Source organism: Leuciscus leuciscus (genome assembly GCF_965113295.1).
Source record: "Leuciscus leuciscus genome assembly, chromosome: 7".
Lineage (NCBI taxonomy): Eukaryota > Metazoa > Chordata > Actinopteri > Cypriniformes > Leuciscidae > Leuciscus > Leuciscus leuciscus.
In genome coordinates, this window is record NC_138731.1 from 8,240,493 (window position 1) to 8,367,415 (window position 126,923).

Below are 126,923 nucleotides of genomic sequence, written 5' to 3' on the forward strand. Positions count from 1 at the left end.
CGAACTGGAATTATTTTGACAACGCTTTATCTGTAGAGAGGTAAAGGGAGGGGAGGGAGGCCTTCACAGGGGAGAGACTAGTTGACACTTCAGGACTGCGTTGTCATCATGTCCAGGCGCAGGTCCTTCATCAGATCTGGATACGGCCTGGATCCGGCGGACTGCGGTAAACCTCGGGATAAACAGAGAGACTAATATTAGCGTAGACGCCATTCTTCTAATGATGTAACAAGTACATCAGGATTTATGAGGAGTGTTCCCGGTTCCGGCTGGCCTAATCTATGCAGCCTAACATTGAATTATAGAAGTTTATAATGTGATATGTGTATGCTAGGCCAAAGAGATGTGTGTTTCTAGTCTAGATTTAAACTGATACAGTGTGTCTGCTTCCTGGACAATGGTAGGAAGACTGTTCCAAAGTTTTGGTGCTAAATAGGAAAAGGATCTACCGCAAGCAGTTGATTTTGATATTCTAGGTATTATTAATTGGCCGGAGTTTTGAGATTGCAATAGACGTGAAGGGCTATAATGCGTTAAGAGCTCGCTCAAGTACTGCAGAGCTAAACCATTTAGTGCTTTGTAAGTAGTCAGCAATATTTAAAAATGTATACGATGTTTAATAGGGAGCCAATGCAGTGTTGACAGAACAGGGCTAATATGGTCATACTTCCTGGTTCTGGTAAGAACTCGAGCTGCTGTGTTTTGGACCAGCTGTAGTTTGTTTATTAAGCGTGCAGGGCAACCACCCATATCATTACAATAATCTAGCCTTGAGGTCATGAACGCATGGACTAATTGTTCCGCATTTGTCAATGAGAGTATATGGCGTAATTTAGATATATTTTTAAGATGGATTTTAAGATTTTTAAAAAAAATATAAATCAAATGTAAATTCATGTCACATTTCCCTGGTTACATATAAATCTCAAGTCAGTTTTTAAAAAAAGTATTTTTACATTTATACATTTTTACATTTATACATTTATTATTATTTATCAGACAGACGGATGAAGACTAGAAGAAGAATATAATCCAAGACAATCCAATAAGAGCAGAGAAACACACAGAACGTGACCGAACAGAGAATGAATGTGAAGGTTCAACTTATATAGCAAACACAAACCAGACCAAATAATTACACACAGCTGAAACCAAAAACACAAATGAGGAGCAGGAAAACTGAACAAGGAAGACACGTGACAAATGAAAACAAACTGAAAGTCCATGAATAACAAAACTATTAAAACATAATTTACTGTGGTGTCACCCTTTCAAAAGTGCACTTTTGTCTGTGGCGTTCTGTGATATGAAGAGGCAATTTTTATTTTTATTTATTTTTTTATAAATCAAATGCACATTTATGTCACAATTTCCTGGTTAAAAATAAATCTCAAGTCAGTCTAAAAAAAAGTATTTTTAGATTTATTCCAAAATTATAATGACTGTAACAATTTAAACATCATATTTTATTTGTGGACTGATGTTCAGCTGCTCTTTTTAATAGTCAGTAGTTTCAATAGTAATAGCAGTCATCCGCTGAATAAACACTGATCACACGAGTGCATATTAGTGCATTAGAGGTACATTTGGAACCAAAAGTTTACATATTACTACCTAAATGGTACATATTAGTACCTTTTTTGAGGGTACCGTCCCAGTGACAGCTTATGAACAGTTTTTTTTCTGGGTTTCTCATATAGGTGCATGTGAATATTAGATCACCCCAGTTCATGTCTTCCTGATGTTCATGTTCAAATCCCTGTAGTTGCATGAAGTAGACTGAGTGCAAAAGGTTTTTCAGCAAAGTTTTGATCCTGTTGATAATTTATAGGCCCTAGAAATTTGCATATCAAATATGATACAGTGGGTTAATATTTTCATAAAAAGGCATTATACTGATTGTTTAACAAAATGTTATAAAGAATGTTTTCTGTAAGTTATGTGAGGATAACATGTTGTAACAAGCCTTCTGTTTTCAATGAAGGACATATTATGATATTGCCTTTAAGTTTATTAGGTTTATTAAATACATTTTAATGTGTTCTGCAAAAAAAGCAGCAAACAATTGATCAGTTGTTAAAAACAAGACTATTATTTAAAGGAATGTAACGGTTGATTATGAAACAAATGGACTGTAACAGCCAACAGTGCAACATTATGGAAAAAGCAGAAATGGTCCCGACCTCAGATTACAGGAGTTTATTTTTCATGCATAAATAAGACCAAGGGCCCTATTTTAACGATCTGAAACGCAAGTGTCAAGCGCAAAGCGTAAGTAACTTTGTGGGCGTGTCTTGGGCGCTGTTGCTATTTTCCCGGCGGGATAAATGACTCTAGCGCCAGGCGCAAATCTAAAATGGGTTGGTCTGAAGTAGCTTCATTATTCATAGGTGTGGTTTGGGCGTATCGTGAAATAAACCAATCAGAGCGTCATCTCACATTCCCTTTAAGAGCAGGCGCGCTTGTTCTAAAGCGGATTCCTATTATAACGGCGGATTTGCCAGGCGCGTGCCAGGAGCGGTTCACAGCCGAGGAGACCGACGTTCTCGTCAGGGCCGTAAAACACAGAGAAGTGACATTGGGGATGGAGAAACACACCCAGATTAGCTTCGGTTAAACAGGCGTATGATAATTTGGGTAAATGTGTAAGCTAGACGTATGCTTTTATAATAAATTGTCTATCTATCTATCTATCTATCTATCTATCTATCTATCTATCTATCTATCTATCTATCTATCTATCTATCTATCTATCTATCTATCTATCTATCTATCTATCTATCTATCTATCATCTATCTATCTATCGTAATAATGTATGATTTGCAAAAATGAAAACTGCTGCTTCTGTGTAGATGAGAGAATCAAAGTGTGCGTTGTGCACACGCTACATTGATTATGGCCAAGCATGCGCCCTTAAAATAGCATATGAATAACATGCGCAACGCACCACTGACTTTAAGCTATTTTTCCCTGGTTAGTGGCGCAATTGTTTTCTAAACCTGCAAAATAGCATGAAGGAACGTTTGCGCCGGAACACGCCTCCTCTTTGCGCTGAACCGCCCTGGGGAGCGCAGGTGTATTTCCTAACTTACCGACGTGCGTCTGTGGAGGGAAAAGTCCGCTTTGCGCGGGTGCAAAATAGGAATGATACATGCGTTGGTGTACAAAGTCAATTGCGCTGGGTGTAAGATAGGGCCCCAAGCATAGAAGAACGCACATCTGCACATTGTTCAGGTTTTCCTGTATTTAGATGCCTTAAATCATGATGCCAACATCTTTGTAAGGATCTGTAGCCTCTGCTCCTTCATGTCTGACCACATAGATGCCTAGGCTGGTCTTGCGTATTGAGGTTAGGCAAGGCAAGGCAAGTTTATTTATATAGCACATTTCATAAACAATGGCCATTCAAAGTGCTTTACATAGAAGAAATTAAAATAATAAAAAGAAATAAGAATAATTAAAACAGTTTAGAGTAAAAAAATTAACTAAAATACAGTACAGTACAAACAGTCGGACGAACAGCGGCACAGTGCTCATTCAGTAAATGCACAGCTGAACAGAAGTGTTTTGAGTCTGGATGTGAATGTGATACTGTAGGAGCACATCTGATCTCTTCTGGAAGCTGGTTCCAGCATAATCGCCGTGCTTAGAGTGAACCCTTGGTATTTCTAGCTGATATGATCCTAATGATCTGAGTGATCTGTTGGGTTTATATTCAGTGAGCATATCTGCAATGTATTGAGGTCCTAGGCCATTGAATGATTTATATACCAGTAATAATACTTTAAAATCAATCCTAAATGTAACTGGGAGCCAGTGTAAAGACCTGAGGACTGGTGTGATGTGTTCATATGTTCTGGTTCTGCTCAGTGTTCTGTATGAGCTGACACTGTCTTATGGTCTTTTTGGGAAGGCCAGTGAGGAGACCATTACAATAATCCACCCTGCTGGTGATGAAAGCATGCACAAGTTTCTCTAAGTCTTGTCTAGAAACTAAGCATCTAATTATTGCAATATTTTTTAGATGATAGTATGCTGATTTAGTTATTGCTTTGACATGACTACTGAAGCTAAGGTCTGACTCTAGTGTCACACCAAGATTCCTGACTTGATTTTTAGTTGTTTGACCCCTAGAGAAGGTATGCGTTCACCTTGAGAACTTCATCTTTGTTTCCAAACGCAATGACTTCAGTTTTTTCTTTGTTTAACTGAAGAAAGTTTTGGCACATCCAACTGTTGACTTCATCAATACATTTGCACAGGGAGTCAATGGGGCTGTAATCGTTAGGCGATAGGGCTAAGTAGATCTGTATATCGTCTGCATAGCTGTGGTACATCTGTGTGTCGTCTGCATAGCTGTGGAAAGCAATTTGGTTCTTTCTCATTATTTGGCTCATTGGGAGCATATACAGGTTGAACAGGAGTGGCGCAAGAATTGAGCCTTGAGGGACTCCGCATGTCATGGATGTCCACTCAGACTTATGGTCTCCTATACTCACATAATAACCTCTCCCATCTAAGTATGACCTGAACCATTTTAGGACTATCCCAGAAAGCCCCACCCAGTTTTCCAGCCTGTCAAGAAGTATGTTATGATCGACAGTGTCAAATGCAGCACTGAGGTCGAGTAGTACCAGCACTGATAATTTGTTTAAACAGAATCGATGTTTTGACTGAATCAGTATTTAAACGAATATTATTTATTATCTTTATGAGCGCTGTCTCTGTGCTGTGGTGCGGTCGGAAACCAGATTGAAAATTGTCAAAGTATCCATTCGAGCTTAAGAATTTGTTCAGCTGATTGAAGACAACTTTTTCAATGATCTTGCCTATGAAAGGAAGATTTGAGATTGGTCTGCTATCCAGATTGCTCTTTTTCAGGAGGGGCTTGACAACTGCAGTTTTAAGGGAGTTTGGAAAACTCCCAGAGAGACGTGAGGAATTTACCACTTCTAGAAGATCTGCTCCTAAGAAGTTTAACACACTTTTGAAAAAGGAGGTGGGAAGTGTGTCAAGAGCGCAGGTTGATGTTTTAAGGTGCTATTCGGTTTCTTCCAAAATTATACCATTAATTTCTTCGAAATCAGACATAGTAACTTTCTGAGGATGTGATCTGATCTGTCTGACCCCAGCGCAACTCAAGGATGTGCTGATCACCTTTCTGATATTATTGATTTTCTCAGAGAAGAAAGAAGCAAACTCACTGCACTTGTTGTCTGAGAGCATTTCACTGGGAATCTGGCTTGGGGGGTTTGTCAGTCTCTCTACAGTAGCAAAAAGAGTGCGTGTGTTGTTTAAATTGCAGTTTATAATGTTTGAGAAGAAAGTCTATCTAGGTTTGCCTAGTTCCACATTGAAAGCATGAAGGTTGTCTTTGTAGATGTTATAATGGACTACAAGTTTTGTCTTCCGCCACATGCACTATTTTTTTTTTTTTTTTTTGCATTGTCTTCTCATATTTTGCACTGCTGTTGAGTTTCTGCAAGGGGCTTTTTGTCTGCCACTCTTCTTCCTGACTTTCACAGGAGCAATACCATCTATTACACTCTGTACTTTTGAGTTAAAGGAGAGAATCAACAGATATGCTTGGTGTTAAGGATATAGCCTTCATAAATTGCCCACTAGTGTTCTCATTTAAGCATCTCTTCTTGACAGACACAGATCTAGCTTCAGTGGCAGGAGAGATCAATATATCAAGGAAAATACAGAAATGATCAGACAGTGCTACATCCTTAATAACAATCGATGAAATGTTTAGACCCTTACTGATAAGTAAATCTAGAGTGTGTCCGCGATTGTGTGTGGGTCCATGTACATGCTGAGTCAGATCAAAAGTTTTTAAAACAGTTTTGAATTATTATCTTTGTGAATGTTAAAATCTCCAGCAATGGCAAAACAGTCAAACTCTGAGGAAAGTGTTGATAAACAAAGGCTGGAGAGTATTTTGGAGGCCTGTAAATAATAAGTAAAAATGCGTGGAGCACCTTTTAACACAATACCCAGAATATTCGAAAGACAGGTAATTCCCAAATGATATTTGCTTACATCGATAGACATCTTTAAAAAGAGCTGCTAGACCCCCACCTCTCTTAACAGCTCTGCAGACACTCATAAAAGTAAAGGAGGGGCTGTTTCATTGAGGACTGTTGCACTGCAGCTGTCTTCTAGCCAGGTTTCATTTAGAAGCATAAAATCCAGGTTGTTTGTGGTTATTGTATGTGGTATATAACCCACAGCAATCTTAGTTTGACATGTAATAGGCACCAGATTAGATTGGTTTGCTGTACGGCTTGGGAAGACCTTAGACTTTCTATCATGTAATATAACAGCAATAGAGAAAGACACAGGGACACTGGGTTCCCGCTTCTTCTGTAAACATTTGAGAAAGTTACTGTTGTCATAGCAGGGACCCAACACATTTCACTGAGAGCTGGTATCAGTTGTTTCTGGTTCACCTCGAGCAGATGGAGGAGGGAGTGGGCCCTCACAGGAGGAGGGCGAGCAGGGCCCGCAGGCTTTGGTGGTCGCCCCCTTTTGGTTGATATCTGGGGGCTCGCAGCAAAAGAGTGGGATAGTTTAGTTCCAGCATACACCAGTTCCTCTAATTTCTCGGAGAAGCTCAGATGCGGGGAAGCTGGAGAGAGGAATAACATGTCTGGTGAGAGAGGCAGTTGCTCTGGTGTTACCGGAGGCTGGGATATGTTGTCCTGGCTGTTTTCCAGAAAGTCATCCTTGGATGCTGAAACTTGGAGCAGTTCTAATCCGTCACAGTCTGTCTGTGGTGAGCTCTGTGGGGAGGGTTCAGCTGAGACTGTGTCCGTGAGCAGAGGCTGTTGTGGCAGCATGCTGTTATCACTGTCCTTGTGTGATATGTCAACCATATCACATAATGTTCATTATTAAACCAAACACTGACAACATGTAAATACCTTTAAAGACATGAATCACGTTTCAGGGGTTTATTTACAGTAGCGCAATCAAAGTGAAGTGACTCACTAGTGAAACAAGGGGACGTCAACAACAGATGCATGCTTTCAGAAACATGTTTTTTCGCCCACAAGATAGTGCTGAAGGCCTTCATGACGAGCACAAAGCAGAGAACAATGACAATATTCACTGTAAGTCACCCAATAAATCTTATCTACTCACCCTCATGCTGTTCCAGCCTGCGTGACTTTCTTTCTTCTATGGAACACAAAAAGATATTTTCTAGATAATGAAATGTGCTGTCAAGCTCTGACAGTTACAAAAAGCATTATAAAAGAAGTCCATATACCATGACTATAATTTACGGAGCCCCTAAAGGGACGTGGTGGTGGAAAAAGATATAGTTCCCCTGAGAAACCTGTGTTCGCTTGCAAAGAACACAATGTTTTCTCGGGGGAACGCAAAACATTGGCAAGAGAACGCAAAACATTGGCAAGAGAACGCAAAACATTGGCAAGAGAACGCAAAAGTATTGGCATTTAATTTTTCCTCCCATCTTATGTTTTTTTTTCCATCACCATGTCCCTTTAGGGGCTCCGTAATACTTCAAGTTTTCTAAAAGCCAAGTTTTCAATGACAGCTTTGTGATAGAAATGTAAGTCTATAATGACTATATTGGTCAAAAGTTTGGAATCTTTTTTTTTTGTTTTTTTTTCTTCTGCTCTCCTAGGCTGTATTTATTCAAAAATGAATTATTTATCAAAAGTGAAATATTACAATTTAAAATAACGGCTTTCTATTTTTTTCTAATTGAGCATCAAATCATCATTATTATAATGATTTCTGAAGGATCACGTGACACTGTGATTTTTAATGATGCTGAAAATTCAAAATTCAAAAGCAGTTATTTTAAATTGTAAAAATAATATACAGTATTACTGTTTTTACTGTACTTTTGCTCAAATAAAAGCAGCTTTGATGAGCAGAAGAGACTTCTTTGAAAAACTTCCTAAACCTTCCTAAACTTTTGAGCTGCTGATTAAAAGACATTGAGCATGAAAATTAAGAGCACATTTGCTTTTGATTATTAATGTAAATGCATTTATATTTTTATATATTATATCTTTCTACAGTGTGATCTACAGTAAGTGTCGAAACAGTTACATAAACCCTATCAGTATTATTCATCTATAATGCAACAGCTGGGAATTCATGAACTCTTTTACACTTTCAACATTCAACTTAAACTCACATCACCAGTCCAGTGGAAACACTCATTGAACATGTTGACATCATTCCTGTCTCTCCATCGGTGGAGGCTTCAGGGATGTGAAGAGACTTGCAGAAAGGACCTGTAATTTGCCACACCAAAATATGACAATACTGTTCTTTTGAAGACTTGTCCTCTCATCTGAGAGGAATGTAAACATGAGGTATTTTCCTGTGAGACTGTTGGAGGATTCGTGACGCCATCCAAGAGTTTCCATCAACAAGACCTCAACCAGTTGACCATCAGCGTCATCGACTCAACACTGATAAAGCTCTGTGTGTGTTTGTGTCTCCATCCAACTGCAAGTACTGAAAAAGAAGTGTGCTTGTACTGAATGTGCACTTACTTCAAACCTAAAAGGTATATTTGATGACACTTTATTTTTAGTGTCCTTGTTACATGTACTTACTGTAGTAATAACAGTAAATTTTGCATAATTACATGCAACTAAACCTAGACGGTTACACTTTATTTTCAGGTGTCAATGTTTGTCAGTACATTCGGCAGTAACTTTAACCATATGTCAAAGACAAACAAAGTTAAAACTAAATAAAACTACATATTTTCTGTAAATTTACTCCATATAGTGTGCATATGATGACTAAAGAACAATGTCTTGAATGTTCAATAGCTTTTTTGTGTCTTTATGCAACTATCAAAAACAACCCCACCCTGAGACATTCACTGAAGGAAAAAACCATGACAACTAGCCCTAGTTTTCCCTATACTGAATCATATGCAAAGGTGCACCCTTACAGAAAGTGTTATGCTAGCTACGCCCATGTTTTAGTAACAGTATCAGATGTTGTCATCATCATAATAGTGTCTAAAATACCCAGGGCTTCATTATGATGGTTTACTGATGCCATGCTTTATTTGTAAAGCAATAAAGCCTCATCAAAGGGCTGATTCCTCAGATCCCGATGTCAGCCCGCAGGTGATCCCACAGCACAGATGTAAACACAGATTTGACCTGCGCTGCATTTAAATGCCCTCATGCTGAAGTCATTAGCATTGCTGGAAGTCACTGGTGTCCCACGCGCACTTCAGCAAATACAGCACGATGCTCAAATAACAACGTTAAAAAAGAGGTTTAGTTCAAATAAACATTTCTTTTTAATATCTTTAGCTCTTTCATATTGCGTAACTCATTTTTGAGGCAGAATCTGAGTCCAAATATGTCGGCTGTTTTCCAGTAGAAAGGCACAACACCAAATGGCTCATTCTCAGGAAACTGTGCCATTTGTGGAGCATCGTGTGTCTCCATGACTTATGAACGTACTTCACTGAGACAAGAAGGTTGAGGATCCTAATGCAGTTTATTTATGGGCAATCCAAACACGTAATCCAACGTACAGGCAAGGTCAAACACACACAGCGCTTTATAAATAAAGTTGACTTTCCGTCTTGACTTGTATGCATATTCTGTGTGTGTGTGTGTGTGTGTGTGTGTGTGTGTATATACTGTACATATATATCTGTGTGCAGTTTGACGTGCATGTGGATAATCATTTCATGTTTGTGTGTAGAGCTACTATGCAAAAACAAAATTTTTGTAAGAGTTAAAATAGTTTTGCAAGAGATGTCTGATGTCTTGCATGTTGTGTGCGTGTTTTGTGGTTTTGTGTGTAGAGTTTCAAGAAATTGAGCCATAGTTTCAGAAACTGTGTATAAGCAATTTTAAAAAACTGTAATACTCAGGGCATCATCATGATAGTTCACTGACGTCATGCTTTATTTGTAATGCAATAAAGCTTTATCACAAGGCTCTTTACTCAGATCATAATGTCAGCCTGAATGTAAAAGGTCAGCAAAATATCCCAGTGCAGAGGAAGGTTTTTTTCTCCCAAAGAAAGAAGTGATTCTGAACTGCTGAATTGAGTCATTAGCAATTCCAGTCTCACTTTACATAACTAACAATGTATCTAATTTGCATAATGCCCGCCTAAGGTCTTCATTGCCTGCTGGTGAATGTCTTTGACCCTCAAACTCTGCCCAGAGGAAACAGGTATTGTTCAGTGGTTGCTTTTCCTAAGCTCAGGAGACTTAGTTGTGATTCTCATGCATCTCTCATTGCTGTATTTATAGCATTTCAGATGCTTCTCCTATCATTTCTTAGGAGAAATAAAAGTAGACACAACTAAGACACAAGAAAGTGTTGAGAGAAAGGAGTCCAAAATGAGAATGGGCTGAAACAGAAACATGGGGATCACTGTATTGTCTTGCAGAGGTTGCTCTTTTTTAATAATCATCATTTTTTTATGCCATTGGGGTGTTTCACCTTTAATGGACAGTATTCATTCAATAATGGTATTGATTCAAATACATTTCAGAATATTAAGGGTTACTAGTTTAAATTAATCTTCAATGCTCAGAATTGTATATGCAGCACATTTTCCAAACACACTAGAAAGGAATTAGATAAGTAAGATTTAGTATAAGAAATACTAATATATTATAATATTATCAAACGTAACAGTGGTGTACTAGTACCCCATTGTTGTTGCATAACCTTTTTTTTTTTTTTGCATTGGAAATTGTCTTGTACAACCCATTCTGCATGCATGTAAATATAGGCCATGACTTTCTCTATCAAATCATTGACAATAAACGACTTCAAATATGACAATGCATATATTGTGTTTGACTGAAATGATGGATGAATGGAAAAAATCTCACATTTTTCTGCTAGACATATATTCGGTTACATTAACATCAAATGGAGACTTTTGCTTGAGTCACTTCTCACTTTTCTCTTGAGACAGAAACAAAAATAAACCTTGAACTCTGTCACAACAGTCTCCTTTAAAGTTTAGAAGAGACCTCAACATCACACACTGTGCTCAGATGTTTCTCCTAAACTAAAGACCCCGGTGGTCTCATATTTGTCTCCTCCAAAGTTTCAGACAAGATCTCAACAACATCACACACATTTGCTCAGATTTGAAGAAGCTTTAAAGTTTTTTTTTTTTAATAAAGTTTACAAGAGACCACAACAACTTTACAAATTGTGCACCAAGTCAAGTACTTAAAATGCAACAAAGTAAAAAACAATCCATAAATTCAGAGCTTAAGCCTATAGTAAGAGTGAAGTTATGCAGAAATAAGGTTGATGTTAATTGCTGACACACAATAGTTATACATATTATATGGTAGCAATGTTTGAGTTTATACTGAGACATTTGATTTGTAAAGTTGTTGAATTTTAAAGGAGAGAAATGTGAGACCACGCGAGTGTTTAGTTCAGGAGAAAACTCTGAGCACAGTGTGATGCTGCTGAGATCTTTCCGTATTATTTAAAGGAGACAAATGTGAGAGACCATTTCATGTGAAAAATACATGTAAAAAAAGAATTAAAAAAATAAAAGAATTGCATTGTCACACGTCAAGGTAAACCATTCAACAAATTATTTCTTTTTTTGATAAAGTATATAAAAAACAATTTTCTTCACTCAATGCTATACGTTTCAGGAAACATACGTTTATGAATAAACACAAACCACCAAACAACCTACTGAGTTCTTGCAAAATTTGGTTACCCAGATAGCATAGCCTGGCTAACGTCAGACCTCTTTCTCATTGAGACTTGGTCTGGGAACCACATGTTAATTTTCTCGTATTTGAGGCGTGGTTTACGAATGCCCAGAGCCGTTTATTGGGCGCTATGAATGTCTATCAACTGCGCCTGTACGTAGCTCATAGCCAATCGTTTCAATTATACCAGATGACGTATGTAGAGCGACAGAAATTCGACGAGGAAGAAGACGATGGGTCAGAGATTTATATGTACATGATGGCGTTCAGCGACTATTGCCGTTTGTGCAAGATCGAAAGGTAACTTCGCGTCTGATGCCATGTTGGATCCATAGATATAAACAAACTGCTTCGGTGTGTCGCATAGACGTCGTCATCGTCTTGCTGCTCCCTCCCCGTTCTGTGATTGGTCCCCTCGCTGAGGCGAAAATCTGGTCCATGGAATCCAGGCTGCCTAGCAGCGTGAATAAAATTGCTACAGATAGCATGTAACCATTGAAACAATGTTGAGTCAGTGTTGATGCGTCGACGCTGATTACATTGAAATGACATTACAAAGTGATGTTGCTTTAGCGTCACTCTTGCACCCTCGGTTAATATTGAAATAATGTTCAGATTTCAACCACAAATCAATGGTGTTAATATTGCTTCAACATTACAAAGTGATGTTGTTTCAACGTCACTTTTGCACCCTCAGTTAATGTTGAAATAATATTGAGATTTCAACCAAAAATCAACGGTAATAGTATTGATTCAGCATTACAAAGTCATATTTTATCAACATCACTTTTGCACCCTCAGTTAATGTTGAAACTGTTGAACAAAAAATCAATGATAATATTGTTGAATCAACGTTACACTATGAGGTTGAATCTACATCACTGCTGTTGAATCAACTCTGAAATTAACAGAAATAATCTTTGGAAATATGGTTTGATCAATGTTACAATGTGATGTTGATTCTAAGTACATTTTGTTGAAACACTGAAAATACAACTGAAAAGGAATGTCAAACAATGTTGTCTGATGTACCAAGTTAATGTTGAAACAACATTAATATTTCAACTACACTTCAATCGTGCATCAACAAATTCCTGACCATTTAAAAATTTGGCGAAAACCTTTTAAAATATAAATGACACCTTTCCAGCAGTTGAGTCAATGTATTTTATTCAATCAATCAATGACAAAAATATATTAAAAGATCATTCTTTAAAAGAACCGTATGTAAGAAATGTATTTCAATTAATCATAAAATGGCCCTGATATGTCACTAGACATTAAGAAATCATGTTCATTTCAAATACTTATATCACTGACAACAGTAGTCCGGCCAGGATATTGTCATTTAAAAGTGAAGTTGCAGCCCTCAACTGATGTTGATGTTGTCATGTTGTGTTTTGGCCTGATGCTCCACCCTCCACCTATCTACCAATCACGAAGTCAGTAGTGTTTCGGCATCCGGGTTGCCAGCTCTGCTCTAGTTACCACAGCTGCAGCTACAAACGTGTCAGATAAAAAATGTCTAACGTTACGAAACCTAAAAGACCTCGTTATGAATCCGAAATACGTCGTGACAAAGTCCGAAATAACTTACTTCGTCACTTGCCATTGGAAGCTCCTATAGCAGCCGACGTTCCTGCTGGATCCTGCAGCCTAACTGACAACCTCGAGTCAGGGGGGAGGGGGAGGGGATACACCGCTCTACAGTAATTTGAAAGTGATTGCAGTACCAGTTTTGGCCACAATCTTACATACGGTTCCTTTAAAAAAAAAGAAAGGGGGAGAAATAGGACAAAAGCATTTCAACCTTTAAAAATAAAATTGGCTTCAGAAGTCTGATGTCATTACTACAGGTGGTCCAAACAGTTCAGGTTTTTATATAAATCTGTCTAACATCAGACTACTGCCTCTTTTCCTTTGGGTTGTTACTCAAAGCATGATGTTACTCAAGAACGAGTCAATTCAGTTGCCACATTCAAGAATGTTAATATACGATTCACTTTAAAAAAAAGTCACTGAACACAAAATATTCTAACTACGATTGTAGTATTGTTCAAATCTGTTAATTTAATTTCTTTTCTAAAATCTATTAATGCTTCAATATCAAAAGAAAGCACTATGGCAGGGATGTCCGATTTTGGCCCCGTTTACGTACATGGTTATTTTGAAAAACGGTGACATTTCCTTTCGGTTGTGCCCTTCGTTTACACGCAAACGGAGAATTCGCTTCTGAAAACGATTCTTTCAAAAAACTTCGGCCAGAGTGGAGAGTTTGGATAACTCTGTTTGCACGTTTGCATGTAAACTGAGAAAAACTGAGTTTTAGGCAGTCGACGTCACAGTATATGACAGAACTTGCACTGCGTCAAAGGTCTGACCTATATTTTCGGGATTCTGATTGGCTAACATGGGCTTGAGCTTCTCGTTACACTGCCACCTACAGGCAGTGGCGTAGGCAGAAATTGTATTTTGGGCGGGCCATTGAAAAAGTGAGTGGGCCTATAGTTTTTCCTAGAAAAAATATGACTTAAATAATAATTTAACCTTAGAGAGTAGAACAAATAATAGACAAACTGCAAAAACAGTTACACCTTTATTTTGCAATATTCGGCAAAGGCAATAACAAAACACTGTCTAATCATCATGTTCAACAGAGCTCAATAAAGGCTGGACAAACCACCAGCATAACCTGTCTATTTTATTAAGGTTAGTCAGCAGTGCAGACAGTTCACCCGAAAATAAAGTAGGCTAAAAGTAAAAGAAATTCAAATAATAAAAACTCTCAGCAGAGCACGGTTTGAAATAAATAGCAACACACTCCCTAATTTCTGTTAAATCAACCATATACAATGCAATCAGCCTGGTGGAAATTAAGCTTTTGTGCCAAAAACATAAATAGCAACACATTTAAACAATGTAGCCTATAAGGGCATACAGCTATACACAACACACCACAAAGTTAAATCACTTCACGGGCAAAAAATAAGGAATTTAGTTCATCAACAGGGCTTACCTTTGTTGTTTTCATTCTACAAAACAAGACGCAAGCGCCTGGGTTTAGTGTTAAAAACAGAAATTATCTCATCATAGTCCAAAGAGTCACAGAGTTCTTTTTCAAAGGACAAAAGGCACAGGTTGTTGAGGCGGGTAGCCTAGTACTCATGGATGCTCTGAGGTCCGTTTTTATCCTACCTGCAGTGGAGAACAGTCTCTCAACACTACAAGATGTCATGGGAAGGGTGATGATGACTTGAAGTAGTTTGTTGAGGTTTGGAAATATGTCAGGAGCACAAATGTGATGTCCAATACTTCCATGAGGGACGGAAATTCCAGGCTATTGGCTACTTTCCGACGCAGTTGCTCAATGAATACTGTTAGTTCAGCATCCTCAACCGATATATGAAAGTGATCACACGGGGCCCGCAGAGAATCCTTCTCTGCAAAAGTCTTAGACTGTGGGAGAAAAGTTGCTGCTCCCCTCATTATTCCATACTGATCCTCTTGGAAACGATTGTCCAGCTCTGTCAGCTGTCTGTCAAGGATGTCGTTCCATATGTGTCTTAGGTCATCATCATTTCTCACACTTGTTGCTTTCCCCAAACTAGTTGTGACCACTGATCCTGCAAGCCTTGCCGGGACTTTTCTCACTCTGGTCCCAGATGTGATGTCCCAGCTCGTGATTTCATTTTTCTGCATCAACTCTTCTGTTAGCTTCATTACTTGCTCAAAATCACACACTGAATTGTTTCTAAACCGAGCAAAGCTCTCTTTTAGTCCCTCAATTAGGTCGATGCACTCAGGAACTGACAATGTTGGGCTTTGTAAACCTTGTGTGGCAAAATCGCTCGTCTGAAATAATTTTCCAAATGTGATGAGTAAAAATAAGAACTTTTTTGTTTGTATTTGTTGCAGCAGGGACTGCGCCTCAACCTTCGATTGGCCGCTGCTTTCCGCATACTCAGCAAGCACTTCTAATATTACGTCGAGTAACGTCAGTACTTTGCTCACTGCTCCGGATTTGGAGCTCCAGCGCGTGTCTGTGGATCGCTCAAGTTCCAAGCACCGGCGTCCTGGATGAAGCTCCTTTTGCGCTGCCACAAACTTTGCGTGTCTGCTGCTGCCTGTCATGAAATGTGAATATTGTTGAGTGTATCAAAAAATGTGCTGACGTGCCCTGCTGGACAGAGTACCAGATTCAATCGGTGAGAATTGCAGTGGACATACAACGCTTGAGGAAAAGTTCGTTTCAAAATCACATGCACACCTCCCTTGTTTCCTGACATAACAGAGGCACCGTCGAAACCGAAGCCAACGCACAGAGATGGGTCAAGTTGCAGTGGTTCAATCACCTGTAATATCTTTTCTGAAATACCACTTGCGCTCAGATCACTTGTGTCCATGAACCCGATTGCCCGTTCTTTTATTTTCCCTGCGTGAACATATCTCACACAAACAGCCACCAGTTCACGTTTTGACTCATCCTTATATTCATCTGCCATAAGAGCATAATAGGTGCCCGGTGTTTCACAGACTTCTGCTTTGATTTTACGCAACAGCAAGGAGGCTGCGGACTCCAGCAGCTCATTTTGTATATCTGGGCTCATCAATGTTCCGTTTCTGGGCAGCTGCTCTAGACGATTTCGTATTTGCACATGAACTTGAACAGTTCTATAAAGTTTCCTTTATTGAGAGCATCTTCATTTTCCCTGTGTCCACGTAGGGGGATGTCCTGCTTGGCACAAAACAGCACAATGTCTAAAACAACTTTTAGATGGTCCCGATTCCTTTCAATAAATGAATAGTCCATGGCATCACGGTTCATTTGATTTAACACATTTCCCCGGCCTGCAGTTTGGTTGGCCCTGTAGCCTTGAAATTTATCCAGTGAAACGGAGTGGGGTTTGCTCATCTGGTGTTTTTCCCATGTTCCAGTCCAAAAACCCCTCTCTTGCAAATGGCCTGTCAGCACCGCTGGGAAAATGTCTGCACATTTTACAGAAAATCGCGTCCTTAATTACACTGTACTCCAACCAAGAAAACTGTCCATACCACTTTGATGAGAAGCTCCTTAATTTTCCATTCTTGACAGTGCAGGGAAATACCTTCAGATTGGGTTGTGAAGGTGGTTCATCAATTGCAGTTAGATCGGCGGGTAAACCCACGTCAGGCTGACCGGGAGAGATCACTGGCACTGCCGCCAGGGAGCAAGCGGCGGCCGCCACCAGCGCCTGACTAGCCTTCTTGTGAGTTAATGAGTCTGAAGAACTGGGCTGGGTGGACTCGGCAGATGAAGGCAGTGGCGTGTCTTCTTCCTCAACTCTTTAAAAAAAACAAAAAAACATTAAAGAAGCTTGTTTAGCCATTATTGTGGCGATGTTAATACATTGGCTAAAGGCCGCCAGAGCCCGCCGCTCAGAGAGTCTTCCTGTCGCCCTAGCAACCATAACAACCAATTAGGCCTACGTTCCGGAGGGAGGCTTTCTACAACTTGCTTCAACAATTCCATTTTATTCGGAAATGAATAAATAAATCAGGTTTATATTAATATATTTTCTTAAATACATTTGAATAATAAAAATAAACTAAAAATGTATTTTGATCAAACTTGCCTGGGCGGGCCAGTGAGTAATGAGGGCGGGCCAGTGCCGCCCTGGCCCATTACTGGCTACGCGCCTGCCTACAGGTTTGGCATGCTCTTGACGGCATATACACGGGTTTGTGTAAACGAACACTTTTCTGAAAACGGAGAGGGCGAAATGTCTGTTTATGAAAATAACCGGCCACGTGTAAACATAGCCTTTATCTCCAGCCCTAATTAAGCACACCTGAGGCAGCTAATCAAGCCAATCAAGCTAATTAAGCTAATCAAGGTCATTAGGATCAATGAACACTTCCAGGCTGGTGTTGGAGCTAAACTCTTCAATAAGAGGAACAAACACCTGTGAGCTATAGCCATTAACTATATCTCAGTTCATTTTCTGTGAAACTACATAGCATTCAAGTAACAAGTTTATCTTGTAGAATAAAAGAACTTAGTTTTTTTCAATGAACATTTCTTTAAAGGGATGGTTCAGCTCAAAAAAAATAATTTCTGTCATCATTTACTCACCCTCAAGTTGTTCCAAACCTGTATGAGTTTCTTTCTTCTGTCGAACACAAAAGAAGATATTTTAAAGAATGTTGGTAACCAGAAAGTTGACGGTGGCTGTTGATAACCTGTCTGGTTACCAACAATCTTCACTCTCATCTTTTGTGTTCAACAGAACATTGTTTGAGCATTTCAGGCTGAACTATCTCTCTGAAGCTGCAGATTCACCTTATGTAGACCTTAATTTCTTTAAATATCACAAAATAGCCATGTCAGTCACTTTCTTAATAAACAAGATGTTTTTGTTATTGTGTTTCAGTGGAAACAAGCTAAACTGAATGGAAATCAGTTACATTTCTCAAATTGAATACATATTCAGGAATATGAATGATTACCTGATTAAGCAGTGATAAGGCACAGGTCAGGTGATTATGCTTTCGACAACAACTATAATCAAGCATTATCAAGAGGGTGCTTCTCTCTCTTTTTATTGTCCATCTTCATCTACCTTCAGTCCTAAAGGAGCAATGTGCTCTGCATGCAAGCTATGTTTGCAGTGTAACATTCTTACTCATGTTCACGTCTCCTGCACTTCAAGAAATCTGTTAAATGACGTTATAGAACTTTAGTCAGGAAATTACTAATAAACTTTACTAAAGCAAGATGCATTTTTTAAGAATGTAGAAAAATAGATGCTTTATTCAAACAGTTAATAACTTTTTAATGTATCTAATTACAGTGAGTAACAATACAAATCATACGCAAATAAGCACGCAAAACAAAGGAACAGAGAAATAAGGGAGATGCACCATTTGAAACTGTGCTAGAGAAGTCATGTAAGTATGTCAGGTGCTTTAACAAACAACACTTTTGTATAGGATGTGCCTATGTTTTCTCTCTAATGAGGAAGCATTAGACTACTGAGAAGTGCGCATGCAAAACCAAAATGGGCGTTTACCAATCAGTGGCCAATTTCAAACTACAATAAATGTTTTTCAACCATTTTTCAACAGACTTGCTAAACCACCCCACCCCTAAACCAAGCCCCCAGTGGATCAGAACAAATCAGGTAAAGCGGTTGAAAACGCCCCACTGATAGAGAAACACCCACTAGTGTTCTGCAGAGATACATGCCTGAATGATCTTGTGCTCATAAACTACAAATCACTGTTAGTTCAATGTCACTGTCTCAACCCATGTGTGCTGTTGGCTTTCATCAAAATTTCAATGCTGATCCAACACACTTTAAACACTGAAATGTCAATCTCAACCAAAACTATGGTTTGGATCAAAACTCAACATTGTATCAATGTCCCCATGCTACCTGTGCGATTTATTTCAACACTTTACTTACTTTGAAAATTAATGTATGTTAGTGGATTTAGTAACAATAAATAAAATGCAAGTAAAAAGCATGCTAAAAACAGAAATACATTATATGCACCATTGTTTGAAACTCAGAGAGTTCATGCATGTCAAACACACAAGACTTCCGTATAGGACGTAGGGCCTACCTTGTGTTTTCTCTCTAATAAGGAAGCATCAATTAACTACTGAGAATCCCACATGCAAAACCAAAATGGGCGTATACCAATTAGTGCCAACTTTCAAACTACAATTGGTGTTTTTCAACCATTTTTCAAAAGACTTGCTAAAATCATGAGGGCCCACCCCTAAACCAAACCCCCCCCCCCAGTGTATTAGAGCAAATGAGGTAACACCATTGAAAGTGCCCATCATGAACTGAAACGCCCCACTGATTGGGAAACACCCAGTAGTGTTTTGCACAGATACATGCCTGCAAGATCTTATGCTCATAAACTAAGACTCACTGTTAGTTCAGTGTCACTGTCTTCACCCATGTGTGCTGTTCCCTTTCATCAAAATTTCAATGCTGATAGGTCAACCAAAGTGATGGTTTGGATCAAAACTCAACATTGAATCAATGTTACCATGCTGTCTGGGTACAGATCTGTAAAAATTTCAGACCCCATAAATAAATGAATTAGACAATAAAACGGACAATACGATATTTATTTTGAACTCTCGGGCTTGACAATCAACATTTTCTAAAGGCTGAGCACATATTTTTTAGGCCCTATTTAGTATGGAAAGAGCCGGAGCTTGTATTATAGTTGTGAACACTGCAACTACGGCAACATTTGTTCTTCTGAAACTCTTCAACATTCCTGCTGCTCTTCCCTCCCTGCATTTTCCCCAAGTTTGATTCCTAAGACTTATTTGTTGGCACATACGTTTCTTAGAAAAAATACTGCAAAAAAAAAACAAAAAAAACCCTTGCTTTGGTTTGCAGCTCAGAAATCTTGCCATAATTTTATTGCCAGATTTCAATCAAGCCAATCGAATGGTATTTCCTGCATTTGGAAAGAACGTTCACTGACTAGATCTAGATTGTCTAGATCTCTTTTTCTTCGAAGCCTGTCTACAATTGTGTGGACTGTTTGCTTTTTACAGCTTTTAAAAGCAACACAAAAGTGCAGTTTGAATATAAATAAAATGTTGCATGATTCTTAATAATGAACTGGCCCAACTTACCCCGAAGCATCTGGCTCAACTTACTCCATTTATTAGTTGCTAACCTTTATCGTGTTGAGCATCTCAGCCAGCCCAATACCAATACTTCCTTATCTAAATAACTTAAGCTTAAAGATTAAAACAAACTAAGTTCTCTCTTTGACCTACACACACACACACACACACACACACACACACACACACACACACACAGACACGCGCTCTTTGTGTGACAAGGCGTAAATTCTACACAGATGTAAATGTTGTCACCATATGTGGTTGAAATACTAACACATATTGCTCATCAAATAGACATGTGGGCTTTAGTGGCTCTTCTGTAGAATGCAAAACACAGTTTGCTTGTTGAGTTTATGTATGGGATAGTATTTAGTGGGTCTCAGTGAATGCACTTTTTGTATATGGTGTAATTTGCTCCTTAAAAGTTGCTTCCACATTATTTATAGCATCATTCCTTTGTTTCTGTTGGCTCTTTTTCTTCCTCCTTTTAAATCTGTCTGACATCGACTGATTGAGTAACACCATAGCAACAAACAAAGAGCAACCCCACAATTCCCTACTGTGCCATGTGAGTAACCACTAAACATCAATGTGTTTAAAAAAAGCATGTTTTCAAATAAAACCCAATTTAGCCTGACACGAATGAACTCGGATTGAATAAAACGTTTTTGTTGTAATTTTGTCATTTAAATTTTAAAAGTGTAATTTTTTTAATTTTTCCTGTTTAAGCATCAGTACAAACTCTGTTTGGGGGCGGGACTATCTGTTTGAGCAGCCAATGGAAGACAGGGGAGTGTTCAAGAATCTTGTGTGATTGGTTAAGATTCCAGTTTTAAAATAACCTGTATTTTGACAATTCCATTGAAACAGACATTTCAGCTCTAAAAAACTCAATCCCACAAACAACAGTAAAATGATCAGTAGTCCCAAAGCTTGTTAAAACTGACATGCAACACTTTTTAGGCACCTGTGGTGTAAATTCTGTCAAATCTTTCAACAGAGTTGCTCTTATTAAGGCCGCGTTCCAGTCCAAAATTGTCATGCCCTTCACTCGCTAGCTTCCCTCCATCTCGTTCACTCGGATGTGTGTCACTGCTTAAGTCGCATGAGTGCAATGGACTGAATTGGAACGAGGGAAATAGAGGGAAAATAGAGGGAATGAGGGTCTGTCCATATAAACTTCCCTCGTCCACTTCACAAGGTGGAACGCACTTCAAAATGACGGCAGGGATTCCCCCGAGGGGAAGTGCTTAGGGAAGTCTGCAAGTGCGTGTCTAAAAGTGGACTGGAACAAAGCCTTATTGTTTCAATGGAAATCTAAGCGTAGCCTTTGACTACTACTGTGCTCTTGAGCAAAACACTTAGGCATAATCTATGTAGTAAGAGTTAATTGTCTTAAAACATTATGCTGAATTACAAGTTTCCAGCTCTGTGCTTTCCTTTTTTTTCTTGCTTTCCTCTGCATTTTTTGGTGACTTTTATACAGCATATTTCAAGAAAGTTTGACTCACAGATGTTTTCTGCATTCTCCCTCATTCTGAGTTCTGATGAGTCATCATACAAAACATGTGGTAACAATGTGAGCTGTCCTAGTATATTGGCCCCCGCAGTTTCACAGACCAGGCTTTAAACGCCTAAAATGCATGTTCAAGCTGTTTTAACTGAGAGCAACTGAGATATCTTAAAGTATGTCAGTGCCATTGTTTTGCCTCAAGATTCACACCAGTAATGTTTTATACCACCAGGCACAGTTTTCTTAAGATACTTAAATATCCTAATTGAACTAAGGCCTAATCCTGGCTTAATCTAAGCGCCGTCTGTGAAACCAGGGCTGATTAAAAATGTCAAATTTTATAGTTAAAGGAATATTCCAGGTTCATTACAAGTCAAGGCCAGTCAACAGAATGTTTGGCTGACAACAAGATATTTTGTTATAACTTTACACAAAAAAGATTTCACAATAAAACAAAGTTAACATACGATTTGTGGCTACCTGTCAGGATTATGCTTAGTTTAGTTATGCCTTTTTGTTTCCATGTATTTCTCACTGTCTCCAGTTCAGTGTAGTCTTGATAGTTCCCTTAGTTATCAATTATATTCACCTGTCAATCATTATGTCTCCCTGTGTATGTCAGCCCTTAGTTTCTCAGTTCTTTGTTTGGTCTCATCTTATTACTATGTGGTATGCTTTATTCCTGGCATTCTCCTGCATTTTTCCTTTTTGAATTTATTATTAAAGACTTTTTAAAGATTAATGATATTTTTTCCTACTCCTGCGTCTTGCAATTCATCACAGCCACAACGTGACACTTCCATTGGAACAGTCTGCTCACTTCCATTAGAAGTTCTTCACAGTAACCCAGATTTTTTATCCAAATTTCATGTCAAATTATAATTTTTTTGACAATAAAACATTATACCACAAATGTTGTTACTTTAAAATTGTAGAGATTTTATCTTATAACTTATAAAGCAGAATAATTCTAAAACATTAGAATGAGCAATTTATTACTAACTTTATTAATTCAGTTACAGTGTGCATCCAAATGACACAATAGTGTAATATGTAAAATGAGTTCTTTCAAACAGAGCTGAAATTTCATTCCTCAATTTTACACTCTTAGAAAAACAGGTTCCGTTGTGGTTCTATATAGAACTCTAGGGCTCTCGACTCAACTTTAAAGAACTCTGTACGCCAAGAAAATTATAAAAAGGAGATTGCATAATACTTTCATGTTTAATGGGTTATTTCATTTTTCTAGTGTGTTTATGAGCTGCTTGATTTATAAAATTTATTTAAAATAAAATTGTATAAAAAAATGTATTCATTAAAACTTAATCCATACCATGATCCCATGATGGGACCTCCTAAAAGGTTCTATATGTGAAGCACCTGATGGAACCCTTTAACGTTCTATATAGAACCCAAATGCCGCACTATACATGATGCACTTATACACTCTATACTCAACACTTTATACATATATATATATATACAGTAATCAACATTTGAAGTGGATCAAAAAAGTTCATCAAAGTAGTCCTAAGACAAGAACGGGTATTCCTCAAAATTCATGTATAACTTTGATGAAAGGTTTTAATCCGCTTCAAATGTTGACTACTGTATAGGTACTAAATATAAAAGAGATGATGCATTAAATACATATTTACGGTAATGTACTGCATTAGTTTTAAAAGTGCAGTAAGCTTTTTTTTTTTTAAATGCTGTTAAAAGTGAATCGGGACCGAGCTCTAAAACAAACTTGTAGCCAATAAGCAGTGTAGGGGGGCGTGTCCACTCATGATATGGGGGAGGAGAGAGAGTGAGCCAATCAGCAGAAGGAGCGTGTCCACTCATGATGGGGGGGGAGAGAAAGTGAGCCAATCAGCAGAAGGGGCGTGTCCACTCATGATGGGGGAGGAGAGAGAGTGAGCCAATCAGCAGTAGGGGGTGTGTCCACTCATGATGGGGGAGGAGAGAAAGTGAGCCAATCAGCAGAAGGGGCGTGTCCACTCATGATGGGGGAGGAGAGAGAGTGAGCCAATCAGCAGTAGGGGTGTGTCCACTCATGATGGGGGAGGAGAGAGAGTGAGCCAATCAGCAGTAGGGGGCGTGTCCACTCATGATGGGGGAGGAGAGAGAGTGAGCCAATCAGCAGTAGGGGGTGTGTCCACTCATGATAGGGGAGGAGAGAAAGTGAGCCAATCAGCAGAAGGGGCGTGTCCACTCATGATGGGAGAGGAGAGAGAGTGAGCCAATCAGCAGTAGGGGTGTGTCCACTCATGATGGGGAGGAGAGAGAGTGAGCCAATCAGCAGTAGGGGGCGTGTCCACTCATGATGGGGGAGGAGAGAGAGTGAGCCAATCTGCAGTAGGGGGCGTGTCCACTCATGATGGGGGAGGAGAGAGAGTGAGCCAATCAGGGGCGTGTCCACTCATGATGGGGGAGGAGAGAAGTGAGCAAGAGGCAGATTAGAAGAAAGACTGATGGCTGAGGCTGAGAGACATTACAAAAGAGAAATGCTCAGAGGAATATCACTTGGGTTCTGATCAGGCAATAGCTTTAAGACACGAGTTTATCTTACGAAAACCTTTCCATCACTGGAGTCACCTAAGAAGGAAGGCCTGAAAATGGTTGCAAGGCTTACATTGGCTACGTTTATATGCAACCAAATAATCCATTATTAATCGCATTGACGGCTCAATCGGACTGAAAACCCTTCATGTAAACACCTTAATCCTAAAATTTTGATCCAGATGAAATTTCAATCGGATTGAAAGGGGTGGTATATTCCTATTCTAATCCAATCAAGAGGACATGTAAACACTTGATCGGATTGAAAACCAAAACTGAAAGGACTGCGCATGTGCAATGACGTTGAAATAGCATGATGACGTATGACGTTCGAAACGAGCTGTTGTTCCTGTTGAATAAAATGTCATATAAATGAGCGTCCCGTCATTCTAAAATTCTCCTTTCACTCTGTGAAGTGGAGCAGGACAACGTCCCACCAGTCCTTGTTTAGTATTCTCATCCACAGACGACTGGTTTTGGGCATTTTTACTGCTTGATAATAATAAGCAGCGGCACAACGGTTCATGCTCATTGTCTCCAAATTATGACCAGAGATGGATATTAAGTCTGCTGTTTAAAACAAATAAATAACCAATGTAGGAGAATGTTTATTATGCACAAACAGCGGGAAACTCTATATTTATTTGTGCAGTGAGAGCATGTCATAAAATCAATTACGATTTAAAGTTTGTGACATATAAACGAGACCCGATATAAACCCGATCACATGTTTAGTGATCATGTAAACACTACATTCAGATTCATCAATCGGAAATGAATTCAGTCAGATTGAAGCAAAAGGTGTGCATGTAAACATAGCCATTGTGAGTAACATTGGTCTTACTGCACCTTTAAAAGTCAGTATTTCCCAACCAATCTATTTTCAGTCCAGTTGGAGCTTTCTTGAGTTGGGGTGAGTTTGGAGGGACTGGAGCCCATCAGATGGAGGAGTTGGCCATGGGCTCTTCAGGAGAGTAGCTGACCAGTGCCGAGTCAAACTCAGTCGCAGACACAGACTGACTCAGCTCTCTCAGCGAGCTCTTGGTGAAGTTAAACAACGACCTCCTCACCAGTTTACGCACTTTCTTGGTGAGCAGTACGTAGAGAATGGGGTTGACGCAGCTGTTGAAGAAGGCCAGGCTGGTGGCGAGCGGGAAGCCCACCATGAGCACGGAGTGAAGGTGTGTGGTGTGGTGCATGCTCAGCTCCATCAGGCTAAACGTGTGGAACGGCACCCAACACAAGAAGAACGCGAGGATCACAGCGGAGACGGTTCTGGAGAAGCTGGTCAAGCGTAACGAGTTGGACTGGCGCATCTTGACGGCGAGCAACACGCCGCTTACGGTGATGGTGGCGAACGGAAGCAGAAAACCCACGGTGGTTCGCAGAGACACGAGTACAACGTGTCTCACCATTACCATGTGCATGCTCTCATTGTGAAAGTTATTAAAACACACGATCTTCCCGTCATGTTGGATTACGTCACGGAATATCAGGGCTGGACAGCTTAAACAGCAAGATATGATCCAAATCAGCGCACACACCCCCCAGGCCCGCCGGACGTTACGGTACCTTTCCGACCAGTTGAGGTGGACCAGTGATATGTAGCGATCCAAACTCAGGACGGTGAGAAACAACACGCTGGCGTACATGTTCATGGTGCACACGAATGAGTTCAGCTTGCACATGGTCTTCCCGAAGAGCCAGTGAAAGTCTCGCAGCACGTAGTCGATGGAGAACGGAAGGAAAAGCACAAACACGAAGTCGGCAATGGCCAGATTCTGCAGCCATACGCTGTTTACGGTCCTTTTGCTTTTGAGTGCGGTCACCCAGATCACCAAGCCATTCCCAATTACACCCAGAGTAAACGCCAGGCTGTAGATGATCACTGATATGATGTGAAGAGCTTCTCTCTGAGTGTAGCCATCAGCTTTGGTCTCCTCTACGTAGCCAAAGTCTGTGTATTCGTAAGTGAGGTTTTCATAGTCCATGTCTTCTTGGGTCATCATTCTAAAGACAAAATGAGAGAAAAATTACTTTAATGTCTATTGACTTTTACTTAGATTGAAAGGAGAGCGAATTGCTTAAAGGGATACTCCACTTTAAAATGAAAATTCTGTCATCATATACTCACCCTCATGTTGTTTCAAACCTGTATGAATTTCTTTCTTCTGCTGAACAGAAAGGAAGATATTTAGAAGAATGTCAGTAACCAGACCGTTTCTGGTCTCATTGACTTCCATAGTAGGAAAAAAATTTACTATGGAAGTCAATGAGACCAGAAACTGTCTGGTTACTGATATTCTTCTAAATATCTTCCTTTCTGTTCAGCAGAAGAAATTCATACAGGTTTGAAACAACATGAGGGTGAGTATATGATGACAGAATTTTCATTTTAAAGTGGAGTATCCCTTTAAAGGTGATGTAATTTCACCAAGTGGAATTGCAAAAAATATCAAATATTTTTCCCAGAACACTCCCGCAATCTGCCATTGGTCGGTCAAACAGATAGCCAGCCCCCATCTCACACCATTGGTTGCTGTGAGATAGCCACGCCCCCATCTCACACCATTGGTTGCTGTGTCAGGCTGCTTAGGATGTTCAAGCGAACAGAAAACCCATGATAATTGAAAAAACATGCCAGTTTCAGAAAAATAATATTACGTTGTGAAAAACATCCAGAGTGGAGCTGAAGACTGATCAATGCGAATCTGGCAATGTTTTATATAAATAGCAAGGTTTTATACAAATTAAATGTCTGGTGAAATGCTCTCGCATTTAAAAAAATGTTACTGTACCACGTACATTACACCTAATGGCCCCGTTTACAATGGTATTTAGATGTGTTTTGGTCGATCGGATCACAAGTTGACGAAAGAAACACATTCCCATTTACACCTGGTGTTTTAATCCCTCTCTTTTGTCCACTTTCAACCACTTTTGTCCTAATTTCTTCGAAGGTAGGGTCTATGACCGGCTTTTTCAGATCTTTCGATCTAATGGACAAAATAAGCTCAAGCAATTTACATGAGAACGCGACTGAAGACGACGAAAACACACGGAGAGCATCAGCTTTAGTTTCTGCTCTGACAGCCGAGAGACCAGCCGAACGCTGTGAGTGTGTGTTAGAAATCAGGAATGGAGAGAGAACATTGTGCTTGGAACGTTTTTCATAACGACAAAGTTTAAATCCCGTCTGCTAGCGCTCTTCCCATTAGAGGTCATTAGGTCAGAGGGTGGAGAGTAGACGGTCTTTAGTGGCTGTTTGAACACATACGACCACAGGAGAATTTACACTACGAAAGCAATCCGGTCGAATGTGTTTTCAACTACATCTGGAAGTGGTAGAAAGTGGACAAGCTCAAAAACGCTTTACGCCTGTATTTAGAGTCGTCCACTTGTGATCCGATCTACCGTAAACAGGGCCCATGAGAGTGTTAACAAAAGCAAATGTGACATAAAAATGCATATGCTGAAGCAAACTTGGTTCACAAGTCTTGAGCTCTTTTATCGTGACTCGTGTTTCGTGGGTCTCGTACCTGGGCACTTCACTAGAGCAATGCTGCACCCTACTGAACAAGTTACAGTTTTTCTCGATTGTTTACACACATTTTCTGAAAGTATGCCTCATATTCTCAGAACTCTACACACAAATCCAAAAAAACACACACAATGGGCAAAACCCCTCAATTCTCCTGCAAAATGAAACTTTACATTCAAAACAATGTTATTTCTTCTCAAAATGGTATTTTGTTTTCAAATGACACACACAAACCATCATATGAATAGACATTTATATGAACCAGTTGAACACTGATGTGCTCAATGTAAAACACTATGATGAATGGAAAACACTTCTTCTCCATTCATCATAATGATTTAGGCCTTTTTTTGTTCAGTGTTCCACTTACTACAGACAGTACATACATAAGTGTGATGTAAAATATTTGAGAATATTGTTTTTATACTCAGAACACACAAATACATGGTAACGAATATATTTTATTTTTCCCACAAAAACAATGTACACAGTGTACATGCCAACCAACACAAAGTTGTACATACAGTGGTCTACATACAAAACAACAGAAGAATTTACTGTATACAGTTACAGTAAAAAAAAATAAAATAAAAATTGCTCATTGAAGAGCTCTCCTGTTGACCTTTCATGCTAAAGCTCTGATTGCTAATTGTAAAACTGTGTGACGGGTGTTTACCCATGTGATGAGTCAGTGTGCATATTTGAATGGCAGTGTGTTCCTTGTGAAAACAAGAGATTTTCTGCATGAAAATTGTGCCAAAAGCAGAGAATTGTGTGTAGTGTTTTGAAAAAAGTGTGTTTTAGAAGTACAATTTGAGTGTAAAGCAGGAATTGTGCTTGTAGTTTAGCAGAATTGGTTCAGGGGGTTGGAGAATGAGTTACATGTTGTGGTCATTGTGTCTCAAGTACCAGAAAATGTGTGTAAACAATTGAGAAAAACTGTAATATATCAGAAAAACTATATATGGAAATGAATCAAAATGTATTCGTTTACAATCATAAATGATGGCAAATGTGTTTGACAGCATTGTGCAAGTAACTGTAGGTTTGGATAGCATCACAGTGTTTACACTTGTCATGGGAATCAACCAACAAATGGTATACTTATAGCTGACTCGACATATTATAGTTTTTCTCGATTGCAAACAACATTACCAATACTGTAATGCAATCTGGCAGAGGATGCTAAATTTATTTATTTATTTTTACTGTACTGTAATTGACAGTATACTCTATTGTATTGCATACCAAGTTCATATTCAATTCTTTGGTATTTACATTTTTCTTTTCTACTGCAAGATCTCTTTACAGAAGTGTCATGAAAATAATCCTTTCTTAAAGCTTATTGTTGAATTTCACTGTATCTGCACCCCTCTATTTATGTTGTATACTGTAATAGACATCACTGTATGTCCTGACCCGGACCTGAGACGAGATGATGAGAACATTGATGCTGATGCTGAGTAACCTGTACATGCATTAGTAAATAAAGCTTTTGAACATATAAGTATTGCTGTGCATGGACTCTTCCTTATACATGTTTCAAAGTTCAGGTTTTTATCCAAAACAGCATGTACAAGAGTATTGATTTATCCACTCACTGTCTGTAAGAGGTATTTATTACAGTACCGTTTTGTATTTCTTTTGTCCGGATTGTCCCTGAAAGAGTTGATTTTACAAAGTGGCAAATTATTTATATGAAAACATATTGTAAAGCATTTGTTTGCAGTGTTTTGAATTAATCTGTAACAAACAGTCGTGAAGTCTGTGTTTTTGACAGATTGTGTGTATTGTCTGAGGGCAAAGTTTGAATTGGGATTCAGAAGTTAGCTGTTTATACCATTGGTTGTGAGTTTTTAAAATTGTGTGTGAGGATTTGAGAAAATGGTTAAATGTCAGGAAAATTATGAAAAACTGTAAACTGAGTTAGGAGGGAAAAAGAATTCACACATATCAACAATGTCTCAAGCTGTGCTGATCTGCCAACATACCAAAGTCAGAGATTGCAACATAAACTCGGACATCTCTTATCAAATACATTTTTAAACTCAGCAACAACTGTCTCATTTCTACAGATGTTTATTTCTTCTGAAAGATTTAAAGTGAAATATCTGAGGCAAAGATGACACATAGATGGAAAATAACTGAGAAATACACAAATATGTATTCTAACAGTTACACTCATGGAAATATTCAAGATGATACTATGATGCTATTTTTCTAAGTATAATGGAGCCTCAATCCAAACACAGGATTTTAAAGACATTTCAGAGTTGAAGAATGAATTACCTGCCAGCGTCCAGCTCACGGATCAGTTCCTCTGCAAATATTCCTGCGCCAAATCCCAAAAGTATAATGCTGTCCCTGCTGGGTGTTTCCCTGTTTTTGTTCCCGGAGTAGAACGAGAGAGAGAGAGAAGGAGAGGGTAAGAGGTGAAGAAAGAGAGACATGAGATATGGACTAAGCCTGGCCTACACACACACACACACACACACACTTTTGCCCCTTCATAAACTCATTCCTGTGTTTTGTTTTCTGTGTGCCGTCAGGAGCACAGGGGTCTGTGGTCTGAGTTTTGCCAGCACACACACACACACATACACACACACACACACACACACACACACACACACACACACACACACACACACACACACACACACACACACACACACACACACACACACACGCTCAGAGGGCTTTTTATGATTCAGATCTGTCACTAACTCCCAAACCTCTCACTCAAGAGGAATGTATCACAGCAGGATCTTTCCATCTGTGCGACCAGAGGACTTTATGACCCTAATGAGAGATGCATGAATATTCTCTCTCTGGAAATGTGATCAGTTAATAAACACGACTGTAATTCTGATGGGCTCAGCACAAATCAGCTCATCAGAAGTTTGAAAACTAGCTAGACAACTGAGCTGTCATAGTGCAATGAATGAGCAACAGCTGATATTATATTTCAGTTATATCAGTTATTCGGTTAGAAAATATTTATTCCGCCACACCAATGCAGAATTAATCCAAACTTGAGCAACAATGAGGGCAGAGATGTTTGCATAGCCTGATCTTCAAGAATAAAACTGGTTTCAATTAGAACCAAACCCAAGCTTTGTACGTTTTTAAGTCTGTACATTTGTAAGTCCTTTAAAGAGTTTTCACTTCTGGAAAACCATCCATATGATTAAATAATCCAGAAACCAGCAACCAGTTAATCTAGAACTTCACTTTTTAATATTCAAAGCAACATATAGCTCAACCTACAGTAAAAAAAAAAAAAAAAAAAAAAAAACGCTTCTTAATAAAACGGTTCTTTACCAAACTTAAGACATTGTGTAATGAGTGTAATGAATAATGCATTGGTGACACTTTACAATAAGGTTAATTTGTTAACATTAGTTGACTACCTTAGTTAACATTAACTAAGAATGACCATGAGCATTTATTAATCTTAGTTAATATTAAAGGTTGTATTTGTTAACATTATTTAATGCACTGTGAACTAACATGAAAAAACAATGAACAGCTGTGAACTGTGCACTAGGTTGTTTTTTTTTTTGTTTTTTTTTTTTAACTAATGAACTAACATTAACAAAGATGAATTAATGATGAAACAAATGTAGGCTATTGCTCATTGTTAGTTCATGTTAGTTAATACATTAACTCATGTTAACTAATGAAACATTGTAAAGTGTTACCAATGCATTTAGTGAAGGCAGTTTTGTCATAAACTAAGTGAGAGAAACGTAACTGTAAACGTCGCCGTACCTTGTTTGTCGTTGAGGATATTGTTCGCTAGTTTAGGTCCCAACCCCCAAAAGTTTAGGCAAATGTTTGCCCCATTTGTTGAAAGTGGTTTATAAGCCGTGTAAAGTGTGTCGTTTGGTGGAGGATGCAAGATAAACACTGAAGACTCACTGCACTGACTGGAGCGAACGTTACAATGGAGCGATTTTGCTCTCTCTCTCTCTCTCTCTCTCTCTCTCTCTCTCTCTCTCTTACAAAACATACAAACTTATAAAATATAGTTATAAAACAAATGATATAAAACAACATATTTACACTACGTTTGTGTACTTTTTTGTTTTGATAGAAATTAATACTTTTGTTCAATTAAGGACATATTTTAAGGGACAGTAAAATATTTGTGTTACAAAATATTTCTATTTCAAATAAATGCTGTTTTTTTTTTTTTTTTTTTTTTTTTTAAAAGCTGTTCTTTTGGGGGGTAAAAAAGAAAAGAAAAAAAAGTGTAAAACATCCAACATTGAATATAATCATACATTTTTCTTGAGCATCAAATCATCATATTAGAATGATTTCTGAAGGATCATGTGACACTGAAGACTGGAGTAATGATGCTGAAAATTCTGCTTTAATCACAGGAATAAATATGCCAAAGAACGCTAATCTAAACGATTATAGTGGTTTATTAATTAAATGTATTATTACATATGGTTAATTCAGTATAAATGTGACATTTTCCCCAGTAAAGAGTGTTCAAAATTGCTTGAATTTATATTTCAATTATATTTAATATAGTATGTAATAATTTAATCACCAGTAGATTGTTTCCCCATATTTACCATGTTGCTGTGATCAGTTAATACATTTTACAGACCTCTGGTCTCTGTACTCATCACATTAGCACTACATAGTCGGCCCTATTACAGGTCTTTCATTTTGTGCAAATGAAGTGCATATGTCTGTGGTTAGTATAGTCATCAGAGTTAATCTTTGCAGTGTGTCTGAGGTTCACTGTCTCAGATCTGTGTTTCTGAGCAGCCACTGCCCCCTGCTGCAGTTGAAGTATGGCTTTACATGTACAGGATGCATATGGTGTTTAATTCAAACCTTAAGGGATGCGTGTGAGTCACTTCCTATTCCTTGGAATATGAACTGCAGATGAAGAGCTAAATTTTAACCATATTGTTGATTAAACAGCTCATTATTAGGCCTATATGAAATCAGTGCCCATGACGACTGAGATTTCCACACTAGTTTGCATTATTATTTATGGTCTAATTCCATCTTACTTGTCTTGTCTGTCTGCATTTCTAATACAAATGTTTGCTACAATCTTCGTTCTAACGAATTGTTATATTAAAGTTCCTCGGGTTTGCTTCTTCTGCTTGGAATAACTTACAAAACATCTTAAAGCTGACTATGCTTCCATCACTAAACAAGTTTAAGTTACGTTTAACAGATTATGTGTTTTATACTTTGGTAAATTGCTGTTGTGATGTTTTAATGTGTATTATATGTGTATGTTATTGTAGCTGCTTTCTTGGCCGGGTCACTCTTGTAAAACAGATTTTAATCTCAATGAGAACCTGGTTACATAAAGAATGAAATAAAATGAAAATTATTGGTTATGCTTTCAGTGTCTAGCACTCAATTCATTTAATACATTTTCATCATATTTTTCAATTTTCTGAAACGTCAAACAAACGTCTGTAGGTTTACCCCTAAAATCAGCACAGAAAATGTTTGCAGATGTTGTCTATGCTTATTAGAGAGAGACAGCTTTAACCCAACATATAACCGTCACTAACAGTAACTTCCATATTGGACAGATACCAAAGAGATATGAATGTCTGACAGGTAAACAGTGCAGTTGTGAAATCATGTATTGTATCTCAATGATCTGCAATTAATCGTTTACGGTATGATGATCACTGTGGCTTCTGAGTAAATAAAGTAAATCAAATAAAGTAAACAGCCTGTTCTGAGGAAATTAAGAGGGCAGGCATCTGAACTGGGAAGGAAAGGGCTAAACTAGTTGAGAGTCATAGTTCAAGGCCATGGACAGCATTTGAACACATAAATCCTGAGCTGATCATTCGATCTGTTTCCAGCATCGCTTCAGTTGCTCCACTGGGGTCTCATAATTTGAACAGGATATCCTGGAATTATAATGTTTGGAACAGACAGTTAGAGGACACACAACCAATGTAAACATTATTAAGCTGGAATGCATGGAATGCACATATTTATGTATTAAATAATTTATAAAAATAATTTTGTTTGAATTCTTTCTAAGCACAAACAATCAGCCAACATGAAAAACTTCCTGATGCATAGACTGTTGTTTTCTTACATATTCAATCTTGTATATTCATTAATTAGCCTAAGTTTATGTTGCTAGTTTTATAAGGGTTGTAACCCACTTTAATTAAAACCTAAAATAGCCAGAAATGTTTATACAGTTGCATATAATTATAAGGAATGCAATGGGATATTTTCTGGCAGCTGGAATGGGAAACTGGAAAACCCTCAGAAAATAAACATCTCGTAAAAATACTGTAATTTACCGTTAATAAGATACAGTTTATAACTGTAATTTTACATAAAATCTTGCCTATTCTTTAACTTTTTAATGTTTAATGAAAGATCATATTTACTTGTATAAAAACAATACAATTATCTATAAATAAGGTTGAACACTGCTATATACAAATAACCAGCCTCTTAATTGCAACAGTATAAACAGAATAACAGTTTTAAAAGTAATGGTTTTGAAACAATTGCAACAGTATACATAATATAACAATACAAGGTACACAGATGAATTACAATTAAACTAAGCAGGAAAGAGTGAGTGTTTTTAAAGCCTGCGTGACATTGATGAAAATTCCTGTGCAAGTGAATGGAGGGAGATTGGACTCTCTTCTGAAGAATGTTCTCCATGTACTCACTATTCATAGTCTGTAATTTTGGTTCAGAGTGAAAGAACCTTTCGAACACAGGTGTCAAACTCAGGGTTGAAGCTAAACTCTGTCAGTTTACTCTGACAGTGGCCCTCAAGGAACTAATTAAACACACCCGAGCCAGCTAATAAGTCTTGGTGTACCTCAAGGTTCAACATTGGGTCCTTTGTCATTCAGTTTGTATTAATGACCTACCATACGTTAATTGTTAGATGCATGCTGATGAAGCAAGCTGCAGAAGAATTATCAGCTGCCATGGCCATTATCTCTAACTGGTTAATAAATTCATGTTTACACCTTAATGTTAGTAAAACTCTATGTATGTTTCTGCAAATAGAGATCCAGATCCAGTTGTTATAGTAGCAGGAAGAAGATTATCAGCAGTGCATGAGTATAAATATTTAAGCATAATAATAAGACTCACAACTTACATTAAAAACAACTGTAAAAAGTTGGGAATAGATTTAAATTTAATCTTGTACATTTTAGACACATTAGAAATAATTTAACTACTGAAGCCTCAAAGTTATACATTAATGCCATGATCTTCTGCCTTTACCAGCTGGACACAGACAGGTGGACCTACATTACAATCAATACAAAGACTCTATAACCAGGCTTTGAAAATATTTTGTAAAAACTTGGAATAAATAAGGGGCAACCCTTTTCGCATGATCAAGGTCATGCTTACATGCCTTGGTTATGGTCCCTATCCCAAGGTCCCGAGTTGGGAGCTCCTTGTTATCGCAAGATGCTAACGACGAATGCATTTCTCACGGGCTAGGAAGTGATTCTAGATGGTCTCTCAACTCAAAGTCTGTGGAGGGGTCATCACCTCTCTTGACACATAAACTGCCTGGAGATGACGATCTCTTTCTTGCTCTCAAGAATTTCCTCCCAGACCTCAGGGGCCATCATTTGCTTGTCCGGACAGACAGCACATCGGTGGTTGCCTATTTAAATCACCAGGGGGGGTTTGTGCTCATGTCCACTTTGCAAACTGGCCCACCGAATCCTTCTGTGTTCTCAGCCCAGTCAACATTTGTATGTGGGGCCAAATGGGTATGAATCAAGCTGAAAAACGGGCCCCATTGTCCGGAGGTTCCATAATGGCCCCATTTTAATTGCCCAGACGGATTCCAGATGGTGGGATCCAAGTGGGCAACATGCACAAGACCCATCTCGGTCCCAGCTTTAGGGAAAGCTGCTTTCACTCGGAGCAGTTTACATCCCTGAGTGCCAAACCCAGGGAGCAGACATCGTGTTGAGGCCCGGGGAATGGAAGGTGGTGCAGCAGATATGGAGGGTGTTCAGCCAGGCAGAAGTGGATCTGTTTGCGTCTCGAGAGACGTCTCACTGTCCACTCTGGATCTCCATCAGGCATCCAGCTCCTTTGGGACTGGATGCCATGGTACAGACGTGGCCGAGGCTACGTCCGTACGCTTTTGCTCCGATTGCTCTGCTCCCGGGAGTTCTGGAGAGTCCATTTGAGCCTAGTGAGGAGGTTCCAGTCAAGTTTTTTAATCTCAAAGAGTTGTTCCTCCTAGCTACCATGTCTCTTAAAAGGATAGGATATTTGCAAGCTCTATCGATTGCCCCTTTGTGCTTGGAATTTGCATCTGGCATGGTGAAGGCATTTCTTCAACCGTGGCCGGGTTACATTCCTAAGGTCCCCACTAATGTCTCTAGATCTACTGTGCTGAAGGCCTTCTGTCCTTCTCCATTCCGGGATCCAGACCAGGAAAGAAACAATCTGCAGTTTGGGAATTAGATGCTTACGTCCACAGAGCTGCAGTGGCGTTAATCAGAACAGCTGTTCAACTCATCTGTTTTGAGGTTTTACAACCAGGTGGACTTGAGCTCTTCACCAGGGGCCCGGTTGCTCTCGTCTAGTGCTTTCTTCAAACGATTCCACACTAGACAGACACTTGTCATTATGGCGGCGTGGGTATTAATGTTCCCAAAGCGTCAATCGATGCAGCACGAATTCCCTTGTAAGGGAATGCTTCGGTTGTAACCTTGGTTCCCTGAAGAGGGAATGAGACACTGCGTCACCCTGCCATACTTCCTGCGTGCCTCTCAGCGACTTACTTCAGCCTATTAGAAGCTAGCGTTGAACTGTTTGGGCATGCTTTATAGTTTCCTGGTCGTGACATCACCTGCCTCTGACGTCCCGCCATACCATTGGACTGATTTCACATGTGCTTCATGACACAATCAGGCAGAGCGTTCCCACAGCGTCAATCGACACAGCGTCTTGTTCCCTCTACTGGGAACAAAGGTTATAGTTGTAACCGAGGCGTTTGTGTTAATATGCTCTGGTTATGGATATGTTTACTGGAATATGTTTTTATTTATTTATTGCCATAACAAGCAGGTTTCAAGAAACGTGCAGACTTAGTTTTAATTGATCTAAGTCGTCTGCCTGAAGGTAGCGGAGGAGTTAAGAAATGTCTAGCCGGGTGTGTGTGATATCTATGAATCTTTTCTGCTGGTCTGTGGAGCTGCCAAACCACACTATTACTGAGAAAGTCAGGACACTTTCTGTAACAGCTCTATAAAATCTGGACATACCAACTTTAGATACTTCAAACTTTTTCAGCTGTCCCATTAGAGACTGTATTTTTTAAAGGAACATACAGACTTTTTGGGATTCTAGCTTATTCACTGAATCCCCCAGAGTTAGATAAGTCCATTCATACCCTTTTCATCTCCGTGCATGTCTGACGCACCCACCGCTAGCCTCCGTGGTGAGGAGCAGAGAGTTCGCTCAGAGTTGGAGTAAATCACTCCGCAGAAGTAGCAGTTCTTCGCTTTCTGAGAATATAGTTCCCAGTATGTATATGGTTAGAAGATAGCTGTGTCTCATGTGACCTTGTTATTTGTACACGCTGTGACTATACAAATCACAACATGTAATAGGAAAATGTTGGTATTATTTTGTCACTTATTGGGAGCAGTATGCTAGCTGGAGCCATTTACCTCCAGTCTTTGTGCTAAGCTAGACTATAGCGGTGGGTGCGTCAGACAGAGTTACGCCAGGCACGGAGATGAAAAGGGTATGTAATGTATGGACTTATCTAACTCTGGGGGATACGGTGAATAAGCTAAAATCCCCAAAAGTTGGCGTGTTCCTTTAAAAAAATACAGTCTCTAATGGGATTTCTTATGCCTCTTAAGCTTTCATGCAACTTCAACGATGCAGATGATTGTTCCAAGAAACTTAAAACTATCAACATTTTCAATGACCTGATCATTAATAGTTAATGGCCTAACAGCATCTTTTCTCCGCCGAAAATCAATCACAATTTCCTTTGTTTTTTTAACCTTCAATTTCAAATTATGGGTGTAACTCCATTCAATCAATGTTGATACCTCCTTTCTGTAGTCAGATTCATTACTGTCTGTTATCAAACCAATTATTGTAGTATCATCTGCAAACTTACCAATTTTAACTGATTCACTGTGCGAGACACAATCATTAGTGTACATGGAATATATTACAGGTGACAATACACAGCCTTGTGGAGCTCCCACACTTATTGTTCTAGGGCTCGAAATATTGTTGTTGATTTTTACTACTTGTGATCTATTGTACAAAAAAAATCCAGAATCCAGAGAGCAAGGGAGTGATGAACCCCCAATTGCTCTAATTTAGCAAAGAGTTTAGCTGGAACAATTGTAATAAATGCAGATTTATAGTCCACAAAAAGAGACCTAGCATAAGTGCCAGGAGTCTCAAAGTGTTGCAAAATTGAGTGAAGACACAGAGCAACAGCATCATCAACCGACCTGTTAGCCTTATAGGTGAATTGATGAGAGTCCAGACAAATGGTTGAAATTTAATTTTTAAGTACCAATCGCTCAAATATTTTCATTACAACCGAAGTTAAGGTCATTGGTCTGTAATCATCTAAGTAGCTAATTTTCTGCTTTTTTGGCATTGGAATTATAACAGCTGATTTAAAACATACTGAAACTCTGCATACTCTAAGCGACCGGATGAATATACTGGGGTAAGGGTGTAGACACTGATATCTTCCTGCAATTCTGCCTCCTCAGCAGGTTCCTGACTCCATGTTCTTCTATTTTAAAAGGAGGAGTCATTGAACTGGGCCAGGAGGGCAGCATTAGCTGACTATGGAACACATTATGATCTTCGGGTAATGTACAGTAATGTCATCAGAGATAACTGTAGCTTTTATCTTATAGCATGTGATCTGCTCCAGACTTTTCCAGACACCATTAGTGTCTTTGGTCTCCAACTTATTTTCCAAGTCACACTTGAATTGGACTTTTGCCTTTTTAACTGCTTTTTCAAAGTCACTTTGCTATGGCAGTGTTGAAGTAGGCGTTGATCATCTTCTTCTGAGGCGGTGTTTGATACCCTTTGACGTCATAGATCCCCACTTTTAAAAACCTGTCGTTCGCTGTGCCTGGTGTCAATAAAAGCTTCTATTGGACTAACAAGGAAGTTTTCAGTTCTGAAACTTATAGGATATTCTTATATGATGACCTCTTATGTCAAAAGCTCAAGGAAAATTTGATTTCTCAGTTCATCACCCCTTTAATTTCCTCCTCTGATTGACATCTTTCCTGACTGCTATCCCACTTCTTCCCTTTCCCTTTTGTGTTTGTTCCCTGCCTCTGGATTCAGAAGTAAATGGATTATTTTTAGTGTAGTGAATGAGTCATCATACCAACAGAACTAGCTAACAAGCTTACAGTAAGTATAACATATGGTTTTAATCTTCTAGGCTGCACTTTAGTTAGGGATTGTGTTTATGAAGGGAAAATCCCCCATTAAAATGACAAAAGAAAAAAAAGAAAAAAAAAGAAGAACATTATTTTAGGAAAATCTTATCCACTATTGCATCCCCAACCACAAACTGCCCATCACATTTGACTGGTTAATAACCTTAACATGATTTTCTTCAGAGGACTTTGTCATTATGTTGGGTTATAAATAGTCAAATGTGGTATGACATCCCCTTGAACTGCTCTCAGTGAAGAAGCCCTTTTTATCCCATACTTGTTAGGATAAACCAGGGACATCACTGGGGCCAATTTAGGAGGGATTTAGACACCACCCCCATATATCCACCCAGTCCCCCTAAATATTTGCAATTAAAGAGTTAGTTCACCCCAAAATGAAAACTCTGTCAGTAATTACTCACCCTCATGTTGTTCCAACCCCATAAGACTTTCGTTCATCTTCAGAACACAAACTAAGATATTTAGGGGTTCAAGCACGAAGTGCTGAAACCCTATTGTAATTGTCCTGATTTTTATTATTATTTTTCTTCTGCCGTAAAACGCATCGTGCAGCCCAAACCGTAAGAGCTGGAACTTTGAAACTTTGCCATATGGTAGTACAAAAATCGAGGAGAGGTTATCAAATTATGACCTCGAATGGCCCATAGGTGGCGCTATAGCGACCAAAAGCGCGAAACTGCTCATAACTCCTAGACCGTATGTCGTAGACTCAAGTGTCTTATATCATTGGAAAGCTGGATGCCTGACGAACAAAACGTATATCTCCGATTTCATTTCCGCCATGATAGATTTTCCGCCATTTTGAATTTTGTCAAAAACCTACTTTTGCGAACTAGTCCCTGGTTTTTCGCCCGATCGGAACCAAACCAGTGCAGAAATGTTCTCTAGAAACTGAAGATCAATAATTATCGAAAAAAAGTCGAAATTTCGATTCACGGACGCTAAGGGGCGCCAAAACGTACGTTGTGGGAGGGGCCTATTTTACTAAAATGGCTATAACTCCAGAAGTAAATGAGGTATCTTCACCAAACTCGGTACACATATGTATGAGCTCAATATGAGGTAACAGTAAAAAAATCGCGGCGATTGGCCACATGGTGGCGCTATAATATGAAAAAAACATAAAACAGGCTTTAACCACCTGACCGTTAGTCCGATTGACTTGAAAATTGGTATGCAGTGTCTTGGTCCAAGGTGTCATGTATGTGTATGAGGACATTGGCGTATCTAAAAAAACATGGCCGCCATCGGCCAATGAAGTTTGAGCACCTATTAGACAAGGTTAACGGAGGCCGATCGGAACGAAACTCGGTGGGCATGTTCTACTCATGGCCCTAGAGGTCTGTAAGAATTTTAAAAGAAATCGGCCACTAGTTGGCGCTAACGAGTTTTATGGCTCTGTAATCACGTGGTGTTACACTTATTGTCACAAAATGCATACCATTTGATAGATCTCCTCTTGTTGAACAACTTTGCCTCAAGAACCATTGCTGTCAATCAAACCGTTCATTAAATATTCGTAATTATGTTAAAAACCTACTTTTGCGAACTAGTCCTAGGTTTTTCGCCCGATCGGAACCAAACCAGTCTAGGACAATTCTATGGACTCTCTAGGTCAATAATTATCAAAAAAAAGTTGAACTTTTGCATTTTTCGCATGGCTAACAGGGTCATTTAGAAAATGGGCGTGGTAAAATGCACTCAAAAGCCTATAAATCCTAAACGAAAACTCAGAACTTCACGAAAATTGATGAGCATATGTGTCATAACCTGCTTAAGAAGCATGGAAAATTTTATGGAGAGCGGACCATAGTTGGCGCTATAACTGTTAAAACGCTTTAAAACCATATATTTCCTATGGTAAATTGCCTGTATTTGCTGTAAATGGTGTCTTCTATCATATAATGTTCATATCATAATGTTCAAAACCAGTGCAGCACAATTCTCTGAACTCTCTAGATCAATAATTATCAGAAAAAAAGTTTAACTTCTTCAAAAGGTGATTTTATATGAATATAATGACATATTAAGCCAATAAGTGGTATTTTACTGCCCCCTGCTGTCATTTCATCATACTACTCCCTAATATTGTTATAAAATTCATATTTAGACTTTATAAAATCATTATTTTAACATTTACAATCACATTTTGTCAAAACTCATCTATTGAGTATTACTATTGACAATTGTGTTACACTGAGATATGTAAATGGACGAAAGTAAATGAATGAAATGAAACGAAAGTATAACGGCATTTAAGCCACGCCCCCAAATACAAATTCATTCATAACTCGAAAACGGAAAGTCGTTGCGCGCTCAAATTTTGATGGTGAGGACCTCTCGGGGCTCTTGATCGAAACGTGTCGTTGCGGGCCTCGGGAGCGCGCCCCCCCCGCGCATCGCAAGCCCGCGGACCCCCGACTTTGAACGACCGCAACTCCCGACCCAAACCACCCCGAACCTTGTGTGAGAGCTCGTTGGAAAGGGCGCGTCCTTGGCTAGCTTCGATTCAAATGTGGTGTTATTTGCCCTGGGCATTCCAGAGATAATAGCCCGAACAGATATGCCTTATAACAGTCATAACTCCCAGCCCCAATCGCCCAAAAACACCTTGATGGTCTCATTCAACAGGGCTCCTCAAGCACTATCTATGCTCTGAGTTTCAGAATTTTTCGCCTTTTGGTTCCTGAGATATAAGTAAAAAAACAAATTCCCATTCATTCATTCAAACACTTCAACTGTAAAAAAAGCTATAATACCACTGTTGTCCACTAGAGGGAGCAGCAGGATTACGCATGATCTTTTAATTTGCTTTCAGTATTGGGAAATAAACAAATGCTTTAAGAAGCAATCTTTTTTATTACGATGTTTTTTGTTTTATTATGATATTTGTATATATTTTATTTTTTTATTATGATTATGAACGGTTTGATTGACATTAGTGATTCTTGAGGCAAAGATTTGCAATTATCATTTTGTTACCTATCTTTTATTTTAAATATCTACATCTACAAAAAAATGTGTGTGCATGTGTGTGTTCAAGCATGGTTAGTGTATTAAGTATTATTGTTTAAGTATTATTGTTTTCATTTACATTTTAACCACCAGAAGAAGAACACTCATTGGTTCATTCTGCTAACTAAAATATTATTTTTCTTTTTTTTTTCATTTGAAATATTGTTTAAACTTAATAAAATCATTAAAATAACATTTCAAGTCATATTTTGTCTGTTTATAAATCCCACAGACTCACATTGGCTGCAATACTAATGTTTTTGTAAAACACAGACCTGATAGTCTAATCTGTGTGTATTGTGCATATATTATTGATATTATTACTATTGCAAATCATGTTATTGTAACTCATATCTTAATATAATATTATTTGTAATTTGAATTCTTTATTTCTTAATTGTTTTTTTATGATTACTACAGATATTATCACCAAAGATATCAACTACACCTTCACTTTTAGTATTGACACGCTGCACACACAGCACAATCACACACTCACTAATGCATTCAAATAAATGTAATCTTACTGTGCTACTTTATTTGTACATGATTAGAATGAACAGAAATCTAAGAATATTTTTCTTCTTTTGTTAAAGCCATTTCAGACTCCAAGTAAGCATTATATTACTAATCATCTATTTTAAAGGTGCCATACAATTGAAAACTGTATTTATCTTGGCATAGTTGAATGATAAGAGTTCTGGACATGGAACTGACATACCGTGAGCCTCAAACACCATTGTTTCCTCCTTCATGTGTAAATCTCCTGTTTGCAAAAGACCGCTGAAAAATGAGTGAATCCCACCATAACACCGACTGTGACGTTGGAGTCAGGATCATTAATATTTATACCCCCCAAATTTGGATTTTCCAGTCAATGTTCTAGGCCAGGCAGTGTTAATGTGGACCTGCACAGCCGAATCATCAGAAGATCTGCAGGTATTGTGAAGAAGCAAGCAAGGACAATAGTGAAAATGGCAGATCATGGATATAAATGTTATGTCTGAGGCTGTGCTGCGGATTTGAGAACTTTTCATTCCCTTCCCACAAAACTGTCAACAGGCATGGTTGATGTTTACAACAGGATACCTCACCATTTTAATTCAAAGCTGTTAGTTTGCTCTTAACGGAGGCCGATCAGAACGAAACTCGGTGGGCATGTTCGACTCGTGGCCCTAGAGGTCTGTAAGAATTTTGAAAAATCAGCCACTAGTTGACGCTAACAGGTTTTACGGCTATGTAATCACGTGATGCATATCATTTGATAGATCTCCTCATACTGAACAACTTTGCCTCAAGAACTACTGCTGTCAATCAATTTGTTCATTAAATACTTGCGATTATGTTAAAAACCTACTTTTGGGAACTAGTCCTAGGTTTTTCGCCCGATCGGAAATATACCAGTGCAGTACAATTCTCTGGAAGCTCTAGATTATTAATTATATAAAAAACTTTAACTTTACCCATTGGGTAGCCATAACAGGATCATTTAGAAAATGGGTATGGCAAAAAAACACTCAAAAGCCTGTAAATCCTAAACAAAAACTCAGACAACTCACTAAACTGCCTTATGTGCTTAAAGGCCCTAAATGCTTGAACCCCGCTAAATGCTGCTTGCAGCTTTAATTTTTATTATATCCGAGAGCTGTCTCACTCCTCCATAGGCTTCTAGGTAATTGATTCTGCCATCCCAGAAAAGTTAGTGAAGACAATGTTTTAAATAGTCCAGTGACTACAGTGGCTCAACCTTAAGTTCATCAAGCGACGAGATACTTTTTGTTCAACTATTCATGTTCTTCTGTGTGGGCCTCTGAGTGAGTTCACGTAATGTAACAGCGCAGCACTTCTGGGTTGTACGTCACTATTGGCTGAAGCTGGTCATGTGTGTGATGCGTGTGATGCTGGCCCAGAAGCGCTGCGCTGTTACACTATTAGAACATGAATAGTTGAATATAGTCGTTATTTTTATTTTTATTTTTTTCGCACAAAAAGTATTCTCGTTGCTTGATAAACTTAAGGTTGAGCCAATGTAGTCACTTAGACTATTTTAAACATTGTCTTTACTAACTTTCTCGGCCGGCAAGTTTCAATAACAGAGAAGCCTATGGAAGCGTGAGACAGTTCTCAGATTTAATCAAAAATATCTTAATTTGTGTTCCGAAGATGAAACAAAGTCTTACAGGGTTGGAACAACATGAGGGTGAGTAATTACTGACAGAATTGTCATTTTTGGGTGAACTAACCCTTTAACCCCGTAATATAAAGACTAATTCGTGATCGTCTCAGTCCCCTTTAAAACCGACGGCAGGCTTCGGCTCATCCCCGTATATGAGCCAAAGTCTGTGTCATATTTAGTCTGTGTCATTCAGCGTGTTCTTCAATCTGCAGTAGCGGGCAAGATGACAATGTGTATGCATTTATAGACTGTTATTCATCTGCATCTATGTAGTTCTTTTCCATAAATTCAGCTTACATGATATGATGTAGGAGCAATTTAAGATGGTTTCCCATTCACTGTAAAATCTGGGCTTAATTATTTATTTATTTTATGAAATTCCTTTCATCTAAATTGCATGAGACTTTGTGACTTTTCCTCTTTCTATACTTCATACTTCAGTGCATTAAAATTGCTCAAATTTGTTATAATATTTATTTTATAATAAATCCAAAAGCAAAACACAATACAAAAGAACTATAAAAGGGAGTGGAAATGGCAAATGAGCAAATGAGTGGTCCTCTGCAGCCATCTACTGGTTATAGTGGTTGTTTCATGCACAGTAAAGCATGGCACATTTTCCATGTTATCTCTATGAATGAAAATGATACATGTAAATCTTCTTTAAAGTTAATAAAAAAAATTTGCACAAATGTAGAGTTAAAATTTTTTATTTTAAAACATTACATGTGCTGAAAAAAAATATTTCAAAAATATTTTACCAATATATTGCCAATCTAGACAATTACAGTAAGCTTACCCCAAAAGCTTAAAATGTAAATCAACATGGCAAGAACATGAATTTGAAAAGAGTTTTGTACAGTATGTAGTCGTTCAGTGATTGAATTGTGCTAATTTTTAAACAAAATATCTTCCTTAGAGGAGCTTTAATTGACCCTTTCTGCAGGTTACATTGGTACGTCAGTCTTTATTTAAATTATTCACTCAACCGATTCTGTCAAACACCTTTTTTTTCCCTTTTTTTTTGGCAGAGCGAAAATAGTCAGAGTAAACTGCAATATTAAGTCTAAAATGTAAATTACTAAATATTTCATTATTTTGTTTTTTTTGAACTGTTGAATGTCGCTATACCTGAGGTCGAATCACAGCTAATCAGAACAAATATTAGGCATATGATAAAAAAAAGGCTCCAGCGCACTATTAGAGCTCCTCTGAACCCCTCCACCTCCCCCAGCTCCACCTGTCTAGATCTGCTACAGGATTTATGTGTGTGTATTTGCATATGCAGCAGCAGCACATCTTACATGCTCACAGCAGCGTGTCTGTGTATACTAGGTGTAACAAGTCCATACTTGCTCTGCAGCAGCAACTGCCAAACATATCTTTCATAGGCCAATAAAAGATATATAGGCTTAGATATTACATACCCTTAAGATATAGAAGTCTGCATAACATTATAATTTGAAGATATATATTTATATAAGAACTGTGTACAGGACATGTATAATCTTATCTTTGCGATACCTGCAGTATGCATGCATAGATTTAAAATATAATCTTGTGAGTGTGGGCAGATCAGCTGGTAGGGCAGGGGGATCATGTGGGCAGATGCGCGGCACCTGCGCGCGGGAGCATCATCATCTGAAGCGTGCTCGCGGAGATCTCGGGCTGGCCTCCGCCTTCACGCTCTGCACCATCAGGACCATCAAGGACAATGAGCCCCTAGCGAGTCACCGCATCCATACGTTAATCTCGCGCTATTCCATAGACCAACTATGAATCATGTATGTGCTTGTACTGTCAAATCTGCTCGCGTGCATCCTCGCTTCTCGTCTCCAGCCGTTCGTGGCGTCAGCGTCAGCCGGTACGTACTTAACCTTAACCGAATCACTGTATTGAACTTGCACAGACCGCCTGTGCGAATCCTGATAGCTGTAATATGTGTTATAAAGGAATGCGATGTGCTTTCGCGAGTGTCCGGTTCGGGATGTTTTCAGGGAGTTTTGCTTCTGCAAGGGCATCGTGTGTGTGTGTGTGTGTGTGTGTGAATGCGGAGGACAGCAGGGAGCAAAGTGTCCTGACTGAGAGAGACAGAGACAGACATGTGCATGCTAATACAGCAGTGTGTCTCTGAGACTTCATATAGTCTGGGCTCACAGAGGAGACTGCAGAAGTTGAAATGCACTATTTCTATTTGGAGCTTTTTTCTTTTTATTCATCAATCGATTGATACTGCTTAGCTTGGAGTCCTCCTGTGCATTTTATCTTGAGAAATTGACTTTAGAAATCTCACATTGAGTCTCGTTTTATTTCTCAGAGGGAATTTCATGAAAACCAGGAATGCCTGTAGAGAGGGATCCCAATAAAAGTCTTCAGTGGTATAACTTATTCATTGGGCCTAGGGAAAAAGGCAAGGCACCCCGCATCGTGTCCTGCCTCTTAGCAATACATTTTATCATACAATAATAATGGCATAATGTAAGAAATGATAACATGAGTAGGCCAACCAGAGCTTTATGGCATTGTTATGAATAGTCTAAATAGATCCAGTTTTTCCCGATCATCTTGTGACGCATGTATTGTAGTCTGCACTGACACCAAAGCCTTCCTGTAAATTCCTCACTGATTTATTTGAGGTTCAGTGTCAGATTGGCCTAGTTTAGATGGTGTTAGTGTCAGGAGTGCTCATCGGACGTGGAGACGGTTTCAGTCATGTGTGTGTGTGTGTGTGTGTGTTGTCAGTGTTGGAGGCTGAGATCCCCAGGGAGGCGGTGTCAGATGATACTGCAGCGGGACAGACGCACAATGCCAGCGTCCCGCAGGAGTCACAGCGCACACTCACATACCCCTCTCGCCTCATCTACTACCTGAACGAAGCTTCTGAGAGCACCTACCATGACCTGAACACCCGCAGTAAGGTTCCTGACCCACACAGACAGGTGAGAGCAGCTTCACTGAACTCAGCATCCGGGGCAGAGTATGATACATCAGCTTAGAAATGTGCGTGGATCTAAATAAGACACTGCTGAGGCAGGATAGGGGACTTGTTGTGTTTGGTAAGGATCACACTTTAGTATTATCACATTATCTTATCTTTTTACTATTTCTCATGGACCTCCAGACCCAAGTAAACGAATGCATACATCAGGCATAACATAATGCTTCCAGCACAATCAAACTCTATACATCACTGAACACTAACTCGTGCATTATTAAACCCCACTTGAGAGAACACAACAGGACTGTTTTAAGAAACTAACATTCCCTCTTTCATCTAGCCATGATCTCAGCTAACAGGGAATGTGCCAAATTCTCTCCAAATGTGATATTCATACACTGTGCAACAAGATGAAGCATTAGCCGCTCATTTCTTTACATTAAACGCAATGTAGAACAAGAGCTACCATCTAGTCAGGTGATCAGATTTAAAAAAAAATGAAAACACAGCATATTTAAAGTGCAGTGGTCCATATATGAATGAAATTTCCAGTGCCGTTATGAATAATAAAGTGGGACAGTTCCATTAGACCATTATAAATATAGTGCTGAGAAGAACTATATCATACTCTTCATACTACTTTTATTAACTGCATTTAGTAACTGTAAATGCCATCCGTTATTCATTACATGTACATTACATTAGATTAGATCCATTACATTAGTCAAACTAATGCTCATTTAATAATGTCTGCACAACAAAAACAATGTGTGAGCTTTTAAAGTTTCAATAGAAATTACATGAAAGTATATTTTATTTAACCATAAATGCTTGTAAGTACATTAATCTGTACACTTTAACCATATTTCAAAGACAATAGAAGTAATTATGATATTATAAAGATGTGCTTAAGTCCTTCTGAAGTGGCTCAAAAAGCACCCATAAAGTCATTTAATAAAAAAATTAAGCTATAATACATTTTCATTTAATTGCAGTGTCCAAAAATTTTACATTTAGTGAATTCTTTTAAAATATATTATTTCCCTAATAATTACTCTAAAAGTATTCTAAAGTGTACACACACACCTCTTATTTGATAATAATAATTTGATATAAATGAGGCTAGAAATTCATCCCAAACCGCCATATTACACAACCATTTGATAAAAGACACTGGATCATTTAATTACTTTTTCTTATTTATTAACTTACTGGAAGCAAAACAAAAGATACGTTCAAAACAACTGAAAATAGACAGTACTACTGTCTGAGTCACATTTCACCAGCCCTGATAAGAAGACATGTTTGTGATTATTACTATGATAATGACATCGATCAGACATTGCTTTAGAAATTGCTTAACAATGTTTTGATTGTACCATAGAAACGAGTGCATTTCCCATGACAGCTCGAGGGACTTGATCTGTAAGCGTTTGGTCATTCTGGCATCCAGCTGACTCTAAATCTGGACTGTGTTTCTTTCTTCAACAGGAGGTTCATCTCGCTCAGGCTTCATTCCAACTTCAGGCCTTTGGATCCCAATTCATTCTGGACCTCACACTAAACAAGTGAGTATTGCTAAGTCAAATCAGTATAAGAGTAACTTGTGCAGACTCGCATCGGCCTCACACACACGTCTCTCATGACTGTTGATGTGACAGAGACAGACTATTGATGTGTTGTGTCTCTGTGAAACTAACACATGCACTTAGGGGAATGCAGGTCCTCTCTTTTGTGTTACTGGAAGCAAAGTTTGTATGATGGGATCCATTTCCATTCAGCTTCGCGGATTTTGCACTGGAAATAACTCCATATCCTTTTGTCCCCTCCACATAAAGTGGTATTGAGCGCCTGAATGGTTATTGCAGGTTTTGTAACCAAAACACTACATAACTACACCCTTCTGTGATCACACAGAATCCCCACAGCCAGACATTCATCTGAAGGGAATGTGTTTGTGTGTGGTTAACACATGCACGCTCACAGACACGGCATCCCTCCTGAAAAAGAAGTGTGCACTTGTAGCACTGAATATTGCGCTTGTGCAATTTCAAATCTTAAAAGTATATTTTTTAAAAACTACTTGTAGATAATATAACATTAATGAAATAAAAGGACACTTTAGTGTACTTAAAGGGTTAGTTCACCCAAAAATGTTAGTTCACCCAAAAATTCCCGTCGCTTGATGAACTTAAGGTTGAGCCATTGTAGTCACTTGGATTATTTTAGCGATGTCTTTACTAACTTTTCTGGACTGGCAGAATGAAATTGCCTAGAAGCCTAAGGAGGAGTGAGACTTCTCAGATTTCATCAAAAATATCTTAATTTGTGTTCTGAAGATGAACGAAAGTCTTACGGGGTTGGAACAACATGAGGGTGAGTAATTACTGACAGAATTACAATTTTTGGGTGAACTAACCCTTTAAAGACAGCACACTTACATAACTGTTCACTCAGGGGCGGACTTACCCAATAAGCGAAGTAAGCAGCCGCTTAGGGCCCCGGGGAATTAGGGGGCCCCCAACAAATACCAAGAAGCCTATATAAATCATATACAGTATTAGCCTACTTATTAGTTGTGTATCATATATTGTATGGCCGGTCTATAACCATTACGATTTGAACGTTATTATTACATCTGCTCGAATGCGGGACCACTCCATCATGAATAGTGAACTTATCTATGGTACTCCACATGCGCGAGCAGTTCGACGACACTGCCAGATGTCGGAGAACAGACCGAGTTTAGAGATAGAGCGTGCAAGATTGAGAATTTGCAAGCAGAGTTAGCAGACGGCGAGGTTTAGAAATGATAAATTTACTGCATGCACACCTTTTGTTTCAGTCGGACTGAATTCATTCCGACGATGAATTCGAACGTAGTGTTTACATGAAAACTAAATAAAGTGGTAATGTGTATATGTGCGTTTATATGTCACAAGCTTTAAATTGGAATTGATTTTGATTGATCGGATTAGAAGTTCCGATCGGAATTTCATTTGGATTGAGCTCAATCGGATCGATGTGTGCCGGTGAGTGTAGCCCGCGATCATGAACGTGAATAGCACACAGGTTTTAATTTAAATCCTGCTTTCTGGCCGAAACACCTGTCAGATAATGAGCTTTGAGTTTGTGATATTTTTCTTTTATTTGTGAATTCGTTTTTATTATTATATTTTACATTGAGAAAATAGGCAACACTTCCAGGTTACAGAAAGTTTGACGCATTATATTAAAGTGTAATCACAAATATGGTGTTAATAGATGTAAAAAGCATGTTTCTAGCATGTTTTTTAACACATGGCTAACATGTTTTAGCATGCTGTCCTTGGCTAGTTGTTAAGCTTTAATAGTGATAGAAAGCTTAAATTCTCTATTAGAGTTATTTTATAAAAGTTTTGAACACGTCAATGAAAGTCTTTGGGAATTTGGGATTGTTCGAAAGTTCCCAAAGTCAGATCAGTCTGAAAAGATATAGCAACGTGAGTCAGAACAGTCTGAAGGTCTCACCCGAGTTTGTTAGTTGTAGCTGTAGGAGTTAAGAGTCAGAAACTTTAGTCTCAGAAGAAGAAGAATTCTTTCTTTCTCAAGCCAACATAATTACACTGTTGACCCAGTCTAATATCTAAATACACGGTACAGGTCAGATTGAGCTTGATTCCAGATGTTGTTCCAGAGAAAATAAATATTTTCCTTTGTAATAATTCATGAAAATCTAACAATTCCTCTTGGCAGCTAAGATCACCTAGATAGTTGATCGCTGTTTTATCTACAGTTGTAAGTGATTTAGCCTTTCTAAAATCTTGCCAACAGTTAATTAACTAATTTAATGGCAGTTAATGTTAATGTATAAAAGGTTACAATAATAGCACATAACAAGCGACTCATAAAATAAGTGTTGCCATTGGAGTACATTGAGATTGTGTTATTGTTGAGTTACTTTTATCAGTTCATGGTGGATTAGTAGGGGAAACTTGGTCACACTGGATCAATAGCATTTTTATATCAAGGCCATATTATGTACACAAATAGAGAAGGATGTAGTACAGTTCTTTCTATCACAATGTTTCCTGATATTCCCTCACATATGCACACGCACTAGCCTAACCCCCATTAATGCTAAAAATATTCTAATATTCTGATCTGCTCCCGAGGAAACCTGACTGTGTGTTTGCGTCATTTCCACAAGGTTACAGGAGAACGCCATTCTGGCAGAAAGTGGCAATTTTGGCATCTTGAAATGAGCAGTCAGCTAAGAATGAGACAGCTAGCGGTTTGTCAGCTAGAGTGCGTGTTTGTGTGTTCTGCCTCGCTGACTCAAGTCCAGGCTTGTAATGATTAAAGGACGTTAAAGGTCAATCAGTGCCACTTCCTGACACACACACACACACACACACACACACACACACACACACACACACACACACACACACACACACACACACACACACACACACACACACACACACACACACACACACACACACACACACACACACACACACACACACACACACACACACACACACACTAAACACTGCCTACCTTCGTTTTACACAAAAACAAACAGAGATGAAAGTGTTAGTCTCAGCCTAAAGCACCTCTTAGATTCGTCTGTTTTGACATAACACATCAGGTGACAAGGCCGACAGCTACAGTATGTGATCCTGAGTGTGGCCAAAGTCCTTTACAAGGAAACTCTATTCACTCGGCAGCCATATTTGCAACACCTCCGGGCAGCTATTTCGGCCATCCAAGACCAAGTCCTATTTACTTAAATGGGGAATTAGTCAACTTTAAAGGGATAGTTCACGCAAAAATGAAAATTAGCCCATGATTTAACCCTGAAGTCATCCTAGGTGTATATCAGTGGCGGCTGCTGGTCTTTCAAAGAGGGGAAGCTCATTTTCGGCCTACATCATAAAAATTGTCCATTTATTTATACGTAAATTCTGGCCAACGTTCCTTTTCAAGAAAATGCTCTGTGACCCTATATCGTTCCAACTAGGCGTCTTTTCCAGTGACTTGACCAGTGTCCTCTCAATGGCCAGCAGAGTTTGGTATAATTGTATAAATGTAAAAATATAATAAAGGTATAAATAATAATATAATAAAGTATAATAATAATACTAATAATAATATATAGGCTATTTTTAATTATTTTAATAATGATTGTTTTAATTATTACTAATAATATTATAAAAAATATATAATAGGATAAGTAATAATATAATAAAGGTATAAATGTATAATTGTGTGAAATGTATTATGAAAAATGGCTAGCAATTTCGACAAGCAAATACCAAGAAATAGGTAGCAGCAGTTTGTCTTTTGACTATCACTTGAAAAATCCGCGATGGGACTGAGCTCCAATAGCTTCAGCGGCAGCGACTTTTTATTGTATGAAATCGCTGTCAATCAAAAGGAGATGCAGCCCCTCCAATCATCACGCAGAAGCCCGGAGTCCGGGCCAGCCCACTCCTCATTCACCCCCAGAGACGCTGAGCGTCCGGGGGCGGGACATAATCGCAGCATTTATCCAATGTGTCTAGTTTCGAAGCGCTGAAAAAAACTGTTCAGAGCAGCCACATCGAAGTCAATGGACGCTGGGCTTCAACAGGGAAATGCACTGTCTGTGACGCTACGGGAATGTATGAGAAGGAAATCGAGTCAGCCGACCTGCTGTATATGTAGCTGATTCTGAACGAACTCGTCTTTGAGATTAACGTTTTCGAACGCATTTTTAGTCAATAAAATGTTAACACAATAGTACATATTTGACCATTAATTTTTTTGACATTATAGGGGAAGCCGAGCTTCCCTTGCAGTCTTAAAGAAATCCCCACTGGTGTATATGACATTTTTCTTTCAGACGAATATAATCGGAGTTATATTAAAACATTTCCTGGCTCTTCTAAGCTTGGTGGTGGTGGTGGCGCAATGGATAAGACACATGCCTTTGGTGTGAGAGACCCGGGTTCGAATCCACTGTGAGACACCAATGTGTCCCTGAGCAAGACACTTAACCCCTAGTTGCTCCAGAGGCGTGCAACCTCTGACATATATATAGCAATTGTAAGTCGCTTTGGATAAAAGCGTCAGCTAAATGAATAAATGTAAATGTAAATGTGATAATGGCAGTGAATGGCTGGATGACTTTGGAAGTCCATCAAAGCGCATCTATTCATGATTAAAGTGCTCCACGCGTCTCAGGGGGTTAATAAAGGCCTTCTGAAGTGAGGCATTGCGTTTGTGTAAGAAAAATATCCATATTTAAAACTTTATCGACTAAAATAACTAGCTTCCGGCAGACGGCCGTACGTATCGACTTACGCCAAAAGAGTAACCCTTGAACTTGACGCACAACGTAATGACGAACGCAGTTGCCCAGCCCTGTGTGTTTGAACCGCGAGAGGCGTCAACTGCCAACATTACGTTACGTTCATTACTGCCTCACCCTCTTGCTTACAAGGAGCTTATGGAGGTTGTGACCCGTGTCGTCGCTAAATTAAATATCAATTGGCTGGCCGAGAAGCAGAAAGTTCGTCAAAAGAGTAAATTAGATGAATGTTTCCTGCTTTCAAAATCACAATCTCCTCGTCTGGGCATGCTGTTTTTTCCAAATCTTCACACCAAGGTTTCATCCTGTGTCTTCATTTCCCAAACATCAAACTACTCATTTATTGAGTCTGAAAGAACACCGGTATGGTGGATAAAGTGTGTTTGGCAGCGGGTCAGCCCGGCTCAGAGACCTGGATGACGGCGAGGGTGTGATCCTGGACACAATAAAAGAGCTGCGCCGGGCCACAGATTTATCTCTCTGGGCCACCAAGGAAAAGGCCAAATCAATCTGCTAGTCTATGGCAGCTCTGGTGACCTTCAAGAGGCAACGCTCTGTCAAAGAGCCCTCACCGCTGTAGGTAATCTGCAGTGCCATAGAGCATGGTTGTGTTGAGTCTGTCGCCATGGGCGCTCGAGGCGGTGTGCTGGAGTTAGTCCCCCCCAGGGGGATGGCCTGCAAGGGACGATGGGGTATATGGCGAGCAGGACGAGACCAAAGGAGCGACAGCGGTGAAGAACGAGAGAGGACCAGGCCTGGATTTTACGTTGTGTTTTGTTTGTTTTATTATGTGTGTGCACGGCAGTTGTCTGCAAGGGGCTAACAACAAACCTTGTTACACTGTTTCTTCAGGCTATAACGTCTCTTAAGAGAATAGGAGATTGCCTGGTTGACCCTTCGTGTTTAGATTTTGAACCAGGTATGGTGAAAGCTTTTCTACACCCTAGACCGGGGTACATTTTTAAGATCCCCGCCAATGTTGCGTGATCTATAGTGTTGCAAGCCTTCAGTGCTCCCCCCTTTTCTGACATCAGACCAGGAAAGACTGAATCTGCTATGTCCAATCAGAGCATTGGATGCTTATGTCCACAGAACTGCCCTGTGGTGTAAAACTGACTAGTTGTTTGTGTGCTTCAGGACTCCTAGACAAGGGAGCTTCCCCAGCATCTAAGCAGAGGATGAGCAAGTGGATAGTTGAGGCTATCTCTCTTACAAATGAAGGATCTGGTCAGCCTTCACCTATGGCTTTCAGAGCTGATTCAACTAGGAGTATGGCGGCTTCTAAAGCCTTATTGTAATTTCAAGATGTGTGTGATGCGGCAGGCTGGTCCTCTCCTTACACATTTGTAAGGTTTTATAACCTAGACTTGGGCTCTACACCAGGGTCCCAGGTGCTCATGTCTTAGTTGTGCTCACCATGATTTCACACTAGACAGGCACTTGTCATTACACCGTTGTGGGTATTTCGTACCCATAGCATTGCTACAATGACGCAGCGGGAGTTCCCTCGAAAGGGAATGTCTCAAGTTACGACTGTAACACTGCGTTGCCCTACCATACCTCCTGCATGCCTGTGATCTACTTGCTTCGACATATCAGAAGCTGACATTGTTTGGTCCGGGTGCACTTTATAGCTTCCTGGTCCCGCTATGATTTCACACGTGCTTCATGACGCAGTCATGCAGAGGCGTTCCCATAGCATCACTACCATGACACAGCATCTCGTTCACTTCTCAGGGAACAATGGTTAGAGTCGTACCCTGAGACGTTTTCTTTAGGTGAACTTAACATCATACTTTTTTATTTTTGTACTTTATGTATACTTCTAGGGTTCCTATTTAATTTTTATACTTAAAATAATAAACCTTTAACTGTACTTGAAATATACTTTTTTAACTCCTATATGTACACTACCTATAAGTTATGCCAATGATTTATGTATTACATAAAGAGACTTGCTCTATTTGCTAGTTAAATACAAACAAAAAATGTTAAATACAACTACAAGTAAAGTAAACTTTGAATAACTTAACTTAATAACTTTCTTAAGCATATCTCGATTAAGTACAATTATAGGCTAAAGATACAGATTTTTCTGTATAGGCTACTTGTCAGTATAAGACAAGCATATCAAGTTAGCCTGAAACCTTGTTAAGTATATCTCAGATAAGTACAAGGCTATCTTCTATACAGTGTTATTTTTTGTTTAAAATAAGCATAGTAATAGCACTTGCATTTGTTTCTTATTTGTATGGATATGCAACAGAAATGCAGAAAACATGTGTTGCACATGAGTGTATGTTGAACCGAGTGTAGTGATGTTTCGCCTGAATTATAGGCTCTGGTCCAACAAAATTGGATTCAGATACTTTCCTTTCAAAGCAAATACTCCTCAGTTGAACGTGGCTGTGAAAACAGTCCTTATGCGTAAACTTGAGCCAGAATACCAGAGTCTTCTGATATCCAGGATCAACAGATGATCATAAGTTTCATATTTGTGTGTGTTTGTGTGTTCCAGTGACCTGCTGTCCTCAGACTATGTGGAGATACACTATGAAGAAGGGAAGCCCATCCTCGGGAAGGTATAAACTAGGATTTCTCAATTCAGTGTTTGTCACTTCACTCTGGATTCCATTCCAAACATTTCATGCTAATCCGGTCCAGCTGGAATGGAAATGGTTTCATTTTCCATTGTGGTTCTGATAAAGCTCTTTGGAATGTAATACGAATGCGTCTGAATTTATAGATGGTACGAGATGTAAATAGCAACTGTGTAATGGATGTTTCTTTTAATTTCTTTTAATTGTATTATTAACTTGTGTTTATTTTGTTAACCAACTGTCTGAGAATTCCAGATTAAGAACAGTGTGTAATCGAGCCGTGCCAAACCAAATTTAAGTGGGAATGTAACAGGAACAGTTCCTTATCTCTCTTAGAACCATTTGGCCCGATGGTGGCTTATGCTCTTTTTAGAGAATAGTTAGTCATACAATGGCTATTGCAATCATTGTAATAATAATAGCCATATAATTTTATTTGAAAACATTACTGCTGAACTTCACTCACAGAGTATTGTAACTACAATTGGGAAAAGAACCCCAGTTCATTTGGTTTCAGACTTAGAATTCATATGTAAAAGTGTCGTTTTACCGATGTTTTCGGTGTGCCCTGTAATAAATCCTCTTTTATCTTTCCATTTAATAATATCAGTAGTAAATCACTGGGACTCAAATGAGAATGTGCCAATGGTATAAACTCAAAATGACTCTGTAAAAACTAACATTCAAATGTATTAAATGAAGCTGTCGCGTACTGGCTTGACATGATCATCCAGATTCAAGAGGCTTGATGTGTGAATGTGGCTACAGCGTAATATCATACAGGTATAAATTCCTTTTTAATTGATTATTAAATTGTTTAATTAAGGTTTATATATAGTTTCCATGACAAAGTTAGAGGTAAATGTTTTCATTACAACTGGAGCTGCCAATTTCAAATGATTGTTAACAGCAAGCACAAACTCTGCAAAAGTGGCAGCCCTTCCAACCAGTGTCCGAATTCACTCACTCGTTTTCATTCACTCCTTCAAGTGGACTTTATTAGCGGAGTAATGCTGGCAATAGTGAATGAGGGTATAGGGAGCGATTTCGAACACAGCCAAGGAAATAGGAACTAAACCACAGGAAGACAACACAGACACATCAAGACAACAGAATATCAAAATAAGAAACCGAAACACAGAGAATCGTAACAGAAACGAGTTATTTTCACTCAAATATTACTGAAAGTTCAATGCACTTAAAAAAAAGTTATGTTAAGTAGAAAGTTATGCTTGGTTTTAGTTCATTAGAAAAAAAGTTATGCAAACTCATTAACTGATTATATTAAACAGAACTCAAACTGAATCAGTCGCAGTAATCTCTAGTTCCCTTTCAAGGGAACTCCCGTTGCGTCGAAAACTGACGCTATGGGAACGAAGCACATGTAAAATCAGTCCAATGGTGTGGCGGAACGTCAGAGGCAGGTGACGTCACGTACCAGGAAGCTATAAAAGCCGGCCCGAAACAGAAAACGAAAGCTTTCTGAGTCTTCAGTTGCGCTCTGTGTTGAATCTGTCCATGTTATTTGGTGTTGTCTGTCTATATTATATATATATATCCCCCTGAGGTCTACGGTATCGCCGGCGATACCAGCTCGCTTTTTTTTTATTAGTGTAAAAGAAACTCATAAATACTCTGTTGACTTTGATTTTCCATAGGAGTTTCATACATCAATCGATTCTGTTAAATGTGTATTATTTTTGTGTATACTCACAATAAAAACAAAGTGTTGTGCTTTTTGCCAAATAAAGAAAAATAAACACGAAGCGAGTTCTGCCTTCTCTCTGCCAGTGAAGTCCATTCTGAAACGCGTCCGAAAATTAACAATAACTCAGCGAATACTCAGTCAAACAGACATACAGGCACACAGGCATGAAGCTTGAATTCTCATCTTTTAAATGAAGTAATTTATATAAAAAGCTAATATTCTCATCTTGTGAAATCTGTATTAAAAGAGAGCGATTCCAGTCGAGCTCATCTCATCTCATTACGTTATAATCGGCCACGCCCACGGAGAGCGCGCGCTATTCAAACGCAAATGGCTGAGGCAATCCTGTGAACGCCCCCATCAGCTCGAGAAAACACACAAGTTTATTTAGATCATTGTTTACACCGTCTTGCAGCGCTGTGAGGAATAATACTAATGGAAAATGTCCCTCAGAAGTGCGGGTATATCGAGGAGCGAGCTGAGGAATACTGTAAGTTTTTTCCTTCTCACGTGAATTTCTTCACGTGGGTTTCTGTTTATGAATGAATAAACGGCACAGATGCGCGCTGTTTACCACAGCTGGCAAAGACAGTTTAAATTTAAATCGCGTGTGTGAATGAATGATGATGTTTTAGCAAACTGCATTGCTATACTGAGATAAGTAAACCGACTGAATGTTGAAATAAAATGTAGGCTATTTGTATAAGCAACGTATTAAACTGCAAATTAACAATATGCCCTAATATTTCATGAAAACAACGTTACAGTCAGACGAAATATGAAAGACAACATTTTGTTGACTAGATTTGGGTACAGTTTTTACTGTAGAATATACTGCCACATCAAATAAGCTTTTGTTTAGCAATTTCTATATATAAAATACTATTTTTGTCAAAAATAAAGTCATCAACTAAGATGTTAGCTGTGCCAATGTTGGTTATATTCAAACTAATGAATACATAGATAAAATGTAGGCCTATAGGCCTAATCATTTTTTTTTACAAAGAAAGAGTACACTTGAAATATTGTTGAAATTGTAATTATTGTTGTAATTGTAACCGTTTTAATAAAATAGCAAAACATATTTACAAGATAGATGTAAGCAAAATCTTAAATGGTCAATATAAGTCTTCTTCTAAATATATCTTTTGTCCTTGCATTGTGGCTCAGTCAGTGTCACACCTAAGTGAATGGCTCATCATTATGCAGAGTGGGTGTATTCTAAGGTGTAAACCACTCCTCGTTCACGCCCCCTCGCATATTGGCTTTCCAAGCAAAACCTGTTTTACATCAATTTAAATCAATGTATGGTTTTATGTGAACGATAAAGCAAGACTATTTTCACATAATTTTGAAGAAAAAACTCTAGGCGAGGACATCCATTAGTCAAAAGTCTTATTGCCACATATTTAGTATGTGTTTTGTGGCCTTATTTCAAAAACTTAAATTTTTAGTTTTTTCGATAACCACGCATAAACATTATTCTCTCAAAAATGAAAACATGTACATACATGTGGCTCACATATTATTGTAGTCCTGTTTGTGCTATATAGAGTGAATTTACACCTTTGCCATTAATATGTTTATAAGCAACTGAAAAAAGCACAAATGTCAGGGCATGTCAGACCATCTCAAGGACCCCAAAAACCCCTCAGACCTCAGAGGGATATATTCAGTATGGCGAGCAAGCAGCAGTTTAGAGTGTGTGTCCATCCCTGCCCGCGTTATTTAACGGGAGGTGATACTTGTAATGATAGTGGATGGTTTTATGGTCGGTTTCAACATCCACGGACTGTCCTGCCACAAATTGATGAAATCTCTCACAAGCAAAAGTAATACTGAGCAACTCTTTTTCAATTTGAGCGTACCTACACTCCGCATCAGTCATTGAACGTGAGGCATATGCAACTGGTTGCCAGGTTCCATCATAATCCTGAAGCAATACTGCTCCTAATCCTGTCTGTGAAGCATCAGCTGAAATCTTAATAGAACGTTTGGGGTCATAAAATTTCAAGATTGGCTCTTTAGTTAGTATCACTTTCAACTGTTGCCATGCAGAATCCTGTTCATGGTTCCAATCCCATTCATTCTTTTTCTCAGTCAGCCATCTTAATGGAGCTATCTTCTCAGATAGGTTAGGTATGAATTTACTCATATAGTTCAACATTCCCATGAATCGCTGAACATCTTTTACACATTTCGGTCTTGGCATGTGTTCAATAGCAGAAATCTTCATGGGATCTGGTCGCACTCCAGCACTACTAATGATGTCACCCAAGAACGTTAACTCAGTCACCCCCAATTGGCACTTTTCTCTGTTCAACTTAAGATTTGCATGCCTGGTTGCTTCCAGAACCCCTCTTAACCTTGCATCATGTTCTTCTTTCGAAGCTCCCCAAACAATTATGTCATCCATCGATGTATCCACTAGGGCTGAACGATTAATTGCATTTGCGATAATATCGCGATATGATGAAATGCGATTTTTTAAACCGCAAAGCTGCGATTATAGTCTGGTCACGTGACACGCGAGAGTAAACCAGTCTGATTTACAGATGAAGCATCAATTTGGCACGCGACATATACTATTTTTTACAGTCTATGGACACATATAGACCTGGCTACAGGAAATAACAGTTTATGTTTAATTTATGTTATATTGTGTTATAGATTCTCTCCAACGATTCTGTATTGTATATGTCTGAGCTTAGTTTTAAACACAGACGTGTACGACGCGCGTGCTTTATAAACAACCGTATTCTGCTTGCTTCTAATTCCTCTGTCTCTCACACACACACACACGACACCACTCGAACCTTACGAGAAATAATCTTTAATAAAGTTCGGAAAAGTTGAAGCGAGTTACAAGGACATTCAGGCTTCATTGCGCAAGATATGAGATACGCGCGGTCTGCGTGATGTTACTTCAGTAAGTTAGTGCGCGGTCTCGCCCGCCGGTATTTTACTAACAAATGTTCTACGAAGGCATCATATGTCTTGGAATGCAGTTGGCTTATATATTAAAAATATGAAAATCACCGACAGAAGCTGCTTTCAATTTCAAATACTCACGTGTGTTTTGCGAAGAGCATTTGAGCATGCGGCTGTGAGCGAGTCTACGTGGTTAAATGTACGTTTACATCTCAAAATGCTTTTATGACGCGAATTTACCGGTAATGTGACACAGTCAGTTATTAAACAAACAGGACAAACCACATCTTATAATTTCAAAAGAGATGAACACGTTCAGACAGCCTACTCTTAAATACTGAAAGCACTCTTTGTTTATTGCTTGTAATATTTTTTTCCCTCTTTGTTATTTGTTTTGAAGCTATATTTGTTAAAATTATTAACATGTAATTGCATTAATTTAGTTTTTTAATGTGTAATTATTATAAGTAGGCCTAATTATAATTATGTAATTAAATATTTTAAGTTTTATTAATAAGATCAATTAAAGAAAAAAAATGTATCGGCTCATGAGGTGCCTAAAGATTCCCTTCCCTATTTTACAATGATTTATTGCTTGTTTTTGTTGAAAAATAGAAAAGATAAAGAGCTTAAAAAATAATCGCATATTAAATCGCAATCGCAATATTGGTAAAAAAAATCGCAATTAGATTATTTTCCAAAATCGTCCAGCCCTAGTATCCACACCTTCCATGTGTTCATAAATCATATGCACTGTTTTATGATACACCTCAGGAGCCGAAGCAATTCCAAAAGGAAGCCTTAAGAAACAATATCTTCCATATGGTGTATTAAACGTGCACAGTTTTGAGCTGGCAACATCCAATTTTAACTGCCAAAATCCTGATAACGCATCTAATTTGCTAAAATATTTGGCATTTGCAAATTGGGACATAATCTCTTCACGTGTAGGAAGCTTGAAATGTTCTCTCTTAATTGCCCTGTTCAAATCTCTAGGATCAAGACAAACTCGAAGTTTTCCATTCTTCTTGTCCACAATCACCAATGAACTAACCCATTCTGTGGGCTGATCAATTTTTTGTATAACTCCTAAACTCTCCATTCTATCCAGCTCTTCTTTTAATTGTCTTTGAAGTGCAAACGGTACTTTTCGACATGGATGTATAACTGGAGGTACAGTTTCATCAATTTGAATTGTGTGCTCCTCTGACAGACAGCCTAAGCCTTTAAACACATCCCCATACTCGGTTAGAATTGAGTCATACTCAGGTTCAGACTCTTTTGACTCTTCTACCACCAGCACTCTCTTCACCAGATGTAGCCTCTCACAAGCAGACAAACCCAAAATCGCTTGAAAATCCTTCGGCACCACTACAAACGACAGACTGTGTACTTTATCCTTATATCGCATTTTTGCAACACATTTTCCTTTCACTGGTATGTCCGCTCCAGAGTATCCAGTTACTTTCAATTTAGCAGCATGCAACTTTGGTCGAGGCCTTAGTTTGTTGAATTCAGTTTCAGAAATGATATTGACTTGAGCTCCAGTGTCAAGCTTAAATGCTACTATACTATTGTTTATTTGCAGTTGTACGGTCCACTCTTTCTGTTCACCTCCACCTTCTGCTACTACATCCACAAAGAATTCTTCCAATTCACACTCAGTAACGGCATTTACTTGGCTTGAGGTTCGTTTACTTTTACAACAACGTGCATAATGATTAATTTTACCACAATTGTTGCAATTTTTCCCATAAGCTGGACATTGTCTCGATGGATGTTGCATCCCACAACGATCGCACATTCTTTGAGGCTTATCAATTACCATCCTGCTTCGTTCCTGTTGCGTTGCTTGTTTTGCACTTACACTGGGTGTCTGATACTTCTTTACAACATCCACAGCACAGGTCTCATTTAACAATTCTTTCGCTTGCGTCTTTACAGTCTCTGCCGCTCTACAAAGTGAAAGCGCTTTCTCCAAGTCCAAATCCTGTTCTCGAAGTAACCTTTCCCTCAATCCATTGTCAGGTATTCCATTGATTGCATTGTTCAAAAAATCTCTTAATGATTGTCCATTGAGAATTCAAAGAATGATGATCAGATTGCAACGTTAGGCATTAACAGTGTTTTATACACCAGGCAAATTAATGTTTGTGGCAGACACCTTGTCCAGAGCTGTAGACCCAACTACACCTTCGAGTGGAAAGTTGATTGAAGACATTCAAGCATATGTGAACATGATCGTAGAAGCTTTACCTGTTGCTGATTCCAAAATGAAATTGATCAACAAAGAGACAGAACAAGATCAAACACTCACTCAGGTGAAACATTATGTCATGAATGGTTGGCCAGAAGTGAAGCAAAATTGTGGTGTAGAAGTTCATGAATTTTGGAACTGCAAGTCTGAATTGTCAGTTTGTGATGGAATTCTGTATAAAGGAAATAAAGTGGTGATTCCGAAAAATCTGAGACATGAGATGTTGAACAAAATCCATGAAGGCCATTTGGGAATTGAGAAGTGTAAAAAAAGAGCTCGTGAAGTCATGTATTGGCCTGGAATAAATCAGGATATCACAATTGCAGTGTCCAAATGTCAGACATGTGCCAGATATCAATTCAATAATCCCAGAGAGCCACTAAAGTCGCATCCGGTACCTGAAAGGCCGTACCAAAAAGTAGGAGCAGACCTGTTCACATGTCAGGGAAAAAATGACCTCTTGGTTACGGATTATTATTCATTTTATCCAGAAGTGTGTGCGTTGAACACAACTACGGCAGAAAATGTGATTTCATGCCTGAAATCAGTCTTTGCTCGACACGGAGTACCAACTGAAGTGTTTACAGATAATGGCCCTCAATTTGTCAATGCTAGTTTCCAGAGTTTTACAAAAGACTGGGACTTCAGACATACAACACCGAGTCCATATTTTCCCCAGTCTAATGGACTTGTGGAGAAATCAGTTGGAGTTGTGAAAAGATTGATGCAAAAGGCAAGAGATGGTGGAAGTAGTTTCTATATGGGACTGCTTGCTTATCGTAGTACTCCTCTTGAGTGTGGAAATTCTCCGGCATATCTTTTGATGGGACGACGTCTTCGTTCTAATTTACCTATGTCTGAGGATCTTCTCGTGACAGAAGGCAGTGAGAAAGTTAAAGAACTCAAAGAACAACAAAAGGCTAAGCAAAAGATCTATTACGATCAAGGAACTCATCATTTGCCTGAACTTCGTGCTGGCGAGGAGGTCAGATTTAAAGATAAAACTAATACCTGGAATCAGAAAGGCATTGTACTTGAACAAGTTCAACCAAGGTCCTATAATGTTGAAACAACAAGTGGTGTTGTGTTAAGGAGGAATCGTCAACATTTGCTGAAAGATTTATCAGCTGAGCCTAAGTTAGAACAACCTGAAAAGACTGAGATAACTTTGAGAAGATCTGTTCGTGACCGGAAATGCCCTGAAAGGCTTATTGAAACATGCTGAAAGACTGTTGCAAAAGACTGAAATAGTCAAAGAGGTTTAATAGGATATTTCAGATCATCTTTGTATTTTTGTAGTGTTGGGAAGTTTAAATGTTTATCTTTAATGGAAGGTTGCAATTAATGTGTATTAGTAGTAAAAAAAAAAAAAAAAAAAAAAGGAAGATGTAATGATAGTGGATGGTTTTATGGAGTAGTGGCAACCCTGCCAAGTATATGTTTGCGCATGTGCAGAGGGTGGGGGTTGTGGTGATTAGCACAGGTGTGTGTGTGTAGGCATGCCATGGTGAAAGAGACTAATAAATGTAAAAAGCTACTCTTCAATTGATCTGGAGTCTGTGTAATTGACAAAGGAACATCTCGACTAAAACAATACTCACACTCTTTGTGTTGTTTGTTTGGGTGAGGAGCATGCCCAGTCAGCACTCGAGGGTGGTGACTGTGTGCATTGCGAGGCGCTTCCATTGCGTACGCTCCGATCCCGCTTGGCTCGGTTCAATCCCGATCACGTTCCCCAGGGCTTGGGTCCCGTTGCTGCCGAGGCACGGCGTCGATCTCAGACCTGGGGTTCACAAATGGATTTATCAGTGGATGTTGAGACGGGCTCTGCCTTATCTCAACATCCTTCTAATAGATCCAGTGCCTCTCATCAGGGTGTGGAAGCACGCGCTGCGGTTTCTTCCCCCCCGATGGAGGCACCAATACTGCAATTGTCCAGCTCTGAGGAGTTGGACGTTGTTAGTATTGAAGCTGAGTCTGAGGATTCGCCACCTCAGTCTCACGCTTTTGAGGAATTGCTCGATGTTGTCACGAGAGCAGTTCACAGATTATCTATTGAGTGGCCAGAGGATAGGCAGGACGTTCGTTCGAAAAGTAAGCTCGACGAACGCTTCCTGCCATCTCGTACACAGCCTCAGCGAAGAAGCCTTCCGTTTTTCCCCGATCTCCACACCGAGGTGTCGAAATCGTGGGGAAAACCGGTTTCATACTGAGTGTATGCACCACAAACATCCCACTATTCTTCCATTCACAAATATAAAGAATATGGTTATGGGGAGATGCCGAAGGTGGAGGAGACGCTTGCGAGCTATCTCTCTCCAGCAACGGCATCTTCCCTGAAAGCTCCTTCACTTCCCTCTAAGCCAGTAAAATTCACATCATCTCTGGTTCATAAATCGTATGCAGCCGCTGGTCAAGCTGCAGCGTGTCTGCATACGATGTCTATTATGCAAGCCTATCAGGCAGAATTATTGGGGGATTTAGAGGAGGGCGGGGGAATTGGTCCTGACACAGTGGCTGAACTACGCAGAGCCACAGATCTGTCTCTCAGGGCCACCAAGGAGACCGCTAAATCAATCGGGCGGTCTATGGCAGCCCTGGTGGCCACTGAGAGGCATCTGTGGCTCAATTTGAGCGATATAAAAGAGAAAGAAAAGCACGTTCTCTTAGATGCTCCGGTTTCCACTGTTGGTTTATTTGGTGATGCAGTAAACAGTGCGGTAGCTAAATCTCAGGAAGCTGCTAAACAGGCAGCTGCATTACAAAAACTTCTCCCCCGCCGTTCTTTCATTGAGGCTGCTGAGCGGGAGCAGCCTCACTCCTCTAAAAAGAGCGCTGAACATCGTGCCACTCAAAAACAGAGTGTGTCCTCTCGTGCTCCCCCACAAAAATCTCGGGGACACGGAGGGCGCTCTCAAACCCAGCAGTCTTCGAGGGGTAAAACGGATCTGCGGACCGTTATTACCGCCAAGAAGGCTGCTGGGAAAAAGTCCTGATGTCTGAGGGCTCAGGACAAATGAGGGTAGTCCCCCCGAAGCAGAGCGGTTAACACCTCTTTTTGCGGTGCCCGTCTCTCTTCGGTGCCCTCAGGGGACCGTTCTGCCAACCCTGCCACCTCTGGTGTTACAGGGCGCAGCGGTCTCCGGCGAGCACATATCTCAAGGTCCACCCGGAAACGTAGTGGCCTCGGGATGCCCGCCCCCTCTGAGGAGGGTGCTAGAGCAGTCTGTTTGGTCGTTCCCTGCCGGTGCGCCGTTACAGGGCGACGAACCGACTACTCAACAGCAGGAGAAAAATACGGTGCCGTCTCTCTTCGGTGCCCTCAGGGGACCGTTCTGCCAACCCTGCCGCCTCCGGTGTTACAGGGCGCAGCGGTCTCCGGCGAGCACATATCTCAAGGTCAACCCGGAAACGTAGTGGCCTCGGGATGCCCGCCCCCTCTGAGGAGGGTGCTGGAGCAGTCTGTTTGGTCGTTCCCTGCCGGTGCGCCGTTACAGGGCGACGAACCGACTACTCAACAGCAACAAAATCCAGAAACCAGTCTCGAGAGACTGGTACCTCTAGTAGAATCTTTGACAGCGTGGAAGCTACTGTCAAATGTTTCTCGTTGGGTCCTGCAGACCGTGGAAAAAGGGTATTAGATACAATTCTATTAACGCCCACCGCGGTTTATGGGGGTCCTGCCCACAGTGGTGGGCCCCGAGCAGGTTCTGGTTATGGAACAGGAAGTAAACACTCTGTTAGAGAAAGGGGCCATAGAATATGTACCCCTCTCCAACAGGGAAACCGGGTTTTACAGCCGGTACTTCATAGTTCCAAAAAAGGACGGGGGATTGCGTCCCATTTTAGATCTTCGAGTTCTGTACGAGTCAGCCATGCAGCTCAAGTTCAAAATGTTAACCTTGAGACAAATCGTGCCACAGATCAGGTCCGAGGACTGGTTTGTCACGATAGACCTCAAGGACGCATATTTCCATCCGTCCGTGTCATTGGAAGTTCCTGAGGTTTGCTTTCGGGGGCAAAGCATACCAATATCGAGTTCTTCCATTCGGCCTGGCTTTATCACCCCGCACTTTCACCAAATGCGTGGATGCAGCTCTGGCGCCTCTGCGCCTCCGGGGTATTCGCATCACGAACTACATCGACGATTGGTTGATTTTAGCTCAGTCGCATTAGATGGCGGTTCAACATCGAGATGTTGTTCTCGCCCATATGAAAGAGTTGGGGTTACGGCTGAACGCCAAGAAGAGTGTGCTTTCTCCATTTAGAGGACCACTTTTTTAGGCGTGGTTTGGGATTCAGTGTCGATGCAGGCGCGCCTGTCATCGCCACGCTTCGATTCCATCCTGGCAGCTGTGAGAAGTGTAAAGCTAGGCCAGCTACTCACTGTCAAACAGTTCCAGAGACTGTTGGGTCTCATGGCAGCAGTTTCCAACGGGATACCTTTTGGACTGCTGCACATGAGGCCCCTGCAGTGGTGGCTCAGGACCAGAGGGTTTTTCCCCGAGGGGCAACCCATTTCGCACAATCAAGGTCACGCGGTGATGCCTACGTGCCTTGGTTTTGTGGAAGAAACCTTGGTTCCTGTCCCAGGGCCCAGTGCTGGGAGCTCCTTGTCGTCGCAAACTGCTAACGACGGATGCTTCCCTCACGGGTTGGGGAGCGATCCTGAGGGTCGCTCATCTCAAGGTCTGTGGGAAGACCATCATCGTTCCTGGCATTCTATAGCCTAGAGATGTTAGCTGTCTTCCGGGCTCTGAGGAGCTTTATCACAGGTCTCAGGGGACACCATGTGTAGTACATACGGACAACACGTCGGTAGTCGCCTATATCAAGGGGGTTTGCGCTGGCATGCCATATCCTCTTGTGGTCCCAGGGGAAGTTGCTGTCACTCAAGGCAGCCTACATCCCCGGGGTCCAGAATATAGGAGCAGACACTCTGTCGAGACAGGGGCCGATGCCCGGGGAATGGTGGCTCCACCCCCGAGGTGGTGGAGCTGATATGGAAATTATAAGTGGATCTGTTTGCGTCTCGAGAGACGTCTCACTGTCCACTTTGGTTCTCCTTCACGCATCCAGCTCCTCTGGGACTGGATGCTATGGTACAGACGTGGCCGAGGCTACGTCTGTACGCCTTTCCCCCAGTTGCTCTGCTCCCGGGAGTTCTGGAAAGAGTTCGCAGGGACCGGGTTTGCCTGCTTTTTATAGCCCCGCGCTGGCCGGGCAGAGTATGGTTTCCCGATCTTGTGTCCCTCCTCGACGGGCATCCTCTGGAGCTACCCGTCAGGAGGGACCTTCTGTCCCAAGCAGGGGGCTCAATATTTCACCTCCGCCCAGAACTGTGGAACCTGTGGGCTTGGCCTCTGATGGGGCCCAGCTCATAGAGTCAGGTCTCTCAACTGAGGTTGTTGAGACCATTCTACAGTCCAAGCTCCCTCCACGAGGAAACTTTATGCCATGAACTGAAGAGTATTCACCTCTTTGTGTAGTGACCGTGGGTTGGATCCAGTCAACTGCCCAATTGGTACAGTTCTGGAGTTCCTGCAGGACCGGTTCACTGCAGGTCTGACCCCGTCCACTTTAAAGGTTTATGTGGCGGCCGTAGGTGCTTACCACAGTCCTTTGGGTGGAATGTCTGTGGGGAAAGACCCTTTGGTATCTCGTTTCCCTCGTGGCACTTGGAGGTCCTCCTCCCTTTCGAAATCGGACCAGGAGGCGAATAATTTGCTTTGCCCTGTTCGGGCGTTAGACGCGTATGTCCACAGAGCTGCCCTGTGGCGTAAAAGTGACTTTTGCTCCCCTAACAAGGGAGGTCCAGTGTCTAAGCAAAGGATGAGCAAGTGGGTGGTTGAGACTATCTCACTGGCTTATGAGGCGGCTGGACAGCCTTCTCCTTTGGCTGTCCGGTCGCTCTCTACTAGGAGTATGGCGGCCTCTAAGGCCCTTATATCAGGAGTATCGTTACAGGACGTCTGTGATGCGGCAGGCTGGTCCTCACCGCACACCTTCGTCAGGTTCTACTCTCTGGATTTAGACTCTACTCCAGGGTCTCATGTTTTGTCTTCTTAGTGCTGCTCACATGATTACACACAGGACAGACATTTGTAGCTATGGAGGCGTTGGTATAGACGTTCCCATAGCGTCAGTTTTCGACGCAACGGGAGTTCCCTTGAAAGGGAACGCCTCGGTTACGACTGTAACCTCGGTTCCCTGAAGAGGGAACGAGCGTTGCGTCGCCTTGCCATATCTCCTTCATGCCTGTCAGCGCGACTTCAGACTTTACGAAGCTTTCGTTTTCTGTTTCGGGCCGGCTTTTATAGCTTCCTGGTACGTGACGTCACCCGCCTCTGACGTTCCGCCACACCATTGGACTGATTTTACATGTGCTTCAAGACGTCATCACGCAAAGCGTTCCCATAGCGTCAGTTTTCGACGCAACGCTCGTTCCCTCTTCAGGGAACCGAGGTTACAGTCGTAACCGAGGCGTTCCCTGCATGCTTTGCTTCAGACTTTGTAAGGAGAGTAAATGTTGAAATTAAATTATATTTTATCTTTACACTGATTTGTTTAAATGTAGTAACTGCACTTGCTGATAGAGTAGTAGTCTCAGTCATTGCTGTGCAATTTCACAGTTTTTAAGCTTAAATTATGTTTTATTAACAAAGTTTGGGAGGAGCACGTTCAGATAGTCTACCCAATCAGTGAGAGAGTTAGCTTATATAGAGAGCCAACTCCTTACTCTCGATTATTCTTATCCTAGCCAGGGATGAGGCGGGGGTACTCTGGGTTCTGGCCAAATTCAGAGCTCAGAGCCCTTTCCTTGGACAGCACGCCAAATACGCATATTTTATACTATATCTGATTATATATAAGTGTGAACTCATGAAATGGACTGAGAAAATCTGTTTCCTCAATTGAAATGAGTTATCCTAACTCGTTGGGTGTTCCAGTGTAATAATTTAACCGCCTACAGTGTTGTGTGACGGGAGAGATGACAGATGTGACACAAAGATTGTGAGAAAGGGGAGAGTAGCAGAAAAGAGCATGACCGGAGGGAGAGAGAAAGAGAGGATGCTGATAAGCGCTGAATCCGGTAAATCAAGACTTCACTGCTGAATCAGCACGGCTTGTTCACCTGCAGGTCAGGTCACATGACCAGCACACGTTACTCCACGACAGCAAAGCAGAGAGAGGCTGAGAGAGGCTGAAGACCAGTCGCTCTGGCGTTCCTCGAAGAATCACTTTTAGAGTAGATATGAACGTCAAACTGTTAAACATTTGCATTCATGCATTTGTACACTGAGACCCACCATACAGGAAAATTGATAAAAATCTGATCTTCACTTCCTATATGACACTTCCTCTTTACTTTGTATATGCAAATTTAGGTAAATGAAACGAAAAGACTAAATATAAATGGAATCAGTACATAAAATGCTCAACTTTAAAGATGAAGAGAAACAGTGTGTGAAGAGATTGTGTGTTGGCTTGATGAAGAGATACTGAGCTGCTTATCTGTGACGGGCCATATCGTATGTACACAGAGATATATCTTTAATTATAGGAAAGTTGCAGACCACTAATATAACTTCTCCTCTATCTTTCTGCGACACTCTCCACTACAGGATGTAGCGACGGATCACGTGACTTCACTCTTATTGATTGTCGCTCCTGAAAGTCGCTTTTCATTTGCATCAAGTTAAACATATAGGTGCGTTCGCATCATGTGGTAATTACCGTACTGTAAAAAGCCTTCACGTGCTTGTAGAACTTATAATTACAACGTGTACATTTTCTGAGAGCTATTACTGCTGTTCCACTGCAGATTTAAGGTGTGTTTGAATGGAAGCAGCACTGCGTTCGGTGAGTATGACATCAAAGTACCGCGAGAGAGATTTGAAAGCATACAAAGCTTTATTTACGGTAATTACGACATGTCGTGAACGCAGCATATCTCAATGCTGGACACGTCTATATCTTGTCGCCAATGGTCAAGCACTGGTCACTCTGCCAGCGACACACAGTGACATGATCCTGTTCATTTCAATGGAGAGCTGCCAATTTCCGGCGACCGTGACCTTTGGCGACAGGATGTAAACGACGCGACGATGTTGAGATATGTTTAACTTGATGCAAGTGAAGAGTGAAGTCAAAGGAGTGCCCGTGATCCTTCACTACATCCTGTAGTGGAGAAGTTCATTTTAGCAATCAAAAAATTCTCTATGATTAACCTGACCTCATACTCGCCATGCTGACAACGAGCTTGAATGGTTTTGTGAACCCCAGATAGACCAGCGATTGCACTTTTGCCCCAATAGCCGCGATGGCAAAGAGCACTCGCTGTTTCTCGTTCTTTCATATTAGTCCTTCTGTGGTGAAAATCCAGCTTTTAATGTTGTTTATGTGTCTATGTGGTGTTTTTTATATGCTTTAAGACAAACCATGTGTAAATTCATAAGTCGACACCATTGCTGAGTATTTTCTCCTTAAAACTGCAGTGAACCAAAGACAGTCTCAAAAACACGCTTTGAAATCGCTGGTGTTTCTGATGTCACAAACTACCTTGTAACCAATCAGATCAACGTGTGATCGTCAACGAGTGGATCTCTGAGCTGAGTGAGTGAGTGGAGGCGGGGCTCATTTGCATATTCATAGAACCGCGTAAACTAAATGAGGCAAGGGTGTAGAGTTACATTCAAGCTATTTTAAGGCATGATGAAATATGTCATTTTGGTGATCAAAGATGAGTTTTAAGGGACAAAATTATTGACTACAGGGGGACTTTAGGCATTTTATGTATTGATTCCATTTATATTTAATCTTTTCCCTCCAAAATATTTGTTTTATAGCAGCTAGAGAACTTATTCATTGTCTACAACATGGAATAACATCTGTGACTGTCATTATAGCCAAGCTCTCACACTTTTTTAACCCATTTTGAAGGAGTAAAATATACATATGGCTTTAACAACCAAATGCATTTACACTTGTCCAGTTTCATCTGGAAAGCGTCTCAGACCTCCTCCTGAAGTGCGGTTTGAGCGATCAGATTTATATCTGTCTCGAATGCATTTCGGAGTGCATTTACACCTGGTCTTTTCACGACCGGATAGCTGTCCAATCAGAGAAAACGCATGAAGTGACCAGGTGTAAATGTGTCCTAAGGCCCTAAATGTGTGTGTTGTCAGGGTGGAGAGCACTGTTACTACCACGGCCAGATCAGAGGGAATGACAACTCGCATGCCGCTCTGTCCACCTGTGACGGTTTACAGTGAGTACTGCACTCAATCAATACACTTAAATAATGTCTCAATACTGACTTATTTAGTTGTGTCTGTATTTTCCCCCAATTTTTAAGTTAATTTGAGTAATGTGTGTTTATGCCACAAATGATGTTCCTATAACTCATTGTACTGTGGTGTGTACTGTGGTTTGTAATGTGTCTGTGTGTTTTCTTCATTTCTAAGTTGCTTTGGATAAAAGCAGCCAAATGAATCAACATAATTGTTTGTCTCTCTCTGTTACCCAGTGGCATGTTTGATGATGGACTCCATATGTACACAATTGAGCCACTTAATCAGACTCACTCTATTGTAAGTTTTCTTTTCTAAATATCATTTTTATACACTTTAAGACCAACTTTTATGTAACTCAAGCACATTATCTAATTCTATTGTTATTATGTGGTGATGAATAAATAGTAAATTCATAGAGTTAGATGTGATGTTCCTGAAATAAATTAATACTTTTATTTAGCAACCATGCATTAAATTGATCAAAAATGACAGTAAAGACATTTATAATGTTGCAAAAGATTTCTATCTGAAATAAATGCTGTTCAAACTTTATCAAAGAATCCTGAAAAAAGACAATGTATTGCATTTTCCACACTTCATTAAGCGGAATAACAATTTTCAACTGTGATTATAAGAAAAGCAGATTCTTGAACATCAAATCATCATATTATTTCTGAAGGATCATGTTGCTGAAAATTCAGCTTTGATCAATAAATTACAGTTAATATATATTCACATAGAAACAGCTATTTTAAATTGTAATAATATTTCACAATATACAGGTAACATACTAATATTACTGTATTTTTTATCAAATAAATGCAACATAACGGTGGTGTATCTTTGGAAAACTTGATAAAAATGTTGTATCAAATTAAGTATTTCCTGTAAGCATACAAATAAAGCCTAATTTTCCATTAGATTACTTATTGAATCTTATTCTTATAATAATTATGTATGATTTGTAGACAGCCATATTTAGCATCTGCAAGTTTCAAAATATTATTTTGGTCATATGAAGTCTCCAGTAAGAATATGTACAAATTTGTTATAAGGAAAGAAAATGGTTGTATAATTTTTTGATCAGTAGAGTCGTTCTGTTACTACAGCTCTATTGTAGCTACTTCCTCTGCACATCAACTCTAAACACTTTAACGCAGCACTCAGTAGCTTTGGGACTTCTTCGCTGTATTCTCGCTTTTTGCTCGCAGGTTTCTCTCTAGAGCTCCCCCCACAGCTTCGGAATAGATATTTGACAACACTGTTGTAAAAACTCGTTGGTGATTCTCAGACACCAGAGGCTATAGATCAACGACATCAAAGCAGATGGGACATTCTTTAAAACGTCTTCTTCATTCGGGTTCGGACAGCGTGAGGGAGCGCAATAATGACAGCATTTTAGCAGATTTCTTTTGGCCGTAAAGCAATTGTTTACATCGCGAGACCTGATATCACGCGAGACTTCCTGACGCAGCGGCCGGCGGCCCGCCGGCTCAAAGTTGCAAGTGCGTATTTTCCGCTCACGGGCACCAGGGGGGTGCGAAACGACCACCATTCAACCCGAAATAAGTAATATAACCATTCCAATGACTCCGAAGCTGTTCAGTTAAGGTAAAAAAAGTTACTTAGTTCACCTTTAATTAACTCCATACACACTCTCCTTACACACAGTGACTCAAATAAATCTCTGAACTTTCATTTTAAACTAACAAACCATCTTCAAAAAAACAAAAACAATCAAAAACCAAACTGCACAGTTCATTATAAACACTAATCAAAAGCACAAGGCCATTTAAAACTCTGATATGTGCAGCTTTGGATGAACTTGTGAGGTTTGGCTGCTGATACTCTGTGTTTTCTTCATTAGGAGGGAACAGCGAGACCACATGTCTTACGCAGAACAACTATCCTGCAGAAAACAACACCTACAGGAGATGAAGGTACAGGCACAATGCACATCTAAAGGAGTCGTTCAAAAATCTAAATACTAAAATCTTTGAGGTGAAAAAAGTGCATATAATTGTATTCAATGTGCACTTGTAGTGTACTTCAAATATTAAAAGTATATTTTTAAAAAATGAAATGAAATGAAAGGCCATTTAAGTGCAGAAACTTTCAAGACTGTTTCATAACACACTTAAGTAGACTTTTAAAAAGTGCACTTTGTAATAATCTCAAACTAAAAGTTAAAGTATATTTTAATTTAAATACATCTAAATCATAATATTTTAATAATCTTTTGCCATGCTTTAAAGAAGTACACTCTTTTTTTGACCAATATACAAAATCAGATGTAAAGTACTTGATTATCATTTTCACAGTAGCTATGGTGGATACAGAGAGGCCTGCATGTCTCCTTCAGGCAGAAGAGTTGATGACGTGCAACTCAGGCACTCTTTTATACGCATATAGGCACTACGAGTGTGTGACATCATGGACTGCCGTCTGCATTTGGCGTGTGCAGACACCGGTCATGTCGAGGGCGTTCCCCATAGTGTCAGCATCTCGTTCCCCTTCTCAGGGAACCAGCTCACATATGCAACCTGAGACGGTTTCAATATAATATTGTCATTTTGGGGTGAACTTTCTTTAAAGAATCATTGAAATATACAGACAACAAATGTCTGCATAAGTCTGCTGAATGAGACTCTAGACAGCAAAAGACTACAAACTTAGCTTTCTATTAAAATAGCTTGTTTATTTAAGTTTGTAGACTCGCAGTAGAATGAGAGTTTTGGGTGTCCCTTAACAATTAAAGGGTTAGTTCACCCAAAAATTCGATCAGTAATTACTCACCCTCATGTTGTTCCAACCCCGTAAGACCTTCGTTCATCTTCGGAACATAATTAATAACTTTTCTGGGCCAGCAAGTTTCAGTCTCTTAGAAGCCTATGGAGGAGTGATCCAGCTCTCAGATTTAATCAAAAATATCTTAATTTGTGTTCCGAAGATGAACGAAGGTCTTACGGGGTTGGAACAACATGAGGGTGAGTAATTACTGACAGAATCCAAACATTTTTGGGTAAACTAACCCTTTAAAACAATTGAATGGCACATGACTCTCCGCTGAGAGCACTGAATGTTCAGATTTTCTCAGTTACTCTATTTTCTCAGTTAAATCTTGTCACTGAAAACAATGAAACACTCTTGTTAGAAGATTTCTGTTTTGGGAAGGAACGAACAAACATGTGTGTGTGTGTGTGTGTGTGTGTGTGTGTGTGTGTGTGTGTGTGTGTGTGTGTGTGTGTGTGTGTGTGTGTGCAGGCATGGAGGAGGATTTGTCTTGGCTTCGACAGAGGAAAAAGCGAGCTGTAAGAGTTCGAGCTGATGGATACAGGCCACAATGTGATCCACTGCAGAGCAGAACAAAACACTGTCAATGCAAACCAACACACACCCCATAATGTCAAACAGAGAGACCCAGCCTTAGAACTGGCACTTACATCCCAATCTGCATAAAGTCCATACGCATTTCAAACATTAGTAAAGTAAAAACAGTTTGACACTGGTGTCTGGATGGGAGGCTTTTAAACAGTAGAACATAAAACATTAAGTAGATAATTATGAATAAATGATGACATTTATTTATCAAAATGCTGACTGTTATGCTAATGCAAAGAATATTTGATGCAATTTTATGAACTAGTATAGAAGTATTTCCCAATAATGGTGTCCTTCTGAAAATGAATTATTCAAAATGTCAACAGGTGCATCAGTTTTATTCATTAAAAGAAAAACAATTTTACCTATGATGACAAAATCCTATTTTTAAATAAATAAATTCATACTTGTATTCTGCAAGGATGCATTACATTGACCAAAAGATACAGTAAAGGTTAATAATGTTACAAAGATTTCTAATGAACTTTCTGTTCATCAAAGAATCTTGAAAAAAAAAGTTCTTTATCATGGTTTCCACAAAAATCTGAAGCAGCGCAACTGTTTTCAACATTGATAATAATCATAAATGTTTCTTGATCATCAAATCATCATATTATAATGATCTCTGAAGGATCATGTGACACTGAAGACTGGAGTAATGATGCTGAAAATTCAGCTTTGACCACAGGAATAAATTACACTTTAACATAAAGAAAACAGCCATTTTAAATTGTAATAATATTTCACAATTTTGCTACAATTGTTACTGTATTTTTGATCAAATAAATGCAGCCTTGGTGAGCAGAAGAGACTTCTTTAAAAAATATAAAATAATCTTACCAACCCCAAACTTTTGAAATGTACTTTCCCATCACCAGAAAATGCAAGCTTTCACTAGGCAAAAAAGGAGTTTGTTTTTGAGGCCATAAATTATGTTGCAGAAATATGTAAATTGGGATCCATCCAAAAACTTTGATCCAGAACAGTGTACATTCCTTGATCCGTAAATGTAACGGCAGCACATTATGAGAGTTTATAATGTGTGAAAGTGCTTATAGCGCACTGTTCATGCAGAAGCTGAGCCATGCTTGTGTTTTCCTTCTCCTCCTCCAGATCCCGAGGAACCTGTTTGAGGAGATGAAGTACATCGAGCTGATGATCGTCGTCGACCACAACATGGTGTGTTTAAATGCTGTCTGAATATAATAGTATGTGAGTGTCTTTGGCACATGATTTCCGTTGTGAAGAAGTACAATTTAGCAGTACTTTTAAAAAGAGTTAAAATTACTTCTATTGTCTTTAAAATATGTAATAAAGTTACTGCTGAATGTACTGATAAGCATTTATGGTAAACTAAAATGGATTTATTTTATTTACTAAAATGTCATTTCTATTGTATTTAAATATATTTGTAATTACACAACTGTAATGATGAAGTTCAATATAAAATATATTCATTTTAAATGATCAAATAATATCAAATAACACACTACAGTTAAAATGATAATCAACTTAACATGTGTTAGTATGTAGTCAACACATCAAAACAAGTGTACTATTAAAACATTATGATAAAAAATGTACTTTAAAGTAAAACTTATTTGAACTTACATTATTACAAAGTGCACTTTTTAAAAATGTTTTAAAGTCTCTAGGTACCCTTAAGTGGCCTTTTATTTTATTAATATAATAAGTACAGTTTTAAAATAATAAAAATAAACTTAAAGTCCCCTTGTGTAAAAAATCCAGCTTTTAATGTTGTTTAAATATCTATGTTGTGCTTTTAATATGCTTTAAGACAAACCATGTGTAAATTCATAAGTCGACACCATTGCTGAGTATTTTCTCCTTAAAACTGCAGTGAACCAAAGAGTTTGAGTTTGAGTGTTTGTTTGATGTGTTTATGATCAGGTTATAACTATATCAGTATTATCCCACAGTTTAAGAGACTGGGGACCAAGCAGCGCACACTCAACTTTGCCAAATCTGTGGTCAACCTGGTGGATGCTGTGAGTTTCTGAATTATTGATCACTTTTCAGTCAATAGTTTGTGTTAATGATCAATTCAACAACCCATAGAGCTGAATTTCAGAAACCCATGATGGTTTGGAACCCGTAGAGATGAGAAATGCCAATTCCCATAAAAATTACACAAAAAATATAGATATTAAATGGAAAGATGTTGTTCATTTCCCCCTGTTGCTCTTTCTCTCTGTCTAATGGAAGAGTTTTAAAGATCACCTGTACACGCGTGTGGTCCTGGTCGCCCTAGAGATCTGGACGGAGAAGGATCACATTCCCATTAGTGTGATTCCATTCGACATGCTGCGAAACTTTTCCAAATACCGACAGCAACACATCAGGAAGCACGCAGACACGGTGCATCTGTTCTCGTGAGTTGGTGTTTGTGCATAACTGCTCACACATGTGCAGAAATGACTTACAGTGCGTAATGGGGCGTCGGTGTGTGTCTGCAGGAACGTGACGTTTCACTATCCTCGGGGCTGCGCAGCGTATTTTGGAGGGATGTGTTCTGTGAGTCACGGGGTTGGAGTCGTTGAGGTGAGTGAAGCACATGTAGATTGACTGACTCACAGCAAACATCCACAATGAGGAGCTGAACTCATCAAAGACTGTTTTCTTCAAGTTTTCTTCAAACTAGGGTACAAAATAATACTTTCAATGTTTTTGAAAGAAGTCTTTTATGCCCAGCAAGGCTGAATTTATTTGACACAGTAAAAACAGTAATATTCAGAAATTACAATTTAAAATAGTTGTTTTCAATCTGAATATATGTTAAAATGTAATTTATTTCTGTGATCAAAGCTGAATTTTCAGCATCATTACTCCAGTCTTCAGTGTCACATGATCCTTCAGAAATCATTCTAATATGATGATTTGATGATCAAGAAACATTTATGATTATTATCAATGTTGAAAACAGTTGTGCTGCTTCTGTCACGGATGCACACGGGAAGCAGGAAAATCCAAGTGCAGTAATTTATTAAGAGGGCAATCCAACATCGTTGTAATCCATGCAGAGGTCAAAAATCCAGAGAAGCAATCCAAACAAGAACGGGTATAAACAGACAAGAAGTGTGGTGACACAAATTAACGACTCCGTACACATACAGAAACAGGCAGAGAATAAATACACACAGATCTAACAGGACTAACAATGAACAGCTGGGACAATGATTACGGGCAACAGCTGAGTGTAATGAACAGTGATAAGTGACAGACAGAATGCTGGGAATTGTAGTCAAAGTGAAGGACACCGTGAAACGAGACACAAACCAGACACTGTGACAGCTTCATATTTCTGTGGAAAGTCTATATTCATATTCTTTGATGAATAGAAGGTTCAAAAGAACTGCATTTATTTGAAATAGAAATCTTTTGTAACATTATGTGTCAAAATGTGTCTCTTTACTGTAAGTTTTATGTGATGGGGAGGTTCAGTTGTCACGATCACCAGTGAGAGTTCCCATGATTACTACCAGAGGACACTCCAGCTCCGACAATCACCACACCATCACATCCACCCCCAACCATTACCACACCATCACATCCACCCCCGACCATCACCACACCATCACATCCACCCCCGACCATCACCACACCATCACATCCACCCCCGACCATCACCACACCATCACATCCACCCCGGACCATCACCACACCATCACATCCACCCCCGACCATCACCACACCATCACATCCACCCCGGACCATCACCACACCATCACATCCACCCCGGACCATCACCACACCATCACATCCACCCCCGACCATCACCACACCATCACATCCACCCCAGACCATCACCACACCATCACATCCACCCCGGACCATCACCACACCATCACATCCACCCCCGACCATCACCACACCATCACATCCACCCCGGACCATCACCACACCATCACATCCACCCCCGACCATCACCACACCATCACATCCACCCCGGACCATCACCACACCATCACATCCACCCCGGACCATCACCACACCATCACATCCACCCCGGACCATCACCACACCATCACATCCACCCCCGACCATCACCACACCATCACATCCACCCCGGACCATCACCACACCATCACATCCACCCCCGACCATCACCACACCATCACATCCACCCCGGACCATCACCACACCATCACATCCACCCCGGACCATCACCACACCATCACATCCACCCCCGACCATCACCACACCATCACATCCACCCCCGACCATCACCACACCATCACATCCACCCCCGACCATCACCACACCATCACATCCACCCCGGACCATCACATCCACCCCGGACCATCACCACACCATCACATCCACCCCGGACCATCACCACACCATCACAGACTCCATTCTCCATAATCCTTTGCCATGACTAATTCAGCCATGATTACATCCACCTGTGTGTCATTACCTTGTTTAGCTCACCCTATATAAGACTGGTTTTCTCATTCATTCCCTGCAAAGTCTTGTCTAGTGTAACACTGCAATTTTGAGCATTCTCCAGGTTTTCTGTATCTTAATTTTTCGATCTTCTGTCCGGTTAGTACTGTATACAAATAATTGTATACTGTATAAAGCCCAACATGTCTCTCTCTGTGTGTGTGTGTGATGAATGTGCAGTATGGCTCTACGCGGACATTGGCGCTCGTGCTGTCCCAGAGTTTGGCTCAGAATCTTGGCATTCAGTGGGATACAACATCAATAAAAAGTACACACTCTTTCTCATAATCTTGCTCAATTTACTTTGAGACTGAGATATAAAATATTGAGCATTAACTCACTGTGTGTGTTCTGTCTTATCAGATGATTGTGGGTGCATGAACTCCTGGTTAGGCTGTATCATGGAGGACAATGGGTGAGATACTCCACACAAACACATTTTGTGATATGACAAGTCTCCATAATCCATATACAATGTACTCATTAAACCAGTGTTGTAATGTAACGGAGTACAAATACTTCGTTACTGTACTTAAGTAGAAATTTCACGTATCTGTACTTTACTTCGCTATTTAAATTTATGTCAACTTTCACTTTTACTCCACTACATTTCCTTGATAAAATTTATACTTTTACTCCGATATATTTCCACTAAGCATCTTCTTTACTCGTTACTACAAAATAAAATCAGAAGAAATGTGTGCGACTGCAATAAGGGTGGTTTCAGTTTGGCGAATCACTGCTTCTAGATTGCATTACGCACGCTCCGCACGGCGCGCGCTCCAGTGTAATGCTTGTTTGTTGCCATGCCAAAGGAGGAGGAAGCACAACTGAAACCGCCATGGAAGCACGAGCACCGATATCTATGCGAGCACCTACCTTTTGATTTAATTCAACAGAGAACTCTCAAAGACATGTCCATAATACTGAAACACGCTTAACTGTTTTTAATATAGCATAACTGCCGGGCCGAATATTTCCTCAGGTAGGCTAATGTTAGACTGAGAAATATTTTTTGAGAACTGCTACGTTAATCAGTGGCAGGTTAGAAAGAAAGTGTTAAGGGCTATTCACGTCTTTAAAAGCATAATACGTTTTGTCAAACTTGAGATTTCCTTTTATGTTAATTAACTCAAAACTCAGTGGTTATAGGATAATGTTGGGCTAATGTTGCTGTGTGTGTGTGAGAGATGGTGACCTGGGGAGTCCTACAAATGCTCATACCACATGACCAAAATATTCTACCTACCATCAGGCCTTTTTTTTTTTTTTTTTTTTTTTTTTTGGAAAGAAATAGGTTATTATTTATTTTTCATTTTTACCTGAAGTTCATACAAAAGTAAAATTTCTGTTTCAGTTTTTTTTCTTTGATGTCAGCTCTAAAAAGATGTTGTTTGTTCTTTGAACTTAAGAGATTTGTGCCTGAAAAGTCCTGGAAAAGACTGTGATTTTGATTTGATGAGTGAGATTAAGAAGAAATGGGAAGTTGGAACCCTGAATATGCTTTACTATAAGAAAGCCACAATAAAGTTCATAAACCCAAAGTTCTAACCGCTTGCTTAAAAAAAAAAAAAAAAACTTTTTACTTTTACTTCAATTACTTAAGTACATTAAATATCTGAAAATTACTTTTGATACTTAAGTACAGTATATATCAGATACTTTAAGACTTTTACTTAAGTAATATTCTGAAAGGTAACTTTCACTTCTACCAAAGTCTTTTTCTAGTACGATACTTGTACTTTTACTCAAGTATTGCTTTCTAGTACTTTATACAACACTGCATTAAACTCCTGTGATATGTTTAGATCATTTAGACAGCTGTTTAGTTCTGACATCACTTTATAAACACTGTCACTGTCATGTACTACACACAAACACCATCAAAACATACACAAATTCAACAATCAAAGTGCCCCATTTTGCACTTTCCCCCAGTCTCCCGCAACAGGTTTTCATTTCAAAGTCAAGAAACACTTTTTTCATAATACACATTGCTCTTTTCTAAGTTTGATAAAGGATTCAGTCTCTCTAAACCCCTCCTTTCAAAGAGTATACTCTGCTCTGATTGGTCAGATGACCCATTCTGCTGTGATTGGTCTACTCTGCTGTGATTGGTCAGATGGTCCAGTCTGTTGTGATTGGTCTACTCTGCTCTGATTGGTCAGATGACCCAGTCTGTTGTGATTGGTCTACTCTGCTCTGATTGGTCAGATGGCCCAGTCTGTTGTGATTGGTCTACTCTGCTCTGATTGGTCAGTTGACCCAGTCTGTTATGATTGTTCTGCTATGCTCTGATTGGTCAGATGGCCCAGTCTAATGTGATTGGTCTGCTCTGATTGGTCAATTCTTCCAGTCTCAGCTACAACTACCTGTGTTTGAGGGTCAAAGTAGACGTTGTTCACCAGCAACCAATGAAGATCATAGACTGGCATTATACAAATGTGCAAATACAAATACTAAATTTTTAAAAACTTTACATCTTTAAAACTTTGAAGCACTTTTTCATTCACACACAGGTATATCACAAACTGCATGAAAGGTTGTATTCAAAAAAGCATAATAGGGCACTTTAAGACATACACTCTTTAATATCAACTCACCTGATACCACACATGCACACAATCTATAAAAACACACAATTATTGTTAGTGTATATATAATAAATTAAATTACTTCCTATTCTTTTAATAAATGTTTTCAAATAACATGCATCTCAATGGGTCTGTCAGTGGGAGTAAATTGTTGCAAAATCGTTCTTCCTCTATTCATTTCTACTCAGGGTTCAGCTCACACGGATTTTCTCAAAGTGCAGCATCACTGGTTTTAAAGAGTTCCTGTTGAAGGGAGGGGGATCCTGCCTCTTTAACAAACCCACCAAGGTCAGGCATCATTAACATCATCAGAGCTTATCCAAAAATAAGAAACAGCATGAGAAAGTATGAGGAGACAGACTGCCCCACCTTTCATTTAAATATTTCTAGGTCGTCTCATCTGTGACATGCTGCACATTACCACAGAAATTGTTTTCTGTAATAACTCATCTCTCGGTTTGTAAAAACAAACGAATATGATGTCTATATGGTGAGGTATTCCGGAGAGGTTAAAGCAGAAACTGTAGTTTAAACTGGACACGTCAAAGCCAACGTTCTTTCACTCTTCTGTTTGTCCTGTTGTTGACAGACTCAAGCGCATGGAGAGTCAGAAACTGAACACGCATCTGTATACTGTATCACTGTAGACAGCATCAGTCATTATAATGACTTCTGTTTGCTTTTGACTACGAAGCGACACTCGCAACTACGTCAACTTATTCTACTTACCTGTGCCCTAACCTAACAGTCTACTACAGTCTACTGATACACTAATTTATAGTTGACACTTGCAAAGTAAAGTGTGACCCAGTTTTTTATTTGATTTGAAGTACAAGTGCAGTTTCATTTACAATGAAAGAGAAATCTGCCATTATCTACTCCTCCTCATGTCATTTGCATGTATGTCCTGCAGCTGTTTGAAGAGACAGAGTGTGGAAATGGATATGTAGAAGTGGGAGAGGAGTGTGACTGTGGACCAAGAGAAGTGAGTTTACGTGATATTTCTAGACAGCACATATACGGTAAATTATGAAAGCTTACTACAGTGGCACAGCAGTATTCAGCTGTTATATGTGTGTCTTCTGTGTGTGTGTGTGTGTGTGTGTGTGTGTGTGTGTGTCATAGGAGTGCATTAAAGAGTGCTGTAAAAAGTGTTCTCTGTCTAACGGTGCACACTGCAGTGACGGACCCTGCTGCAATAAAACATGTCTGGTGAGAGTCACACACACAGTACACTGTAAAAAATTATCAGTTGACTTAACTTAAAAAAGTGAGGGAACCCATTGCCTTAAAATTATTAAGAAAATAACTTTCATGTAATTGAAAAAAATTAAGTTGTGACCTTGACAATTCTCGATACCTTAATTTTTTCAATTACGCATGCGTCACCATTCAGTTTAGGGGACGTTTACACAACAACGATATGTTTAAAATGGAGAAGTTTTTCCTTTGAGTTTTCCGCATCAATTGTCAAAACGATCCCCATCCACACGGATCCATGAAAACGACTAAAAACGCTGTATTCTGCTGCCAAGCCATTAGATGGCGATGAAAGAGATTCACGTTTTTGTTTTTTACACTGAGACCAAAAACTTGCACTTTGAAATCCGTTTTCAAAAGTTTGCGTTTTCAGGCATCCAAAACATTGTTGTCGTGTAAACGAATGACCAAAATGGATAAAAAGTTTTACGTTTTAGTTGAAAACGGTGTCATGTAAACTCCCCCTTAGTTTAGTTTTCATTGACTTTCAGTTTGTTTTCATTTGTCATGTGTCTTTGTTCTGATTAACGTCACTCATCATCAGTATCCTTGGTTACTGTCATTATTAGTTCATCAGTGTCAGCTGTGTTAGTTTAATCATCTTGTTTGAGTTTGTGTATGTAGCCTATAGGTCACCTTATCCTGAACTCTTTGTCCGGTATCGTTAACACTATGGTGTCAAGTCAAGTCAAGTCAAGTTTATTTGTATAGCGCTTTTCACAATACAGATTGTATCAAAGCAGCTTCACAGTATTAAATTAAAATAATACAACAAAGTTTGTTTCAAGATGAATTTATTAATTGATCAAATTAAATTAAATTTTAAATTTGGTGTGTGTTTGTATTTTCTGTGTGGATCGCTACCTGTTGGATTATTATAAGTAAAGTTGCCCGTTTGAATCTTCATCTTCTGTTTCTACGTCTTCCCATCTGCACGCATATGTTAAGGAAGTTTATTTACTTAATCATTTTAAGGCAATACTGTTAAAATTATAATAATCAATGTTAGTCAACACTTCACAATAAGTGTACACTTCTTTAAAGCAGGACAAATGATTATTAAAACATAATGAATTCAAAATTATGCGTGCACCTTCAATACAGTACAATACGTGGTGGTGGTGGCGCAATGGATAAGACACATGCCTTTGGTGTGAGAGACCCGGGTTCGAATCCACTGTGAGACACCAATGTGTCCCTGAGCAAGACACTTAACCCCTAGTTGCTCCAGAGGCGTGCGACCTCTGACATATATAGCAATTGTAAGTCGCTTCGGATATAAGCGTCAGCTAAATGAATAAATGTAAATGTAAATGTACAGTTAGGCACAGGTAATCTTTCACAAGAGGTGTGTGGTAGCTCTATCTCTTTCTCTCCTCAGTTCTACCCGCGAGGTTACACCTGCCGCTACGCCGTGAATGACTGTGATATTTCAGAGACGTGCTCAGGAGACTCAGGGCTGGTCAGTGACATATCAGCACTAACACATATAACAGTCTGATTATGCATGTTTTTATTGAACCTTTCTTTGCATCTTTGTGTGTGTCTGTGCAGTGCCCTCCCAATCTACACAAGCAGGATGGTTACTTCTGCTCTCTCGAACAGGTACACACTACACACCACAACTGTTACTCTACTGAAACATGGGTATTTATTGCTGGTTGGCCAATGAGGTTTTTTTTATTTAAAGTCCCCCTGTAGTCAATAATTTCATCCTTTAATACTCATCTTTGATCACTAAAATTACATATTTAAATGTTTTTTCCATGAAAAAATTCTTCATGCCGTCATCAATTCTTCAAATATCTTGAATGTAACTCGACACCCTTGCCTCATTTAGTATATGTGCTTCTATAAATATGCAAATGAGCCCCTGATCTGATTGGTTACAAGGTAGTTTGTGACGTCAGAAACACCAGCGATTTCAAAGCGTGTTTTTGAGACTGTCTTTGGTTCACTGCAGTTTTAAGGAGAAAATACTCAGCAATGGTGTCGACTTATGAATTTACACATGGTTTGTCTTGATCATATTAAAAACACCACATAGACACATAAACAACATTAAAAGCTGGATTTTCACCACAGGGGGACTTTACATGGCCAGTGACAGTATCAAGAAAGCAGGGTGAGCAATGACCAGTCTGGAATTTAGTCGTAATCTTAAAGAGCTTCTGATATACATTTATTTACAAAACTCATTTTAATTAAGATTTTTTTTTTTTTTTTTTTTACATCATACACCTATTTCCACTAGTAATTTCCTAGCTTTAATAGCTTGTTCTATTATAATTTTATTGGTAATGTTAAAGTTGAAATTTATAAAATGTATAAGTTAATGAATGAAATGTAGATAAATAAATAGAATGGTAAAAAAGTATTAAAAATAAATATAATGGTAGCAAATTGCGTTTATTGCATTGAATTGATAATTAGGCTAAATAAAATATTTAAAAATGTTCATTAGTCATTGGAAAGAGTCAGCATATTTTAGCAGAGCAGGCACTGATATCAGTCGATGCTACTGATCTTAAAAAGTCCAGTAATCGTCTGATCAGTGTGTTTGATTGATATATGTAGGTGTTCAACTATTGATTAGTGAGATTGTGTTGTTTTTGCAGGGCCGCTGCTACGCTGGGGAGTGCAAGACGAGAGACAGTCAGTGTAAATATGTGTGGGGTCCAAGTGAGTGACCATTACCTGTCAACATCAAGATGATGATGATACTCTGTCGTTGTTGGTCATACACATAAGAGTAATGCAAACTGTAAAGGGTCTACTTTTATTTTTGTAAACTCACAATAATAACAAAATGTTGTGCTTTTATAATAAATAATGGTGCTTTCTGTTGATACGGTCTTGGTGACCTTGAGCGCATGACATAAATGAACCGAAACTCAGCGTCCACTTCTGCGGAGATGATGAGTCAGCATTGTTGACTTAATCTCTGCAGCCGGAAACACAGAAAACATCATCAATAAATTATTAAAATGTTAAACAGTCTAATTCAGATTTTTTCACAACACATTCATAATCATTACTTTTACTGGTGCGCTGTGACAAGCTTTATGTTTGAATTTTGTGTGCTGATTATTAGGCTATACAGAGTGTATTTTATATAGGCAATTAAAGGAACATTATTAGGATTTATGGCTTATTAATATAAAGCACAATTAGTCGACTAATGACTTTAATGGTAGATACAGTAGAGTAGATCTACATACAGTAAACTACCATTAGTCAAACTAGCTTATCTCTACTGAAGTTTATTTTCTTTTTTCTCTCCTTTTTCTTTGTTTTCGTACAGAGGCTGCGAGTTCAGAGAAGTTCTGCTATGAGAAGCTGAACACAGAGGGCTCAGAGAAGGGCAACTGTGGTCAAGATGGAGAGAAATGGATCCAGTGCAGTAAGCAGTGAGTTTTAAACCATTCAACCATTCTGGGAGGTTGCTTTCCAGCCCAAGACTAAAGATCCCACTTCTCTCTGGGATATTCTCATCTAGATATGACTCGGGTGTTTTATTTTCCACCAGGAGAAAATCTAATGCTTGCTTAGATGAGAAATAGCACAAACTCAACAAGCTGCATGTTGTGAAGTGTAATCCATGTCTCAAAAATACTTTGTAAAATATATTTAGCCTCTTTCCCATATCTCTCACACTTTTAGTGCTGAGTTTTGTTGGTAAATTTGAATATGCACATATAAAGGAAAAAAAAAATGTATTCAAACTCAACAGTCCTCTGCAATGGCAACACACACGATGCATTGTTTCTGATTTTCAGCAGGAGTATGTGCTATTGCTGTGAATTTGAGTATAATGTTCCTTACAGAAGTGTCGCTGTGATCTCTATATTTGCAGTGATGTCTTTTGCGGGTATCTGTTGTGCACTAACATGGGCCGAATCCCACGGATTGGAATTATGAAAGGAGAAGTCACTCCCACAAACTTCAACCATCAGGGCAGACTGATCGACTGCAGGTGAGAAGCTCAGAGGCAAATACAGGGATCAATATGTTTTGCATCTATTGCAATATATCACAGTATTCATTACTGAGATTATGCTGCCAATATCAGAACGCTCTGATCTGAACACACACACACACACACACTGTTTTCTCAGCGGTGGGCACGTCTTGCTGGATGATCAGACTGATCACGGTTATGTGGAGGATGGGACTCCATGTGGTCCGTCAATGATGTGTCTGGACAGGAAGTGTCTCCCTATTCAGGATCTGAACCTGAGCTCCTGTCCCACCGGACACAACGGACACATCTGTTCCAGTCATGGGGTGAGAACAATCCCGAATACACACACTGAATACATGTACATTTTCCAAAATCAATTTCTCATTATACTTAGAAAGTAATACTTAGAAATAATTCATGTGATTTGTATTTTATGCATTGTTTTGGCGATTTAAAATTTTAACAGGTGTGCAATAATGAGGCGGCTTGTACATGTGACACAACATGGGCGGGGACAGACTGTAGCATGCCTGACCCTCCAAAAGAACCGGCCCCTAGTGAAGATGAGGAACCCAAGGGTTTGTTGCTTTGCTCCTACACAAACACATATGCTTACACACACAAAAGCTCATTCATAAAACACTGCAGGAGGGATTTCAGTTTAAATAGTTTTTCTATTTTCAATGGATTCATGATCGACTTTGTTGAGGCTCAGAAGTTGGTTTGGATAGATTTTTTCACTTTAGTTTTGGAATGCATCATTCCTGAATAAAAGTAGAATTTCTTTTTTAAATCCTACTGAATCCAAACTTTTGAACTATAATGTACTATTATTGTTTTAGTAGAAATAGTCATTTTAGTAGTTTAGTTGTCTGTCCACTGTAGTGCAAAAATATACAAGTTATTACATGACACATTTTCTAAAATCATACTGTAAAATTTAGAGACAAGCGCCACCCAGTGGACAGGAAAGAATACATCAGAGAGCGGGAAACTACACTCTAAAAGTCTGTGAAAATAGGGCACATATGAAGGAATTTTCCAAATAATTTTTTTTACAGGTGTTTTGCCCATATTTTGAATTACGCATTGCATTAAAGGAAGTGTCTGTAAACTTAACAGATAATATCTTGGTAGAACTATACTAGTACCTTTTTGTACATTTTTTTTTTTCTTACAGTGAGGCAGGGCCATTACAGGCAAACATTATGCTGCAGTTCAAAGAATTGGGGCCATTTAAGATAATAATAATAAAAAATAAAAAAACTTTATTTAATTCATCCTGAATTAAAGATTTAAAAATCTTCCCGACCCCAAACTTTTGAACAATGATCAGCAAAATGAACAAGCATAAGCAGGAGGTCCAAAAGGATTCAGAAATGGTGACAAAAACTTGATGAATAAAATAACGTCTTTCTCAAACGCAATTTAAATAAAGGAATATTCAAATATTTGTTATTTATGACCCCAAATATTCAAATACAATAATTTTGAAAAATGCCCATCCCTAGTTTGACCAACATGTGAAGTGACCAACCACAGTTTGATACGTTGTCGTTACACGCAGTGTTATTAGGGCTGACCGGAAGAATTGAAATAACAAACCTCAAACATGACATAAAATGCTGGATCTTTTTAAAACACCATCTGTTTTGCTGGAACAGATATTTTGAGTTCTAGCAAATCAAAGCTCATATCCCGTTTTCCTACACTTGCCCAAACAGGTCCTAGTGCCACCAATCTCATCATAGGGTCCATCGCAGGGGCCATCCTGGTGGCAGCTATAGTCCTGGGTGGGACGGGCTGGGGGTTTAAGTAAGCACCAGTCTGCATGTCTCTTCGCTCTAGGCAACACTATACCTGCAGCTTACACTGATATGGTTTGGGTTTCTGCTGCAGATTCCATACCAGGAGAGAAATGCTCTGCAGATGCCAACGGAGCGAACAACTGAGAGCTAGGGAAAATAATGCAGAACTCTGAGCGTTAAAACCTGGTTTAAATTTCACTGCAGCAGAACCTCAAACCCGCTTGTAGGGCCCAGCTGAAATCCTGACCTGCATGTTAAAATGATACACAACTTCAGTTGTCATTCACCAAACAGGCATCCATAGCAAAGCTAGGGAGACTGAATCTACATACTGCAGAAAATCTCTTGATTGATGTGGGGAATAGATAGTTTAGAATCAGCTGAAACTAACAGCTTTAAAACTTTCAGACAATAATTAAATAAATTGTAATAGATGTTCTGCAATTAAATGTACAATTAAATTCAGCTACAGTATTCTACTGCTGAATAATTAGCAACTGTTTCTACAGACCTCTATGCATTACCCGTCCGCCATATTGAAACAGTCAAAGCCGGTCCGTGAGCACTTGAGAGCAAGTTGATTGTGAGTCTGCAACCTACAGTAGTTATTCACATTCATCAGTATCCATAGCCACAATAGTCTTTAACAGCTGATTTTCAAAAGATTTAGTTTATCATTCATGTTAAAATTCTGCATATGGTAATTAAATAGGAATATTGATAAAGCTCTGAAAAATATTATTGATCATCAGGAAATCCTACAGCCAGATTGCTCTAAGCTTCTAATGAAAGCAGTGAATGCCTCAGGTTACGTATGTAACCCAGTTCCCTGAGAAGGGAACTAGATGGCACCTCATGGCTTGACGCTATCCGATTGTTAAGTCTGACGTCACGCGTGACGTTTTGGGTCCAAGCGCTCCTCTCGTCCAGAAATAACAACGGTGAAACCTGAAAATTTATTTACGATCACGTCCTTCTTAGTGAGGCACCCTTGGCGGTCAAAAAGGGTTTAAATTCCTTTAACACCAACAGAGTGGTTAGTGTAGCTCATCACTCAGGTGGCATAATTAAGGGTAGACTCCAGGCATCAATGAAAAAGAAGATTTACGAGGTTGAAGTGAGTTAGCTCGGGACACGGGACACAGCACTGCGGCATTGTAAAAACACTCAATAATAACCAAAACACCAGCGAAAGCGGTAGGTAGAGAGGACCTAGACTTTGGACCCGGAAAGAGTATTGGTTACGTCACGACTTAACAACCGAATTAGAACGCTTTTTATGATCTGGTTTCTAAAGCAGATGTTTACACGCCAACTGAGGATTGGCTGAACATGATTGCGTAGCGAAGCAGCATGGTACGACACAAAGCAGCGTCTCGTTCCCCTCTCAGGGAGCCAGTTTACATACATAACCTGAAATGTTACCTTTCGAGTGGAACTCAACGCCGCATCATGGCTTGACGTTATTGAAACTTTAATATGAATGTCGTCACGCCACTGGACAATGCCTGCCCCACAAGGCTGTGTTTCTGCACAGACAGCTGTGAGCATGGGCTAATACCAGATCAACCTTGAAACCCTGGGGTTGAATCTGAATCCAGACTAAAATACCTGATGAATGTGTGCGGAGAGGACCATCCTGCCGCAACACAAACATCTTACAAAAGTGAGAGTCACCATGAGGTTCAGCATTTTTTCTGAAACTGACTCTAATGGCTTATATGGAGCTTCTGTTTGCACTCCCAGGACCAATGCTAGGTCCCAGGACGAAACTCGTGACTTGCAAATAGGCCTCAGCCATCTGGAACCATTCAAGAACCGAGCCCCCAGAGGATACCTTCCAACAGAACCCCCTTTTAAAGGTATGTGGCTAGCTGATATGGTGGCCACATATACCCTTTTTGTAGACGGGGTCAAACCCTTTGACAGACATTCTTGAAGGAACTCCAGCACTGAACCGACCGGGCAGTTGACTGGGTCCAATTGGTGCTGCTCGCACCATGATATGAAAAGTTTTCTGATTTCCGGCCTGGGGGGTGGTAGATTGTCCCTTGCACTTGAGACAGAAGATCTTTCTGAACTGGAATCTGCCATTGAATGCCATCCAAGAGAAAAATCAGGTCAGAGAACCGTACTTGGGGCGGCCAGAACGGAGGCACTATGAGAAAGTGGACTTGGTCTTGGCGCACCCTCGCTAGAACCCCCGGAAGCAGAGCCATCAAAGGAAAATGCCACGTCTGTACCATGACATCCAGCCCCAGAGGAGCTGGAGGGTTTGAGGGCGAACCTGAGGGGACAGTGGGTCGTCTCCTTGGAGGCAACACTACAGATGTGTTGTCTGTGTGGACTAACACATGATAGCCCCTTAGGAGAGGGATGAAGTGTTTCAAGTCCAAAAACACTGCCCTCATTTCTAGACTATTTATGCGCCAATGAAGATTTATGTCCCCCCAAATCCCACTGGCTGGACGACCATTGAGAACCGCACGCCATCCTGTGAGGGAGGCGTCCGTTGTTAAAGTCTTGTGACTGCAACACACCCCAAGATCCTGGCTCTTGTTCAGGAACCGTGACTCCTTCCAAAGTCATAGAGCACGTAGCCCATGGTACGTGACCCTTGCAACCCTGAAAGGAAGGCTCAGAGGATGAAATCCCCTGCTTTTGAGCCAGAACTGAAATGGTCTTATGTGCCTAGTAGAATGATGTTGGCCACTGCCGCCATGAGACGTAACAGGCTCTGAACTTGAAGAACTGAGTGCTCCTGACCTAGCTTGATATCTTTAAAAGCATTTAGAATTGATTCTACACATGCAGGAGACAGACTTGCCTGTATTGTGGTAAAGTCCAAACCACCCCAAGGAAAGTGAATCTCTGAGCTGGAGAAAGCACACTTTTTTTCTTGGCGTTCAATTTCAACCCCAACTTTTTCAAGTGGGCGAGCACAACATGTCAATGTTGTGCCGTCAGCTCTTCAAATTGAGCCAGTATCAGCAAATCGTCTATTTAGTTAAGCACACGGATGCCTTGGAGTCTCAAATGAGCCAGAGCGCCATCCATGCACTTAGTGAATGTGTATGGGGATAGAGCTAGGTCAAAGGGAAGAACTCAATACTGGTGTGCTTCTTTTCTAAGCCCCCAAAAGTGAATCTGAGAAACTTCCTGTGTTCTGGCAGAATCTTGATGTGAAAGTAGGCATCCTTTAGATTTATTATCACAAACCAGTCCTTTAACTGGATTTGCGACACAACTAACTTTAGTGTAAGCATCTTGAATCTGTATGTCCAAAGAGTACAGTTCTGGCACCTCAGATCTAGAATTGCATGCAACCCTCATCTTTTTTGGGCACAATAAAGTACCGGCTGTAGAACCATAAGTCCCTCTCTGGAAGGGGTACACTTTCTATGGCCCCTTTTGCCAAGAGAGACTGTTGTTCTTGTTTGATGAAAACATTCCTGGCTCCCGACGTACCACTGTAGCCACAACACCATTGAATCGAGGTAGACGGAAGGCAAACCAAATCCTGTAAACTTTCCTGAGATATGTTTCAGCACCCACTGACATATGTTTCTTAGTAGCTGCCACGCTGCCACAAAGTCTGACAGAGGGATAATTTTTATTATAGCACTGGCCTGCTCGGCGCCCTGAATCAGCGAACTGGCAGGGACCAACTGTGTCAGGACTTTACCTTTACCATCCTAGAAGATCCTGTCTCCCCCAGTATGGGTGTGCCTGAGTGTGCTTCCCGGTCCCCTTTGTGAGGGAAAATAGGGGCCGCCACATTGTCATTCTGTTCTTCCCTCCTATCACTGGCCCTGGCCTGGAGCGGCTGGTGGATGGTGTCGACTCCTGGATATGGCGATGGATTCATTCCCTGAACGCTGCTAGCAGTTTCCTAAACTCCTGGTATCTGTTGACGATGGTGTTGATAACATCACCGAACAGGGCAGAAGGTGAGATTAGGGTGTTCAGGAGAAAAGCCTTGTCTTTTTCTTTGATCCCCATGAGGTTTAGCCACAGATGTCGCTCCATAACAACCATAGCAGCCATTGAAGGGCCATCGGTGTGACCATCTGCTTAGTTGCGCGGAGGGCAAGGTCTGTGGCCCTGCATAGCTCTTTAACTGCATTCAGGGCAAACTCCTCTCCATAATCCAATTCTTAAAGCAGGTCTGCCTGGTAAGCCTGCAAAACTGCCATGGTGTGTAGGGACACACCAGCCTGACCTGCTGCCACGTAAGCCATACCTACAAGGGCCGAAGTGACCCTGCAAGGCTTGGTGGGTAAGGCAGGTTTCCTCCACAACAATGCACTTGAGGGAGAGAGGCAGCCTGCAAGTGTTTCTTCCACTCTCTGCGCCTCCCGTACCCATGTCATGCCTACCAACCACCATAGCATATGTTAAGATGGCCTGCGTGTTCACTCATGCAGAGTACGGATTCCTCCAAGACCTAGATCAAGGAAATGCCTGTGACTTATTTAACGTACGACAAAAGATTATTAAAACATAATGGTTTAAAATGTAAATTTAATTTAAAACTTACTTACACAGTCATGAAAGTATACTCAAAGTACACTTAAATTACTTTTATTTAAAAAATACTTTTGTGGTATTGTGGTAATGTGGTATTTTTGAAAATTCATTGATTTTTAATGTGACTGAGTATTGTCTGAAATGTTGATGTTCCAAGATGGCGGACGCGTTGGCGTATCTGGAGTAGTCTAATGTGGTATCTAGAATGGATATCTATGCATACAAAGTTGTGACTCTACAGTGAGCTTCATATTCACAATCAGTTTTAAAGGGCTATTTCACCCAAAAATGTAAATCCTGTCATAATTTACTCACCCTCTTGTTGTTCCAAATGTATGACTTTCTTTCCAGAGTGCTCTTTTCTTCACAAGGAAAATTATATATAATTGTATAGTGATTTGATTAGATTACGATCCTTTATCTTATGATTGAGATTCATCTTGAAATTTGAAATTGAGTCGCATTTCAATCAGATCAGATTCAGTTAGCTGTCAAACGTAATGTAAAATTAACTGGAGAGACAATTTGCTCTTTACCGATATTGCGCTAAATTAAACATCAGACTTGGCCTTCACGTCTCAAAAATAGAATTTTGGATCATTTGTGCTTGACTGAAAAAAAGAAATTCATCCAGGTTTGGAGGGTTAGTAAATGATGACCGAATTTTCCTTTTTGAGTGCACTGTTCCTTTAAATGATGAAGTTTGGGGGTAAGTAGTGGAGAAGTGTGGCGAGACATCATGTTAACCCTTGCACTCTCTTTCAGTCTTGTGTAAACTCAAGATGAGAGCAGGGTATCAGCCTTTGTGACATGACATGTGCTCTTCACTTCCTGTCTCCTTGCGGAGCTGCTGGCTGGCAAACCCACCTGGTACAGACAGCTCTCACTGGCACTGGTCTGCATGGCCACGTCCAGAAATGCTGGCATTTCACTCTCGCACACAATTATCCCATCTGCATGGGGCTGTCCAAGAAATGCATCATTTTGGATGGGCGTTCACACTGACAGTGATTCACTACGTTCGCTGGAGGTTGCCAAATCACGGTAGTGTTAGTAGATGTTTCTACTCGACTGCAATGTGGTGGATCATGTTTGATTTATTCCCTTTGTTAATCTGGTCAATGACATGGCGCTTAATTTTTTAATCTGGAATATATATTTATATCATAGTTGTGCAACCCACATGCAGAAAAAAAAAGACATAAAACAGGAACTGATATCAGAGAACCCCTGCAGACCCTCATGACTGTGTGTCAATGAATACGTTTACATGTGCACCAATTAATCGCAGTGAGATGTTTACATGACACGAGCAAACCTCTTCACTTCTGGTTATGTGCAGATTTCATTATTCTGATTATTTACTATTTCTTTTTCTTTTTCTTTTTTTTTTCTTTTTTTTTTACAAATCCCAATGCACAGCATAAATGATGAACTTCCATACAGTCAGTGTGTTACTGGTCACTGTTGTAATCTACTCACGTCAAATGCAAAACACATTTCTGTGGACGTATTGGATGTTTTTCAGTGATGCGCCTAAATGTTGTCATTTTAATGTTTTCGACCATCAATATACTGCATTATATTCACGTCGAACAACGTGTTTGTCCCAAGCATATGCACACTTTAATCAGAGTGGAATATAGGCCTATGCCATTATAAAGTTTTATATGCCATTAATTGCATTGAGGGTTCATATAAACATACTCAATGTCATATCTAGTAAAATATCACATCATTTAACTATTTATATTCATAATTTAGTAAGCTAATGTAATAAAATGGCATATGATGTGACCAGCAACAAGGAAAATATTTTAGCACTTTGGTAACACTTTACAATAAGGTTATTAACATTATAATTTGCTCATATTAATTCATATGTAATAATTAAAAGTTAATAAAAATAAAGAATTTCATCGTTACTTCAAGTTAACTAATTTAGTGTTACCATTACTTTTTACTGGATGGCTAGGGCAAATGACATTTTAGAGCGACTTAAAAAAAAAAAAAAAAAAAAAAATGTATTGAACAACATATAAAGGTTTTCCGTACTATATAAAACCAACATATGGCGCTTTTCCATTACCAGTACCAGCTCAACTCGACTCGACTCGACTCGCCTCGTCTCGGCTCGGCTCGCTTTTCGCTCCGTTTTCCACTGCAGATAGTACCTCCACAATAGTACCTGGTCGTCATAGCGACGCCGCAGGAAACTGCCGTGACTTAATCTTTTACGCGAGACGCGCGAGATACACCCGCTACCCACACACACAGGACAATGGAGGAAATCGAGTGTATGCTGTTTTTGGATGTTTTTGTTTTTGTTTTTGCTGTTTTTTATTCAGGATACTCCGTCTGGCGCGTGCAATGATGACGCAGTGAATAGTGACGATTCTCTCTGACCAATCAGCAGTCTGCCGTGTTTTCACGTCACATTTTAGTATCGCCTCGGCTCGCCTCAGCTCGCTTGGAACCTCGCCGGAGGTGGTACGAAAAAAAGTACCTGGAAGCGGGTACAGGTACAACTTTTACACAGTGGAAAACCAAACAGAGCCGAGCCGAGTCGAGTCGAGGCGAGCCGAGGCGAGCTGGTACTGTGTAGTGGAAAAGCGCCAATAGATACAAAGTGTACATTTCAACTACATTTTTTAAAAGTTTTTTTTTTTATTTTCTTTATCTTGGACACACTGATTTGTCACATGATTGCACCTCAAATCTCCAACTCTAACTGGTTGCTTGGTCCTTGCAATGTGCTGTCAGTGTAAACGCCCTGAAGACCGACACCCCTTCAGTAGATCACATGAACACTGAGTGTGTCTGTTCTTCTTGAAGCAGTTCATTTCCACTGAATTAGTCCATTGCCAGCCTTTCGCTCTTTATGTCCGCTGACGTGAGGCTTGTTCTCTGTAGTGCACATTGTTCTGCTTCAGTTCCACAATGTGTAATACAAATTATAAAATACAAATACAACTGAATACAAATTTACTACCTAAGCAACACATTTCAGTGACCATGTGCAGTTAAACTATACAATTGGATTCTTCTTATTTGGATGCTGTGGAGCTGAAACAGAGTCAAATTTCTATCTCAAAAACATCAGTGTTTTGTTTCCCAATAACTTTTTTCTTCTTTCCTCTTCTTCTAAACAACAAGAAACGTCAAACGGAAGGGATATGATCCAAGTGCTTCTGCCATCTAGAAGGAACGCTCCAATCTCCGGAGCTTCTGTATTCTGGCATTAGTTATACTTGAAAATATTATACATAATAGTGAAGAATTCAACCAACAATACCTTAGTTGTGTAGCTCCACACCCTTTTATAAGCTCCACCCTCTCTCTCAGAGCCAATTTATTGACATATACCCCCCTCTCCCCCAACAGCCAATCAGATAATTTTTACATTACAGAAGCATGACATCACAACGGCCTGGCCTTAGCACCTCTTTGAAGGTTTTGCATGGCTAAAGCCCATATTCAGCAGAATACAACAAAACAACCTTTGAAGAACATCATTGTTTTCAACACGATCTCAGACCCCAATCATTTCTTGATCGTTTATTCGACAGAAGTGACTGATAGCTGCATGGCTTAGCCTTAGAGAGACATGTTGAGTAGAATTATGGGATGGACTTGATTCTACATATAAATGGCCAGATAAATCTATAGGAATAGTTCATAGAAAAGTAAAAATTCTGTCATTATTTAGTCACCTTCATGTTGTTCCAAAACTGTGTGCCTTTCTATCTTCAGTATGGCACTAAAGAAGATGTCAAGCAGAATATATTGGCAACTCTTTGTATACTGTGAAAGTGAATGGCAACAAGTTCTAATAAGGTTAAAATAGCACAGTGAAAGTACCATAGTACACTCTGGCACAAGGCACAGCAGAACTACACGTTTACATTGAAGACACCAGACAGACAAAGAACTGAACTGAACGGAGGGTTTAAATACATAGACCAAACGATGGAGCTAAAGACATAAGGGTTCATGATGACAGAATTTTCATTTTTGGGTGAATTATCCCTTTAAGATGAATACATTTTTTTTTAAATATCTTTCTAATTCATTATTATTTTTTTATTTTTTTTATGGAACACGTTTAGTGCCCATTTTTAGGAGGGTTTTTTTTTTGTAAACATTAATATGTTAATATAAGTGAAGGTTGATTTCATATAAATCCTGTACATTTAATAGTGTGTGTATGTTGTAAGTAGTCTGTTATTGTTGGTCTTTTGCTCTGATATGGGGCTGTGCAGCTGAATGTAAGTGATCTATAGATGCTGTACATCACCATCCACTTTGAATGAGTAGGTGATTCTAAGCCAAAGATCTAAAGGAAAAAAAGTGAGTTTCCGATGTAATACACAGCACTTTATAGTGATATTTTTCCCTCTGCTGGGGCGAGGTATTATTATGGTAACTGATCACCTGAAATTAGGGATGCACCGATACGATACCAGTATCGATACAGCGCTTGTGTACTCGTATACTCATAAAAATGCTCCGAGACCACGCATCGAGTGTACAGTGTTTGTGTCCAGACAAAGAAACACAGACAACAGAGATGGGGATGAAAGAGAAGGCTGTCTATGAAGTAAATGTATCTAATTAGTGAAATATTAAACAAAATGTAGTAACGCCTCTATAGCTGTGGTGTACGAGCTGATAAGCGGGAAAACGTGCAGTGGATTGAGCGTGCAGCAGCTTGTGAGCTTGTCGAGCTCATCCCTTTTTCAGACATCAGTGAAAAGTTTGTAATTTGGTTGAATATGGTGAAGAAAGGAGAGAGAGAGAGCACCTCTTTTGCTTGCTCTTGGTTGCTGATCGTTCACTCAGCACACATGCATCATTTAGATTAAAACTAAATCGCTGTTACATGACTTATGTATAACGAGTGGTTCCCTACATAGAGTGGTGTAGGTATGACACCACTTTGTAGGCCAAAACGCGGTTAGCATTTTGCAAAGTGATTAAGTTTTTTTAATGGGGTTTTTGGTTAAATGGCTGAAATAAGGTCTGTGGTGAACACAAACTCAAGACACTTTCATGTTTTATTCTACAACATAAAATACATCAGTATTACCCCACTCATGATTTTTTTAAGATGTTACGTGTCTTGAAAAAGGCAGTTGCTAACAAGTGTCTAAATGGGACTACAGAGGCTGTCGAGATTCAACTTCATCACATGAACAGATAAACTCAGTCGGCTTTTACAGCATCGTTATGCTTATAATTGTGCTCTTATAAACTATTCTAACTCAAACGTTCTGGGAAAATGTTTTTAGATATAACGGAAGCTTAGTGATGGTGACGCTGCATTCGTGGGACCGTGGTGTAGTTCGTTATATCCTACCTTTTGTTTTTTACTTCTGGCGACTGCATTTAGACTTCAGAATTCTTAAAATTTGTGTTCATCTGTGGAAATTATCTCGATGGATAAAACGTGTAAGTATTAAAGTTTTGTTGATCACAGAGCTTGTTTTTAGTGATAATACAAAAGCCTATGGGAAAAGCCTATTGAGTATTTTTAGAGGGAACCAGTGTGATGCCAACTGCTGGTTGGTCTACAAAGTGACGTCACACCTGCACTACTCTATTATTACAGGACGTTTGCAGGTCAAGAAGTTTCATGAACGCAAACATCCGTGCCCTGAAACCAAGCACGTGCCCTGAAAGCTCAGACAGCGCTCAAATTGAATTCTCTTTTACGTATTGCGCTTGAAAGGAAAAATAAATTAACACAAAATTATGTAAAATGTCTGTCTTGGCGAGTATCCTGGTAAACAATGGTCGGTTATATCTTAATGAACGTAAACAAAGAGAACGCATGCACAGTAAGGCAGGCTATATTAGATCCGTACATTCAGTCTTAATGAGTTAATAAACCTGCTGCTGTGTTTTTTATTGTTGTTTTTTACAAAATACAAAATAATCACTCACTGCTGTTGATTGGATTACTTTTGTAACTTTATAAAAAAAAGGCTGTTTATTTCATTTCATTCTTTGTTTTATTGTATTTATTTGTGCTATTTGAAATTTGATTATTTGTTCTTATTTTATTACTGACTGCTTACTTGTCTTTAGTAATGTTTTAAATTTACATCATTTAGGCTAGTAGTTTTAGCTGTAGTATCAAAATCGGAATAGAGAATATTTACTAAACAAATTAAGCCAACTAATATGATTAATATTCTTTAGTTTCTCTACCTAATATATATATAATTTTTTTTTTTACAAATGCAGTAGAAATACAGGTATCGTATCGGCAAGTAACAAAAATGAAAGTATCGTATCGCAACGGGTCCCAACTGTCACGCACTGCTCTTGAGGTTGAGGATCCAAACGCAGTATTTATTGAACAGGGTAATCCAAAAACATAATCCAGATAACAGGCAAGAGGTCATAAATACAAAGTGGAATTTTTAAAAAAGGAAATCCAAGAAATGGGAAAAGATCAAAAACCAAGAACACGGGAAGAACAGAGAGAATGCTCGGAATTTCAGTAGAGAGACTAAACAACTAACAAGACTTTGCAGGGAATGAATGTGAAAACCAAGCTTATATGGGGTGAGCTAAACAAGGTAAAGACATACATGTGAATGTGATCATGGCTGATTAGTCTGGGCAAAGGATTATGGGAAATTTAGTTTGTGGATGTGTGGTGATATTCCGGGTTGGAGTGCCCTCTGATGGTTATCCTGGGCACTCTCACTGGTGATCGTTACATAGCCCCCCCTCAATGGAGCGGCTTCCAGACGCTCCTAAAATTGTCCAGGAGGGAGGAGGAGCGGAGGCGGACCTGGGGGCGGGATGGAGGGTCAGGCCCGTGGAGCGAAGAGGGCCTGGAGACTGAGGCGGAGCAGGCTGCCGGGGGGAGTAGGCATCCAGGGCAGAGTAGGCCGGGGCAGAGCAGGTTTCCAGGGTGGAATGGGCAGGAGCAGGCGTCCAGGTCGGATGCACGCTTCAGGGGGCCCGGGCGGATGCAACGCTTCAGGGGGTCAGGGAGGCGTCGGCTGGTCAGGCACAGAGGCGGCCATCTTATCCGAAGACACCGGCGTAGAGTCGGGCATCTTGTTCGAAGACAAAGGCCTAGAAGCTGTCATCTTATCCGAAGACACAGGCATAGAAGCGGCCATCTTGTCCAAAGACACTGGTGTAGAGTCGGCCATCTTGTCCGAAGACAAAGGCGCAGAAGCTGCCATCTTGTCGGAAGACACAGGCATAGAAGCTGCCATCTTTTCCAAAGACACAGGCGTAGAAGCTGCTATCTTGTCTGTGGACACCAGCGTAGAGTCAGCCATCCTGTCAGAAGACACAGGCGTAGAGGCGGCCATCTTGTCCGAAGACACAGGCGTGGGGGCGGCCATCTTGTCCGAGGGCTCTGAAACGGCTGCGACCATCTTGGCTGAGGGGTCACGGGATGGAGTTGATGTGTTTGCTGCCCACATACACAAAATAGCCGTGGCCATGATGATCACGTGAAGACGCTCAGGCTCGGCAGGCATGACGAGAAGAGACTTGGGCTTGGCAGACACGACGTGGAGAGGCTCTGGTGTGGGAACCAAAGGACAGGGATGTACATAAAACACAGGACTAGCAATCATCAGACTTGGGCATGCTGGTGATTGTGGAGAACGTTTAGGGGAAGCGTCCTCCTCAACCTCCCTGATTGTGAAGGAGGACCCAGTCAACTGCAGCGCATAATCTAGAAACTGAATGAGTGACCCTCGAGGACCATCACGGATGAGAGTTGATTGATAATATTAATTGAGTCCATAACAGAAAAAAATCATCTTTGAGAGCATAGTCTGAGAGGTTAGAGAAATTGGCAATGTTCAAGAAGTCCTGGATATGGTCCTCGAGTGGTCGATTACCTTGATGTAGGCGGATGATCTGAACTGCTGGATCTATAGGGACTAGGTCTTCTGTAACAAAACTGCTTAGAGACTCGAAGGTTCAGGATCCAAACGCAGTATTGATTGAACAGGGTAATCCAAAAAACGTAATCCAGATAACAGACAAGAGGACTTGAACCCAAAGTAAGCAGTCCAAACAAACAAACAAACAAAAAAGGCAGGGGACACAGGCAGAAAGGGGAATCCAAGAAACGGGAAAAGTTAAAAAAAAAACAACACAGGAAGAACAGAGAATGCTCGGAATTTCAGTAGAGAGACTAAACAACTAACAAGACTTTGCAAGAAATGAATGTGAAAACCTGGCTTATATGGGGTGAGCTAAACAAGGTAAAGACATACAGGTGAATGTGATCATGGCTGATTAGTCTGGGCAAAGGATTATGGGAAAAGTAGTTTGTGGATGTGTGGTGATTGTCCGGGTTGGAGTGCCCTCTGATGGTAATCCCGGGCACTCTCGTTGGTGATCATTACACCAACAGGGGGGTCTCAGCCCACAAGGGGGCCTCAGCGAGCTCTGTGGGGGGTCACGCCATATTTTTGAGCAGTGAGCATTATAGCTGCAGTCTGTTCAAAATTTACATGAGCGAGTACATCATGAATCCATTTTCCAAACTGTGTTTTTGGAAGCCCTAAATTAATTTAGGAGCCCTAAAATATTTTCTTGGGAAAAACAGGGTCTCAGACAATAAAAGGTTATGAACCACTGTCGCATCGGACTCGTTCTGGGGAAAAATGGTATTGGTGCATCCCTACCTGAAATACATGCAATAACCCTGATCAGTCCTTTAAATATACCTTGTTACATCTGCTTAACGTAATTGTAATTGTACACCCAATCTGTTGGTCAAGACATATTATTCAGACCTTATTATATGGCATTTCTCGTCCATCTCCCTCAGCTGTCAGTGCTGCTAACCCTACTGGAAATGATTGCTTTGCTGCATGAATTCACTATAGTGGGCATATTACTCCGTAAGTATGAAGTACGAGTGCCCAACCCCATAGGAATATGTATATTAAATACAGAAACTGTGCTGTGCTGTTTGTGCATGTCAGCTACAAAACTTTTATTTACTGTACTATGCAAAATAATTTGATGCACAGAGTGAAGGGTTAAAACAGTAAAATACCACATTGAAGTTATCACAGTTAACCCTGTTTTTTTTTTTAGCCATGATATGATAGTTATGCTGAGCTTTACATATCAGGAAAAATAACATCTTTATGGCTCATTATCCTTTAATAAAAAGGAATGAATGTATTTCCTTCTGTTAATAAAAAATACTTCCCAGGTTACTTTTTCACATTTGAGGTTTCAGGTGCGATTTTGGACACTTGCCTTTTATATTTTCTCTGTTTTTCATCATCTCTGTTCATTAGCCTAAATGTTCCTCCATTTACCTGCTGCTGTTACTCTGAACTATAGAGAAAGTCATCAAAATAAACAATAAAATTAACAGTATTTTATACCTCTGCCTGTGGTTTCTCATGTTTATTTAATCTGGGATATTTTCAATGGTTTTAAGATGGTGAGCTGTAAATAATCCATCATTGGTTTATGATTTACATAGGCATCAGGAATAACAGTAAACATGATTTTTTCAAGATGAGCCAATCTTAAGGTATTTTCTTAAGGTAATTAAATATTACTCTGAGAATCTCCGAAACAAATGGCATTTCAGCCCGCCAAAACGGACGGGGTTTCTATGTAAGTCGGCGCTGAATGACATATTGTCAGAATCTTTTGTCTGAGGAATAAGCTGCTTTGCGTTTTCATATTAGCTATAGGCTAGCTACCGTCTGTATGCGCCTTTCCATTACAGATTTGAGCAAAACTTTTTTTTTCTTCTAAATATCGATAAATAACTATTGCAAAATGACGGCGTTTCCATTAACCGATGTTAAGCAACTAAAACTTATTTTTTTCCTCTCGCGATCAGTCATTCCAAAAATCATGGCAACGGAGGACGTTAGTAGGTTTATATCTCAGCCACCGCCCTACAAATTATTATTATTAATGGAAGGAGACGTGTCTTATCCAAGCATTAATGTCAGGGAAAGACCCTTATGCGAACGGCACATATATAGGCTAAGTTTCTTCATGTTTCTCCCTTGATTGTGATGACTTTTTGCCTCTTTGTTAAACATTTAAAATATATACAAATTAATATGGATGATTTTTTCTTTAAAAAAAATTATTTTGTCTTTTATTTTCCATGTTGGCATTTATGAGGAAAAAACAATGTTACGTGACCGTTCTCCATTACGGTAATGAGTGCTCTGAATGCAGCACTAAAAGACTTTAAAACTTACACAGAGACCTCAAACAGAAAGCACAAAGCCTTTTTCAAATAAATTCGTTTTGTAGTAATTGTATCTTGATTTTAAAATATGTTTCATTAACCAATTGCTTAATAAATAAAAAGTAAATAGCAGAAAATATATAATCACGACACAGTGGCGCCGGAGTGAACTGGAGCTTAAGCTATCATCCATGAACCGAAACTCAGCGTAAAAGGTAGCCTACTCGCCTCACAGACCTAAACAAAACTGAAATAGGCCTATATCTATTATCTACAGAAATCTCTACTTTTAAACAGAACCATTCAAAACAAAATAAAACGATGTAGCCTAATCCGTATGAAATGTGCATTTCTCTCCGGCGTGTTCACTACTAAGAAGATCGCGAGTCAGTCAACTTCGTCTTTGCAGTCGACACAGAAAACACTTGTTTATTAATAAACAATTAAAATTGAGAGAGAGAGAGAATATATGATTAGTTTGACTCATTTTGAGGACTTATAATGATGATCTGTTAAGATAGAACGTTCACCGAATTCTGATTAGTCGAGAGGATTTATCCGTTTAGGCTAAAAATAGGGTCGGCGCTTCTCGGTTTGGAAAGAAACTGCATCTTGCAGTGGCCTACATTTTAAACAAGGAAATATAGCGATTTGGCATGAAACGTTGATGGAGCAGTGAATAGGGACAATCTCGTTTTTTTTAATGGCGTTTATCGCGTTTTGGAAAAGAGCTCTTCAAGCACATTTTTATGGAAGCTTGTTTCCGCCACAGAATAAAACATTTTAAAAGATAATTGCGACTTTTTATCTCACAATTGCGAGTTTACATCTCGCAATTCTGACTTTATTTCTCAGAATTGCGAGATATAAAGTCAGAATTGCGTGTTATAAAGTCAGAATTGCGAGATATAAAGTCAGATTTGCGTGAAATAAAGTCGCAATTGCGTGTTATAAAGTCAGAATTGCGTCTTATAAAGTCAGAATTCTGACTTTTTTTCTCGCAATTGCGACTTTATATCACGCAATTCTGACTTTATATCTCGCAGTTCTGACTTTATAACACACAATTCTGATTTTATATCTCGCAATTCTGACTTTATAACACGCAATTGGGAGATATAAAGTCAGAATTGCATGATATAAAGTCGCAAATTGCGTGTTATAAATTCAGAATTGTGAGATATAAACTTTTCTTTTTCCCCCTTAGAATTGGACTTTATATCTCACAATTGTGAGTTTATATCTCACAATTCTGAGAAAAGATGTCAGAATTGCAAGATATAAACTCGCAATTATGTGTTATAAAGTCAGAATTGCGTGATATAAAGTCGCAATTGCGAGAAAAAAAGTCAGAATTCTGACTATATCTCGCAATTCTGACTTTATAACACGCAATTGCGACTTTATTTCACGCAATTCTGACTTTATATCTCGCAATTCTGACTTTATAACACGCAATTGCAACTTTATTTCACGCAATTCTGACTTTATATCTCGCAATTCTGAGAAAAGAAAGTCAGAATTGCGAGATGTAAACTCGCAATTGTGAGATAAAAAGTCGCAATTATCTTTTAAAATGTTTTGTTCTGTGGCGGAAACAAGCTTCCATACATTTTTCATCAGCTACTAACGTTACCCGCCTATGGAAGCTTGTTTCCGCCACTGAATAATAAATAAATAATAATAATTGCGACTTTTTATCTCACAATTCTGACTTTTTTCTCAGAATTGCGAGATATGAAGTCAGAATTGTGAGAAATAAAGTCGCAATTCTGAGAAATAAAGTCGCAATTGCGAGATATAAAGTCGCAATTCTGAGAAATAAAGTCGCTTTTGCGAGATATAAAGTCGCAATTCCGGGATATAAAGTCACAATTCTGAGAAATAAAGTCGCAATTGGGAGATATAAAGTCAGAATTGCACGATATAAAGTCGCAATTGCGTGTTATAAAGTCAGAATTGTGAGATATAAACTATTCTGTGGTAAAAAAAAAAAAAAAAGGGTTAGGGTTTTTTCCCTTAGAATTGGACTTTATATCTCACAATTGTGACTTTATATCTCGCAATTCTGACTTTATAACACGCAATTGTGACTTTATTTCACGCAATTCTGACTTTATATCTCGCAATTCTGAGAAATAAAGTCAGAATTGCGAGATGTAAACTCGCAATTGTGAGATAAAAAGTCGCTATTATTATTTATTTATTATTCAGTGGCGGAAACAAGCTTCCATACCCGCCCGCAAGGAGTTCATTATCCTATGGATTTACGTTAATAAATGTCTAAGGAGTTGTCAGGGTTTGACATTATTTGTGTTACTGTGCCAGCATATTTGAATAAATATTTATTTTGTATTAAAACATTGCTTGTTCATTTATTTTATTCAAGATATGGGGTGGTAAATTTGAACATGGATTTTTATACTTATTTTACATGTATACACAGACATTTTATGGAACATTATGTCATGAATATTTACCTTTAAGTCATGGAAAAGTCATGGAAAAGTCATGGAAATTTAATGGTAAAAATGTGTACGAACCCTGCCTTGGCGTCACTTTTTTATGGGTACACCGTAATTTTTCAATATGCAGGGTAGTCCAATAGACTTCTCAACTGCAGGTCAAACAGCATTCAGAGGTGAGTTTAACAACTCTCCTGTAACCCGCACAAGGTTACTGGAGTTCAACCCTCTACTCTGCCAGAGGGTGGCGCGTACACCCCAGGGAATTTTCTAAAAAACAACAACACACCTTTCCTCCGGTGGAGACGTTGCCAGAAAGCATCAAGGACTGGTTGAAAGCTGTGAGAGAGAGAGTTAAGCCGCATGACTGCGAGCTCCTCAAGATACCTCCGATTGGTTTTTAGAGAGGGATAGATCATCTGAATCTGACCCTGGTGGTCAGTGGCGAGCCAACCACAGAAGTAAGTGAACTGACCAAGAGCCTGGTGTGGCCAGCCGTGTCATCTTTGGAACCATCATCATCATGTGCCTTCATTTGAAACACAGATAAGAACACACGTAAACCTACCCGGGTAGTGAAAAGAACACACCAATAACTTGCATGGACTCTTTTTGTTTGAGGTTGTTTATTTTGGGGTTTTATTGTGCGCCTGTGCACTCAGGAAGCCGGCTTAGGTAGGCAGGGAATGTAAATAACTGTCTTTAATTTTGTATAATACATTTCTCAAACTTACCTGTTTTGTTTTGTGTTGTCTGTTCTCTGCTGACCTTTTACTACGTCAGGCTCCATAGTCGTACCTAGAGCTTCTGATATTAGCCCAGCTTTAATTCATAGCTAATTAAACTAGTTATCAGTTACACTTACCTGACACAGGTTACACTCCACGCCATGTGCAAGTAAGCAGTTTAAGCAATATCTTGTCATAGGTAAGTGACACTGCTTTAAAGGTGCATTAAGCAACTTTTTCATGTTAAAAATACCCGTTTTCTAACCCATACATGCTTAAACAATTGCCTGATGGGCTGAATGAGCCTTTCTCTGATCACTGAGATTGTCTCTATAATCCTGTAAAGTAAAATAAATAAGAGGGATTCGGGCCGGAATTTTAGACTGGGCGTGACGTCATGCGCGTTCACGGCACGCTCACCTGGCTGTCTGGCAGGTTTGTGTATTCGCCGCCATTCTCCGTAGAAGATGGATTCTAAGAGACCGGCTTGTAGATCATTTCAAACACCAACGCAAACTCCACGTAAGATAAAAAAAAGAAAACTTTTGTCCGTGAGCGTGCACACTTCTGGCTGCAGTTTCGCTTGCCGCCAGAGGGGGCATAGTTCTGCAAAAACTCAGAGACTTGCGCAATGCACCTTTAAAGGTCCCCTATTATGCCCCTTTTCACAAGATGTAATATAAGTCTCTGATGTCCCCAGAGTGTGTATGTGAAGTTTTAGCTCAAAATACCCAACAGATAATTTTTTACAGCATGTTTAAATTGTCATTTTTTGGGGCTCAGAAAAACGCGCTGTTTTAGGGTGTGCCCTTTAAATGCAAATAAGCTGCTGCTGCACGGCCCAGGGGGCGGAGCTTCATGAGCTTGCACTCAGTCTCTCAGGACAATTTCATCTCACTGAATGATGATAATAATATCAGAAACTCTCAGTAACGGTGTTCATTTTGACCCGGAATTGGACAATAATGCCTACAGAGTCAGAGTACTGTATGGAGATGGAACAGGTATAGTTTAGTAGTTTAATTACGGTTATAACGTATTTGTCATCTGCTTGTATGTATCCACTATTAATTGCCTACAAGTCTGCTGTTTCGGAACAGGTCCGAATGATGATCAAACATATACTAATGAGTTTAATAAAGTTTATTGTACATAACACAAAAGATGAAGCGTCAGTTTTACTTCAGAAAATCACCGTAAGAGCTGAGTAAACACAGTAAGTTATAAGAAGTGCGCAAGTACATAAACGAATTTCGGTAGAGTTGAGGGAGCATTTTCTTTAAAAACAAAATAATTCCACCTCGTCTTCAGCGGCTGCCTCAGATTTCGGGAGTAAATAGAGAGAGCTATGTGGATTAATACATCCAGCCACACAACACCTACAACGCTTGGAAGACATTCTCGTCAGTGCAGCAGCTGTGAACTCGATCAGGGCGGGTCTATGTTAGAACGGCAGTGTCTGTCAACACTCGTGGGCGGGGCCTGTGCTAGTGACGTCACTAAAACAGCATTCTGAAAACAGGTCGTTGGGAGACACTGCTGATGATTTATGGGGATTAATAAAAAAGGAGTGAGTGGATTTTTATCACTATTGGGTGGTTGTGTACACACACTGCCAACACACATTTATGTCCAAACAGCATGCAAAAGTGAATTTTGCATAATAGGGGACCTTTAACTAGAGGTGATGCATGCTGGATATTGTATTTGAATAAAGAATGACATGACAATAAAGAATCAGTCTGAATATATAATATGCTACGATTGTGTCCGATTAATTCATGTTTTGTTTATTTATTTGTTTATATTTATTAAATCCTCTAAATTAATAACGCTGACGTCATTGTATTAGGCGATCCCAAGGTCCATTGCGATTCTCCACTTGTTAAGTAGAAGAGTTAATTAATAGTGATGGAGACAATTCTTAAATTTACACATCAAAAACTGTTGAATCAGCACAGGAGGTTGTGTTTAGAACCTTTAGACGTGTAAGGTGGCAATTTCTTATGACTAAATGATAGAAGACATTATAAATATATAGCTTGCTGCACCAAATGTGCAGGCTTGCAAAGTTAGCTTATTAAATTAAAGTTAATTTTTGTTGCATGTAATCATCCAAGGTACAATCATAGGGGAATGTAAGATTTTCATTATTACATTAACTCACAACTACTATTAAGCCACTTTAGCCAACATTATAAATGTTCAGATGAAGAACAGTGTTGCCAGATTGGTTTGTTTTCCAGCCCAGTAATTGTTAAAAATCCAAGCAAAATTATATAATAAACGCCCAAACATTATCTATGATAAACAATATAAATTAATTCATAACAAAAACATTATTGTGGCTCATCACAAATTTTCAATATTAAATAATAAACAAATTAAGTGTTCTTTCACAGGCTATTAAGAAGTCTACGTTGAACAGTGCAACTGTAAAATTATTTACCATTTCTGTCCTTTGCCTTAAAATAACAAAATTCCTCCTGCCCAAGCCCATTTTATCACACATAGTGCAAACCAAAACCAACTATTTGCTATTCGAATCAACAATGGATTTTAAAGAATAAGATTGATGGACCAACGACGAGGTTCAGGCTTTATTACGCTTTTATATGTGGAGGATGAAATCCAGTGGGAAATGGAAAGTCGCGCGCAGTCCTACGTCACCAGACTAATTTCCTAAACTTCACGGTACTTTAGACCCCGATGGAAATGCAGACAGCAACAGGTCTGGGGGGAAAAAAGTTCCTGGGACAAATTGTTCCGGGTATTTTCGGTGGAAACCAGGCTATTCAGAACACTGAAAAAACAGGCCTTCTTCCTTAAATAAAGGTAGATGTCATGAAGTTTAAACTGAGATGTCCACAAATATACATAAATATAATTGAGTGATGATTGAGCATTATTGAAGACAAATGAAAGCTCTAGCGTAAGTTCTGCCAGGAAGACTAAATTGTTAAGTCATTTATTACCTACACATCTAACCAATCATGTTCTAATACTTGTAGTATGAAAGATACTTACACATGTCTGAGTTTGCAGATGCTTACGCCAACATTCACCTCCATCCTCCCCACCACCACCAGGATGGTCCTGTCCATACCTCCCAGGGGGTCGGCTGCGCCCCTGCCTTCGTCTTCAGACAGGAAATGCAGATTCCGCTACACTCGGATCGCGAGCTACGCCAAAGAACCTCATAATATAATGCTTGCTCTTGCTCATCTGGATTGGAAAATAGCAACTCAAAGTCCAACACCGCTGACAGCAGGAGAGTGGTGACGCAGGGACTTCGATGGGCAACCCCGGAATGATGAGTGATGATCAGAGTGTAGAATTAGTGATGGCAAAATGAGGCTTCCTGAACCACTGATACCTCGCAGCCCATTGCTTCAGCCAAAGGTTCATTACTCGAAGCTTCATTCAACATTGCTCACTAGTGACACCTAGCTACTGTACAAAGAAATAGCAGACAAATTCATTCATTCTGAACCAGTGTCACCCCCCCCCCCCCCCCCCCCCCCCCCCCCCCCCCCCCCCCCCCCCTCCTGTTTTATGTATTTATTTATTTATTTTCTTCTCACTGTTAATGTCTGTAACCTTTCATTTGCAATAATAAAAAGACCTGAGCAGACAGTATAAAATAAAATATGTATTTTTCTCTGTCGGAATTTACTTGTGCAGAGACAACTGTCACAAACATTTTATGAATAATTAATGAACTGTGTGTGACAGTGACAGTATGAGCAATAAAAGTGAGATTGTGTTGAGTGCAGTGCTTATGGTGGAGGGAGTGTAATAAAGCTAACTACAACAGAAAAGTGTGGGATGGGAAAGATTAAGAATTGTTTCTGGGTTGTTTAGTAGTGCAGTGAACTGTTACTAGTTTTAAGTGCAGTGTTGTGCTTATGGGACTGGGGATATAGAGGAGCAAACTGCAACACTGCAGTTTGAGGTGGGTGAAGGAAGGATTACAAATAATTTTTATTGAGGAACAGAATCTTTTCAAGTGTGTTGGGGTTTAGACGATTCCTCTTCTTGGACAAAACCTCTCCAGCCTTGGAAAAGATCCTTTCACATGGAACAGAGGATGCAGGGGAACATAAAAACACCAGTGCCAGCTGATATAAATGAGGATACTGATGCTTATGTTGAGCCCAATATACTAGTAGATCCTCTGATTGTGAGATTCACTTCTGTTAAATATCTGTCCACTTCTACAGTAGCATCTGCTGTTGCACTTGAGCTCCTTCTACTGTGATCAACCGTGCTATCCAGTAGATGCCAAAGGTCATCTAATAATAAAGGTACAAAGAAAAAATAAATCCATTAACAATGGTTCACAGTACTAATCACTAATGTGAACATTCATACAACAAAGACATATACTACTTACTGTTGTTTGTAGATTGACCTGCTTCTGAAGAGGCTGGCAGCTGAGCTGGGGGGGTGTTGGTGGAAGCAGATTGGAGACCAGAACTTCTGATTACAGTAGCACATTCAGATTTTAATCTTGATACCGCTTCTTGCAGTTTCCCTTGACTTAAGAATCCCAGCTTTTTGAATCTGGGATCCAATAACGTGGGCATGGTCATCACACTTATTGATTCTAAATTTACTGCTTGTTCCCTGACCCTCCGTACAAGGCTGTCACCCAGCTGCTTTGTTAGATTTGAATTGAGGCCTTCAAGCTTGCTCGTGACAGCGTGATTAAGCATCTTCATCAGAGGTATCACTTTGGAGGCAGACACCCTTTTCTCTCCCGAAAGCTCTACTGTAGCCTGGCGGAAAGGGCCAAGAACATCTAAAGCATCCCGGACTGCCTCATACTCCAGGGCTGTAGGAGGGGTGATGTCAGTCTTTAGAGAGGCCAGGGCTGCCCCCACTGGCTCTCTCAACTGACAGAGACGTTCCAGCATGTTAAAAGTGCTGTTCCAGCGAGTGTCCACTTCAATGATCATTTACAGAACTGGTCTCCCCATCTGCTCCTGTACTTGGGCCAGTCTCTCTTTTGCTGTAGTGCTGGTTCGGAAATAGGTAACAAGTTTCCTACATTTGGATCGAATGTCGTTGAAGGTGCTGATGTCATCAAAATATTTCCTCACAATAAGGTTTAGTGCATGTGCAATGCATATCGCATGCCTAACATTCAATGATCTTACACATGCTATCATGTTGGCTGCAGCATCAGTTACCAGGCACTTCACTTTATACTTAATGCCCCACTCCTCCATGAGCTTGATATGTCCAGCAGCCAAGTTCTCAGCAGTATGGCTGTTAGGGAAATGCTCTACACCAGGGGTCTCCAACCTAAACTGGGATAAAACTGGGAAACAAACAGCAGAACAATTTCAAATGTTTATGTTGGTCTTCATTCTGAACTAAAATGTATGCTACATAAATAAGAGTAGCTAAATGACAAAAGTTCATGAAGGGACACATATGATGTGCATTCACATTTTCTTACATTTAATGAGCTGACTGACACTGCATTGTTTCCACAAGAGAGGTATATGCTGGTGTGTATGCACTTAGGTTCACTCTTATGCAATCATTCAAATGTTCATCTGTCAGTCTTGTTCTGAATTTGCTTTTGATCACGTTCATATCAGAAAATGCAGCTTCACACAAAGGTATGTAGATCCAAATAAAGCAGATGCTTTGAGTGCAGCTTGGTGAATGTTCTTGTAGACTCCTGAGTCTACCAGACTCCAGAAATGTGGAAAATGTTGCTGAGATTTTAACTGGATATTATTTTGGAGATTAACAACTTCCATCTCCATCTCTAAAGCACTGACATTGAAGAGTTCAGCTATCTGCTTTGAAATGTTATCAATGTCCATCTCTGTAAAAGGGTTGGCAATAAATGCCACACATGGCTCAAGTTTTTCAAAATCACTGAACCGTCCCTCAAATTCCTGCCCAAGCCTGGACAGGAGGTCACAATACTTGTGTATGTCACGGGTGACAAAAAACGCTCAGCGAGCGGAACCCTTTGATGAGTCACGAGTTTCCCGAGGGAATGAATTGTGTGCAACACATTCCACTCCAGTTCCGGGTGTGGCAGGAATATTGCCCGGCCTGATTAGCGCTAATGCATGGCAGGTGTGGGAGGGAGAGAAGTGGCGTTCGCATAGGCTTCCTGTTTCACAAGCTAAGGATAAAAAGGGCCGCTCAGAGAAGTAAAGGAGAGGTGGTAAGAAGGGCAAAAAGACAACATTGGAGAGATTTCTGTGATAGAATAGGGAGAAGTACATCAATAGGAGAAGTATGGAGTATGATAAGAAGGATGAATGGAATAAGGAAAGATATGGAGTATCCTGTTTTAAATGAAGGGGAAGTTATAGCAATAGAAAACTGTGATAAAGCAGAAATGTTTTGTAAAACATTTATAAAAGTAAACAGTACGGAAAATCTGACTGAAGAGTTTAAGAGGGAAAGGGAGAAAATATTACGAGAGCATCCTCATTTATTGGGAAAGAGACAGGAAAGAGATAATGTAATGGATATTCCATTTGGAATGACGGAACTAAAACGAACGTTGAGGAGAATGAGAGAATCCACTCCGGGGCAAGATGAAATCAGCTATTATATGATCAAGCAGTTAAGTGAGGAGTCATTGAGAGTAATGTTAGAGTTCTATAATAAAGTGTGGGAAATGGGGGTGCTACCGCAAAGTTGGAAAGAAGCATTGATACTGCCAATAAGGAAACCAGGGAAGGATCCATGTAAGCCGGTTAGCTACAGGCCAATAGCTCTTACATCTCATGTAGGGAAAGTGATGGAGAGAATGATAACGGATAGATTAGTATATTTTTTTTGGAAAAAGAAGGAAAATTAACACCTTTTCAAAGTGGATTTAGGGTAGGAAGAGGAACTATGGATCCGGTTATGTGTTTGGAAGCGGAAATAAAGAAAGCTCTGTCAAATAAAGAATCAGTAATTGCTGTGTTTCTTGATATTGAAAAAGCATATGACATGTTATGGAGGGAGGGTCTGATGATTAAGTTGGAAGAGATGGGGGTAGGGGGAAGAATGTTTAATTGGATTAATGACTTTCTTAAGCAAAGAGTAATAAGGGTAAGAGTAGGTGATGCTATATCATCTCAAGGAATAGTAGAAAATGGTACTCCTCAGGGAAGTGTAATAAGTCCAGTACTGTTTATAGTAATGATAAATGATATATTTAGTAAGGTGGATAGGAGTGTTGATAGATCATTGTTTGCAGATGATGGAGCTTTGTGGTTCAGAGGGAGAAACAATAAGTTCATTATGGGGAAAATGCAGAAAGCTGTAGATGAGGTAGTTAAATGGTCATATAAGTGGGGATTTAAGTTATCTGTGGAGAAGTCACAAGTTATTATATTTTCCAACAAGAAAGTAGATAATGAATGGAAGTTAAGGATATATAACAGGGAAATGGCTCGAGTAACATCAGTTAGATTCTTGGGAATGTGGCTAGATACTAGACTTACATGGAAAGAGCATATAGATAAGATAGTGAATAGGTGTAAAAGAGTATTAAATACAATTAAATGTATGGCAGGACAAGAGTGGGGAGCAGATAGAGGGGCGCTTCAAACAGTATATATAGCAATGATAAGATCTGTGCTAGATTATGGAAGTATAGCATATGGGTTGGCGGCAAAATCGCAGTTAGAGAAATTGGATAGAATTCAAGCACAGGCATTGAGAATATGCTGTGGAGCATTTCCAACAACACCTATAGCAGCAATGCAAGTAGAGATAAATGAAATGCCGCTTAATATTAGAAGACAACAGTTAATGGCTGTGTATTGGACAAATCTGAATAGTCAGAATGAGGTACATCCAACAAGGAAAATATTAGGAATATGTTGGGAACAAGGAATGAAGAAACATAAGAGTTTTGGGTGGGTGGTAGAAGAAGATATTAAGGAGATGGGGATAAACAATTATAGATGTGTACCAAGAGTAATATATCCGCATACTCCTATATGGATTATTTCTCAACCAGTAGTAGATTTAACATTAATGGAGATAAGACAGAGTGAAGGAAATAATGAGATGGAAGTAATGAGAGCGACTGAGTATTTAAGAATAACGTATGGAGATAATATACAGATTTACACAGATGCTTCCAAAAAAGGAATGAGAATAGGAGTGGCAGTCAATGTGCCAAAGTTAATGGTGAAGAAAAAAGCTAGAATTAGTGACCAGTTGTCAGTATATACAGGTGAGTTGATGGCTATTCTGCTAGGAGTAAAAATTATTAAGGAAAGGAAAATAAAAAATGCAGTCATATGTTCAGATTCTTATTCAGCAATTGTTAGTATCGATAATCAAAAATCAGAATCAAGACCAGATTTAATTATGGAAATTCTTCAAAATCTCTTTGAGTTGAATCAAATTTAAATAGAAGTACAGTTTATGTGGGTCCCAGCTCATGTGGGAATTAAAGGCAATGAGGAAGCAGATAAATTAGCTAAACAGGCAGTAGATGAAGAGATGGTAGAAATTGAGTTACCACATAGTTTAAAAGAAATTAAAGCAGTAATAAAAGAGAAAATGATTAAAAAGTGGCAACAATATTGGGATAATGAGAGTAAAGGGAGACATTTATATGCAATACAAAAGAAAGTAGGAAAAGGTAGGAAAAGAGGGAGAAATAGAAGGGAGGAAAGTATAATTACGAGACTAAGGGTGGGACATACTGGTTTGAATAAAACATTACATTTAATTTCTAAGCATCCAACGGGTTTGTGTGAGAAATGTGGGCAGAGTGAAACTGTAGAACATGTGTTTATTAATTGTAATGGTTATGAGGAAGAGAGAGAAGTGCTAAGAGAAGAATTATGGAAGAATGAAGGGAAAGAGTTAACATTAAAGAATATATTAGATTCAGGAAATAGTATGGTTATTGTGTTGTTTCAGTTTTTGAATAATACTGGTTTAATGAAGAGAATGTAGGATAAATATGTATATAGGTTTATAGAGAGAGGTAGAAGATGTATAGAAGTATAGTGTGAGATAGGGTAAGTCAATTTGGAGGTAAATAAGGTTACGGATGGGAAGCGGGAGTTAAAGGGAAATGGGGTGGAAGCTGGAGGAGCTGAACACGCAGCGCCAGTGGGTGTTTGTTTTTTTTTTTTTTTTTTTGGGGGGGGGGGGGGGGGGGGGGTGCTTAGAAATATTAAGAGCTAGGAATGTTTCTGGTCCGAGCTCCAAGCTACCAGATGATGGCAGTAATGCACTGTAAAGTGCGGTTGCCAATAAAATGAAAAAGAAGAAGAAGAAGAAGTAAAGGAGAGGTTCGGGAGAGAGGTTCGAGAAAAGAGGTTCGTGCAGTTGGGTTCTGGGCACACGCTTGTTCGGGGAAGTTGTTTGGATGTGAAGGTCTCCTGTTGAAGTCTGCTGGATCAGAGTTCGTCCGTGGGGATCTGCTGGACTGATTTATTGATTGGATCTGCGCTGTGAAGGGAGAGAGAGAGTTAAGTGAATTGATTTCATCTTATGAACATTTGAAAAGCTTGAAGAGGATGCAGCGAATGTAAATCTGACTGTTGGGGAAGTTGTGCGTTTCAGAGTGTGCTGAAGAGGAACGGAGTATTGAATATCTCCCAAGAGAGTGTAACGAAGGGATTGAGGTCTCTGATCAGCCTTATTGTGTGAGTGAATTGCAGTGCTTTTGTCTTATTGATACACATTGACTCATTGCTGTGGATTTGAAGTGAACACGAGTGCGGTGTGCTTTTGCTGAGAAGCGGCTGCAACCCCTGCTTACGCGTTTGTGAGAAGTGATTATACCTGCTCTCCATTAGAATTTCGGAGTGATACAGCTGAGTTGAAGTATCCTTCTGTGTTATCCTCTTTCGAGCCGTCTGAGCTCTGAGTACTATAACGCCTCGTTGAAACCTCCTCTTAATCCACTCTCTCCTTGTTTGTGAGCTCTAGGAAGGAACATATGGTTGTGGGAAAACCCTTACCTGCCTACTCACCGTCCGAGTCTTGAAGAACGCAGCATCGCTGGTGAAGTAAGCTTTTGAATTATTGTCCCACTACTTTGCACCGACGACAGTATCCTGTACTGAGAAGAATTCTTACCTTTCTACTTACCGTCTGAGTCTGGAAGTATGCAGCATCGCTGGTGAAGTAAGCTTTTAAATCACTGTCTCACTACTGTGCATTGACGAAAGTACTGTGTACTGAGAAGAACCCTTACCTGTCTACTCCCCGTTTGAGTTTGGACGTATGCAGCATCGCTGGTGAAGTAAGCTTTTAAATCACTGTCTCATTACTGTGCACCGACGAAAGTATCCTGTACTGAGAAGAACCCTTACCTGTCTACTCACCGTTTGAGTTTGGACGTATGCAGCATCGCTGGTGAAGTAAGCTTTTAAATCACTGTCTCACTACTGTGCACTGACGAAAGTATTCTGTACTGAGAAGAACCCTTACCTGTCTACTCCCCGTTTGAGTTTGGACCAAGCGGCAACATTCTGATCTGAAAAATGAAGCCTACCCGGAAGTGCGAAAAACTGCAATACATCGAAAATCCGCTAGAGGGAGGTCCCAAAAGGGAGCAAATGTCCATAGCCCCCATGTTAAAATGTCCGTTTTCACAGCATAAATTCATGTTTTTACAGGTTGGTCCCATGGACTTTTATTGTATTTTTCGATAGCTTCCGAGTGCCTGACAACTGTGAGGGGGGTGAATTTTTTTCTAACTCGTTAGTTTAGATCGTATTTAGATTTAAAATGTATGACAATAAGGGCGTGGTTAACTTTGATTGACAGCTTGATTGACAGCTGACAAGGCAGCGCCACGGAGAATGACAACATAAGAAGCGCCATTTTTTAATACAGTTGACATATAATACTACTGTTTCTGTATCATGAAATGTAGTTTTAAGAGTTTTTCAGGCGAGAATGTAGTTGTTTAAAGCTCAAATCTGTGGTTTATTTAAAGATTTATGAAAATTTTATCCAGTTGATCCAGCGATGACCGGGCGCTCGGCGTTCACGTACCCCGCCTGGAGCAGCCTTTCATCGGCTAGTGGTTCTGAGGTTTGCCGCCAATGCCGCGGACTCTGGAGTCTCTGTAGTGGTTAAACATGAGATATAATTCGTCTTTTTGGTCTCGTGAATCTATCATTTTTTCCCTGGGCAATCGTTTTGGCTGAGGGGAAGTTTCATAACTTTATAAGCTATTTAACTTTACCGATGTATGGTTAGACTAGAGCGCTGACTTTGTATGTTTGACTGAATTGTTTGCTTTATTTGTATAGCTTCTTATACCTTTTACTTATACTTTTATAATGGCTAATATTGATAAAACTGAAATTTAACAAAAAGAGACTGGGTTGAGTTTTGTCATTTTAATACAACGAAGATTATCTGTAATGTTGTTTACTGCAAAATCTGTTGTTTAGTACAAATGCACATATTGCCTGGACCATAAAATGTTTAATATTTTTATATTATATTTAAAATGAAAAGAGGCAGGTTTGTGTTTTATATTGTTTTTTCATAAATAGGCAAACGTTATGTGCAGTTGAATATAATCAATATGCGTTGCCTGAACCACATTTGTGTGGCTATAATGTTAAAGATTTCTTTAAATGAAAACGAAAAGAGTTAGTATGGTGTTTTATACAGGGCCGGCGCGTGCACTTCTGCCGCTCTAGGCGAAAAACATTTGTGCCGCCCCTAGGGCTGGTCCGAATACCATTTTTTGAGCTTCGAAGCTTCGGTAGTAATGAACATCGAATATTCAAAGCTTCGAGAGGGTGCTGAACATCTTCTCTAAAAAAGGCAGGAATCTCTTATGTGTCTATAGCCTATGTCCGTTTGCATTTTGATTATTTCGAGAACCGTTCATCCAATCGACTTCACAAGGGAGTGCAGTGTAGCATTTGGTGGTGCAAGATGGACACGCGAGACACGACACGTTCAGAATTAATAAACTTTTAGTAAACTACAGAACACCGCGAGCGGGAAGCGGCGCGCCTCAAGCGGGCAGGGCTTATATACTTGACGCGCGCTGCACTAGCAATATAAAACGCACACACACGTCTAAATTAAGCAATACTTTAAGGTAGTCTATATTTTTCTGACTAACAAATTACTGACACAGTAAAGGGTAGATTTAAATAAAGAAAAACAAAATTTCAATAAAGAAAAACAAAATTTCAATAAAGAAAAAAACTAAATGTAAAATTTAAATAAAGAAAAAACGAAATTTAAATAAAGTAAAACGAAATTTAAATAAAGAAAAACGAAATTAAGTTAAATTAAAATCGAGATTAATTTAGATTTATAATAACGGGTAAAAAGGCTAATAGCCAGGGGCGTTTCTAGGTTTTAAAAACACCAGGGGCTGAGCCAAAAACATCAGGGGCTGGGTAACAAGATAACATGATTCGATACAGAGAATAATGTATATTTTAGGCCTATATGCAGGGGGGCAGACTGGTTAAAAAATTCAGTCCAGGCCATATTACCACACAGACACACACATTCAAATGTGAGGTAGTTAGGGGGGTTCGGGGGCATGGTCCCCCGAGAAAATTTTGATTTCTCAGACCTACATATGTGCATTTTAAGGTGTTTGAAGGCCAACATTTTTTGATAACAATAGCTTTAAAAGCATGTCAGTGGGCAGTAGCATAAATTATTTGTCAAGCAGATAACAGATTCTTAAACATGAGAATGAGGATAAATGTTGAAATGAATGATCCACACTATATAATGGAAATGCAAAATGTTTCTGCTTATTGTTGACAATGCCCAATCACATATTCCAAACAGGAATGGCCTTAAATGAGAAATCTTTCAAGAATAATTTTGCATAGATGTAAACAGTAAACTGCATTTGCGTGATTGAAGAGTGCGCGCCGCGAGCAAACGGCTGGCACGACGTAAGTAAGTTCGTTTTTCTGAGTTTTACTGACATATAGCCTGACAACATCTGGTGTGACTGAAGACTGTGCGGTGGTGCTGACTGCGTTATTTTTTTTAAACCGGTGCGGCGCGTGCGCCCCCGAAGTTCATCCGTGAGAAACTTGAAACCGGTGCTTGAACTTGAATTCAGGTGACTCATTAACACTCGCGCTACTGTCCACGCCCTGCTCTCACGGCTCGTGGACTCTGCTGCTTGCCACTTTGCCTAATAATAATTATCAATAAATTAAATTTTTTGAGATCCGGGGCTATAAAAAAAACATCGTCTAACGACGCGCCTGCTAATAGCCTATATTTTGTTTCTATTGTTATATTTTCCACAATGTCAAAGCAACGCAGCTTAACCCAAAACACAAGCTCAGGCATGCACTTCTGTCCATACAAACTCCGCTGTTCTGCGCTCTAGCCAGAGAACACTCCCGTTGCAGGAACAGGCCAAGAGGAAGCAAATATATACTATAGGTGGATGTGATCGGGGATTTTGGCTGTGTAACATTTAAAGCCACTTAAATTAACGAAATGACTCAAATAAAGATTCGTTCATTTTTATGAACGAGATCGAACAAGAGAGTCAGTAAAATTATCCGAACTTCCCATCACTCAGTCATGAGTCATGACTCATGAGAGCAGGGCGGGGCGGCGCAGCGGCAGCTCAGCAAATCATATAGCCTATTTTGTGAATTGTTCATTCCCGATTGGCACACATTTTGCCGCCCTTACAAAAGTGCCGCTCTAGGCAATTGCCTAGTTCGCCTATATGGACGCGCCGGCCCTGGTTTTATAACATATTTCGTTGCCTAAAATATACTCAGAGATAACCGAAGTAGCAGAGCGAGCGAGTGACGCGCGCTGCGTTAGAAGGTGGGCGGGGTTAGGATTTCCCAAGATTTTCCAAGATGGCGCCGCCCATACCCCCCATAAACGGCTTCAAACCCGTTCTTCAGAAAGTCTATGGGTGACGTCACAGACGCTTTGTCCATATTTTTTACAGTCTATGGTTTGGACGTATGCAGCATCGCTGGTGAAGTAAGCTTTTAAATCACTGTCTCATTACTGTGCACCGACGACAGTATCCTGTACTGAGAAGAATTCTTACCTTTCTACTTACCGTCTGAATCTGGAAGTATGCAGCATCGCTGGTGAAGTAAGCTTTTAAACCACTGTCTCACTACTGTGCATCGACGAAAGTACTGTGTACTGAGAAGAACCCTTACCTGTCTACTCACCGTCTGAGTCCTGAAGAATGCAGCATCGCTGGTGAAGTAAGCTCCTGAATCATTGTCCCACTACTGTGCATTGACGAAAGTATCCTGTATTGAGAAGAATCCTTACCTTCCTACTTACCGTCCGAGTCCTGAAGAATGCAGCATTGCTGGTGAAGTAAGCTTGGAATTAACGCCCCACTACTGTGCACTGACGAGAGTATTCTGTATAGAGAAGATCCCTTACCTGTCTATTCACCGTCCGAGTCCTGAAGCAAGCCGTATCATTGGCGAAGCCGCCGTCAGGGCGAAGCTGCGACGTTCGATCAGTACCTAACCGTAGCTGAAGAAGACCTAGAAGACACGGAAGTCTATCACGCTTGTGCTCATTGATAAATTGTGTTCAATAAAGATTGTTATTCCTTTGAAAATGATCTCTTGTCTGCGTTGTCCATCTGTTGCGGACCTGTGGTGTCGGCTCCTCACGGTGGTGTCTAAAGTCCGGGGTGGCTGGTCATCCGAGTCCGCCCCAGCTCGCACCGGTGACATGTACATCAAAAAACTTCAGTAGCATCTGCGTGGCTTTCTAACATCTTCAACACTGAAGGGAAGTGCTGCAATCTGTTGTTTTTCAATTGATGAACGTGAAATGACAATTTTGCTTTAAAAGCCTTCACAGCACTGATCATATCACATAAGGATTTGTCTTTACCTTGTAACTGAAGATTGAGCTGATTGAGTTTCTCTGTCACATCAGCCAAGAATGCAAGATCAAGCAGCCACCCAGCATCAGACAACAGGTTGGTGTCTTCCCCCCTTGCTTCCATAAAAGCTTTAATTTCACTCAGCAAGGAAATAAAGCGGTGAAGTACCTTTCCCCTACTCAACCATCTGACTTCTGTGTGAAATAAGAGATCACCATACTCTGCAGAAAGTTCATCAAGAAATACTTTGAAGCATCTGTGTTGTTTGGACTTTGCGCGAATTGAGTTGATAATCTTAACAACCGGTGTCATGACATGATCAAAGCGCATAACCTTACTGCAGATTGCCTGCTGATGAATGGTGCAGTGATAGTTCAGAAATGCAGGAAAATCTGGGTCGTTATTGCAATGTGCAATAAATCCAGAGTGGCGCCCTATCATGGCTGGTGCTCCGTCTGTTGTCATAGATACCAGCTTTTCAAGGGGCACGCGTTTTTCCACGCAGTACGTCTTGAAAACGTTGTAAATGTCGACTCCTCTGGTCGTAGTTTTCAGAGGAAGCAATGTCAAAAACTCCACTTCACATCCGACTCCCAAAACTCCACTTCACAAAAACTTCACATCCGAATGAAAACAGCCAACTGAGCTGTTTCACTCAAGTCCACCGATTCGTCGCACTGAAAACCACGTACACCTTTCCATGTCCCGTTCTAATTGTCCGATCGCATCTGAAGCCAGCAAGGAAACTCTCCTTGCCACGGTGTTGGCACTGAGCTGGACATCAGCGATAGCAGACATAATTTCCGCCTTGCTTTTGTGGTCCTTGAATAAAGTTTCGGCCACTGCTGTCATCGCGTCCTTTACCATGGCACCATCAGTGAATGGTTTCTTGTGTTTCGTTAAGATGCGCGCCACTTTAAATGACGCCTCCGTAACAGCATTTCCTCTCTTCATCGGTTTTGTGAATAAAGATTGCTGTTTTTGTAGTGTTGCTTTCAGCTGTTTTACCTTTTCAGTCCGCAGCCCGCTACCCACAGGAAAGTCTCGTGCAAAGTTCCCGTGAACTTGAGTGAAATGGCGCTCAATGTTACACTTTTTACCGACAGCAATGCTAGCGCCGCAAATTAGGCACACACATCTTTCGCCTACATTTGTAAATAAAAACTCACTTTCCCATTCTTCATGAAGTATGTTTTTTTTCCTTTTCTTTGCTTGGCTGCTGTCTTTACTCATTCTGATGCAACGTTCTCAAGCTAATACTTTTTTTTTTCTCAAATTATAAGCGTGATGACGTACTTAATTAAAACATCGACGTTGTAGCTATACGTCGATAGGTTTTTTTGTTTTGTTATTCTGTAATAATTACATCTGTATGTTCATAAATAAAAAAAACAATTATCTCACAGCATGTCAAATAAATGTCAATATGTCAAATAAATACTTAATTTGCACTTGAGGGGTGGGACACCCGTCTATATTGCCTGACTCTGATTGGATGAAAAGTACATCTTGGCGAGCTACCTTCAATCAGGCCACGAGCTACTGGTAGCTCGCGAGCGACGTGTTGGAGACCCCTGCTCTACACCTAGTAAAATAGTGCAGAGCTTGTCATTGTCATCTATAAAATGGCAAGTTACTGCTAGGTAGGCATCCATGTTTAGGGATGTCCACATGTCCGAGGTAAGGCTTATAGCCGCAACATTCTGCAGCTGCTCTCTGGCCTTCTCCTTAGCCTCCTTATATTTATGATCAACCATGACCTTCAAAGCCTGTGGATAAAAATAAATGCAGAAAATAAATACTCTTACTTGTTACTTGTTAAATAATGATGAACCACTTTATTCATCACATACCTTTCACGTTGGGATAACATAAGTGGGATCCAACACATGCAGGAGCTCCCTAAACCCATCATCATCCACAATGGAAAAGGGTTGGGAGTCCTTGATGACCATGTTCACCAGGGCCTCATTCACCATTTCTTTTTTGGAATCTATAATAAAATAAAATGCAGGTGTATTGTAGGAGCCTAAAATATCATTTAAATGTTGTTTATTAAAAAAAAAATATTATTATCAATTACTTTGACTCCTGTGTGGATTGATAGTAGTTTGTGCTTGCTCATGCAGTGCTCGATAATGCCTGAGCATGGAGGAGGTGTTATTGCTGTATGTCAGCTCCTTTAGGCACAGCAAGAATTTCACCTTGAAACATAAATTAATAGACATGAAATATAATACAGCCATATAGTGAGGATTATTTTTTTTTATATAATAATAATACATATACCTTATTCTGACCAACCATTTCAAAAAACTCCCAGACAGGGGAGGTTTTCCTCTTTCTTGCTGGCTCCATTACAAGGAAAAAGGTCACAAAAGCAAACAAATCCAGAAGGGCAATCCAAATCAAAAAGCAGTCCAGTCCAGGTCCAAAAATCCAAATCAATCCAAATAATCTTATCTAAGTAATATAATACTATAATATAGCTACTATAATTAATAATAACAATATACTATAACTAGTCTAACCTGATATAATGTAATAATATACAGCCCTAACACATATATGACACAATAACGACGATGACACAACTCTCTAACTCTGACTCTAACTCTCTGACACTACTACAACTGATTCTACAACTCCTGACAACACCCACAAAGAGGCGCGAGTTTCGAACCACTTTTATCTGGAAGCGACACTCAGACCGAACCGATGACGTATCCACACAAACCGAGGCCTTGTTTGTCATCAGTCACGTGATTTTCACTTAAACAATACAAGCCTCGAATCGCGGCTTCATCTGGCACGCCCATTTTTGTTCGACACAAGCTCCGACGCCTCGGTTCAAATGTCACATCACTATGTAGAATCCACGAAGGAACTAGAAACAGGAATCCAGCCCGGCACGTAGTACTCAAAAGCAGATGAGAGAGCACACGAGGAGAACAGGAAACCGGTAATGACAAGGGGAAGCTCCAACAACGATCTGACAAACACAAGACGAAAGACAAGGCATTAAATAGGCTGGCTGATGGAATGCAGCTGGCGCTGATGAGGGAATCAGGTAATCAGCGGTAACGCCCACACGAAACACTCAGTATGAACACAACACACACACACAAGACGAGAGAGAGACAGTGGATCTAACAACCATGATATTATTAAGCTTTTATATGTGGAGGATGAAATCCAGTGGGAAATGGAAAGTCGCGCGCAGTCCTACATCACCACATTAATTTCCTAAACTTCACGGTACTTTAGACCCCGATGGAAATGCAGACAGCAACAGGTCTGGAGGAAAAAAAAAGTTCCCGGGACAAATTGGTCCGGGTATTTTCGGTGGAAACCAGGCTATTCAGAACACTGAAAAAACAGGCCTTCTTCCTTAAATAAAGGTAAATGTCATGAAGTTTAAACTGAGATGTCCACAAATATACATTAATATAATTGAGAGATGATTGAGCATTATTGAAGACAAATGAAAACTCTAGCGCAGCGGTTCCCAAACTTTTTTTCCTGCGCACCCCCTTCTATGTCCCAACCGGGTTGGCGCACCCCCAATCCCCACTTAAAAAAAATAACGCAACAAAGCTTTGTTTTATCGCCATATAAAGATAACTCATGTTTAATCATGTGCAAATAACCAGAAGAACACGCATGACAATAACAACATCAACAAAGTTTCAATATAATGGAACAAAGCTACGCACAATTGCTTCCACTTTTAAGAGGACGAGTGACAGACACAGGCTCAGTAACAGAAAGCACGGTTATTTTCAGCCGCGTAATTTAGTTTAATTTAAAAACGAAATATTTTGTAACATTACACATGTGACATGTTTTAAGGTCACTTTTGATCACTTTAATGCATCCTTACTGAAAAAAAAATCGGACTAACCAAC

General features: G+C 39.7%; 2 protein-coding genes and 1 long non-coding RNA gene across 6 annotated transcripts; 1 reads left to right on the top strand and 2 right to left on the bottom strand.

Annotated features, from left to right (window-relative positions):
* Positions 1-12,059: 12,059 nt before the first annotated feature.
* LOC309503806 lies at positions 12,060-13,867 on the bottom strand. The gene is made up of 2 exons (XR_014207874.1): positions 13,543-13,867; positions 12,060-13,495 (listed from the first exon to the last, which is right to left on the bottom strand). It is a non-coding gene; the product is annotated as an uncharacterized lncRNA (long non-coding RNA).
* Positions 13,868-22,877: 9,010 nt separating this feature from the next.
* Positions 22,878-31,929, bottom strand: cmklr2 (chemerin chemokine-like receptor 2). Of its 2 annotated transcripts, none has more exons than XM_082176252.1 (3): positions 31,767-31,929; positions 30,282-30,371; positions 22,878-26,461 (listed from the first exon to the last, which is right to left on the bottom strand). In XM_082176252.1, the coding sequence occupies exon 3, from the start codon at positions 26,458-26,460 to the stop codon at positions 25,390-25,392; it is 1,071 nt and encodes a 356-aa protein (XP_082032378.1). In that variant the 5' UTR covers position 26,461; positions 30,282-30,371; positions 31,767-31,929; the 3' UTR covers positions 22,878-25,389. The 2 variants fall into 2 exon arrangements, with proteins under 2 accessions (XP_082032378.1, XP_082032379.1); XM_082176253.1 differs by having other exon boundaries at positions 30,282-30,359; positions 31,757-31,929.
* A 14,321-nt stretch (positions 31,930-46,250) lies between these two features.
* On the top strand, positions 46,251-98,829 carry adam23b (ADAM metallopeptidase domain 23b). Of its 3 annotated transcripts, XM_082176123.1 has the most exons (26): positions 46,253-46,539; positions 47,418-47,614; positions 49,105-49,181; positions 56,472-56,535; positions 72,638-72,720; positions 72,979-73,042; positions 74,613-74,685; positions 76,010-76,056; positions 77,240-77,305; positions 78,067-78,135; positions 78,353-78,519; positions 78,604-78,688; positions 80,774-80,861; positions 80,957-81,008; positions 83,376-83,475; positions 84,101-84,172; positions 84,313-84,399; positions 85,829-85,909; positions 86,002-86,052; positions 87,066-87,129; positions 87,752-87,857; positions 88,304-88,423; positions 88,566-88,734; positions 88,878-88,989; positions 90,136-90,226; positions 97,906-98,829. In XM_082176123.1, the coding sequence occupies exons 1-26, from the start codon at positions 46,458-46,460 to the stop codon at positions 97,949-97,951; spliced, it is 2,313 nt and encodes a 770-aa protein (XP_082032249.1). In that variant the 5' UTR covers positions 46,253-46,457; the 3' UTR covers positions 97,952-98,829. The 3 variants fall into 3 exon arrangements, with proteins under 3 accessions (XP_082032248.1, XP_082032249.1, XP_082032250.1); XM_082176124.1 differs by lacking the exon at positions 90,136-90,226; XM_082176122.1 differs by lacking the exon at positions 97,906-98,829 and having other exon boundaries at positions 46,251-46,539; positions 88,878-91,083.
* The last annotated feature ends 28,094 nt before the right edge of the window (positions 98,830-126,923 follow it).

Coding starts and splice junctions, on each gene's coding strand:
- cmklr2 (XM_082176252.1), bottom strand. CDS start 26,460: ATGATGACCCAAGAAGACATGGACTATGAAAACCTCACTTACGAATAC.
- adam23b (XM_082176122.1), top strand. CDS start 46,458: ATGTATGTGCTTGTACTGTCAAATCTGCTCGCGTGCATCCTCGCTTCT. Junction 81,009..83,375: donor TGTATCATGGAGGACAATGG/GTGAGATACTCC, acceptor ATTTCTACTCAG/GGTTCAGCTCACACGGATTT. Junction 87,858..88,303: donor TGGATCCAGTGCAGTAAGCA/GTGAGTTTTAAA, acceptor CTATATTTGCAG/TGATGTCTTTTGCGGGTATC.